Below are 121,896 nucleotides of genomic sequence, written 5' to 3'. Positions count from 1 at the left end.
GGTTCTTCAAAACGACCCTTTTTTCATCCTAAGCCTCGACTGTGGTGTATGTTACACACATGCTGGAAGGATGAGAAGGAAAAAAAATCAGGCTCGCTGTGCGATGATCTGTCTGAGCGTGAGGTCATCATGAGTCAAGAACGTCAGACAGACGTCAGAAGAGATATTAAATATTCAAACAGCGGCGCAGGATTGTGTGTGATCTGCCTTAGTGCATTACACGCATACGCACACAAGCCAATACATTTTATTAGGAATTAATAATAACGTGGAGAAGAAGGAGATCCAGCCTCCTTTATCTCAGTGTGCAGCTTGCAGTTTTGTCAGCATCCACAACGAGCTCTGAATATATGAACCGAGATATTATGTAACATCTGCAAACCTCAATTATTACATGAGCAGCTCAAAGCGCAAGTGCATATAAATGTGCTCCACATGACAACAGGAAGTAGGTTTGGCAGAAGGGGAAAGGCTCAGCTGCATCCACCGACCAGATTACATACGTGCCGTAGAGAAATCATACGCATGCACTGAGAAAATGCTCATAACGGTTGGTCGGATGCAGCAGGAAAAAAAGTGCAAAGTTGGTTTCCGAAAGGCACAGTTTCAAGTTTTTAAGATTATAGCCGGGTATGACAAGCCGTTTAAATTTGATGTATAAAACAAGCTAATATCTATGTTTTAAAAAACAAATAGTGCTAGTACTACTTTTATTGATAGACCTGTGGTTTGTTTTTCCCTTATACATTCTTCTTCACTAGTGTTTGTTTTTTAGGCACTAGTACTTATTCTTTACATACTGTTTTTTTTTTGTTTATTAGATACTGGTAACTAGGTTAACTATTGGTAACCGGTAGTGTTGGGTTGTACTAACAAGAAGGATATAAACGGAGGTCGGAGCCAGCTCCAAGTGGGTGGCACTCAAGCTCCAAGTGGGCTGTGCAAACCTGGAGTTTTTATTTATTTAATGTCTTCTACATGAGTCCAATCTTGTGCTTTATGAATGTTTACACCTACCCCAACCCTAAACCCAACCTCAGAGTAATCTGATGTGTTTTATTAATATCGGCACCACCTACACCACCTAAACCCAACCTACTTGTGGTTTAAGTCCCTCTCACTTGGAGATAACCTTTCAAAGTTTCAAAACAAGCAAAATATAGCTGTATACTATACTTTTTATTTAACAAATCCTATGCAATCTGTCCTGGCTAAAGGTCGCAGATCACCAGTTAACTACGCATAAATGGGGATATAATCTCCGATAAAAGCAATGTTATTTAAAAAATGATAAACCATATTAACGCAAAAGAAAGCAGGTGAAGAACTGTGTGCGATAAAAGGATGATCACACACACGGTTACTCAATAATAATCTGTTCAAAGAATAGTCAAAGCGCAATCAACCGGTGCTGCTTACAAAAAGACAAATCTGGAGCTCTTGAAAACAACAAGACTGGGTGCATGAGCATAACTTTTTGTCTAGTCTATTTGAAAGAGAACCGATCACATCAGTTGTGTTTCTAGACACAGTTGCTTCACGCAAGGAAACGGGAACGCGCATGTGTTTTAAACAGTCGCGTGCATCACATCAGCTGTTAGCGTGAGTGATTACCCTCTTATTCAGTATTGACCTGCTTTCTTTGCTCGCGCAAACACAATTATTTTTGTCAGTCGTGTTGCTTTTCATTTCTAAGATCACCTTTGCATGCATATTGGGCCATCCTTATTGTCGAACCCTGCTTTTAAGAGTTATTATCCGGGAAAATTATTTTCAACCAGCCAAAGTGGCTTGTGGGAGTGTCTGTCTTACCCACCACAGCTGAATCTACCCGCCAGATTTGGTGGGTTGGCAGGTGTTAATATCAAGCCCTGGTTATTAGCAATACTAATAGAGAAGACTCCAGATCCAGATCTGTTTTTACATTAGTGTGGCAGTTGGGGTAGGGGTAGGCGTTAATAAAATACAATCAATGGGAAATTTAATATATAACATAAATGATTCCTGTGGTTAATCGGCTATACTAATAGAGAAGACTCTAGATCCAGATCTGTTTTTACATTACTGTGATGGTTGGGTTTAGCAATGGGGTAGGGGCAGACATTATTAAAGTAAATTTAATGGGAAATGTAATAAATAAAATAAATAATTCTCGTTAACTTCCGGCTGCAGCCGTATGTGATCTATAGCTGACTACTAGCCCATATGTATCAGCTGATAACCACTGATAATGCCCATTCAGTCGTGTCATAACATTCGAATCAGCTCCTCAGGGTCCAATATAGACAAACTCAATGGGTTAATCTTTTGGATAAAACTTACATTACATTTTTTATTCATTCATTCATTTCTTTTCGGCTTAGTCCCTTTATTATACTGGGGTCCCCACAGCGGAATGAACCGCCTACATTTTTCAATGGTGGGTATTTAAAGATAGATACTACTTCTCAAGACTTTTTGTATTTAAAAGATGTCTAATAGACACCTAAACATAGATGTATTGGCTAAAACAAGGACATTAATAGTCAAAAAACAAACTAATAAACAGACTTTACTTATAGTAATTTATTCCTATTTGATGACTAGTGTATTTTTACACAATCATTCGACATCTGACAGCACAAAATGTAACCTTGTTTTTAGCCAAGATGTCTATCTTACTCATAAAAATGCTTGCTGCACTAGTACCTTTCGAATAAATATCAGTATCTTTAAATAAGGATTTAATAATACATATTAGCCTAAGTACTAGTGTCTATTTTAAAAAGTACTAGAATCCTAAAAAATAAGAACTACTTGCTAATGAATAAATAATATTTCAAAAAGGATCTAGTATCTAAAAATAGGTAGCTACTAGCAGCATGAAAATGGATTCAAGTACAGTCTATTGACAGAATCTTAAAACGGCTTGCCATAAGCCAGGCTAAATCAACACAAGTGTGTCAAACACCACTGGATGCTCTTTCTGCAGTGCATCCATGTGTGCAAAACATGAATATCAGTTTCGGTTGGCAGTTCTCAGTATTGCAGAACTCACTGTCATTCTCTGTATGCTGTGTAGTTCATGCACTGGGGCAGGCAGAGGAGCTGAGAGAAGCAGAGATACACGTGTCTCTGAAACCACGCCACTCTCTGATCTGCTGCTCTCGACAGGAGGAGGGCAGGCGCTCCAGCTGCCGTGCACGGAGGTGAAGAGATGGGGCCAGTGTTCCCTTTAGTACATGCAAAGTGTACCTACAGGAAGCAGAGAGAAGAAAAATTGCATGGATGACATCTAAACAATGACAGACAGACCATACACACATGATGCTAATGCTTAACTTACCTTGGTAGTAAAGCAACAACTGTTGTTAAAATGCAGACGAGGTAAAACATGGGATCGGCCATTTGCTTGTGCATGATCCAGTAGGGGTCAGACGGAGGGTTGCAGCTGATGCAGATGGCACTGTACGCCAGAGTCAGTATGAAGTAAACCAGCACACTGCCAACCATGATCACCCAATGTACCACCGTCTGCCAGGCAAACAAAGGACAAACCTGCCTTTAGACATTCTGTATACTAGACATAGTTAATTCTGTCATTTTTAAGGTCAAATGTTAGCAGTGGAGATCAAAATTGGAGAACAACCTGCATATTCAGAGGTCACTATTAGGGAGTTTTTAAGCATATTTTCAAAGAGCAGTTTTTAAGCATATTTCATAGGTTACATATATTGTGAAGCACAGTATTAAAGGAACATCACAATTTATAAAAAATAATTACTCGAGAGTTAAACAATTGATATGTACTATTTTTGTATCCATTCAGCCAATCTCCAGGTCTGGTGGGAGCACTTTTAGCTTAGCTTATCATACATCATTGAATCAAATTAGACCATTAGCATCTCACTCAAAGTGATTAAAGATTTTCAATAATTTTCCTATTTAAAACTAAACTCTTCTGTAGTTAGTGGCTATTTTCTAGGCTGGGTAGTCAACGTTTGTAGTGGATAAAAAACTTTTATCAAAGTTGTCTTAAAACTATTGAACAACATCCATTCTAGTCTTAGGACAACTTTGAAAAATGTTTTGATCCACTTCAAATGTTGACTAATGTATAACCTCATTCTGGCGTAATAAGCAAGGAACTTTGCTGCTGTACCATGGCTGCAGCAGGCGCAATGATATATTTACAGCACCTGAAAATAATCCTTAGCTAGTTAACATCCAGTTAAGCTACAATCTGTTGCAATGTCGGATGTGCTGCGTAATATCATAGCAATAAAATGAGCATTTACCATGGTTTTGTTACAATGACCACAGCTTAAAATTGTGTTTCTACAAATTTTAAAAAAAGCATATTTTGGACTACATGTCTTATGCCAAATAGACATTGTAAGGGGGAAAGTTATAGATATTTTTGCTCCAAAAATCATTACCGTAAATATATAAAAATCAAAATTTGATTGGTAATGTGTATTGTTAAGCACATCATTTAGACAACTGTTTTAATGATTTTCTCAGAATTCTCAGATTCCAGATATTCAAACAGTTGTATCTTAGCCAGATATTGTTCTATGCTAACATAAGTATATACATCAATGGAATTTATATAACAATGTTTATTTATTCAGCTTTCATTTGATGTATAAATCTCAATTTCCAAAAATTTGACACATTTTTTGACTCGTTTCATAGTCCAGGGTCATGAATGTAAAACAACAACAACAACATCAAAATACAGAACACAACATCTGAAGAGTTATGTACATAACTAACAATAAGCAGAAATGCAGGAGAAGTCCAGCCAAACATGGTGTGGCTTTGGGGCAGAGGAAACTGTATTGGACTTGACAACAAACCCACAACCCGTAAATAAATGCTGTTACTCATTTTGTATGCGAAAACACTATCCAATCACAAAATAAGCTGTTTTTGTAGTCTTAAAGGAACAAGAAGCAAAACCAACAAGAGTCGATTAACACTGACCCAGTAGGAACAAGGGAACACAAAAAACCCACAACCTATCAAAATCCTTTCATTCACATTTACATTTTTTGATTGTTAATCTGTACAGAAAATGTTGCGGTGAGATGATGGATGCAGTGTGATTTTACTGTGAACGATGAAGTGGAGCGTAAACTCACCCAGCTCTTGATTTCAATGGCCAGATGCAGGATGATGGTGAACAGAGAGACTGTGTTCATGGGAGTGCCGAATGAGAAGATGCCGATGTCTGAATCGTTGTACGTCTTGAGAAAGTACAAGCAGCGATCAGACAACGCGTAACTCTGAAACACATGCTACTGACACAGACATGAGACTGAACAGATGTTCTTACCCAGTATGGAATGAAGAAGCACACCAGACTCTGATAGAAAGCATCAAGAATTGCGATCCAAAACGTTGAACGCCTGTATCCCTGTAATCAAACATTGCAAACATTATTTAAGGCATATTTTAAGGCATGTCACTGCAGGTAAATAGGATAATAAAAATTAAGTAATAGTTATAGTAATTAATACAAATTAATACTAATAGTAATTATACTTTCTTTGTGATTACATTAATACCTGCACACAGTTTATGGATTACAAGTAGTAGGGACAGTATAAGATTCTCACGCTGTGATAATGTCCAGATTCGATCACGTGAGCAGAATTTGGCCCAGATCACGCATTTTCAGACTATATCAAAATCAGATGTTACCTCCCGATCAGGACTCAAATAAATACATACATATACAGTATATATCTCATAATTTTTTAACACAAACTACATGTCCTGTTATAAGATGTAAACTATGTTTTGTTCACCACAGACATATGGAGTTCGTCTGTAGCTCCCATGTCTCTACTAAGCCTTATGGCACAATGGATTGACTCCATCCTGCATCTGTTTCTTCACTCTTCTTTATTCTTTTTTTATGTAATATAGAAGTATCGGATTGGTTTTCGGTATTGGTAGATACTCAAAATCAACTGACTTGGCACTCGAGGACAAAAAAAAACAGATCGGGACATCCCTAATTATAACCTTGAATAAAAGAATCATGGTTTTACGGTATTTTGATTACTACTCTAAATTATGTTCTTTTTAAATGTCTGGGTTAAAAACAAAAACTTTTTTCCCCTTTGAACACAAAATGTTTTATTTTAAGAAACATTTAAAGCATTTTGGAACAGTAAACATGTCAGGCTAAATAATTCAAATAAATCATTGACCTCTGCTGTCTTTATCAGTTTCAAAAACACAGATTTCATTTCAATTTTAAACAGCATCTTTGGATATCATTTCTGCTGGAGATTCATTTGTCCCAAAAAACAAACACTAAAAAAGTAAAAAGTAAATAAAAAATCATACATATATCGCAAGAACGGTATAGCAGAACATTTTGGGGGCTTTGACCTTTACTAACCGCGGTATACCTTAAAAATGGTTATCGTCCCATGCCTAATTACAAGTTTTCTAAAAATATTATGTTTACATATGCAAATAGGGCATTATTTCATTAAATATGTACTATTTTGTAAAATATTGGATGAAGTCATGTTCAAATTCTTGTACTTTTTTTGACATATTAGAGTGAAATGATTTTACAAAGCAGATTTTGAGAATCTTTTTTTCACTCCATAATTCAGAAAATACTGTGAACGGCCAGAAAACACAGACATTTTTGTAGAGCATCACAACTGAAATGTTGTACATAATCAGACAAATGACATATGAGCAATTCACTCAAAAAGTGTCAGAAAATATGATTATTATGATAGGAATAACATTGTAAAGTACAGTGGCTTTGTGAAGAAGACAAAAAGGTAACGCTTTATAACAACTACACACTTAATCATCTATTAAGCATTAGCAATAGTTCATTCATTATTTTTTAAATTAACTCTACATTAATAGATGTTAGTAAGCAGTTTATAAATACACCTACAAATGCTGTAATCTTGACTTATAAGGACATTTATAATTGAATAGATACAAATCATTTGTAATTAGTTTGTAGTTGGAACTTAGTAGAGAATTTGGTGGCTTTTAGAATCATTCAGAATTAGTAAATGATTCAGGCAGTTAGTAATGGTTCCTATGTATGTTAATAAATGCTTTATTAACTCATCTTCATGCAGTTATAGTATATGTCTGAATAATAAGAATTATAAATGTTGATTTGAATAGTTTATTAATCATTTACTTGTGCATTCTGAATGTTCTTAAAATAGCACCAACTGCTCTTAAATAACTAGTTTGTAAATAATGCATTATAAATGTGCTTTTAAGTCAAGAATACAGCATTTGTATCTGCAGTTATAAACTGCTTACTAACATCTGTTAATGTAGAGTTAATGCTTAACAGATAATGAATGAACTATTTGGTAATGCTTAATAAATGATTCATTGTTTGTAGATTATAAAGTGTTACCATAAAAACGTAAAGAAAAATTGAGCAAATATTTATTATAATTTAAATCTACAGACCCAAATGAATGAAATGATCTATATAAACATTTTAATTTATAATAAAAACATAATTTGAATAAACTAATAAAAGAAACAATTAAAAGTGTACTTTGGATGTTGCCTCACCTTAAGGAAAGAACAAGAAAATGATGTCACATTACATGAATATTATATATATTAGTTCTGAATTATTAAAAAAATTAATCAGTTTTTAAAAATGGCCAGAGATCTTCCATAGAAACTACAATATTTGTAGAAGCTATATGTTTCTATGGTTCCATTAATGACCACTCATTACCATGGTCAACTGCTTGTAACCATGGTTTCTATAAAATTACATGTGGCATTTTCTTTAAATAATAATAATATCTAAATGCATTAAGATTTAGAAATTACTATTGGGTTAAATGAAATTCTGATTCCCTAATATCCTTTTTAAAATTGTAATAAAAATATCTCAGAGTGAGGGAATTTAGAAGTGCAGTAATGACAGCCAGTGTTTCCTCACCTCTGAGTGCTGTCCTCTCCTGTAGAGCTCAGGCAGGCTCAGTAAAGTTGAATCTGACACCTCCTTGTCCATTATGCCAAACATGATGGGAGGAGCAGAGGTGAAGAACAGGTTGAAAAATATCATGAGCCAGTAGTCGATCATGGCTGTGCCTGAGAAGCCACAGAAGAACTGATACCAGAAGAGCAGATTCACATACGCCTGCATAGGGGAAACCACTCTGGTTACTTTGTGAATGTTGGTGCTGGTTATTTTATTATTTAAAACAGAAAAAAGGTATGCAATTTAAAATGTTTCCTTTAAGAAACAATTGTGATGTACAGTTGTTAATTCCTATATTTTATATACTCTAATATTTCCCGACTGCTGTTTAAAAGAGACCAGATTTTTTAAACACTTTTTTAAACATGATATTAACTCATTTGTAGTAACTAATTTCTTGTGTCTTTGTCATGATGACAGTACATAATATTTTACTAGTTATTTTGCAAGATACAGCTGAAGTCAGAATTATTAGCTGCCCTGTTTATTTTTTTCCCCAATTTCTGTTTAAAGGAGAGCAGATTTCTTCAACACATTTCTAAACATGATAGTTTTAATAACTCATTTCTAATAACTGATTTATTTTATCTTTGCCATGATGACAGAAAACAATATTTTACTAGATATTTTTCAAGACACTTCTATACAGCTTAAAGTGACATTTAAAGGCTTAACTAGGTTAATTAGGTTAACTAGGCAGGTTAGGGTAATTAGGCAAGTTATTGTATAACGATGTTTTTCGAAAAAAAATTGCTTAAAGGGACTTATAATTTTGACGTAAAGTGGCTTTTAAAAAAATTAAAAGCTGTTTTTATTCTCGCCGAAATAAAACAAATAAGACTTTCTCCAGAAGAAAAATTATGATCAGACATACTGTGAAAATTTCCTTGCTCTGTTAAACATACAGTAATTTGGGAAATATTTAAAAAAGATAAAAAAAACTCAAAGGGGGGCTAATAATTATGACTTCAACAATACCTGTATTGAGGTTTGGTTTAAAAATCAATTTATAGAAGTTTAATTAAGTTAACTAGGCATGTTAGGTTAATTAGATGAGTTATTGGACAACAGTGGTTTTGAATGAACAATAAATTCTTAATAATATTGACCTTAAGTAGTTTTTAAAAAATTGAAAAAAAAAAAAAAACTTTTATCACAGCTCAAACAAATAAGTTTTAGATAATAAAATCAATAATATAGATTTTTTAAATAGAAATAGAAATATAAAAAACATTACAAATCTCACAGGAGGGCTAATAATTATGTCAAATGTAAACTACCATACCAAATACAGGGATTTGTAAGAAATCTCTTATGCTCACCAAGGCTCACCAAAAATATATTAAAATTCTAGTATTGAGAAGAATTATTACATTTTAAAATAATTTAATTAGTTAATATTTAATGTATTTACTAACATGAACTAATGAATCATACGTTTATGAGCATTTATGAATCACATTTCAACATTTACTTTTTCAGAATTATCAAAATGACATTAAAATGCACATTTGCTAATTAACATTAACACAGGTGAACAAATACTGTATTAAATGTATTGTTCATTTAAGTAAATACAGTAACTAATACCACCTTATTCTAAAGTTTTACCTTAAAAAATATTACATTTAATTAAATATATTACATGATAAAACTGTGATTTATTTTCTTTATGATTAAAAGAAATTCCAAGCAAACAGCATTTATTTAAAACAGAAATCATTTGTAACAATTACATGCTTCATTGATGAAATAAAAAAGGTTATCGATACCTTCTGCATAATTGCAGCACTAAGATATAGCCAGAACAAGATGTTCTGAAGAAATATATGTGCTGCTCGAATAACTTTGTGAAAAAGAGTTTTTCACACTTAAACCAGTTAACCTTGAGTCTTTTTAAATTCCAGGAAAACAATATCTTGCTGTATCTGAGGCATATCCTGTCACTATTTTCTCCTCAAACAGTCAAATAATTGTTTATATATAACATATAAAGTGTACATGACTGTCCAAGCTCATTTATGTGAGGCACAAGATGTTAGGCTCTCAGTTGCTAAACACCTAGCCTTAACATTCTATTCCACATTGTACACGTTTGGTATTGCAATGCTGAGTTAACGTTGCAAAAGCAGTGATTGTTAATTTTTACTTTGTTTTGAAGTAAAACTTCAAAATCCTCTTCTAAACTACAAGTGTGAAATGTTCATAGAATAGCATAAAACGCTAGTTAGTCCAGGATGTTGTTAAGACACGCTAGAGGGCATTGTACACATCACATCTGCCACTGACCAGAACTACATATCCCATCATGCCCTGCAGTCACACACAGGTTCTAGGTCACGTCTTGATTACACGCACACAGCTGAAGCTCATGATGAATGATTAAATAGACAATTTACACACCACTCAGACACATTTTTGTTTTTGAGCCCTTGTCTAGTTTACTGTTTATGTTTTGTTTTCTCTGTTACTACGACTACTCTTTTGGATCACTTTTATGCTACTGTTTGCTCCTGTACTACTCTTGCCTGCCTGACTACTCTTAATAAAAGCTGCATTTGGATCGGAGTCTTTGTTTTCACACCAACATTCATTACACTGACATGTTGTTTAGATGGCTGCTAGGATGTCTATATATGTTAGCTTATAGTCAAGCTAATTTTTTTTCTTTTAAAAATAAAAGTAGTTGTGACACTTACCACATTCTTGTAGAAGAAATAGATGACCATGTTGGCTAGTCTTGAGTAGCACCAGTGACCGTGAACCAGCAGCAATCTTTGCAGGTGTTTGAAGCGTGTGATGGCAAAATCACTGGCCATGACTGCCTGTAGAACAAACAAAACGGTTAAAGTCAGCATTAAAAGGGACGTATTATACCAATTTTTACAAAAGGTAAAATAAGTCTCTGATGTCCCTAAAGTGTGTATGTGAAGTCTCAGCTCAAAATTCCCCACAGATAATTTTTTATAACTCTTTCAAACTGCCCATTTTAGGCTTTTATTTAAATTTTGCCATTTTGGTGACTGTTGCTTTAAATTTAAATGAGATTGTGCTCCCAGTTAGAGGGCGGAGCTACAAACTCCTATGCCTCATGCTGCGGTCATACTTGAGTTTGAGCATAAAAAAATTGTGTTGTACGGCACTGCGAAAAGGGGTGGGATTAAACAAGAAGATTTGACATAAAAAAAGCGAGTGATTGGTCCGTATTTTAAATTTCTGTCCAGAGAGGTCATGTTTTGATCATTGATCATTGTCTCATGCAGTCACGTGATGCAATCACGCAGGTTAGAGTTCACCAAGCTTTAACTTTGCAACGCAGTGAACTGCATAACTTGTTGCACAAGCTTGCGTTTCCAGTCTTCTGCATTCGCTTGCATATGAAAGGACGTCTATGGGGCAAAAAGTGCAGTGCGACCGTGGCTTTAGTCAGATTGTCACTAAATGGTGGGACCTTCCCGTTCTAATGACATTTACAAAAGTAATATGTATATCAAAGTCTTTCTTTAAACTGTTTGGATGTGTGATTATGTAAAATAGAATTAATACACTTTTACCATTAGAGGCTTTCTATATTCACACACTGTTGCCACACAACTGTGCTTAAACCCCCTATATAAAAATTTATTTTGCACAAAATGTCCCCTTTAAATCTATTGTATTTAAATATATTGTACTTTCAGTTTCACTCAAATATGTCACAATAAGGAGGAGGGAAATGCAATTTATGTTTTATAGAGATTTAAAGAGCCCATGTGTAAAACAATTAGGCTGTCAATGAAAGCCTGTACACAATCTTTAAGTCTACATTTATTCATTTAGAAGATGCTAATAAATTTGGGGGTGGTGGTGTGTGTTTGTCTGAATAACATATCTTTCGGATGAGACATTAAACCGAGGTCTCTGTTGTCATTAAAAATCCCATGGCATTTCTTGTAAAGAGTAGGGGTGTAACCCCGGTGTCCTGGCCAAATTCCCCATCCTCATCCACCGAATGGGATCTTTCACTGTCTCTCCACTACACCAATAGCTAGTTTGTGGTAGGCGCTCTGGCGCTGTTGTCCTGTGTCTGCTGCACACTGGTGGTGGTGTGGAGAGACCCCTTTCATGATTGTGAAGCGCTTTGGGTGTATGGCCATACATGATAAATGCTCTATATAAATACACATTACAGTACAGTACAGTACAATAATAACACAACTGAGAACCGGGTTAGTAACTGTACTGTGGTGTTAGCAACTGTACTATGGATTTCCAGGTTTCGGCCGACCGCTGCGATCAGATACTATGACAAAGTTGGCGACCTAGGGGTGTTACAAACTTTACCAAAAAAACTGAGGACTGTGGGTTGGGTGAAATTACGAGAGTTTTCCGGGAGAAATAACAAAACTGGAGGGTGGCGGGACATGGGTCTGAAATACAGGAGACCCCTGGGAAAAACTGGAGTGTTGGCAGGTATGACATAGACACACACAGAGGAAAAAGTGTCTCGCACAGGGGCTTTACCAAGCCCACTCATCTGTATAAAGCACACTCAGTCAGTACTGCACAGTGTTTTCCAGAAACATGGCTATTTTATAAAATGTGCATGGTAAAAAAAAATAGGAAGTGTATTGTTGGACAAATAAACAATTGAGTATTGATGAAACAGATGCATATTAGATGTTTCTTTAAAATGGCTAGAGACTCAGCTGTTCACATACAATTTGGCAAGTTGCTCCACTAGTATGGAACATTAAAGATGAAGGTCTTATGATTGACTTTGTTGCCCTTTGGGATGGATCGACAAAGCGATGATCTGAAGCAAAGTCCTGCCAGGCACATAAACCTGAAGTAGTGTGCTCAAGTAGATAGATACAGAGCAAGCTGTTGTTTTTTAGGTAAATGACGGTGCCTTTGATGTGACAAGCAATTGGCAGCAAGTGTAGACTGATAAATAAAGGTGTGACATGCACTCCTTCAGGTTCATTTAAGACCAGTCTCACTGCTGCATCCACAATAAGCAGATATGGTGTTGGTTGGGAGGCCAGGAGAGCATTGCAATATTCCATCCTGGACAGAACAAGAGCCTGAACTAACAGTTGAGCAGCATTATCTGATAACAAAAATATAATCTCTTCATACTACAGAGCAAATCAGCACAAACTGGCAGTTTTAGCAATACATTTTAACAAAATCAAAAGGATGTGATGTTTAGACATGCTCTCGAGACACTTATTTTTATTCTCACACATGAAACAAATGCTTACAATGTTTAGAGCTAATGCAGAAAGAGATCTATTTTAACTTAAGTCCTATAATTGCAGTCTGGTTTACGAAATACTGTAACTAATATTATATGTTGCCATATTTGTGTAGTCTGACGTACTTTCAAAACATATTCTTAACTGTTGCTTTCTTACCATTTACATTGCTGTGTTATTTGTTATTAAAATGAGAAAGCATAGCACATATTTACATATTCATCTAATATGCATTCTTTATCAGGATAGGCTGCAAACGTATTTTATAACTTTTTTTTACTTCTAATAAAAGAATAAAGAACTTGTTTTTGTACAGTGTGCATTGAGTGTATCAAGGTCTTGAAACATGTTCAGCCTCTTGTACATTATTTGTGCAAGTATTAGCAATAAATGGCTGTCTGGAGTTCACCTAGCGTCCAATGCAAAAAAAAAAAGGTTTCTAAATTCTAGAGTGCCCGTTTTAAAACACTTCTGACTGAATTAAGGTCTTACTGACTAAGACATCATTTCAGTGCCTTTACCTTAAAAATGACGTAAAAAACACAATACAAACCTGCATCCCTTCTTGTCCAGAAACTCCGATTCCAACGTCTGCAGCTTGAATCATGTTCACATCATTGGCGCCGTCCCCTAAAGCGACACAACTCATAATGTATCACAACAGAAAAAACCAATGTACTTCACAAAAAGTAATCTTATAAATGATTTCAGAAACCCCTTCACCTCCAATCATAGGTTTCATTACCTACAGCGAGGGTCATGACCCTCAGTTTCTGCCGGATGACTTTGACCACGCTGCTCTTCTGCAGAGGCGTCACTCGACAGCAAAGCACTGCACGGCAGTATTTGCAGAGCTCCACAAACTGCTCCACCAGGTCGTCCGATAGGGCGTGGTTCAGAGTTGGCCCATCAATTACCAGCCCAATACTGGGCTCCATCAGTGGGTCAGTGAATGTAGAATTATAACCCCTGAACTGGGGGTCCAAACCAAGTCCGCCCCGGGTTCGTCGCACCTCGCTCAATGTGTCTTCTAATCGCATTTTACACACCGACTGCAACATAAAAAGACTTCTGTCAAAAAAAAAATCTGAAGTATCACATTTATGACAATTATTGCTGTTCAAAAGTTTGATCTTGGCAATTTTTGATCATGTTTAGCTTGCAGTATGCGCACCATATTAATTAGTCAAAAATACAACTAATTAACCAGGTTTTAAGTAATAAAGTAATATTGTTTTGACGCTGCAAAACTTCCAAGTAACTAATTATTCATTCATTTTCTTTTCGACTAAGTCCCTTTATTAATCTGGGGTCACCACAACGGAATGAACCACCAACTTATCCAGCATATGTTTTATGCAGCGGATGCCCTTCCAAGCGCAACCCATCACTGGAAAACACATATACACTCTCATTCACACTCATACACTACGGACAATTTTAGCTAACCCAATTCACCTATACCGCATGTCTTTGGACTTGTGGAGGAAACCGGAGCACCCGGAGGAAACCCACGTGAACGCAGGGAAAACATGCAAACTCCACACAGAAATGCCAACTGACCCAGCTAGGGCTCGAACCAGAAACCTTCTTGCTGTGAGGCGACAGCACTACCTACTGTGTCGCCCAAGTAACTAATTATTCATTTTTAATTCCTCTATTCTCTTGACTTTGACTTTTTTTATTATCCACTAGTGAAAATGTGTCTTTGGCTTCACCACATAATTACATTCAACATCAACACGTCACATAAAAACCCACAAAACAATACATTTAACATCACATATGCCATAAAAACATAACACAAGTAACCCAACTCATACTCAAATCCCAATGTTTAAAATTCTACTGGCAGTTATCACAAATGACATTTGATACAAAGTTTTCCTTTCCCTTTTTGAAGGCAAAAGCTGAAATGTTGTATGTAAAGGATGGGGAAAACTTCAATAATGACATCAGCTTTCTGTTTAATTCTCATTTGATAAATTTCATTCAATTGTCTTGAATACTTCAATTGTTATTTATAAGTTTGTCCAAATTTGCTTTATAAGATTTATTTTTTAAATCCAGTCAACATTTAGAATCTCTAGAATAGATTTGAAAATAAATCATCACTTAGTGCAGTTTATTTATAAACTGATTTCGAGAGGATCACATGCTTATGATTGATCACAGCTGGTCCTGCATTAGCCAATTCACGATTCACCAATCAGACTATACCTAGGTCACCACAAATAATCTAAGTTCCATACCACAGTCATCTTCGTTTTGAAGAATCCCCCCTTCCACCCCTACTTCTAGATGGGACGGCAGCCCAGTGGTTAGCACTGTTGCCTCACAGCAAGAAGATCACTGGTTCTAGTCCTTATCAAGCCAGTCAACGTTTCTGTGCAGAGTTTACATGTCCTTGCGTGGGTTTCCCCTGGGTCCCTCGTTTTCCTTCCACCATCCAAAAACTTGCTACTTAAGTTAATTGACTAATCCAAATCGGCTCAAGCTCCCCTCTCACCTTGCAAACCAGAGAGAGAGCCCTGGGCTCGAGGATCTTATGGCTCAGGGCTCTCTCCAAGAACAGCATGCCAAACCTGCTTTATAATCAATCAACAGCACATCAAGTGTCAACTCTTGAAACAAAATAAAAGTATAATTTTACCAAATTAAGTCCAAGCAGGAATATCAATCCAACTAACATATTTTTGCTGTTCCAACATTTTAATAATTGGTGTTTTTACAGTGTTTACAATTAAATGTTATTTATTACAATGATTAAAGCTGAATTTTCGGATGATATTACTCCAGTTGTTAGTGTCACGTGATCCTGTTTTAATGAAAGTTCAAAGGAACAGCATTTATTTGAAAATAAATTGTATAAATTCTTTGCTGTCCCTTTTACAGCAATGCATCTTTGTTGAATAAAAGTATTACATTTCATGAACAAAAATTGTACTGACCTTTTAGTGTACCTACTATTTAATTTATTATTTTCCATCCATTTTTCAGTCAAAATCATTTTAAAGATAATGGACTAAAATTGTAGACAAGAACAAAATGTCTCGCCGTGATGTCAGCAAGAGATTTCCCTTCATGTTTTCAGTTTTTTTCCTGAAGATCAACTGCTTTCATCCTTATCGCAGGTGTCTTGTGGTACACGTTTGAGTGACGTCACATCAAGTTGTCAGCATTTCAAATCTTATCTAACACAACATTACCTAAGTGTAGCAATGACAGCACAACCTCATTAATATTCATGAGCTGAGACATGCCATGTCACGAAGCCGCATCCGCCCTGCACTTCACTGCTTTATGTTTTAACATGACTGCTTTCAGAATATATCTGGGTTATGTCTAAATTAACTTTTCATGTTACATAAATGGCTTATGATTCCCTCATTTCCAAACAGATTCCATTTGAGGGATGAACTAAGATGACAAATAATCTTGTACCTTAGGTAAAAAAACCTACTAGGACAACAAAAAAAAGAAGGTTTTAGATGCATAAGATGATGCGATTTCATAAAATGTGCGTAAAACAATATGTGTGAGTCTTCAGGAAGGGATTTAATGTTGAAATGAAACTACAACGGTTTCCTGCCCTCCTCAGAAGTGTGAAAATGGGATTACAGAGCAGCAATATGAGCCATTCAAAATGGTGAATGCACTTTTTCTCAGCTCTCTTAAACACAGACTCAGGCAGACTTGAAATGAAAAACAGCATATCTGACAAATTGTTGCAAGCGCATTTATGTGTTTGAACACGCTAAGCAGAACTTCACTCTTGAGGGGATGAAGCCGTGTAACACTGAAGCCTCTGTTGTCCCAGATAAACCAATTAACCCTTTTCCTTTTGTACCGCTTCACTGTTTTAAATCCTAAAAAACACTTGCAACATATGAAAAATGCTCAGCTACTCTTAATGGCCTGATTAATCCTGTTAAATGACCCGGTTAAAGTATGTTAAAGTACCCCTATTATTGTATAATCAAAGGTTCCTAATTTTGTGTCTCCTGAAATAGGTTTAACTTAATTCAAGGTCAAAAAACATGAAATTTAATTATTTACATTGCAGTATCTTTTTTTGGTTCAAGGACCTGGTCTCTAAACACATCCTTTTGTGTTCTAATTGGTCAGATCTTCCAGTCCGTTGTGATTGGTCTAGTCTTTACAGCATGTCTTAGAAGCCAAATGCTCATTACCATATCTGAATTGAAGTTTCTAAGGGGCTGTTCACATGACAACATTTTCAGCCAAAAGAATCTCCTGGAGTATGTGGTAGTGTTGTTGTTGCTCAGTTGTTTGGTAATGTTTAATTTTGGATTTATTTAAATGTGGATCATTTGGAAAAAATTGTTGTGTAAATCAAACTTGGGTCACCAAACTTGTTCCTTGAGGGTCGGTGCCCTACAGATTTTAGCTTCAACTCTAATCAAACACACCTGAACAAGCTAATCAAGGTCTTACTAAGTATACCTTAAACATCCAGGCAGGTGTGTTGAGGCAAGTTGGAGCTAAACTCTGCAGGGACACCGGCCCTCCAGGACAGAGATTGGTGACCTCTGGTGTAAATAGTAATTTGGTAATTTTCATTCATTCATTCATTCATTCATTCATTCATTCATTCATTCATTCATTCATACATTCATTCATTCATTCATTCATTTATTCATTCATTCATTCATTCCTTCAGTCATTCATTCATTCATTCATTTTCTTTTTGGTGTAGTCTCTTTATTAATCTGGGGTCGCCACAGCGGAATGAACCGCCAGCTTATCCAGCATATGTTTTACGCAGCGGATTGCCTTCCAGCTGCAACCCATTACTGGGAAACACCCATACACTCTCATTCACACACACATACTCATACACTATGGACAGTTTAGCTCACCCAATTCACCTATTTTTGGGCAGTGGGGGAAATCGGAGCACCCAGAGGAATCCAACGTGAACATGCAAACTCCACACAGAAATGACCCAGCTGAGGCTCAAATCAGTGACCTTCTTGCTGTGAGGCGCCAGCGCTACCCACTGCGCCACTGCGTCACCCCATTTGGTAATTTTGTTTTTCAAAATATACAATGTTGTGTTTATTATGCTATTTTCTTTAAAAATAAATATTATTTTAAAAGAATGCTTATTATTATTATTGCTTTATTTCTGCCTTATTACAGCATTATTACAACTTTATTACAGCAGTGTTACTATTTTATTAGAGCATTATTACTGCTTTATTACAGCTTTAGCGAAGCTTTATTATTGAATTGCTTTTACAGCATTAATACTACTTTATTATAACATTATTAGTGATGTATTGCTGCTTTATTATAGCTTTATTAGTTTTTACTGCATTAATAATGCTTTACTACTTATTACTGCATAATGATGTATTGCTGCTTTATTATAGCTTTATCAGTTTTTACTGCATTAATAATGCTTTATTACTTATTACTGCTTAATTACAGAATTATTATTAAATTACACAAAAAAAGTGTTGCATGCAAAACTGTTGCAAACAATTTATTTGTGTTGAATTTAAGCAAACAAATTAAATTTAATAATGTTCAACTTAATTTGTTTGTTTAAATTCAGCCCAAATAATTTGTTTACAACCACTTAACCTAAAAAAAATTGAGTAAATCCAAGGAATCATCTTTGAAAATTTTTTTTCAATGTAGTATTGCTTTATTACTGCTTTGTTAATGCAGTGTTACTGTATTTTACTGCTTTATTGCAGCTTTATTTCCACATAAGTGTTTGGTACTGCATTATTACAGCTTTATTACTGCTCTATTACAGCATTGCTACTATACTATTACAGCTTTATAATTGCTTTTTTACTGCATTATTACTACTATAATACAGCTTTATCACAGATCTGTCACCACATTAGTATTGCTTTAATACATCATTATTTTGGCTGCATTATTATAGCTTTATTACTGCATTATTACAGCTATGTTGCTGCATTATTACTGCTTTATTACAGCTTTATTGCTGCTTTTTATTATCTTAGTTACTACTTTATTACAGCTTTAGCACAGCTTTATAATTGAATTGCTTTTACAGCATTAATACTACTTTATTATAGCCTTATTAGTGATGTATTAATGCTCTGTTATAGCTTTGTTAGTTTTTACTGCTTTATTACTGCCTTATTACTGCATCACTAATGATTTATTACAGCTTGATTACTGAGTTAGTATTGCTTTATTACTGCACTGTTACTGCATTTTTACAGCTTCATTACCACATTATTGTTCATACTGCATTATTAATGCTTTATTACGGCATTATTACAGCTTTATTACAGCTTTGTTATTACTTTATTACAGCATCGTCACTACTTTATTACAGCTTTATTACAGCATTATTACAGCTTTTTTACTAATCAATCATATTTTACTGCTTTATTACAGCTGTATTTCCACATTATTGTTTAGTACTGCATTATTACAGCTTTATTACTACTATATTACAGCTTTGTTACTATATTACTAAAGCTTTATTACTGCTTTATTACAGCTTTACTACTTTATTACAGCATTGTTACTATTACAGCATTATTACAGCTTTATTACTGCTTTATTACAGCTGTGTTATTACTTTAATACAGCATTGTTACTACTTTATTACAGCTTTACTACTTTATTACAGCATTATTACAGCTTTATTACTGCTTTATTACAGCTTTGTTATTACTTTATTACAGCATTGTTACTACTTTATTACAGCTTTATTAAAGCATTACTGCTGCATTATTACAGCTTTACTACTTTATTACAGCATTATTACAGCTTTATGACTGCTTTACTACATTATTACAGCATTACTACAGCTTTATTACTGCATTATTACAGCTTTATTACAGCTTTACTACTTTATTACAGCATTGTTACTACTTTATTACTGCACTACTACAGCTTTATTACTGCATTATTACAGCTTTATTACTTTATTACAGCATTGTTACTACTTTGTTACAGCTTTATTACTGCATTATTACAACTTTATTACAGCATTACAGCTTTATTACTGCTTTATTACAGCTTTGTCATTACTTTATTGCAGCATTAATACCGCTTTAATACTGCATAAGTATTGTTTTTATTACACATTATTACAGCTTTATCACTGCTCTATTACAGCTTTGTTACTACTTTATGCAGTTTTATTATTGCATTATTACTGTTTTATAACTGCATTCATATTGCTGCTTTTTATAGCTTCAATACTACATTTCATATCACAGAATGAGGAAGAAATCATACTATTTTATATAAAGGGTCAGTCAATTACCATGCCAATGCAAGTATACTTAAATCATGAGAATTTTTTTTTTCTTTGTGACGCAATCATTTGTTTTGTTCACAACTCTCAATTTATTATTTATTAATGGTCCCACTTTATATTAAGTGGCCTTAACTAATATGTACTTACACTGAAATTAATAATTAGTTACCATGTAATTATCATGTAAATACATGGATTTATTGTGCACTTATGCTTGATTAAATACCTGTATGTAATTACATCTGTAATTAACTTCTGTAATTATATTTGTAAATACACTGTTGACCATCCCTTACACCTTAACCCACCCTTAAACCTACCCATACCACCAAACCTGTCCATAACCCTACCCCTATCCCAACTCAAGAGCGCCACAAGTGTTCTCAAATACATTATAAACACAGTAAGCACATTGTATTTATTTTTTTATGCAAGTACAAAGTAGTTAAGGAGACTTAATATAAAGTGGGACCTAATTAATTAATTATTTTTATAAAATAAAATAATAAAATGGAAAAAAATATATTTTTTCTCCAAATACAAAGGATGTTTTAGTGGATATATCATTATGATTGCTATATATGTTTTTTTTTTTTCATTTCTGTGCAAATAACTGCATTTATTTATACACTTTGATCTTTACATTTTTTCAGACCTGTCACAATCACAAACAGCTACATCCATATGATGGTAACATCCAAAAAGCATAATGAGGCACTTAAATGCCATGCGTTAAATAATTCTTCTGATGAAGCTGGTTGACTAACAGAGGTCAAGTCACTGTAAGCAACAACATTGTAAAAGCATTGGTTAGCTGGCATTGAGTCAGCCAGATCAGATACCTTCTTGTTTGTGGTGAAAGTGAACACCAGGTCTTCATGGTCCAGCAGCTTGCAGGAGTAAGCGATGTTGACAGCCGTCTCGGGTTTGTCTCCTGTCAGTACCCAAACCTGCATGCCAGCCCGTCTCAGAGCCTGGATTGTTTCTGGGACGTTTTCTTGGAGCCGGTCTTCAATGCCAGTTGCTCCTGTGGGCACACAAGGTATACCATGTCACCAAACTGTGAAGATGCTTACCGTAGGACTGACTTTGAAAGTTACACTAAAATATATCTGTTAATTAACAGTTTCCATATTTTAATTGATTTCAATTTCCATATTAAGTGCTTTCCGTTTACTTACAGTTGTGAATTGCATTACAGGACCTAGGTCTCTGCTCTGTTGCCTTTTGATGTTAAGAATAGTTTAAAAAAAAATCTACAGCTTATCAGTGACTTTCATTGACATTTTAGTATTTTCAAATAATATAATGTATAAGAAATAGTATAAAGAAATCAGTCTATAAAATAAAAAAAATTTACTGGCAATTTATTACATGGTATTTGTATTGTATTATACCTAGGCCTGTCACGATATCTATTTTTTGTTGTACAATGTATTGCACCAAAATATAATGTGTTAACAATATTATTGTCATTTTGAGACCAATTTATGCCACTCATTTTATAATACCAGAATGACAATAAAATAAGCATCATAATGCAAGTACACTCTTCCAAAAACACATCATATTTTATTCTTAAGACTATTTCATTTAAGTGTCGTCTTTTTTTTTAACAATTTACTAATTAGGCATTGGAATCAGAATTTCAAAATGTATATCCTAAACAAAGAAAATAATAATAAATGTTAATAAATGTGCAAGGTTAAAAGTAACCAAGGCTGTGATATCTACTACCAGATATATGTTCAGTTGTCAGACACCCACATGAAAATATTCTACAGTTATTTATAGTAAATACTATAGTGTTCTTTTTAATCATACTGACACTCCAATAGAGATAGAGAGGTTGTGCAATCAGCTAAAATATTGCTTGATTTGGTTTGCGCAATATATATTGCATCACCAAAAATGATTGAGGTCATGTCTATGTGTTGTGCGATAATTCGATATATTGATTATTGTGACAAGCCTAAATATGCAACACCAACCCAGACAATATATCACTTTAAACTATTACAAATATTACCAAAAGTCACTTTTTGAACTTTTCAAGGTTAAAAGTTCTAGGAGGAAAAATCGAGGTTCTATAATACAATACAAAAGCATAAATAAGCTGTGAAAAATGAAAAATAAAAACATGAATAAAAAATATGTGAAACTGCTAATTTAAAGATAATTTTACAGTGTATTTTAGTTATTATGACATAATTATTTTGTGTTTTTTACAGAAGATAATATACAGAGAGATTTGTTAGTGTTTAAAATTAAGTTATGATTATTTTTTATGCATGTGTGCATTTTGGAGAGGTAATCGTTCAGACACATTCGGAATAATTAAAACATTTGTGGAAACCAATTATCTGAAAACATTTAACTACATTTAACTACATAGGTTAGAATGAAGTTAGAAGTTATGTTTTTAATTTGTACTAAACAAATGAATTAACCAGAACAAGTTGCTTGCATAAATATCTAGAATAAATATTAACTCAAAGTGTAAAGGATAAGTGCATTGGAATATCAATGAAGGGAGCACAGATTATACCCAACAGAGTGAGGTTGTTCTCGATGCAGTTTGCAGTCTCCATGAGGCGTTCTTCTTTCTCGTCGATGGCTGACAAAGCCTCTTGTCTACAAGTAAACCAGGCCTTGAACTCCTGTTCACTGATAACCTTCAAAGAATAAATGAGCGAGACTGTTCAGCAGTTTTCAAATATAGTTGGTTTTAATGTATACATTTGTATACAAACTCTACCTTTTTGGCAAAGCACAGTGTTCGTAATCCATCCCTGGCGTACATGTCAAGGTCTTTTTGAGTTCTCACAGCGATTTGCTTCGCTGCACTCTCAACTGGTGAAATATTTGTGGAAAACAAATGACACATGCAACATAGGCTCATTCTAAAAACGTAGCCCTATGTACATTTCTGGAGATCATGAATTATGTAACCAGAGCTTCGTATGGCGGCATTTTGGCTTTAAAACGAACGCTACAGGGTTTTATGACGCTGTTTCTTTTCTCGCTTACCAGCTGATCACTCCGTATGAAAGGCTTTCCCACTGTTACCATTTTGTCCAGTTAGCTCGTCATGTATATTGGTGGACTTGAGACACATTGAGGAGTTGACCACAACGACGGGGTTGGAGTTCGGCAAATAACGGTTCCAGAAAGTGGGTAAGACAAAAACAGAAATCAAAAAATAAAATAAACAATTATATAAAAGGGTGAGAATGTGGTAAAATAGGAAAACGCAGTAGAAATCAGGCGAGGGCTTTTCTTTTTTTTGCATTGCTTTTTAAATCACTTCAATTGGGTTTAGGGAAGGAGGAGGGTGGGTCAGTCGACAGCGGCCTCTGGTGGATTTAAGTGAAAACAGCAGAAATAAATGGGACTCGCAGCAAATATATGAGATCTCAAAAAGTGTACACAGCGGTCTCTTTTGATTCGTGAAAACAAAAACTGCAAAAAAATGCAGCTCCTGGGATGTATTTGGCGCTCTCCAGAAATGTATAAATGGGTTCCATAAATGTAATTAATGCAATGTGTCAATATAAAATAAATGTGTGATGTTGCAAAAAACTTAACACTGCATCATGGTTTCTGACAAAATATTAAGCAGCAAATAATCAAATTAAATGATTTCTGAAGAATAATGTGACACTGAAAACTGAAGTAATGATGCTGGGAATTCTGCTTTGAAAACACAGGACAAAATACACTAAAATATATTCAGATAAAATAAACTTGTGGTTTATGCAATATGATTTCACAACATGACAGTTTTACTGTATTCATGATCAAATAAAGACATCATTACACTCAAAAATGTGTACACAGACATTTTAGTAGTAGTAGTAATTTGTGTCATAAAAGAGATAGTTCACCCAAAAATAAAAATCATCTCGTCATTTCTTCAGTTAAGATATTTTTTTTAAATTTGGTCGCTGGGACCCATTTACTTCCTTCAATTTTTTCTTGGGCGACGCTTTGGTGCAGTAGGTAGTGCTGTTGCCTCACAGCAAGAAGGTCGCTGGTTTGAGCCTCAGCTGGGTCAGTTGGCGTTTCTGTGTGGAATTTGCATGTTCTCCCTGCGTTCGCGTGGGTTTCGTCCGGGTGCTCCGGTTTCCCCCACAGTCCAAAGACATGCGGTACAGGTGACTTGGGTAGGCTAAAATTGTCCGTAGTGTATGAGTGTGAATGAGTGTGTGTGGATGTTTCCCAGAGATGGGTTGTGGCTGGAAGGGCATCCGCTGCGTAAAAACATGCTGGATAAGTTGGCGATCCATTCCGCTGTGGCGACCCCGGATTAATAAAGGGACTAAGCCGAAAAGAAAATGAATGAATGAATGAATGATTTTTTTCCTAATATGAAAGTCAGTGAGTCTCAGCAACCAGCATTCTTCAAAATAGAACAGAAGAAATGTGTTTTGAATAAGAGGGGGTTTGTATCTCTTTAGAACAAAAGCGTACCATTAAGCTACCAATGTGAACCTGTTAGGTACAAAAGTGTAACTATTAAAAATGTACTGCCCCATTGACAGGTTGTGTGCCCTTATTTCTGAGGATGTAGAAACCTCAAACTATTAAATCATGTATGTTGCCTTAATGTATTTGATCTGACTGAATATTTCATGCTCACCTGAGAAAACATTCCCCAGTTTCTCCATAACAGCTGAATCAGCTCCTTTAGTGTACATGATGATTTCATTTGTGTGCGGGTGACGTACTATAATGGACATCCTCCTCCGCGTCGAGTCGAAGGTCAAGACGTCCAACACCTCAAACTTCAGCAACGTTTCATTGGGCAGCTTGACAGTCACATAACGAGGAGTGCGTTCGACCATGGTGAACCCATAAGCCTTTGCTGCGTGTATCAGAGCGGCCTCATCTGGACTGTGGGCCTCATAACACACCTCTTCTGACCCCGACAGACTGCGTTTATCCTTGCCTTCACTTGAAATGACCTTCTGGCCCGGCCTGGAGTTTGAGACACTGGAGATGTGAAATGTGTCTGGCTCATCTTCGTCTATGGCGAAGGGATCTGCCAGTGTCTCTCCGTTTCTCTTAAACCTCATAGAGGAGAAAAACTTTTGCACAGAGCTTATTTTGAACCACTGTCCCATGTTGTGACTTGAACTTCCAGAGTATGAGGAGTTACAATGGCCTTTGACCTGGAAAAGAAAACATTTACTTGTTTTAAAGATGATTTATATAATACTTTGTGCGATATTATTGCTTTATTACAGCCTTTTTACTGCATTAGTACTACTTTATTACTGCTTAATTACAGCTTTATTACTGATTTATTACTGCATTACTGTCTAATTACAGCTTTATTACTGCATTAATAATTCTCTATCACTGCATCATTACTGCTTAATTTCACATTAGTATTGTTTTAATACAGTGTTATTACTGCTTTATAACGCATTAGTACTGCTTTATTACGGCATTTACAACAGCTTTATTGCTGCTATACTACAACACGAGCACCGCTTTTTAAAGTGTTATTACTGCTTTATTACTGCTCTACTACAGTGTTATTACTGCTTTATTACAGCGCTACTATTGCTTTTTGCAGTGTTATTACTGCTTTATTACAGTGCTAATGTTTTATTTGTATTATTACTGCTTTATTACAGTGTTATTACTGCTTCAATACTGCTCTATTACATCATTATTACTGTTTTATTAGCGTTATTACTGCTTTATTACAGCTTTATTTTGTATTAATATTGCTTTATTACAGAATTTATAAAGCTTCATTACTGAACTACTACAGCATTAGTACTGCTTTTTTACAGTGTTATTACTGCTTTATTACTGCTGTATTACAGCGTTATTACTGTTTTATGAGTGCTATTACTGCTTTATTACAGCTTTATTTTGTATTAGTATTGTTTTATTACAGCATTCATACAGCTTTATTGCTGCTCTATTACAACATTATAACTCTATTAATACAGTGTTAATACTGCTTTATTAGGCATAAGTACTGCTTTATTATGGCATTTATAACAGCTTTATTACTGCTTTATTACAACACTAGTACTGCTTTCTTAAAGTGTTATTACTGCTTTATTACTGCTCTACTACAGCGTTATTACTGCTTTACTGCTATATTACGGCTAAACTGTTTTATTAGTGTTATTACTGCTTTAGTACAGCTTTTTTGTATTAGTATTGCTTAATTACTGCGTTTAAAAAGCTTTATTGCTGCTCTACTACAGCATTAGTACTGTTTTATTACAATGTTATTACTGCTTTATTACAAATTAGTATTGCTTTATTGCTGCATTTATTACTGCTTTAATACAGCTCTATTATGGCATTATTACTGTTTTATTACGATGTTATTACTGCTTTATCACTGCTCTAATACAGTGCTATTACTGCTTTTATAACTGTTTTATTACGCATTAGTATTGCTTTATTATAGTATTTATTACTGCTTTATTAGTGTTACTACTGCTTTATTACAGCTTTATTATAGATTTATTAAGTATTAGCATTGCTTTATTACTGCATTTATTACAGCATTTTCTTGCTGCATTATTATTGATTATTACAGCATTTATTAAAGTTTTTTACTGCTCTACTACAGCATTAGTACTGGTTTTTATAGTGTTATTACTGCTTTATTACAGCTTTGTTACTCAGTATTTCTTTATTACTGCATTTATTCAGCTTTATTTAACATTAGTATTTCTTTATTACTGCTTTATTACTGCATTAGTATTGCATTATTACTGCTTTATTACAGTTCTACTACAGCTTTATTACTGTTTTATTGCGGTGTTATTACTGCTTTGTCAGCTTTTTTACGCATTAGAATTACATTATTACAGCTATTTGCACACTGATGTGTGTGTGTGTGTGTGTGTGTGTGTGTGTGTGTGTGTGTGTGTGTGTGTGTGTGTGTGTGTGTGCGTGTGTGTGTGTGTGTGTGTAATTCAGCAGAAAAAAATTTAACTAAATAAGTTATACAGTTATAACCTATAGCCTTATTGGTTCAATTTCATGTAAGTGACAAACACCCTATAATGATATTTGAAAAACAATATTATATATTATATACATCTTATATTTGTTAATAGCCCATTAGTGGAGGGAGAGTCTTATCCTACTTGAAAACCAAAAAACATGATGTAAAATGTTGGCCCTCCAGCCAATCAAACACTTCCAGTGGCTTCAACGCCTGCTTGAATGTGTTTTAGAAAGCAATGAGGAATCCATCACTAAAAACCCATTCCTGAGAAGATAAATCCAATTTTCTGTAAAACTGTGTTTAGTTAATGATTCTAAAGCTGAAATATTGCAAATATTAAAACTGAGTCCATGCCGTCACACGGCACTCTAATCCGCTAATAATCTAGTTCTTCAGGTGCTGCGGATACGCATTCATTGTGACTGCCTCTTAAGTTGTGATGGACCCAGGGTGATACAATCATGCTCCATTGGTAATCAACTTAATTAATGTTGACCCAATGTCTTTGAATGTCTCAGTGCTACAGGTCTGGGGCCAAATATAATTTCTACCCTGGACAAAGTGCTTTGCTCGGGGTCCTCAAGTGCAATTTGGGAAATTAGCACTGACCAGCAGTGAAGGATACTCAGCTACACTAAACTTCTCTCTCAGACTCAACTCATTACAGACGTGTGGGGGGACGCCGTCCGCCTGACTGATGAAAAATCTAATTGCCTGGACCAAGTGAGCCATTGGCGCTTGCTCGAGAATTAAAATGTAGTAATTATAAAACAAACCACCGGGCTGCGAAGCACTAGCCAAAGTTGAATTAGTCATGCAGGGGCAGTAATAAAATATCTCGGGGCAACGGGACTGCGGCCACAGGTACTCAGTGTGCAAGAGGCATAATTTACATGGTGGGCTATTATAGTTATTGTTTTGACATGAGGGCAGTTTTTTATTTACTGTGAGTCAGAGAGCTAAGCATGTCGCCAAACCCTTTCAGCTCCAGCAAGGTCAGTGGTGTCAAGCGTGCTCACACTCTGACTTTGGGCCATCAGTGTGCAAATATTCTAGACTTCTGACTTATTTATCTCCGTTCATATTTAGATTTTTTTCTGAATTCTTTATTAGCATCTCATAATTCTGACTTTTTCCCAGAAATCAGATTCTCATCTCAGATTCTCTTTTATCTCCAGATTTTGAGATCCTATTCTGCAATTATGACTTCTGAATTCAGAATATATATTGAATTTATCTTTTGGAACAAGATGAATTGACATCTTGTTATTCTGAATTTTATTCCCTAATTTTAAAGATGCAGTATGTAAGTTTGACACCCAGTGGTTGAACTAGGTATAACATTCCTGTATCAAAACAAAAAAAAAGTGCAGGTCGCCAGGTTGAAAAACGAGTCTGACGATCAAGCTTAAAGTCATGTTCTAAATTAAAGCAACGGTATACGATAGAAGAAATATTTTCCATATTAAAAGGAGCTTTTGTTCTAACCAACACCTCAAATTGATATATTAGAATGTTTTGCAGCTGAACAACAGGACAAACTGACAGTGCTTTGTACTTCAGGTACACCTCATGTGCTTTATTCAGTGTTAAATGCTAATAATGTGAGTTTGAATGCCATTTTACATGACATTTATTGCCATACTACTGAAAGCAGCAGCAGATACCTCGGATCCTGAAAAATAAAATAAACCGTTTGAAATGGAACTTTAAAACTGTGAGTCAAAACCATGTATTGGCATATCAGCATGTATATTTAATAATGTTAAAGAGTTTAAATATGTATTAATTAGATTAGAAATCTTACTGTTTCGTGAGTGAGTGCGTATTCTGTGCTTCTGAATGGCTGTGTCATCTAGTGCAAACAGCCAAATTGCTTATCACTACAAATCTCCTCACGTAGCCTGTTGTTAGGACACGGGATTACAATAAAACCTGCTCACCTAATGTTTACACTCATAATATTTATATTATTTGCTAATTAATAACCTAATGCGGAACTCTGAATCTGCGTCTCATTTCTGAATCTGCTACTGTCCACCGGAGGTCGCATTTTTAATTCAATTCAATTCACCTTTATTTGTATAGCGCTTATACAATGTAGATTGTGTCAAAGCAGCTTCACATAAAAGGTCATAGTAAATTAGAGCAGTGTAGTTCAGTTTTAAGTTTAAATTCAGTTCAGTTTAGCTCAGTTCAGTGTGGTTTAAAAATCACTACTGAGAGTCCAAACACTGAAGAGCAAATCTAACGATGCGCAGCTCTACAGATCCCGAACCATGCAAGCCAGTGGCGACAGCGGCGAGGAAAAAACTTCACCAATTGACGAAAGTGAAGAAAAAAACCTTGAGATTTGGTAATGGACCCATGCTTTGAGAGCCATTCTGAATGAATGAATGAATGAATGAATGAATGAATGAATGAATGAATGAATGATATACGCAGTTTTCCAACAAGGCAACCTGGGGTGCTAAAATATAATTGGCTCAACTGGCAGTGAGCAGGTTAAAAGAACCAAAACAAAGACAGCTGTTCCGGCACGGAAAACACACTTTCAAAGCAGAATATCTGACTTCAGAATGTTCACTTAGCATGTTTCTGAAACATATGCAAACATATTATGGTGTTTTTATGATTTAGAAGAGTCAAAAACGTACATACAGCACCCTTAAATTTACACCTTTTTAAAATTAAAATCTAACTTTTCTCAAAGTTTATATTTTGCGCTTTGTTTTCTCAGAATTCAGACTCAACATCAGGCTGATTTTTTATGTATTCATAATTTGATATTCTGATATTTTCTCAGAATTCTGAGTATTTAGTAGCACTTTGGATTAAAAAAGTCCAATTATAAATAAAATGTGTGTTTACATCTCTAATTTTTTTCAGATTTCTAAAAATATGCTCCAAACTAGTTTCTTAGAATTCTGACTTCATATTTAAAAAATAAAATTAATAATAATAAATTTAATAATAAAATTATAATAAAATTAAGATTAATGTGAATCTGTGGGCAGGATGTTTATAAATCATTGTGCATTGAAAGCCCTAGCCATTATCAATAGAGAATGTAGAGAATGGCTTAATGCAGTAAATATATTCACCCTTTTTTCTGGGCTTATTTCAGAGACTGATACATTCTTACATGCTGTTTACACATTGAGTCATCAAGCATTAGCCATTAATATATCTTTTAAAAAGCCAGAGGGTAAACATCTGGCAATTCAGATTTTTTTTTCCTCCAGTATTCTACACTTACTGCACATCTACCCATTTTTCTCTGAATTCTGAGTCTACGTCTCACAATTTTGACTTTATCTGGATTTTAAATGTACATCTCAACCTTCTCAGCTCCAAAAAGCTCACCCTCTGTCTCTGGGCGGTCAATGTGGAAACCACCACTGTGTTGCAGATGGCCAACGCCAAAAAAAAGTCCAGGTAGGGCCCGGTCTGAATACTCGCCATCTGATGGTCCACTTCCAGCAACAGCTTCCTGTCTGGAACCACCACTGTTTCCTGTTTGAGGAAATACAAGCGGTTAGGAGCGTGCCTGATTACATCATGCACAACAAGACCATGTGGTATCTTTCCATAGGTGGAAAATTACACGTATCATATGACAACAAAAGGCACAACGTCACATGAAGAGGCAGCGGGACGCGAGACAATCTGTACAGTATCAGTAGCCCATGTTTAATGCACCCCAGCGGCCCCATATGTCAACCGATCGAAACATAGCGGATCAGAGCCAGCATTGCTGTGCTCATAACTGACACCAAACTGCTCGGCCATCTGCAGGGCAGACCGTGAGCATGCAGGAGAATGGAGGAAAGAAGATGGGTCAACGACGAGACGTCAGGAATTATTTACTTCAGCTTCATCGTTTAAATCCATGAGGAAAATCATGGTGTCATTTCTAATAAATGACTTTTTCATTGATAGAGTACAGACTGCAGTAAAATTCAGTTGTCGCTTCATGTTTCAGTGATTAATCCTGTTCTGTATGCACAACAGAGTTTGGTCATTTACAGGCGTGATGAGCACATTTGATAGCCAGATTCTGCATTTTACAGATGGCATGCAGTGTGTTAGCAACCAAAGGAAAAAATAGTTTAATAATATGAGGCCTCTGTTTTCAACAATGAGTAATGTTGAAAAGTAACTGTACATTTTATTACAGTTGCTAGTTGATAGTTGCTACAGAGTTGCTAATTTACAGTTCACTAGTTTATAAATGCTTTATTACCTCAACTTCATTCAGTTTTGTGACCTAATCTAAAGTGAGGACTATTTATGCTTTATAAATCCCTTATAAATAACAACTAAAAGCTCAGTTTTATTCTAAACAGGAAAAAAGAAAATAAACGACTTTACACATTTCTATTAATTTGAAGATACACAAATGAAACAGTATCAAATGAAAAATAAATCTTTGCAGCCTTATCTAAAATAAAAGTACTGTACAGTTTAAACATTGCATCTTATTATATTGTTAAATTATTATATTGTTGCTGTTTTATCCAATTTGCTGAATGTATCAGTCTCTGAAATAAGCCCAGAAAAAAGAGTGAATATATTTACTGCATTAAGCCATTCTCTACATTCTCTATTGATAATGGCTAGGGCTTTCAATGCATAGTGGTTTATAAACATCCTGCCCACAGATTCACATTTATCTCAGAGTTTATTATTTTGAAACTCTAACTTTTTTTTTTTTAACAAATTCTGAATTTACAACTCTTCACAACCAAAAGTTTTGAAATTTAATCTTTTGTTGTCAAAAATTATGAATTAGTGTCTGCCTCTATTGACTTAATATCTCTTAGTCCTAACATTTATAGCAATTATAAATTCACAACTCACAGTTTCAAATCATAAATCTATTTTTTTCTTTTCGTGAATAGGTAAAAATTATAAGTTTATGTATAAGATTATACAATTAGAGTTTTTTCTCTTGTATGTGTTGCCAGATTTTGTTAGAAAACATCAAACATTAAAAAGCTCATACAGTAAACCAACATACAGTTGAGGTCAGAATCATTAGCTCCCTTGTTTATTTTATTCCCCAATTTCTGTTTAAGAGTTCAGATTTTTTCAACACATTTCTAAACATAATAGTTTTAATAACTCATTTCTAATGTGATTTCTTTTATCTTTGCCATGATGACAGTAAATAATATTTTACTAGATATTTTTTAAGACACTTCTATACAGCTTAAAGTGACATTTAAAGGCTTAACTAGGTTAACTAGGTTAATTAGGCAAGTTATTGTATAACGATGGTTTGTTCTGTAGACTATCGAAAAAAAATATAGCTTATAAGGCAAATAATTTTGACCTTAAAATGATTTTAAAAAAATTAAAAACTGCTTTTATTCTATGCTAAAATAAAACAAAAAAGACTTTCTCCAGAAGAAAAAATATTATCTGACATACTGTGGAAATTTCCCTGCTCTGTTAAACATCATTTGAAAAATTTAATAAAAAGAAAAAATTCAAAGGGTGGCTAATAATTCTGACATCAACTGTATATCCAAAACAGGGTTTCTGCAGGTTTCAAGTCAAATTTAAGACTTTTTTTAAAACCATGAAGAATGACATTTCTGACTTTTTTAGGGCTTGTATTAATTGTACTTTCATACTTTGTTAATGATTCATTTTTCATTACTGAATTAAGTATTGCATTATTTACAAAGCAGTTATTGAAACATAGATGTTTTTTTAAATCATTCAGAATGAGTTAGTAAATGATTAATAAACTATTCAAATTAACATTTATAATTCTTATTATTCAGGCATATAGTAATGGTCACTATGTTAATAAATGCTTTATTATCTCAATTTCATTCAGTTTTGTGACCTAATCTAAAGTGAGCACTATTTATGATTTATAAATCACTTATCTATCTAATCCTATTTAAAAAGTACAATTACTGTAATGTTTAAACATTACATTCTGAATGATTCTAAAAGCCACCAACTACTCTTAACTACAAATGATTTGTAAATAATGCAATACATAATTTAGTAAGGAAAAATCAGCCAGTCACACATTATGAAAGTTCAAGTATTAAGCACATTATAAATGTGCTTATAAGTCAAGAATACAGCAACTGTAGCTGCAGTTATAAACTGCTTACTAACGTTTATTAATGTAGAGTTCATGCTGAACAGATAATGAATTCACTAGATGTTAATGCTTAATAAATGATTCATAGTGTGTAATTATTAAGTGTTACCACAAATTCTAACGAGCTATTTCTTAGCCACATATTTTAAATAATGTGTCAAAACAAGCAGACCCTAGTTGTATACATAAATATTTTTCAACATAACTTTAAAAAAAAAACTAAATGTATGGACAACAGACTGTTATAATTTTAGTATCATTAGTTGGTATATGAATGTTTGTTGGAACGATTGGGTAGCTTTACATAAACAAGGGAAAATTAAGAACTGTTTAAATGATTTAAGAACTACAAGACAATATTTAAGTGAATTTAAGACTTTTTAAGGCCTAAAATTTTGTTTTTAAAATTTAAGACATCAAGGCTTTTTAAGACCCTGCAGATACCCTGCAAAATCTGTATATAAAAAAATAAGACCACAATATCCCAACCCACACCTCCCCACTTTAAAAACACTGTGAACATATTTTTTTAAAATGTTAAGACAAACAGCATATCTAAAACTGCTTATAATAAGTGGAAATGGTAAACCTTCTCTAGCATATTTTGCGAAACAGCCTGCCAAACATAAATCAAACACGATGCTCTTTCGACAGTCCTTTAGTTGAAATGCTGAATATAACAACGAATGGTCACTTTAATATTACTCTGTTATCTGCTATTTTTGACCAAAGTACGTGAGATTCCAGAACGTTGCTATTGCAAGCACACTGTCAATCATCACAGTTTCAGAACAGAGTCTGTTGTTTACAGATATGGAGAAAACACTTTACAGTGCGCACATGGCCAAAGAAACTGGCAAACAAAATAGGCGTCTTGTTTATCTACTAAATTGCCATTGTGTCAGAAAAAACAGCCAATTTTAGTAGAGCATGAGAGAGATGTTTCTTTCAAAACAAATCATCCAAAATTGCCAATCTTCACCCTTAAACACAGATATAATGGTCTTCTGATCTAGGATCTCACCAGAGGACTGCTGAAGGCCATGTCACTTTGGGCTCCCGCTGCCACTTTTGATCTGCGTCGACTGGCAGCTGCGACTTGAGTGTTGGCGTCATTTTTGTGCCCCGTGTGGCCGTCCTGTAATTCTTCCAGAGGGAAGAGCGGAGGAAGCTTTGTCTTCTGGTAGATGGTGACCTCCTCCTCTTCACTTCCTCCACCATTGATGACCGCCAAGCGAGCAGCTGAGCAATGCCAAAAACAAAGCTTGTTAATTTATTAATTATTACCATTAAAAGCAATGGATAAAGTAGCTGACTAAAATCCATTTTGACACCCAACAAGCCTCAAAAATCTATACAAATTTAGAGAAAATAAATAATCTTTAACATTGTTTTACTGAAAACAAATGAATTAAGTAAATATGCTTTTATATTGTAAAAATTTCACATTTAGTCTTCAAATAAGGCATATTTTAAATGATTTACTAATACTTTTACTTCTAATGATCTCTCAGAAAATGTATATTTTTGTAATATTTAACCACTAACTACTATAGTCTACACTACACTACGAAAAAAAAAACGTAAAATAACGGCTGTTAAATTACAAAAATGTCCTTAAATTAAAATTTCTGGTAACTTTCTGTATTTTATGGTAAATTATGGTAAATTTATGGTAAATTTCTGTAATCTAACGGCCGGTATTTTACATTTTTTTCTGGCACCCCAGTTGCTGAAAAAAAATAGTCAAATGACTTATTTTTTTACAGTGTATAAAGTATCATTTAGAGCTCTTTTATAAAAAAAATATAAAATGTTATATTTATTTAAAAATAACAACTGATACAAACAATCTTAAAGCTAAATATATCAGTTATTTATAGTTACTGTAAAAAAGTAACACATTTATGGTAAAAAATGGCAGCTGTGGTTGCCAGAATACTACAATTTAAAATACAGTAGAAACAGTAAAAGAAATTTCTAAATATTACAGTAAACTACCATCATGTTAATACACCAATGTTTTGAAATTCTGACATAGAAATTGTACCTTTGATACACAGACATAAACAACCAAAAAAGAAAAAGAGAAATATGAACCAGTATGATGAACCAGTGCTCATTACAAACAGGTTTTCCACAAGCAGAGAAACATATTAATGTATAAAAGCTGCTCATTGACACAACTACTAAACGTCATCATGGTAACACACATGACACTGATTAAAGTAATGTAATAAACATAAATGTAACATAAAACAGGTACATTACGGAGGAGAAAAAGTACACTACGTGTAATGCAGGTAATTCTGGGAACGTCAATTAACAGCTATTCACCATATATATTAAGGAAACTTACTGCTAACTAGGTTACAGATTTGAACGGTAGCATAACTACGCAAAAATTGTGGCCATTTTTATACACAGAACTTGAAAAAGTTATCAAACACTACATTCGAAATCAAATATAGCTAAATACTTAAAGCTACAAAAGCTATGGTTTTTGTTGTTGTTGTTCTTTTATTAAAAGCATCTGTGTTATAAGATCATTTATGTGCTTTAAGGGGATTTGGGGTTCAACCAAAAAAATTTATTTTACTCACTATTTACTCACTTCCAAGTGGTTCCAAATTTCTTTCTTCTGATGAACAATAAATAACACATTTTGAAGAAAGCTGAAAACCTGTAAGCATTGACTTTCTTGGTCGGAAAAAAACAATCATGGAAGTCAATGGTTAAAGGTTTCCAGCTTTCTTTAAATCTATCTATCCCTTTGCTGAGCATGATGCAGACCTGACATATGTTATATTTTCTTTGAGCCACTTCATGTCTTAAAGGCTCTACTAATTAATTCAATTTGAATCATGTACAAAAACAAGTACAGCATTTCAGAAACGTATATATATATATTCACTCACTGGCCACTTTATTAAGTACAGCTTACTAGTACCGGGTTGGACCCCCTTTTGCCTTCAGAACTGCCTTAATCCTTTGTGGCATAGATTCAACAAGGTACTGGAAATATTCCTCAGAGATTTTGGTCCATATTGACATAATAGCATCACACAGTTTCTACAGATTTGTTGGCTGCACATCCATGATGCAAATCTCCCATTCCACCACATCCCAAAGGTGCTCTATTGGGTTGAGATCTGGTGACTGTGGAGGCCATTTGAGTACAGTGAACTCATTGTCATGTTCAAGAATCCAGTCTGAGATGATTCGCGCTTTATGACATGGCATGTTATCCTGCTGGAAGAAGCCATTAGAAGATGGGTCATATAGTGGTCATAAAGGGATGGACATGATTAGCAACAATACTGAGGTAGGCTGTGTCGTCGACACAATGCTCAATTGGTACTAATGGGCCAAAAGTGTGCCAAGAAAATATCCCCTACACCATTAAACCACCACCAGCAGCCTGAATCGTTGATACAAGGCAAGATGGATCCATGATTTCATGTTGTTGATGCCAAATTCTGACCCTACCATCCAAATGTCCCAGCAGATATCAACACTCATCAGACCAGGCAACATTTTTCCAATCTTCAATTGTCCAATTTTGGTGAGCCTTTTGAATTGTAGTGTCAGTTTCCTGTTCCTAGCTGTCAGGAGTGGCACCCGGAGTGGTCTTCTGCTGCTGTAGCCCATCTGCCTCAAGGTTCGACATGCTGTGTGTGCAGAGATGCTCTTCTGCATACCTCGGTTGTAACGAGTGGTTACATGAGTTACTGTTGCCTTTCTATCAGCTCGAACCAGTCTGACCATTCTCCTCTGACCTCTGGCATCAACAAGGCATTTGCGCCCACAGAACTGCCACTCACTGGAAATTTTGTATTTATTTCGGACCATTCTCTGTAAACCCTAGAGGTTGTACGTGAAAACCTCAGTAGATCAGCAGTTTCTGAAATACTCAGAGCAGCCCGTCTGGCACCAACAACCATGCCATGTTCAAAATCATTTAAATCACCTTTCTTCCCCATTCTGATGCTCGGTTTAAACTGCAGCAGAATGTCTTGACCATGTTTCCAAGCCTAAATGCATCGAGTTGCTGCCATGTGATTAGCTAATTAGAAATTTGTGTTAACGAGCAGTTAGACAGGTGTACCTAATAAAGTGGCCAGCGAGTGTATATAATTATACTGTACATAACAAATACTTCGATGTATGCACTGTTTTATGACATTTAATAGCCATTTTTGTTTCATGACATAACTGATGACAGCTTTGACACAGTATGCTCAAATTCATTGCACTTTAATATGATATAGAGCTTTAATCTCACAGAATGCTATAGAGAGCTCAATTCACTTGCTTTTTCTCCCATTTGATATGGTCATGAAGACATTGTGAATCCAAATAAATGCAACTCTTCTCAAGAGAAAAAGAGATTTTCTCTTACTCTTTGTTAATTGAGTTAAATATTTGAACACTCTTAAACCAAAAAATTAATCACATGCGTTAACAGGTTAATTTGGGACAACACACTTAAAAAGATATAAAGCTTAAAATATAAAATTGTTTGGATCACGCACCATTCTCTTCATGACAGTATTCAGTCCCCATGATGGTGCAGCGCTTGAATACCATCTTGTTTTCTGTGAGAGTCCCTGTCTTATCAGAGAAGACATATTGGATCTGTCCCAAGTCTTCTGTGATGTTCAGAGCACGACATTGGACTCGACTGTCCAGCTCCTGATCGTAAAGCTCTGCATCTTGAGTGATGAAGAAGATCTGACCCATCTTCACCAGCTCAATGGACACATACAATGACACAGGAATCATCACCTGGACAGAAAGTACTTCAATGATTAGTGTTAAGTAGGGGTGTGGGATATATATGGTTTATGATATCATAACTGTGGTAATTTATGTGGCAATTAAATGTCTGTTAAAGAAGCAGTATCAACAGACATTAAGCAGACAGTCTACTAATACTCAAATGGACTATCAAAATATAGTGTTACCCTACACTGTAGAAGAGCTATAGAAATAAAGATGAATTGAATTGTACAAACTGTCAAAAATGTGTAGTTAAGTATTACCGCTTTAAGAAACCACTTTTTAACTCCACTTGTTTTTGGAACAAGGCAAGTCCCCTACATTTAAACAGTTGAGTTTTACCATTTTTGAATCCATTCTGCTGATGTCCGGGTCTGGCATTTTTTTCATTGAATTGGATTAGACCAGTAGCATATTCCTCATAAATGAGTTACACTAATTTTCCTATTTAAAAATTGATTTTTTCTGTAGTTACACTGTGTACTAGGACCAACGTAAAACAAAAAGGTGCTAGTTCTAGGTTGATATGGTACTCTCATTCTTTGCTGCCATTCCATGGCATGCAACATGTTACCTAGTTACCTAGCTGGGGACTATTTTCAGGCGCTGTCTGAAAAATGAGCCTATTAGCAAAAAAAGTGGAGTGTCCTTTTGAGCAAGTGTGCTGCTTCCCTGTAAATGAGCTATACTTAGAAATAATTAAATGTGAAATTGAACAATTCACAGTTCAACAATAACTTTATATTGAGTGAGTTATATTATTTCCTTTTTTTGCCGATAAAAATAGTGTCAAACAATACATATAGTTTCATAAATAAAAGTAAAATATTTAATTACATATTATTTTTTGTAAGAATTGGTATGCAACTCCACAATCTTTTTTTATTTATATTTGGAAAAACATTGATAACTAAATGAATAAAGTTAAGATTAATAAAAGAATAATAAAAAACACTTTTTTGTGAATATGGTGTTGAATATGCTAATACTGAATGCCAATGCTAGTTGGTAGTTCATTTTGCTGTGGCAACCCCTGATAAATTAAATTTATTAAGGAAATAAAGTTCATAAATGTTATAAAATAATAATAATTTTCTTGCACAGACAGATCATTATGTTAGGATCATAATATATTGTTAGTTAATTTTGTTTTGCCTGTACACAATGTATTTTAGCAACACTTTAAGGGTCCAAAATAATGCATTATTTAAGCATTAATTAATGATTAATCTGGTCACAATTAAGCATTAGCTAAAGCTACAAAAGCACTAGTAATTAATGGTTAACTAAACAGTTTAAGGGTTATGCATTAGTTAAGCTTAGTTAAACTTGTAAATCATGATTAACTTGTTCACAATTACGCATAAGTTAAGCATGAGCAAACATAATCATGATTAACTGAGCATAAAGTAAAGGCATTTTTACCATTATTTACAATTTGACAAGCCACATATTATTTCTTTGATTTATTGTGTAAGTTAAGTGAACAACAAGCTAGTAATTATGTTTAATGTTGCAATTATGTATGGCTAAAATAGTGTAAAATGCTTTCATGTTCAGTTAATATCGAATTATGTGTTTGCTCATGCTTAACTGATGCATAATCATGATTTACAAGTTTAACTAAGCTTAACTAATGCATAATTCAGACCCTTAAAATATTTAGTTAACCATTAATTACTAGTGCTTTTGTTTTTAACTAATGCTTAATTGTGAACAAATTAATCATTAATTAATACTTAACCAATGCATTATTTTTATAAGTGTTACCATGTTTTTTTTAAACCTTGATGTGCATTTTACATGCAAGGACCATGTTAAAAATCTTCATTTAAAATTCTAGTTAAGAAAAAAGTCATCTCGATCTTGGATGGCCTGAGGGTGAATGAATTAGTAGATTTTCATTTTTGTCAGAAGTATGCCTTTAAAAAGATAGTTCCCCCATTTTAATTTACTAACTGTTTAGTCACCCCCAGGTGGTTCCAAACCTTTATGAGTTTCTTTCTTCTGTTGATCACAAAAAGATATTTTGAAGAAAGTTTAAAAAGCTGTAATGTTTTCAGGTTTACAACATTTTTCAAAATAACTTCTTTTGAAAGAAAGCCAAACAGCTTAGAAACAAATTAAAGGTGAGTAAATGATGAACAATGATGAAACAATACCTGTAGTAAGATGATCATTGTGAAGAACATGTAAAATCCAGCCAGCGCTGAAGAGATATAATTGCCATTACTGTCAGGGACGATGTACGAGGGCATGGTGCTAAAAGTTTCCAACCAGATCGCATGGCCTAAAAGATGGAGACATTTACATTCATTAATGGCATCGCTTCTGACAGTGCTGTATTTCAATACAGATATTCCAATAAAGCGTCACTGAACTCGAACCGGGGAGAAAGAGAGCGAGATTAATCATTGCTTTCATAAGAGACTGGCGTATAAGTGAGCTATTCTGGGTATCTGTAGTGTCCTTCTTTGGCTCACGCCTTGCAGAAGGAAAAGCAGAGAGCGTGAGGATTGTGTGAGGTCGTAACAGCGCTTTATTCTTTATCTCTGGGACTGCTGTGAGATCAGCCGCATGCTGAAGCGGCTCAGGAGAACAGACAAGCCGTTTGCAGCAGTTCGCAAATCAAAGTGTCGTTTTGGAGCTTGTATTTTGAAGCAATGCACTTCAGGGTGTAGTGTGTTTTGAATTATCAGTGGATGTGCTGCCTGTATGGTAACACTTTACTTGAAGGGGCGTTCATAAGAGTGTAATGATACAGTCATAGATATTATGCATAACAACTGTGATTAATATAACAAATATAACAACTGTGATTAAATGTCATCAGCTCAGCTGTTATATATGTAAAGATGACATTGTTACAGATGTCTTTGTTATGAAAACCTGACATAACCAAGACAACACAACTTGTCATAAATCTATCATAAACATGATCATTTATATCAGAGATGCCTAAACTAGAGCCCGCGGGCCAAAGTTGGCCCATGGTAACCTTTGATTTGGCCCGCCAACCATCCACAGAAGAGATAGACAAATTATGGGCAAGGTTGATGCGAATCCCTGATATTGTCATTTCTAATTTTACATTACTTTTTGTTTGTTTAATTGCTGAGTTTAATTCAAATTAGATATCCCAAGTCTCCCGGAAGTTCTGTGAGTCTCCTGCATATGCATAGAGACTCCTGGATGCCCGCAATTGACTGATAATCTCCCGAAATTCTAGCGCCCCCGGTCCTCAAATACGTCGCACACCACTCTCCACCACATCACGTCACGTGCCCGGCTTTCCAAGATACGTTGCGCAAATTTCAATTAAATGTGAATTAATCAGACATTTTAAAGGGTAATGAAACCCTAAAACACATTCCTTTAGATGCTGACATATTGTAAGAAGTACATTAGAAATTATAAAATATATCTAATTATTGATACGATTAAATATTTTTTTTTATAAATATTTTTAAATATTATTAATTAAATTAGGAAGTCAACTTTAATGTAACGCACTTTGATATATTCAGCTTTGGCCCACCACCCTCAATCAAATTTGGTTTTCGGCCCTTCATAAGAAAAGGTTTGGGCACCCCTGATTTAGATTGATGATTCTAATTGTGTCATGAACACTTTTCTGATAAATTTGTTCAGTGGAAAGACAGTTAATTTGCCATTGAAACTTCTTATTAAAAGTGTCAATGATATGTCAAATAATTTTATTACAAAATCATTAATGTTTAATGACGTTTAATGTCATTAAATGACAAGTCCAACTGTAGTTGAGGTCAGGAAAAAGTTTTAATGACGCTGTTAAAAATTCCTCACACAATTAAAATTGCCTCATAAGAATCATGTTGATGACAGATATATGACAAGTTATGTTGTCTTGATAATACCAAGTTGTCATAAAGACATCTCAAAAAAATGACACAATTACAGTTGTCATAAGCATGCATAAAATCCCATTCATATTCAGGACATATGTTGTCATTATGAATGTTTCATCACAGTCTTATAAACACCATCTTCAGGGAAAGTTTTACAATTTATTTGCTATCTTTTATAACATTCCAAATGTTTTTACACTCATATTTGATCAATTTAATGCCTCTGCTGAAAAAAACAAGGTTTTTGGCAATATGCAAATTCAAACATGCACCATGGTATATACATTCAAGCACGAAATGATTCATACCCCAGACATAATCTGACTTATATTTACTTTGATTCAACCAGCAGACTTTTTTGACCGGAAATGACACAGGCTTCTTTCAAAAAATAAAAAAGACAATGTACAAGAGGCATCATTGTGAAAACATATATAATTATTTCTCATCTTTTTTCACATTTGAACAAAAACTTTAAGTCAGAATTTGCCAGGAGTATGATTAATTTTGGGCTTGACTGTATATCAGTTTTTTAAACTTACCATAAAAAATAAAAATAAAAAACTACCATTGAACAGCTACGGTAAATTCAACATGCATATGTTAATCATTGACACTATTGCTTATACAGAGTAAATAATCAGACAGAAATGAGACACTTAACATTATAAATGTCTTTTCTATCATTACAATCATAAACAGCCTCTGTAAATCTAACCTGTATACGCTAATCATTAGCACTATGGGTTATATGTACAGTATTACTACAGTAAACAGTTAGGAGAACTCAGGATCAGACAATTTCTTGCGAGTCAGAAATCAAAGTGTCGTTTTGGAGCTTGTATGTTGAAGTAATGTAGTGTATTTGGTATTTTCGAGGGTTTTGTTCCCAGTACTGTACCCAGGGCTCCGATGAGACACATGAAAAATAGAAGAAGCACGCAGAAGAGAACATCCGTATTCATCTTCCTCTCAATCTTGCTGCGTTTGTACCTGGGCCCGTTGTTGTTCAACATGGATTTGGTCTCATGTCCTGCAATGAATAAATCATGACATAAAAACAAGAACATTTGTAAAATAGAAACGCCCATTTACAAGGCATGCCATGTGTATAATTTATCAAGAGAGCAATAGTGAGCTCCAGAACTGCCATCTTCAAAACAATGCGACGGAACAAACTGTAATGCCTCCATTATAATCAACTAAGCTGTGGCGCGCTTGCTTTATAGACAGCTTCATTGATTATAATGGGAGAGCGTTCTAGTTTGTTGCGTCCATGCCAGTGTAAATGGGATCTTAAAGACTTAAGACAAGAAGAGTCTAGCTGTATAGCATGGGGTTATTGCACTATTAGGTGTTACAGTCACAGTATATTAGGCTTTATCGTTACAAATGAGGGTGGATGATGAATGAAGATATATAATGTTATTAAACAGCTTACGGATGAAATAGGGAAAATAAAAGGAAGAGAAAGTGATTAAATGAAAATAAGGTTCAAAGTTTTGGGGTCAGTAAGGACCTTTAATACTCATAATTCATTTTTTGACAGATTTGTATTGCTAAACATTCACTGACCATTGCAAAATGAAATACTGATCATGTTTTTATCTGAAAGTTGAAATTTCTGCAAGTACGATCATTTTTTATAAAATAAAAATAAAATTGTTTTATTATGTTTTGTTGGATATAAATATGTAGATTTCATACATTCAGAAGAAATTGGAGGTAACACTTTATTTTAATGGTCCGTATGAGTATTAGTAGACTGTCTGCTTAATATCTGTTGATACGGCTCCTTCAACAGACATTTAACGGACTATAAAACACTTTGCAAATACATGTCAAGTTACACTAACCCCAACCCTAACCTAACAGTCTACTTATAATCTAATGAGAATTAGTTGGCATGTAGACGCAATTTAACAAATGGACCATCAAAATAAAGTGTGTCCAAATTAATTATAAACTCATTATAAAGGTGTTATAAATTCAAAGGATTTTAAAACAATTTAATTTATTTAGTGGGGTTAATTAGGAAATCATATATAATTCTGAAAGCACTTGTTAATGAGAAGTTGCTAATCAGAGACAATATAGCTTCAGTAAAAAAATGTGATTCTTTAAGACCAAATGGATCTGAGACACACAAAAATTCTTTACAGATGTGTTTATCTAATCTCAAACACAAACTGAAATATTATTACACACTTAAAAAAACCTGTTAAATAACAGTGGTTGTATTTGTGATTCATATTTATTTTTGCATTTATTTACGGTTCTGAATTGCATTATGGGAATATGCATTACAGTAGTTTGAAATAATATATAATGCATAAAAAATAATATATTGTTAAAAAGCGCTATATAAATAAACATGAATATAGTGTATATAAGAAAAAAATATATAGTGAAATAAGTTTGCAAAATAACAGAAAATGTACTGGTAGTTTATTATGGTAGTTTATTGTACCGTAATATACAACAACACAGACAATATATCCCTTTAAACTATCATAAAGTTTAATAAAAGCAACTTTTTCAAAAACATCTACTGTATATCCATTGTAAAACGAGTATACATATGATAATTATTAGCACCATAGCTTCAATTGACAGTAAATTACAGTAAATACTATAGTTTAATGTTCTTATGATTAAAAATATCTGTTTAAAACAAAACAATTCTGTAGGTAATTAAAGCTACAGTATGTAGCTTTTGGTGCTATAAAGTGCCCCATTATGATTTTTTTAAATGATCTTTCATGCAGTGTAACACATCTCTAAGAATAAAAACACTGCTGCATTTTTAAATCTGAAAGTTCACTGTGTATAAAGTTTCTGCCTCAATGAGTCGCTCTCCAAATGAATCCTTTAGCTGTTTCGTGCTGATCTCTAAGTGAAACATTGCCCACCCACTTGTTTTGTGCTTAGAACTGGGAAATCTTGAAATAGGTTGCGTCGACCAAAGCACACAACGAGCAGAGGGCACCTTCGACAATCTCACACATGTATCACAGTCAAAGTTCAAAATAGTTCAATCTTTGCCACTGCGCAGAAATGTGTCTATTAATACTGAATGTTTGTTGTTGTTGTTATTTATAAAGAAGTATAGAGCAATGGTGTACAAACTGCAGTGCTTTATCAATTCATTTCCGACTCGAGCTGGATGCAGTCGACCAATCACAACAGACTGGGTCATCAGACCAATCACTGCAGATTAGCATCATGCAAATGAGTGCTTTGGAAAAATAGATCACTGAACAAAACATATGGGAGTCATTGGGATATTTAAGTAAAAAAGAATGTATATTATAATAATACAATGCAAGTGTAGTTGTTTTTTTATCTTGCAGGTATATCTTCCTATATTGTTGAGGACTCCCAAAACTAAAATGTAAACCTTTTATAATCCATAATAGGGGCACTTTAATAAATAAAACCAAAAGCTTCTTGCAGAAGAACACTGTACAGTAGATGAAGCTTCTTCACTTGGTTTATATACAGTGCAGAATATTATTTGCGTCACAAAAATACTGCAGATCAACCTAACAGATCTAAATTAGTCCCAATATAAACACTTATTACAGCGCACTGTAGCAATTCAGCATAACACAAAAGCACACTTTGGAAGGTGGACTCATGATTTACTAGCTCATAATATAAATGTTGTTTATTAGGAGTCCCATACTGCAGCAGCTTTAAGTACATTAGTAGTGTATTTTAGGAACTCCCCTGTGAACCAACAGTACAGTATGAACCATAACGCAAAAATGTGGTGGTGAAATATACCTGCGTACACCACTATTCCAGCGGCGTCATCAGTATTTCTGACAGTGCAGCCGCGCAGCAGAAGACTGTCGATTCCGAAGCCGCTTCTCCTCTTATCAGGCCTTTCTCTGCCACATCAAACACAGCATCTTCCTCAGTCACACAGACTAATTACCTCTGAGTGTGTGTGTATGTGTGTGTGTGTGTGTGTGCCACGTGAGGTACGAGCCCGTCTTTCAATAGAGGCGCAGGATAAGAGCTTTATAATGCTTGGGAACATCAGAATCATCTCTTGCCATGATGATAACCCAGTTAATATGGCTGCAACGGGATGAAAAAAATGGGGACAAATCTGTTTTCCAGCCTACTTCATGGCCTGGATGTGTGGGGAAACTTTGCAACCGTGCAAGTATAAGGAATATTTATAACCCTTCAGGTAGATTTACATATATGACCTACGTGAATAGAGCCCTGTGAATGAGCCAATGCTGAAAATGTAGAATCCTGTTGTAAAAATGTTATTTATTGTATAATGTGACAAAAAACGTCTTAAAATATTTTTAACTTTAAATTCTATATTTCAACATTTTTTTAAAGAAAAATATTTTTTTATATATATTTTCTATATATATATTCTTATATTTTAATATATATTAACATATATATTTTTTATATAAACTCTGAATTTCATGGTATAATCAAAAGAGTTTTTTGGCTCAGAAGAAAACTGTGAGACTCTGAAAAGTATAAATTATGTAATTTACAGTCTAAATTGTGAGAAAAAAAATCTGAATTGTCAGGTAAAAGGTTACTATTTTATTGTTTTTATTCCACAGAGTGAAAAATTATAAAAAGAAAACATTTAATATGGCTCTTTATTGTCAAATGAATTTATTATTGATAATATTAATGTTCTATGTGCTTTTTACTCAAATCTAAACTGAACTGAATCCTGAAAAATAAAAAAGATTTAAATATAAGTGATTTCATTCACAGAACAGCAAGGAAAAAAATATTATAGACAAAGGGCTCTATTTTACGATTTGGGTGCAAAGTCTAAAGTGCATGGCGCAAAAGCATTAAGGGCGTGTCCGAATCCACTTTTTCTATATTAGGGACAGAAAAATACAGTTTGCGCCTCGGCGCAAGGTCTAACAGGACTTATTCCCTTAATGAGCTATTAGTGTGTTTTGAACATAATATGCATTAAACCAATCAGAGTCTTATCTCCCATTCCCTTTAAGGGTGCTTTCACACCTGTGGATCGATTCTTTTGTTCCAAAATAGGGATTAAAATTGTTACACTGTTGCACTTTGTTCTTGGTGCAGTTTGCTTTCACATGGCAAAGTATCTAAACGACCAAAAGAGCTAAAACAAGTCACGAGCGATAAAACTCTCGTCACATTGGTAAGAGTTTCACGCTTTATTTTGTACAGTCCCGCTCAGCTGTCATGCGTCCTTATGTTAATTTATGACACTGAGCAATAAGACATTATAAGCAAAAAGCTGCGAATGGTGATTCACCATTTTGAATGGTGACACCCACAGACATCATTCCCAAATATAAACCAGAGTCTCTCATACATAGCAGTTGGCTTATGCATTATAGGCTTTACATTATAGAGAGAAATAACAGATAAACCAGGACTGCTGTGCGGTCAATTTTCCTAACGGATATACAGCTCTCGGTAATATTTCAGCATGCGTTTCCTTTCATATTTAACATGAAACGCACATATGTCAGTTCCAAAGCAGTGGACCAATCAGAACAACTCACAGGCTGGGCAAGTGTTTCCAGCTTCTGATTAACACTAGGAATTTGGTATGACAACCATTTTATTTATAGCATATCATTATTGTTATTTTTCATTGTTGCCTTTTTTACTGTATATAAAGAACTGAAGAATATATATTGTTCTTACATGTATGACCCTAACCGATTCCCTTGAATATTGTGGTTATTTTTTTTACCAATTTAAATTCAACATGGCTGATGAAGGAGCTGATGCCGTGACCTCTGAAACTGTTATTATTTTCCATTGCAGTGGACATATTGCTAATGGTTACATATTTGTTTTTTATAAAAAAAAAATGTCATGTTTTCCGTTGTGACGCATCAGAGAGTTGATGCAATTTCCCTGATTAGAGAATGACATGTGAAGGCCAAACAAACGCTGTTCATTGGTGTGGATCTGACAAAAGAGGCAGTCACGATGGAGTCGTGATGTAGTTAATCGTGCATGAAATTGAGTGAAATTGATTTCAGAAACTCACATGAAACCTTTGAACAGGTTGAGGTTGTTGTTGGGGTTTTCACACACAACTGTGCTTTCAAATGTCTGAGGTTGAAACGGTTCACCCTAAAACACATGAAAGGAAATCATACAGTCAGTATATTTTAGCTGTTTCTTCCTCCTCCGACATGTTTATCCTCATTTTTTCACATCATTCAGTAATTTGAACAGAGTTGTCCAACAAGAACTGCCGATTGACAGAAAACAGCGTGACAACCTGAGCAGTCCAGACAAAAACAAACATCAACAAGCCTTGTCTGCACAAATTAAAGACAGTCAGCAGTGTTTTGTGTGTTGCTCAGATGTGAATGATAGGAATGTAGGTGTACGGGAGTTGTTAGTTATCTATTACACAATCACATACTTTACTGTTGTCAATGACACTGGGCTTAGTCATAATGAGTTGTGCTTCAGGAAGTTTGTGAGCTGAGTCAGTAGACCTGCATGACACGTCAGATGCTGTCAAACATGAAAGTCTGAAAACAAAAGGTGGCTTTTTGGAAAATAAAAGCAAACTCAAGAAGAAAAGAAATCTCAAGATTGAAACAAGTGTAGGGTGAAGTGTCCCTTTAATGGTGCTGCATGTAAGTTTTTTTTAAACACTTATAAAGAATAAAAATGCCATAATATGTTTGCAGATATTTAAGAAACATGTTAAGTGAACACACTTGTTTATTTGAAAAACAATATTAAAATTCTCCTTTAAAAATGTGCATTCTGTGTCGGAATGTCTGTCTTTTTGTTTTGGTCTCTATAACCCACCCACTGCCAGTTTGCACAATTATATTTCAGCACCCTGGGTTGCCTTAGTGTAAAATGCACCGTATTTCATTTCAGTGTTAAAGAAAAAAATTAGATGCAGATTCAGAGTTATAAAAACCCACATTGTGCATTTTAAATAAGCAAATAACATAAATCGTCACATTTTATTTTGATGGTCCGTTTGTTACATTGCATGTACATGTCAACTAATTCTCATGAGATTATTAGTAGACTGTTAGGTTGGGATTAGGGTTAGTGTAAATTGACATGTATTTGCTAAATTCAGCTAAATGTCTGTTGAAGGAGCATATCAACAGATATTAGGCAGACAGTCTACTAATAACGGACCATCAAAATAAAGTGTTTCCATATAAATATTAAAAACCTAAGCATTAGCTGAGCAGGTTACATTTTAACACCATGCCCTTACAACATGCAACGTGACAAAATTCTAGCAACAAGCAATTTGACTGTCTGCACTAGCTACAACAAAACAGAAACATTTAAATATAGTCATTCAGAAGCACAGAATAGTGCACTTACTGCACTCCAACAAAATGGTAATATTACCAAAATGATACATATTACCCTGTTCAACATTAATAAATGTACAATGCTGAGTGACTGATAGTTGTTGGTTTTCACTGAGTCACAGATCTAAGAAGCATTTTTAAATATGCTTATTTTATATTCAAGATCTGTGGTACTGCTGTTTTCAGTTAGGGAATAAATGCTACCTAAAATTATATTCAAACTCACATAGGCATAATTTAACAATCGTTTGTACCTGAGGTGATCATTGTCATTGTAGTTCATGCTGATGTTCAGCCACAAGAAATAGAAATCATTTCTAAAATAGAAATTTCAGGCGATGGTTTGATCAAATTTAACATGGAAAACATTTTCTTTTGTTCTTGCATGTAGTGTTTGATCGATAGTCAGGCATGCTCACTTATCAATCTGGCAACCTGACTCTGCATGAAGTCGTTGAAAGAGGGGCCGGGTGAAAAAGTGTTTTGAATTTGAAGTGCAATACCTAGTTCAACCACTGGGTTTCAATCTTACATACTGCACCTTTAACTGTTTTCAACACTGATTCTAAAATATAATAATAATAATAATAATAATAATAATAATAATAATAATAATAATAATAATAATAATAATAATAATAATAATAATAATAATAATAATAACAATAATAAACAACAACATTTTAGAATGAGTTCAGAGAGATTGTGTGTGCGAAATTCTGAATTGCCATCATAGAAATAAAGACAAATTATTTTTAAATTATATTTATTACTAAATTATATATATATATATATTATATCTATATTTCAAAGTATTACAGTTGTTTTGTATTTGTAAACTAATTAAATAAAAAATATTAGATTAATGTTTGATAGCTTTTTATTTTTTTTTTAAATGTTTTTTTTTTAATTATAAAAATGGTTATTTTTTTAAATGATAATGACTTTTTGGCATTATTTTTAAAAACACCAAAGTCCAATTACAGCAACTATTTTGGTGTTACAATAATAGGTTTTGGCAGGGAGAGCATACTTATTTGTCTTAAAATAATGCCAAGATTTAATTTATTATTATTTTTTGATCTGTTATAAATCTTAATGGGCACACCATAACTTTATGATCTTCAGCACAGGTATTTTGATGCTCGTTGCCCTTACCAGAGTAGAGAATCCTGGCACCACCTTCCTCTGCTTGAGGTTGGTTTCTCCATCCAGATTGGCAGTCTCCATATGACACACTCCATTGGGGTCGGACGTGTGCAGGAGCAGGATATCAGCTGGGATGATTTCATTAGAGAGCACTTTCACAAAATCCCCCACCCGAACATCCTTCCAGCGCCTCTCCACAAAACACATCAGCCTCCTGCAGAAGAGCAGAATTAATACCTCAGACGGACCTCTAATGATGCACTGTGGTCTTTCAGAGTCACATAAAGGCTTATGCTTATGAATACAGCACAGTACAATATTGGCTTTTCTATTAAGGCAAGACACTCAAGTGAATACTTTCCCTTGTGACAGATTAAGAATTGCAAACAAAAAAATCTAAAAACGAATATGCAAATGTGACATTTTTTGTCCACATTTAAATCACAAAAAATCTGAACATACGATGAAGTCAGTAAAAAAATGTTTATTATGTTTATATATTTGTATATTATATTTATATCATTAATTATTATGATATTGTAATCAATTATTTGTTAGTTTTTTTACAGAGGTGATTGTGGAAATCTCTATTTAATTCATGTACTGTTATTGTAAAGTGTTACCTCTTGTTTTACTCTGCTGAAGTTAAATCATTGGTGTTGTTACAATGTTTTACACCAGAAAAGCTAATAAATACACACACACACACACACACACACACACACACACACATATATATATATATATACACACATATATTTACACACACACCCACTCATATATATATATATATATATATATGAGTGGGTGTGTGTGTAAATATATGTGTATATATATATATATATATATATATATATATATATATATATACATATATACATATATATATATATATGTGTGTGTGTGTGTGTGTGTGTTTGTGTGTGTGTATTTATTAGCTTTTCTGGTGTAAAACATAATATATATTTATTTATTTTATTTATTTTATTATATTTTTTTTTTGCCATGATGACAGTAATTAATATTTTACTAGATATTTTTCAAGACAAGTTAACTAGGCAGCTTAAGGGTAATTAGGCAAGTTAATGTATAATGATGGTTTGTTCTGTAGACTTATCGAAAAAAAAAAGTAGCTTAAAGGGGTCCAATCATTTTGACCTTAAAATGGTTTTTCAAAAATTAAAAAACACTTTTATTCTAGCCAAAAAAACCAAAACAAATAAGACTTTCTCCAGAAGAAAAAATATTATCAGATATATATATATATATATATATATATATATATATATATATATATATATATATATATATATATATATATGCGTGTGAAGAATAACCCTAATATTATGCAACCTCTATAGAGTTACACAAATATTAACATTTGCAATAAAAAAATCCAATAAATAAATCCAGAGTAACTGGAAATGATCAGGGGGCCTCTGAATTTCTTCCATCACTGTATAAGTGCACTGAAAAAATTATTATTGGATTTACTACATTATTTTAAGGTAAGTGGTTGCAAACAATTTATATGAGCTGAATTTAAACATTCATTCTTTCATTTTCTTTTTAGCTTGTTTATTAATATGAGGTCGCCACAGTGGAATGAACCGCCAACTTATCCAGCATATGTTTCACGAAGCGGATGCCCTTCCAGCTGCAACCCATCAATGGGAAACATCCATACACACTCATTCACACACATACACTACGGACAATCTAACCTACCCAATTCACCTATACCACATGTCTTTGGACGGTGGGCGAAACCGGAGCACCCGGAGGAAACCCACGCGAACACAGGGAGAACATGCAAACTCCAAAAAGAAGTGCTAAATGACTCAGCCGAGGCTCGAACCAGCGACCTTCTTGCTGTGAGGCAAACATGCTACACACTGCGCCACTGTGCAGCTCTAAATTTAAACAAATGGAATTTAAAAATGTTCAACTTAATTTTTGCTTAAATTCAGCCTATAAAAATTGTTTGCAACCACTTATTTTTAGTAAATCCAATGAATATTTAATAAATAACGCTGAGAATTATATCTACAGGTTTTTAGTTAAGCACCTGCTTTAACTGCACATTTTGTGTGATACTTGTACAGTAAGACCAGATGAGCTAGTGCATTCAGTCTCTACTGTGTCTCAATGTCAAACGTCAACAAAGAGCAAACAGCAGAAGAATAATGCGACCTTTAGGTATGCTGTTCTGCATGCATAACTGGGTTGGGTGGTTCTTTACCGACTGTCGGAGCTCCAGAGAAACGTCACAGTCACACCTCACACACATAGCAAAGCAAAGCAAAGATGTATTTTAAACATAACTTCAGGGTGGAGTGCACATGTTCTTTTAAAATAGCTGTCAACTTACAGAGGCCCTTTGACAACTCATTTCATGTTTTTGTGATAAGGAAACTGGGTGAACCTTGGCCACCTTATATTTCACCTCAGTGACAAAGAATAGATCAAATGTGAAATTATACTTTGCATAAAAAATAACAGGCAATTCATATACCTGTTAATTTCACTGCATTTCATGCAATATGTTACAGACTTTTTTACTGTAATATTGTATTTTTTGCATGTTAAATTATTTATATAACATTTAACAGTTAAAGGATTTATATTCCTGTTAATGCAATGAAGCCTTTTTGTAACGTCCACATTCACATTACTGCAATGAGTTGTTTCATGGTGATATTATTTTTTATAACAAATAAACACAATTGAGATCTCTGAATCCCCATTCACACAGCATAGCATCTTTATTATACTACAAAAATAATATTAATAAATTAATAAAATTATATATATATATATATATATATATGTCGCCTCACAGCAAGAAGGTCACTGGTTCGAGCCTTGGCTGGGTCAGTTGGTGTTTCTGTTTGGAGTTTGCATGTTCTCCCGGCGTTTGCGAATGAACTAAGACGAAAAGAATGTTTATTTATATGAATAGTGCCTATTTGAAATATTTGTAATTTCGGAGATACAGCGCATTGGCATCCATAGGCCTGTTATAATGAGCAGAGCAAAGACGGTTAATACTCAGCCACAACATGGCGACAGAGAGTGCAAAATAAGCCCTTAGAGAAGAAAAACTCATTATAATAATCATTATAAAACAGGTAAGTGAAATTCTAAGTCGATCTCTCTCTTTTGTATGTTGTAGTGCTGTATTTATACCATAGTAATCTGGTAGTATTTGCTTTGTTTTGGCATTTTCAGGATTAATTATTGTGATCTCCCGATTGCAACAGAGAAATACTGGGAAATGCCTCTAGACTGATGGCATTTCATGCTGTTCAGCCTTATAATCTTAAAATGTGAGCAAAATCACCTGTTTTGTCATTAATTTAGATATTACGCTAGAGAATCATTCAAATACTAGCTCTAAAGGGGCGTCTGTGAAATTAGCAACAGTTTCTGCTGTTCTGATGTCAGCTGCAGATGTGAAGGAATGGCGGAAGACAGTAGTTCCTCACGCAAAATAATTTTTAGACTCTCCGTGTGTAAATGCAATATCACACTTATAGCATCATCACTGTACAACGCACGCCTCCCACCAGCGCCAATATATAACCATATTGCACTGTTACTCGTGTTTTATTGCTCATATAAATAAATATGTATATTTTCAGGGTTTTTTGTTGAGTTTTGACAAAGTTTTTTAATTACTAAACAAAATAAATGACAATTAAAACAACATTTTATCATATTACAAAAAAGGTTGATAGATAGATAGATAGATAGATAGATAGATAGATAGATAGATAGATAGATAGATAGATAGATAGATAGATAGATAGATAGATAGATAGATAGATAGATAGATAGATAGATAGATAGATAGATAGATAGATAGATAGATAGATGAGTCAATCCTAACACATTAACTTCACATTCATAATGTATGGTATACTAAATAAATTTATATTATTTGCTAATCAAATTAATACATGAGCTTTTGAAGTTAGAGATAAAGTTTACTTTATAATTCCCACTGCTAGGCAAATAAATCCCTCTTAAATTCTCTTTTTCTTTAATGCAACCGCAAATCCATTTCAATCATACCACCGAGTCAGACAATTATTTAATTATGATGTTTTTAAATAATACAATGGCTGACAAAAGAACACTAGCTCCCCAGATCAGACAAGGCTAATGCTGTTTTGTGCAATGCAAGCATTTCTCTGAATGAAGTGCCTGATGTCTGTTTCAGATAGTGGTGTGAGATAAATCTTCCAGAAGGACTCACTGTTTGCAGTCTGTGATTAGCGAGACGTCTATTTCTGGCATTTAACTGTCAGTCAAAATGTGTGAGTGTGAAGAAACGATGATGTGTGAGACAAGCACCTGCTCTTGAATATGAGAGAAAACACCTCATGCAATTTCACAGCACTCCAGCGCATGCTGAATTTTAACTCATTTTACAAAGCCTTTAAAGGGGACGTATCATGAAAATCGGATGTTTTTCATGTTTAAGTGCAATAATCGGGCACCTAGTGCATCCATCAACTCAGGAAAAAATAACAACTTTGTTTTGGTAAGCCTTTCTCTGCAAGCATGTGGAAAAATGCACCATTCAGATTTCATTTTCTTAGTGATGTAGGAAGGAAATAATATTATATATAAACATATATAAACATTAAAATGTTAGTTCACCCAAACATGAAATCCTGGTATTAATTATTCACCCTTATGTTTTTCTGAAACCTTCGTTCATCTTCAAAACACAAAATAAGATATTTTAGCTCTTTCATCCTCCATTCAGAAATTCAAAATATTCAAAACATTGTCAAACCATTTAATGTGACTTCAGTGGTTTAACTGTAGTCATACAAAACCTGTAAATATGACTTTATTGACCTTTGCATTGTCTCCGACATCAGACCAGTGTGCACATTTACTATGGGCAATAAAGCATATTGGCATTAGAGTCAGCAGTGCAACACACATAGCATTGTATTGCTCATAGTAAATGTGCACCATTATCTGATACAGAAGACATTTAATTCAGTTCAATTCATCTATATTTCTATAGCGCTTTGACAATGTAGATTGTGCCAAAGCAGCTTAACATTGAAGATTATAGTAAATTGAAACAGTGTCAGTCCAGTTTTCAGAGTTTAAGTTCACTTTAGTTCAGTTCAGTGTGGTTTAAAACACTGAAAAGCAAATCCATCGATGCGCAACTCCACAAGTCCTGAACCATGCAAGCCAGTGGCGACAGCGGCGAGGAACAAACTTCACCAATTGGCGAAAGTGAAGGGAAAAAAAACCTTGAGAGAAACCAGGCTCAATTGGGTGTGACTATTTCTCCTATGGCCAAACTTCTTGTGCAGAACTGCAGTCTAAGCGCCGGAAGCTGCATAAAGCTGGATGTCCATCATGGAGAAGCTGCAGGAGGAAATCACCAGCTGGTGTACAGGCTGGCCCTTCAGGATCAATGCAAAGACTCGTCTGTCATATAGGTGATCAAAGTTTTTTTAACAGTTTTTTTTCTTAAAGTTGTTTTGGCACACAAATGTGTTTTTGCAGCTTTGTATGGTTACATTTTAACCACTGAAGTCACATGGAATGTTCTGACAATGTTTTGGACATTGAACATCCAACACGATCTCAAAGCAGTTCGTTAATTTTTGATTTAGTGGCTAATTTGTATTAATTCATACAATCTCATTTGTAAAATTCAATACGAACTGCTCATCCCCAAATGACGTTGGGTTAGGGGTGGGGTTGGGTGCCACGCCTGCTTTTTAAAATTCATACATTTTCATACGACTAAACTTGTACAAATTTGTATGAATTAGCCACTAAACTGACAATTGGTAAAATAGATTTCACTGCAATGTTATGTTTTACCGCTAAATGTAATATTAAAACTCAGCCATTTTTCATTGATTTACTTAGCATCTTTATATTGGTGTTTGTTCAATTTTATTGTTGCTATTGATGTGTGATATCGCGCATAAATACCATTCGTTCGTTCACTCGTACAATTCAGTATGATTTGCTCATCCCCAAATGACGTTTGGGTTTAGGGGTGGGGTGCCAGGACTCCTTTTTAAAATCATACATTTTTGTATGACTGAACTCATACAAATTCGTATGAATTAGCCACTAAACTAACAAAACCTAAAATAGATTTGACTGCAATGTTGTGTTTTACAGCTAAATGTAATATTAAAGCTCAGTCATTGTTCATTGATTTACTTACCATCTTTATATTGGTGTTTGTTATATCGTGTTATTTATGTGATATCGCACATAAATACTGTTCGTTCATTTGTACAATTCAGTACGATTTGCTCGTCCCCAAATGAAGTTTGGGTTCAGGCGTAGGGTTGGGTGCCTCCTATTTTAAAACGTATATTTTTATACGACTGAACTTGTACAATTCATTCTTGTTTGAGTTAGCATCTAAACTGACCAATCATAAAATAGTTAGGATCAGGCTGGAATGTCTTAGCACAATTTCTGTATAAGGAGGATGAGGGAGCTCTCAGAATTCATCAAAATATCAAAGTTTGTGTCCTGAAGATGAACAAAGGTCTCAGGGGTTGGAATGCCAGAACGGTGAGTATTTAATCACAAAATGTTCACCTTTGGGTGAACTAAACCTTTAATCTGCACATTTGTCGACAACACGGCTCCAACATTTATGTTTACTCACTGTAGAAACTGGAGATTTACTATGTCTGCCTGTTGTTGGATATACTAACTAACATAAGAGACTTAACAAATAAACATCTCGGAGGTCAGGAGTTTGTGATGTGATTTACTAGTGTAATGTTTATGTATAACGAACAGAGCAGTATCAAGCTAGTTAATGACTTTTATCAGCTTTAAGGCTGAATTATATTTCTTGCATTGAGTGGTCGCCATAACCCACAGCGCATGCCTTGCAAGTAGCCGTGCACTTCTGTATTCTGTTTGTGTTGCTCTGACAATTTCACTTCCGAAACACTAGCAGGCAGTGGGGTTTCTATGTTTATATCTTCCTCTGGGTCGAGTTTCTTTGTGGGCGTTTTGTTTTGTACACTGGAAATACCTGTAATGCTAACTTACTGTGCAAGTAGCTCAAACTCACTCATTCAGAGGCACGAACTGGCAGACATGCAGCAACTTTAATCTTAAAGTAAAAACGAAACAAAAGTATCCATCTGGAGCTCCTTCTTTAATCTGATTCTGGCCATTTCTGATATTTTTGACAACATGAGTGTAAAGATACAATAGTGTTAAAATAACAATATATTTTTGGTCACACCCAAAGACAGGCGAATTTGATAAGCTATAATATATATCTGTGGGATCTTATGAATCTTATGAAGGTAAAAAACTATTCATCATAATCAATCATAATCACAATTTCAAGTCTCTGATCAAAAGTCTGGCACATTTTTTTGTATTCAGTTGATGTTCATTACACATGCAAACTACAAGTAGATGCGTCTACAAAGTATCTTTCTTTAATCTAATCCACCAATATATCTGCATTCCTCTCTGTTAAATGCCATGAGATAGACCAAAAGTCCTCATGGTTCAAGTGTCATCCGTACAATACATATTTACTCTAACAGAAGCATGACGAACCATAGATTACGTGGGAAAGGTGCATGCATGTATTGAGTTAAGCTTAAAAACCATTTGTACAAGGTCGATGTGACTCAACAGGAAAGGAGGCATTAGTTCCACTGCATCCTACTCACATTTTTGTGATACAAATGCATGCCGTGTTAAAAGTCAAAGCTCATGCATGCTAATGTGAAATGGGAAGCCTGTCGACTGTTTGGTAAAGTTGACCATTGTTTACAGCAGATGTATTTCGTAATGAAAGTTTGGACCAGTATGTTCTATCACAAGGAAAGATATCTATAAATAACTACCTGCCACACTCCTGACAATTCTTCCTGCATCCCTCCTCCACACCAACTGCCCCTCTCCTCTCCACACATATGTCCAGGAGACTGATTATAGACTTCAAGCTGAAGCCTGCCTCTTTTTTTAGGTATCAGGCGTGTTTAGTAAAGCAAACATCACTATTACTGGTTCCAGAGGTGTAATGTTTATTCAAATAATGAGAGCAAAAGTGTTTTGAAATGCAATTTGTTAAAAAAAAAATTATGATGATTTTGGACATGGGACTTCCAGTGCTTTATTGGCCTTGCACCTCTCATTACCAGCCGAGAGCACCATTTTTGACGGACACTTATTCTGGAGTCTGGTGGATGTTTTAATGTGAAATTACAATTAGTTTATATGGTTGCAATCCTCTGTTATTTGCTCCAGAAAAAATAGGTTTGACTGAATGTTGTTTTTCAGCTAAATGTAATATTAAAACTCAGACATTGTTCATTTCACTGATTAAAAAAAAATGAATATATAATATTTTTATACAACAGTTCTGTTTGGTTCTTAAATCTGATTGGCTGATAGTCGTGTGATATTCTGCAATAATAGCACTCGTATAGCCTCCTCACCCTCCCGTATTACTCCGCCCACATAGTCACAGCCGATCAATAAACTCACTTCAGTTTGACAAATATTGCAGCTGTTGGACAACATAATGTACTTTTGAGGCTTTTTCAGGCAAGAATATAGTTGTTTAGATTGCAACAATGTGGTTTATTTATAAGGATAGTGCCTATTTTAAATATTTATAATTTACAGTGTTCTATCAACCTGTCATACAGAGCAGAGCAAAGACGTTTAACGTTCCACGTTGGCGACAGTGACCGCATAATAAGCGATTAGAGTAGAAAAACTCGGTGTAATTTCAAACTACAGCTGATCAAATCATTACAGGTTCACAGGTAAGTGAATTCTCTCTCAATCTCTCTCTTTTGTATGTTGTAGTGCTGTATTTATACCATAGTAATCTAATAGTGTTTGCTTTGCTTTGGCTTTTTCGAGGTTAATAATTGTGATATCCCGATTGCAACAGAGAAATACTGGGAAATGTCTGTAGACTGATGGCATTTCATGCCATCAAGCCTTATAATCTTAAAATATGAGCAAAATTACCAGTTTTGTTTTCACTTTAGATATTACACTAGAGAATCATTCAAATTCTAGCTGTAAAGAGACATTTGTAGCAATTGCTGTTCTGACATCAGCTGCAGATGTGAATGAATGGCGGAAGAAAGTAGTTCCTCATACAAAAGGATTTTTAGACTCTCTGTGTTTGATTTTCTTTTTTAAGTACACAATTATGCTATCGAATTGTTGTATAAATGCAATATCATATGGCGATATGGCTGTATATCGTCACTGGTGGGACACTAAGAGGCAGATCACACTGAACATGCTTTTCTGTTCGAAAAATGCGTAACGACTGAATCAGCTGGGTATTGTGCGAGAGTGTTGCTGTTTATATCAGTATAATTTTAATTCATTTATTAATTTTTCTGCTTAATCCCTTTATTAATCTGGGGACGCCACAGCAGAATGAACCGCCAACTTATCCAGCATATGTTTTACGCAGCGGATGCCCTTCCAGCTGCAACCCAACACTGGGAAACATCAATACACACTCATTCACACACATACACTACAGACAATTTAGCTTACCCAATTCACCGGTACCGTATGTCTTTGGACTGTGGGGGAAACTGGAGCACCCGGAGGAAACCCATGCAAACGCAGGGAGAACATGCAAACTCCACACAGAAACGCCAACTGACCCAGCAGAGGCTCGAACCAGCAACCTTCTTGCTGTGAGGCGACAGCACTGTGCCACCGCGTTGCCCTATAATTTTAATATTAAGAAATACTGTGATATTCAAGATTTGTGACTCATACAACACCGGATAACTGAAAACAGCAACCACAAGTCTCTTTTTTTATTTGATTTGATGATGAAAAAGACGAGACTGACGTAACACGATTTTTCGGATCATACAGTAGTTGATTTTTTTTCATATACATATACACACACACACACACACATATATATATATATATATATATATATATATATATATATATATATATATATATATATATATATATATATATATATTTGGTGCTGCTAATAATGTATGCTTCTATGTTAGTCATAATGAAAAAAATATATAATCAGGTTCATTCAAAATCAGGTCTGAAATAGCAGTTATTGTTCAGCATGATTTAAATATTGCTAACCTATTGCTAACTTGCTTACCACTAATTAACATTTAACATTCATATTAAGCATGTTTCAAGAATTAAGTAAAATATAGACATGCAGAAATCAGCTTGTTTCTATAATGTTTCTAGTTTGTTTCACTACATAGCGCTAACATGAATTAGCACATATAGCATATTGAGTCTTGAATGTCTGACCTGAATTTGGCTTAAGCTTGATCTCTAAAAGAGGATAACATTTGTTTGAAGATGAAGAAGCATGACAAGGAGTCAGTTCCAATGTTTTCCATGCATGAATATACAGAGTTCAGTCTTAGTTCAGTCAGTCAGGTTGAAATGAAGTTTTATGATCATTGCTTCTATGTAAACAACAAAATGACATCACTAGACCATCATGCATCACAGTGCTTCAAGCGACAACCATATCTAGACACCAGTCACCCATCAAGGAGCCAATCAGAACATCTTAGCAACACCCTGGCGACCAGCAGCAACACCTTACCATCATGCCAGTAAATTTTGCAACCATAAGCTCCATTCTTGTTTTCTTCAGCAAATGTAAAAATCATGTTTGCTAAACGAGCACCAAGACTTGCTGCTTATTTGACCAAATATTCCACAGCAGTAAAAAACTTCCTCAGCAGGAGCAAATTAAACAGCCAAGATGGAATAAGCATCACTTCGCCTGCCCTGAGCTGTTTTAATGAAAGGGGCTTCGACTATGTGTGTGAACAATATTATAAAACTCTCTCCCTTTGGGGTAGAATAGGAACTAATCAATCATAACCGCTGGAGGAAAGCACCACAGTTCATTCACGTCCAATATGAGAGGGAAACGTGCACATTACAGGCATTAGCAACACTGTACAGCGTAAAAGCGTGTGAAGTATTAGATTAGCGTAATGATTTTGTTGCTTTCAGACAGAAGGTCCCCTTGTGGAGCCAGTGGAACGAGGGATTGTCTGACTGCTGGGAACTGTTTGAAATTCAATTGTTTATTTACGGGTATGAAAATCCAGCATGATAAAACAATGTCATAAAAAGGGAACAGCTCTTGCAAAGAAAGCGGATAAAAACATTGCGCGCTGGTTGTCGTGCGTCACGGTGCATAAATGTAGCAGATGTTGCCTGTATATTTATTTTCCTGAAATCACAAGCTAGATTAAACAACACATTTTACTTTACAAATTTAGCGCATTTAATATTGCTTTTATATTACAGCAGTTCAGTAGTTGAACTGATACTTTGTGGTTAGTAGCTTTGTCTCTTCTTGTCCTGGCAACGTAAATACAGTGGAATGGAAAGTACAGTAGCTCTGTTTTGTTCCTGAATAGTGATGCAGTAACACTACACTTTTTTCTTCTTCAATGATATCCATTCATACACAGGTATATTTTGAAGGATGTAATGTAGACCTGTTGAATAGTATCTTTTTGAAAAGGAATTGATATTCTGATGTATGACGTTTCAATGTATGACACGATGGTGTATGACCAAACAGAACTACTAATAAATAAGATGTGCTTATGAATCCTTTTATTTATTTGTAGAGCTTGTTATGTGTGTTTTGACTTGGCTGTTCAGGGGTGCGTTTCACAAACAATGACGTAACTCATGGCTGAACGATCATAGTATGATGCGTCGTTTGGGAAAAGAACGATGTAGTGACGAGTGTTTCCCAAAACCGTAGTTGCTCTGTCGCAAATCCATCGTTTGAACCATGTTAGTTATAACTTAAAACGTCCATAATGACGCTCTAAATGGGATGGAGTAACAACTTCTTTAGAGAAAAAACCCATAATATTTTGTGCAAATTATATTGTTTTACACACACATTTAAAAAAAATCCAATATTAGTTTTGGTAAAAATTATATGTATATTAAATAAATTATATATAAACGGCACATATAGGACCTATATATGTTTCATTTACAAACATTATTGAGAATATTCCATATAAAAATCATTTAGCTAACATGTTTTCTAATCTCATATATAAACCATATAAATCGTTAATGATTGTAGGCCTAATTTACAGTAGGCTACTTATTAAGAAATGAAAAAAAAAATCCTTTCAAATTATAATAGTAATACTATTAATCATTACTATTATTATTATGCATTATTGTTATTATTATGCATTATTTATTATTATTATTTATTATTATTATTATTATTATTATTATTGTTATTGTTATTATTATTATTATTATTATTATTATTATTATTATTATTGTTATTATTATTGTTATTATTATTATTATTATTATTATTATTATTATTATTATTATTAAGGATATTGTTTAATTATTTGTTTATTTTTATTTTTTTAAAAATGTCTACTTTTCAATTTGACACATTCTGCAGAAATGTTTAAACCAACAGGCCTATGCCATATACAGTAGGCTACAGATACATTTCTTAATAAATAACCTACTATAAATTAAAACCAATAACGTATGCTATATTTTTGTTTTTACAAGCTTTGGAGACGCAACGTAAATTCCGCCACGGTTCAAAATGGCATAAATGTTTTCAAAGTGCACTACCAAAAGAACACAATTGTCAACATGAAAATCACTAAAACTGTAAAAATACTTTAAAAACAAATTACATTTAAGAGAGATGACTATAATGTTTTTTTATTTTTAATAAATTTAATAAGCTTTTAATAAGTTTAAATGTTGGAATGTTCAAAATGAATAGGGCATATAAGGGGGATAATTGGGAAAGTTTTACTGAGATTGGGATTGTTGGTGATTGTATGGGTGTTAATGGTCAGATTGGGTGGCTATACATGAGAAAAATTAAGATTAAAAAAGAGTTAAGTCCTATAACACAATATTTCCATAGATTTAAGACTTTTTAAGGCCTAAATTTAGCCTTTGAGATTTAAGACATTGTAAGACTTTTTAAGACCCCGCACATACCCTGTAATTAAAAAGATAGTTCACCCAAAACTGTAAATCATCTAATCATTCTCTCAATCCTTGCTTGTTCCTAACCTCTTTGACTTTCTTTATTCTGTTGAACATAAAAGATATTTTGAAAAATGTTGAAAGCCTGAAACAATTCTGTTGAATAAAGATAAAGTAAGATATTTTAAATAAGATATTTTGAAGAAAGCTGAAAATTGGTAACCATTTTAAAATATTCGACAATGCTTTATAATAACTACACACTATGCATAATTTATTAAGCATTAGCAAAATAGTTTATTCATTATCTGTTAAGTATTAACTCTAATAAACGTTAGTAAGCAGTTTATAAATACACCTACAAAGGCTGTATTCTTGACTTAAAAGCACACGTATAATGTGCCTAATAATTGTATTTTTATACTTTATTACTTATTAATAGTTAATTACTAAATTCAGTATTGCGTTATTTACAAACCATTTGTATTTTAGAGTAGTTGGGGGCTTTTAGAATAATTCAGAATGAGTTAGTAAATATTTAATAACCTTTTCAAATCAACATTTATAAATCTTATTATTCAGTCATATAGTAATGGTCTCTATGTTAATAAATGCTTTATAAACTCAACTTCATGCAGATTTTGACCTAAAGTGAGAACTATTTATGCTTTATAAATCCCTTATAAATGGCAATTAAAGGTGTTAAAGGCTCAGTATCAAATAAACAATAAATGTTCGCAATCTTATAAAAAAATTTAATTACAGTAAAGTTTAAACATTGCTGAATAACAGGAGTGTAAAAATACAATTAAATAAAATTGGATAACAGATAATGAATTAACTATTTACTAATGCTTAATAAATGATTTATAGTGTGTAGTTATTATAAAGTGCTATCAAATATTCTAATTTAGTGTCCAAAATAAAGAAACGTATAAAGGTTTGACACCACTTAAAGGTGAGTAAATTTACATTATTGGGTGAATTATCCTTTTAAGTGAAATCATATAAAATAACTAAAATAAAATAATAAAATTTGATACTGTACATACTTGCAAAGGCTTCAAAGCTTAGCAATAAAGCAGCATTTCAAAGTGCTCATCATCACCTAATTGCAGCTAATGAATCAGAGGTCACACATTCACAGAAAATCTGAAAAAAAAAACTGTATTTTTAACTTTTATAAGAAACTGTAACCTATCCAAGCCTATTCTGTATAGCTCATATAGCGTTTAATACAGTCATGCCAACAAAAAGCTGCACTGGTTGATCTGTTCACAGTTAGTGATGCAGGAATGAGGCCTCATCTCTCACTGAATAGTGCTGTGCTAACAACCTTGAGCTGAAAGAACTTGCATCATCAAAAAAGCTCACCAAAGGCTCTTCTTCCCATGACAGCTCAAAAAGTTTTAAGGTATCAAAGACCGAAAGGCTTCAGTTCTATAGAGCAGTGATAGAAAGCGTATTAACTTTTTTCAATCACACAGTGATATTGCAACTCCACAGATCAGCAGAAGAAGTTGGGAGGATGGCATTGTGCTCTCTGCCTCAGAAAGTATTGAATACTATCTAAAATGTAGTGTCTGAAAATTCAAGATTCTGCATATACTGCACCAATACCTTCCTCAACATCACTTACTGTAAACCAGTAAACCTTATTCAGCACGATCTGAGCCATCATTTAAGCAAGTAAACAGTTGTTTAAAACTTTTAAAAAAAATTTTAAGCCAACCTGCAGTTATTATTTGCCTGTTTTAAGCACAAAATCTCTTATTTCAATTGTGTTTCTCAGTAAATGTATCTCGATTGGAGAACATATATTTACATATTTCCACTGGAAAACAAAACAAAAACACAGAGCAAGAAAATTGCTTTTCAGTCTAGATTATATCCTTCTTTTATTAGTATATATTTTGCACAATGCATATACACTCACTGCCCACTTTATTAAGTACACCTATCCAACTGCTCGTTAACGCAAATTTCCAATCAGCCAATCACATGGAAGCAAGTCAATGCATTTAGTCATGTAGACATGGTCAAGACGATGTTTATAGTGACTTTGAACGTGGCATGGTTGTTGGTGCCAGGCAGGCTGGTCTGAGTATTTCAGAAATTGCTGATCTACTGGGGTTTTCACGCATAACCATCTCTAGGGTTTACAGAGAATGGTCCAAAAAAGAGAAAATACCCAATGAGTGGCAGTTCTGCCTTGTTGATGACAGTGATCAGAGGAGAATGGTCAGACTGATCTAAGCTGATAGAAAGGCAACAGTAACTCAAATAACCACTCGTTACAACACACAACATGTCAAACCTTTAGGGGGATGTGCTACAGCAGCAGAATATCACACCGGGTGCCACTCCTGTCAGCTAATCACAGGAAACTGAGGCTACAATTTGCACTGGTACACCAAAATTGGACAAAAGAAAATTGTTAAAATGTTGCCTGGTCTGATGAGTGTTGATTGCTGCTGCAACATTCAAATGGTAGGGTCAGAATTTGGTGTCAACAACATGAAAGCATGGATCCATCCTGCCTTGTATCTACAGTTTAAGCTGCTGCTGGTGGTGTAATGGTGTAGGGGATATTTTCTTGGCACACTTTTGGCCCATTAGTGCCAATTGAGCATCATGTTGATGCCACAGCCTACCTGAGTATTGTTGCTAACCATGTCCATCCCTTTATGACCACAGTGTCCCCATCTTCTGATGGCTACTTTCAGCAGGATAACGCCCCATGCCATAAAGCGCGAATCATCTCAGACTGGTTTCTTGAACATGACAATGAGTTCACTGTACTCAAATGGCCTCCACAGTCACCAGAACTCAATCCAATAGAGCAACTTTGGGATGTGGTGGAACAGGAGATTCATTGTTCATTTGATACTCAGCCTTTAATACCATTTATAAGGGATTTATAAAGCATAAATAGTTCTCACTTTAGGTCACAAAACTGCATGAAGTTGAGTTAATAAAGCATTTATTAACATACATAGTGACCATTACTATATGTCTGAATAATACAATATATAAATGTTGATTTGATTATTAATCGTTTACTAACTCTGAAGAAATTCTGAAGAAATATCAAGAATATTTCCAGTACCTTGTTGTATCTATGCCACAAAGGATTAAGGCAGTTCTGAAGGCAAAGTAAGGCGTACTAGTAAGGCGTACCTAACAAAGTGGCGGTGAGTGTATATGATTAAAATTTATATATAGGCTGCAAAGTGTTCCAATACATCCTCTATAAAGTCTCTCCATTGTGCGTTCATTTTAATAAAAGTCTAGTTAGCCAAACATTTTCTTTCGAATAGCATGAAGTGATGCACAATAAATAAATAGATTTAGATTTCCTGTTGGCATTATGCAAAGTTTTGCCTGTTATTTCTGAATACAAAATAACCTAGCTGCCCAAGACATGGTTAAAAGAACAGCAAAACACATATTGTAGGAGTAGGTTTTTATAACACCGCCTCTGGGCATGACAGGCATGTCAGGACAACAGTGGGTTTGAGTTTTTCGGACTGACCTGAGCCCGTTTCTGCCCATGTGCTTCTGGACCACCTGGTCTCCCCTGTATGGAAACACTCTGGGACTCACAAAATGGAGCAGCGGCTTAGCCCCAAATAAAAATGAAAGAGACTAAGTAACCATAGCAATAAGTGATGGATTTGGAATCTCTTTTGGAAGTAAAAATATATCTCAGGGTGTACCTGTGACTGCTGCGAAATCTCTCTCTCTTCTCTCTCTCTCTCTCTCTCTCTTTCTCTCTCTCTCTCTAACCCGTAGCCTCTCAGTCCCTTCACCTCTCAAGTGTGGTGAATTACTCATTTTATTTCTTCCCCACCAGCTATTCAGTCGTTTTAAAATAGATCTAAACCATGCCTCTCTGTCTACCCCTCTGATGCAACACAATCATGAGGATCTCGTCAAAATGCACACAATGCGTTGGATGCAAGACATTGTGAGGCTCTTCAAAAAGAAGGGAAAAAAAAATCTCCCACACAAATTTTATTTCTAGGTCAAAAATTCCCATGGGGTTTCGAAACACAGATGAAGTGAAACACAAATTCAAGCGAGTCTCTGCACCACGACAGAGCTCACAGAAACATGGGGAGAAGGAGAGTGAGAGAATGAGGGAGGGATGTGGAGAGGCGAGAAAGAGCACAGAGAGGCATTTCACTATATTGTCACAAGCAACTTTGTGTTCATGAACCCTATTGAAACCGAAACCCATTTTCTGATGTAACGTGCCTAACAGAGAATGCACAGACCAAAAGAATTTTTTCATCTTCATTCCTAGTTCACATCCATTACAGTATTTGTGGATAAATCAATATAAGAAACATTCCCATTTTTTTGGGAAATTAGCTCATTTTACAAGTCACCTAGAGTTAAACAGATCAGTTTAACCATTTTTTAATGAATTCAACCAAATTCTGGCGGGAGCACTTTTAGCTTAGCTTAGCATAAATCATTGAATTGGATTAGACAATTAGCATCTCACTCCATTTTACTATTTAAAGCTCGACTCTTCTTTAAATACATGACCAATGAAAAATGTCAATTTCCAGGTCAATATGGCTAGGAAATACACTGATTCTAGCGCATCAAGAAATTTGGATCAACAATGATGCAGTGCCTAAAATTAGTCCCCATATTGGTAAAAGCACTGTGTAATATCATTGTTCCTGTTATATGGTCATGGTATGGCAGCAAGTTCCTTGGACATTACGCCAGAATGAGATATAATTTCTAGCCATATTGACCTAGAAAACAGCCACGTTTAATTTTCCATTAGTCTAAGTAACTACAGAAGGGTCAAACCTTAAATAGAAAAATTACCTTTTTTTGGAGCGAGATGCTAATGGTCTAATCCAACTCAATAATTAATGCTAAGCTAAACTAAAAGTGCAGCTGCCAGACCCAGAGATCAGCTGAATGGATTCAAAAATTGTAAATCTAAACTGTTTAACTGCTCATGACTTGTAAAATGAGCCTCCTTGCAAAAAAGGTGGATTGTTCCTTTAAGCATTACATAAACTTTGTATTGAACTGAAATGAATTATCATCAAACTAGCTATTGGATTAAAAACTGCATTCTTTTGAACAGAATGTGCCTAATGATTAATGAACTGAAATAATTTCATGAAACCTTATTGCCTGTTGTCTTTGTAATTTTTTATTTTTTTTTTTGGCTATTGGCAGAAATAAACATGACTTGGCATATTAGCATTAAACATTTGCTTTTAGCATCTTAGAATTTGCCATGCAGTAACTTGTGATTTAACATTTCAAAGCTGATTCAAAGGCAGACAATGCTTATTTCTGTGCAGGTCAGGTCAGTAATATAACATCTGCACGGTCACTTTGTGTAACATTGGACTTCTAGTTATCTCATACTACCTCCCTGTATGTTATTAAGACACTGTCACTTTATCATATTTACAAGTTTTTTGCACTATATACTGTTTTGCATCTGCACAACCTGGTTTGCACTCCTTGCCATATGCCCTTAAGTGTAGTTGTACTGTTTACATTTTTTTATTTTTACTTATAGTTTTTAGATTATTTAATATGTGTACTTGTATTTATTGTAATTTATTTTTTTAAATTCTACTTTTGTATTAATATTATATGTTAGGCACCTAGGGTGTGAGAGTAATGCATTTTCGATTATCTGAATGTCCTGTACATGTGTTTGTATTGACAATAAGGCTGACTTGAACTTTGAAATAATAATAATTTAAAAATAAAAGAATATTTAAATAATTCTCATCCAGATGGCTTTTGATTTTATTTAAAATAATAAAAATATGATTAAAATGACCAGAATATTAAAATTAAATTGTTTTATTTAAAAATCAATATGTAATAAGAAGAAAATCCCTTAAAATTATTAAAAAACATACATTTCTAGAAACAAAAAATACCATGAAAGCAAGCATGGCTAATAACTAAAATGTCATATAAAAATATATCTATTAAAATATGAAACGTTAACATAATACTCCAGAAATACTGGCATACTGGACATATTTTGTATATTAGCTTCTTATGAAAATTTAGTTGCATTTTCTAATCTGTATACTTTTATACATATAAACTGACAATGCAATAATATATTTTAATAAAATCATTTTAATATGTAAATCTGATTACAGTAAAGTACTAATCAATGACTTTTATTGGTGATGTGGAGCTGTTTACCTTCTGAATATGTAGCAGGGCATATTGTTGAGCTGTTGGTCAGTCTGGTACCGCCGGAAATCCTCCCAGCCATCCTTGACAGCGGTCAGTGCCAGGATGATACAAATGGGAATGAGAGCCACCTCCGGCTGGAACGCGTTCACCACTGGGATGAAATTCAAGATGGCCAGGCCCACGAAATAAATGTTGGCCAAGCGGTGGAACTGCTCGAATAAGTTCATGGGGAGGAAAGACCACAGTCTGTATTTGTTGGTTTTGATGGCGTTGCCCTCATACTGTCGGTTCGGCTGTTCACGTTTCCTCAGGTCTTCGAAGGGCAGGTTGGAGACCACCTTCCTGATAGGTCCGTCCTGGTCTCTGTGCCTTGTCCAGCCACGTTGAAGAAGGGTCAAAGGGCTTGTCCAGGTCATGATGTCTCAGCCAATCTAAACCTCCCCTGCATGACACTTTAAATCCTGGGTTTTGGGGAATTTGGTAAGAAGCTGCAATGTTTGCCTCTCACATCACCTGTACGAGTGAGACTAAAAAAAGAGAAGTGTGGAGAAAAAGAAAGAGAGTGTGAGTGAGAGAGAAAAAGAGAGAGAGAGTGAGGAAAAGTGGGTTGAGTCTACACCTGTAAAACTCCCCTGACCGCTCTTGATAGGAAAAACACCTGTCTGAAGTGAAGGTATGCTGTCAGAGCAGTGAATGCCACAGATACAGCATCTGAACTGCATCATCTGCATACAGAATCAAAACTGAAAAAAATCAACATTCAAAGGCACTCCAGTGACCCAATTGCATTAATAAAAGCGGTGTGCAGAATATACTCAAGCTCAGGGCAGCCGTCCGCATTATTAACTGTGTACACTCTTACTTTATGTTCACTACAGACACATCGTTCACACTACCTCACAAAAGCCTGGACACATGTGAGCGAATAAACTTTAATTTCCAAAAACATTTAAATGATGAGATATAGAGTACATGTTATCTTTAAAATGTTTTAGAAATAAAAGCAAATTCTTTCACATATGTCCAGGCTATATTTTAAAAACATAAAATGTTTTGTTCTTAAGATTTGTGTTTAATGCTTGAAATTGGATTTGTACAGCATACTCTCAGATTAGGGCAGCACGGTGGCGCAGTGGGTAGCACAATCACCTCACAGCAAGGTCGTTGGTTCGAGTCCTGGCTGGGCCAGTTGGTGTTCAGTGTGGAGTTTGCATGTTCTCAGGGTTTTTTCCGGGTGCTCCGGTTTCACCCACAAGTTGTATAGAATACTAGTTTTTTTAGTTGTTTTAAAGCACTACCCTGCAATGTTTTGAGTGTGAACATTATTTTATAGTTGCAAAAAATAAATAAAAATGTTCCCCTTGTGTAAATCAAAACCTTGTGTTCGTTCCACCCATAGACTGTAAAATATATGGACGTAGTATCCGTGACGTCACCCATAGGTTTCTGAAGAACGCAAAAGAAGCTACAAGTAGGCGCGGCCAACCGTCGGCATTTTGTTCATGCGTCATCGCACCGACTGGGGGATACCAAACAAGGGCAAAGAGGCGGAGCATGAGCGGAGCTACAGACGCCTGCTAGCATTTTGAATAGACAGTTTTTTTTAATTGGCATAATTATATTTTATTACCTGCGACTCGTTTGTGTTCTGACCACATGTGCTTGGTTGTACACTAGATCAATAAAATGTTTAGCCTTTTAAAAACACTGCTGTAACACATTGAGCCACTAAATATTATTCTTATGATGTTTTTCTACAGAAGGAAATCGCTAATTATTTCCAAACAATTAAAGTCTAGTTTGTGTTAGTTAATGCAAGGCTATTTATGAAATCTAAAAGCTGTTTTAGAGCCTACAGCTAATCAATCTGTCAGATTCAGGAATGTGCATTTCAGGTCTATAGAAAAATATAAATGATAATTTATCTTAAATAAAACAAATACATATATAGATATGATATATAAGTATATATTTCACTCACCTGGGAAATGGAGGGCAAATGAATGATTTGTGAACACAATTAAGTGCACACAGCACACCATATCATCTGATAATTCATTCATTCATTCATTTTCTTTTCAGCTTAGTCCCTTTTTTAATCCGGGGTCACCACAGCAAAATGAATCGCCAACTTATCCAGCATATGTATTATGCAGCAATGATAACGCATGTCTTTGGACTGTGGGGGAAACCGGAGCACCCGGAGGAAACCCACACGAACGCAGGTAGAACATGCAAACTCAGAAACTGAAACTGACGCAGCCGAGGCTTGAACCAGCAACCTTCTTGCTGTGACGCAACAGCACTACGTACTGCACCACTGCGTCGCCCTCATCTGATAATTGTAGGAAATAATTCCAAAAGGCAATTGACTGTGTAAAGCCACATAAAACAAAACCAAAATATGATGTATATGCCGAGTGCAGCGGCTAATCAGCCAGAATGAGGTGAAGTGACGGCGACCAGCGAGACCTAGCTGTCACTCAAGTGGCCACGCCCTTAATAATGCTGACTTAACTTAACTTAATATAAACAAAACGGATGAGTTCTAAAAAAATTCACCCCCTAATAGTCGTTAGGAAGGATAATATTAGCTATATGAACCAAAATCATTCTTTGTACCAGGCCACTTTTTTTCTGCTGTAAAGTTGTTCATTTTGGGCTCAATAGAAATTTGCTCTATTATGGAGCCAGGACTAGCAGAATTTTGATGAATGGGCTATACGCACACGGACTTTTAATTTTCAACCAGGCCGCCCGGCGGCTTCCGGTGACCTGTCTTTCCATTACAAAGTTGTCACGTTTAAAGGTCTGATTTCTTTGAAAAAATGAGCGATCTTCACTGCCTGTTAGATATACGAAATGAAGTGGGTCACAGATCAGACAAGAAGCACTGCATTAAATTCCATTTCCCCTCGCCATGTCTTTAAAATATTACCGTTTATTTTACTCCAGTATTTTCAATGGAATTTCTGCGCTAGCCTGTTGCTACTAAGGACACTAGCGGTTACAACGGTCTCTCATCTCGCTTTACATTTGAACAAATAAACGAATGCTTAAATCTATTTAATTGAATGTATTGTAATTACATTACAACATCAATGCTGTAAAAACAACCTTGTGAAATTGAATATAGTCACATTAAGCTTTCACCGGACATTTATTGTTGGCTTTAAAACTCTAGCTGTGCATAGAGCAGTTTCCATTACTTCCGCATTTGCTTTACAAAGGAAAGCTGGAGGTTGCCCTTGGTTCCACCCCCCAGAAAAGAATAATTTGTATTAATTAAAAAAAAATTGTTTCAAGGGGCATTTATATAACTTTTTTATTTGGTAATTACATTTATTTATCAGCCAAGCATAAACAGACAGTTTGCCCCCTCTTTCTTTCATATATATATTTTATAGAATATATTTTGAAAAATGTTGGAAACTACTTCCATAGTAGGATTGTTTCCAACATTTTTCAATATAATTTTGTGTGTGTGTGTTCAACGGATGAAATAAACTCATAAAGGTTTGAACCCACTTAAGGGAGAGTACATTTTAATTTTGGAGTGAACTATCACTTAAAAATAGATAACCAACATCCTGGGTTACTTTGTGACGTTTGTCTGACGTTTATACACGCTGCAGAAAGCTTCTCTTCCTTTCACTTAGACATAGAAATGATGCTTATGTTCTGGATAATGCACACAGAAGTACTGTGTAAGCTACCTGCGTCAGTCTGTTTTACAAATATGCTATTGATTCGAATTACAGTCTTACACAGCCAGAGATAGTCTGTAGTCTCAAATATACTTCCTATAACTAGCATGCAGTGGAATTTTAATTATTTCGTCTGTCGACTTGTCACTGGTAAACAACAGCAAACATTGCCACATCACTATGACCAGATGATTTTCCAGTTCGTCATTTTTGTTGTCTTTATTTTGTTATTGGGAGGAAAGTGCAGCACTAACATTACTAACTTCCCAGCAGCGAAAAGAAAAGAACACCAAAGTGAGTATATCAGGGCATTGCATCTTGTTTAGTCTCTTTTGTATTTACATGTGCACGAGTGTGAGCATGACCAATACACAGGTGGCTGCAGTCCATTTAATGGCCTTCGGCCTACAGGTGTCACTAATAACAAATGTTTCAATTCAAATTAGGCCTATAATCTCCTTTAATGGGCTAGATGCACAGCTAGTGTTTATTAGCTAACTTCCAGTGAAAGCTTAATCTTGCTTTTATAACATCAATGTTGTAATGTAATTGAAATACATTAAGTTAAACAAACTTAAGCATTCATTTAGTTGTTTAAGCATAAAACAAGATGAAAGACCTTGTAAACACTAGCGACATCAGTAGCAGCAAGCTGGCATGGAAACTCCATTTAAAATACCAAAGTAAAACTAATTTTCATATTTTAAAGAAATTGGGGTGGGAGGGATTTTATGCAAGTGACAAGTGCTTCTTGTCTGGTCTTGTCTTGTCTTCTTGACCCACTTTATATTGAATATCTATCAGGCAGTGAAGTTTATAGATTTTTCAAGAGATCAGATATTAAATGTGGTAATTTTGTAATGGAAAGACAGTTCACCGGAAGCACTTGGGCTGGCTGACTGAAAATTAAAAGTCTGTGTTCATATCCCACATTGTAGCTAATAGTGAAGGAAAAGGAAAATAAAAACTCCACAGTTCATGTGAACTCTTGTTTACTGTTTCAAATGCATCCCAGAAAATGACTTTAAATATAAGTCTTTGTTTATTATTATTTTTAATGTAATATTACATTTTCCATTTTCATTTAATAGTGACATTGCATTTATTATAAAATGTATAAAATAGCAATAATAAAGAAGAGTCTGGTATTTTAAGTATCCATGAGTTAGTCATATATGAGAAGGATTAAAAGTTCAAAAAAGATAAACCTAAATGCTTTCAGGAGGCAGGAATGTATGTGCACGTCACTTGTAATCCAGACAAACTTGTTTGCAAGCTTATGTTACCATTTCTTGCCATACTGTAAAGACCAACGTGTCATTTCATCTGACGTGAGTGCAAAAATCAAATCTTGACTTTTATAATACTACTAATAATACCATAATACATTACGGGCAACATCGCAAAGTTCAAAATTAATGTCAAGTCATAGTTTGTCAAGTCATATATGAAAAGAGAGATGACTGAGAAGACTGATAGGAATTTTAGAGAATTAGATTCGAAGGGAATGTTAATCATTTGTCATGTCTTTGGGTTCTTAATACAGTATAGACCTATGCACCAATGAAATCAATATCAAAATGCATTCACACTGCAATCACATTGCCTTTATGATGCTATAATATTAATGTTCTAATTATAACATTTTAGAAAAACTATTTAGATGGAACTGAAACCACCAGGTGGTGTCAAGTCTTAACAAGTGAATTACTGAATAATTGACACTCCAAAAGTTGAATCATTTAAGAGAAAATGTTGGAAGATATACATTTTCTGCTTTGTTTGGAACCTTAGTAATAGATCAAAAACAATCAGAATTGCACAATGAAAGAACTTATTGTTTACTGATACATTTTATAACTAAATAAACCACAGACATAACCCATCTTGCTTTCTGTTGAGCTTAAAGGAACAGTATAACCAAAAATTAAAATGATCCCATAATTGACTCACCCTCAAGGCATCCTGAGTGTATATGATTTCTATTTTTTTTTTAGACAAACACAGTAGGGGTAGTTTTAAATTTTATTCTGGCTCTTCCATGCTGTATAATGTTGTTGGGTAGAGGCCCATTTTTTAAGCTTGCAAAAGCACATAAATCCAACATAAAGCTAACCCATGTGCAGCCAGGGGGTTAATGCATGTCTTACTAAGCAGATCAATGTGTTTTTTTAACAAAAATATTTCTTATTTGCAAATTATAAGCTCAAATGACTTCAGTCGTCTGCCAAATGGGCATTCTAGACAACTTGACTGATATCTGACTTGATGTATGATGCCTAACATAACGGATGCTCCAGTTAGACTAGATGAATGAGGATAACTAAATGCTGGTAACTAATTTAAAGTGGAAAACAAGTTGTCTTGGGATTTCACTGGAAAAGAAGAAGAGCTTAAGTTGTTTGCATGGCTTTATTTGTCCTTTAAATGTGTCTTATGTCAAGTTAAATGTCCACCAAGAAGTTGTCTAGAATGCACATTTGGCAGCTGCAGGAAGTCAGTGATTTGTTTTTAATGTAAAAATTATACATATTTTTTGTAACAAAACACATTGATCTGCTTTATAAGAGATATGTTAACCTTTTGGTGCCCACTACCCAACACCATTATACAGCATAGTGTACGCTGAGAGGACTGTAATTTCAGCTGTACTGTATATCAAGAATGCTTAGCATACTTGACAATAAAATTGACTTGACTTGACCGATGGAAAAGCCATATAATGTAAAACTACTCCAATTGTGTTTCAACAGAATAAAGTCATGTACATAGAGAATGACTTGAGGGTGAGTAAACTATGGGGTAAATAACATTTTTGGGTGAACTATTCCGTTAGTGGAGAGCTCCTGCCTAATCTAGTCTGAGATTTTTTAGTAACAAAAAGTAGCAAAGTTTTGGGCAAACAACATGATTGTACACTACCTGACAAAAGTCTTGTCATCGATCCTAGATGTAAGAGCAACAAATAATAACTTGACTTTTAGTTGATCGTTTAGAAAAGTGGCAGAAGGTAGATATATTCGATCAATTATCTGTTGAACTGCATCCCAATAATCACAAATACTGCAGAAGACCTATTAGAACCCGCAGAGACCCAAGATTCTCACAGAAATCAGTCAAGTTTGGTGAAGGAAAAATCATGGTTTGGTGTTACATTCAGTATGGGGGCATGCGAGAGGTCTGCAGAGTGGATGGCAACATCCACAGCCTGAGGTATCAAGACATTTGTGCTGCCCATTACATTACAAACCACAGGAGAGGGCAAATTCTTCAGCAGGATAGCGCTCCTTCTCATACTTCAGCCTCCACATCAAAGTTTCTGTTAGCAAAAAAGGTCAAGGTGCTCTAGGATTGGTCAGCCCAGCCACCAGACATGAACATTATTGAGCATGTCTGGGGTAAGATGAAGGAGGAGGCATTGAAGATGAATTCACAGAATCTTGATGAACTCTGGGAGTCCTGCAAGAAGGCTTTCTTTGCCATTCCAGATGACTTTATTAATAAGTTATTTGAGTCATTGCAGAGATGTATGGATGCAGTCGTCCAAGCTCATGGAAGTCATACACAATATTAATTATTTTTCCACTGCACTATGACATTATGTTCTATGCTAAGACTTTTGTCTAAGTAAAGTCAGACCTTACTGTCCTAATTAAATAATTAAAAATCAAGGCATGATCATATTTTAAATTGGTAAAATAAGCGTAATCTAGAGGCCTTTGCCTTTCATATACAGAAAGCCATTTCTGATACCAAATGATCAATTAGAAGTCAAGTTATTATTTGTTGTTCCTAAAACTTGGATAGGCGACAAGACAAGTCAGGTAAAATAGATGTCGCCAATGGAGGCCATAAACAATAAAATAAAACTGGATGATGTGTGTTTAATTTGATTTGATGAGGATTCATTAATTAGGAATCAATGCCATGCACTGATCAATTTAAGCAAAACCTAAAATATACATTCATAAAGTTATACAAATATTTATATATTATTATGTTGAATTAAATATTTATAAAAGTGTACACATTATCTAAAGTAGATACAGGCCAAATTTGCAGCTGAGGTCTATTTGTGCAGATGCCTTTAAATATGACTGGGGAAATTTTACTGCAGAAATGTGCTGATCATTGCTAAATGTGACCACACCTTTGCTATACGAGGAATCATGCCAACTTGAACCCAAGCATTTAAAATACAGCCACCTCTGCTATATAATTACTGCACCTCCAGCTATTGCATTAGCATATGCGAAATGACTAATATATAAATACCATACAGTGATTTAAAGCAGTGAGCTCATATATCTGTCTCTGTGCGTTCTGCCCAACTATAGCAGTGCAAGCACACAACGCACACGCACACACAAACACAGCCCATTCTGCAGCTGTCACTAGCTGACATGGCCCTGCAGCGCACCATGTGTTGTGTAAGTCTGATGAAAGCAGAGGTTCAGTAGTGGAGCGTACGCCTGCCTCGTCCCAGGATGGCTGGCCCTCTTGTTTCGTGCAGCTCGGTGGCGCAGCTGTTATAGTAGAGCATCACCCCTCTTTCTCCATCCCTCTCTTTCTCTGTTTCCTTCCCCTCCCTTCCATCCCTCCACTTCCTGACAAATAGGACAAAGATCTGTGAATCCTTAATTCCTCCAGTGGCACAGAAGCATTGAAGAGCGGAAAGCATCTGGTTATTCTGCGTTTCTCTTTTTTTTCAGTCCTCTCACATCTCAACAACACTAGGGCCTTTTCACAGAAGAAAAAGCGAAGGAAAATGGGAAAAAACGAGATCTTGCTTTAAATGCTAAATATATGCGAGTACGTGGTGCGTGCTGAGGAGTCTCCTGTTTTTTCATGTTTTCTTGTTTGCTTATAGGTCTCATGTGCTGCTCCATCTTCCTCGAGAAACATTTGCTCAGAGGTTGCTTTTTTCTTGGCCCAGGAGACAGTTATGAGACATTTAAAGGGGAAGTGTGTAATTTAGGCACGTCATGATTTTGCCAAGTACAATGCAATCCTGAATTAACAACTATGTTGATCCTGGAAGATCTTTTTTTTGGAAAATGTAATCCATACCTATTCCCTACCCCTAAACCCAACCATAACGGTACATTATTCCCATAATCAGAGGGGAATAATAGTTGGATAACAATCACAGAAGTGCATAAACTTAATCGTAAGCCTAAACTTAACATAAATGGTAAACGTATCCCTTAATCATGATTGGAATGTTGTCCTACATGTCCTACTTGGTGAAATCAGGTTAGGGTATAATTTATGCAGAGAGTAAGCAATTGTTTCCTTGAAAAGTAAGAATACTGTGACTCAGGATCAAAATATTGCTCAGTATTGTGAAGTGAGTATTATGTCAAATAGATTAATTTTCCTGTGAGATCTGATTGATAGAGGTAAATTTACTCTTCAGGTGTGCACTTAAATGGGCAACAATTAGTCCCTAAATGGCTATCTGCTTTGAGAAACTTTGAGAAAACTTTTTGTTTTTAATGACACTACTTGAGCATGCTTCTGTATGTATTACTATTATTTATATTTATTTTTTACTGTTATCTATAATATGTCATGTACATCCACATAATATATTTCTATTATATCAAATATTTAGGGTTAGTAAGACGTGTATTGTTTCATTTACATTTACAAATTGTGAATTATTATTTTAATTGAAATAAAATGTTTTCTCTTTTAAAATATTTTAATTTGTAATATATTGACCCAGCAACTCCCCAAAAATTTGCTTGGCCCTTTTCCTGTTGTTAAAAAGATTAAAGAAACACTAACTTGCCTAAATTGTCTAAAATGTGGGATTTTAATAATGTTAGTATTCTGATACTGTTAAGATGTGGATAGAATAGTAGGCTAAATAAGGATAAACAAATTTATTGCATGGTAGTCTTCTATATAATTTGTTTTTGTTTGCAATGTTCAAAAGCAGCTTCATATTCAATCATATCTTTAATCAGATGAGAATATGCCTATTAAATATAATAAATTATATCAATTTATATAATAAATAATGTAAATTACTATATAATATTATAAAGAAACTGACTGGTTCTCTCTCTCCCAAGCCACCCCATTTAAAAAACATTCTACAATCTCCCCTGGGTGGCCAGGGTGAATTTTCAGCAGCCATTTCTCTATCATCCCAGGTAGAATTGGTGCTCGAGAAATATTTATTACTAGTTATGGTGAAAACAGCTGTGTTGTTTAATATTATGCCTAAACTAAAACATTTGATACATTTGTTTGTGATACAAATTTTTTGTTGAAGAAAAAAGTCTAGACTAGCAGGATATTAATGTGATCTTTTCTCAGCTGAAACAGATGAGAAGCAGGAGAATCATTACTTTCCAAGAGTCACGATTGAGATATTAAAGGGAAAGTCACAGCAGTCACTTCAGTGAGTAAAACGGTGTGTTTCCAGAAGACGAAGTCATCAGAACGCAGGCTGTAATGGTCTCTCTTATGGCAGCGGTTCAGTGCAGTGCCAGTCTTGCCTCCCTCTGGCCGGTGTGGAGACTTTTACTATTTAATTAGCGGCAGCTCCCGTCACACTGACTGCCAACTGCAGGAGCGAACGTGCAGCCCGTCTTTAAGACAGCTTCCTGGCAGAGAGATCTCCATGGCAACTACACTTGGCATTGCGTATGGCTGTGGCTTTGTGCAGGTGGAGCTCTTTAACATAGTGAGCTCAGAGCCATTAGCAAAGAAAGAAATCCAGTCTGTAGGAGTCATCACTACATGTAGAATTCTTAATGCTTAGTAAATCAGTTTATGTACTAGAAGTGGATAAATAATGAGGTCAAAATGGTTTCTGTTCACAAGATTGTGCAAAATTAATTTAAATGTTGTATTATGCATGCCAGGCCAGTAGATGGCGATGTCACTTTGTAAAAAGTATCAGTCGGTAAATCAATTAATCAACAATCAAACAAGAAAAACTAACTTTTTGTCTGTTTCTCAATACCAAGTATGCAAAGTTTGAACTTGTGTCCTTGAAGTTCAGACTTGTCAAGTTCAGGAAGAACGAACTCCCGAGGATGTGAGGACACAAGTCGCGTACTTCTTCAAGCAACAATGTACTTTATAATGTCACCTACCTCATCATGGATTCATTGGTTTCACAGCACATAATCAATAAAATTATTTAATTATATAAAGCATGGCCTTACAGTTAATATTATATTGATATTATGAATCAATATTATAAATCCATATAAATGTGAAATAAAATGTGTTAAGCCCCTTTTACACAGTAATACCGGTAAATATCTGGAAAATTTCCGAAACGACTTTACCTGTAAATTCATAAAAGAGGTGTTCACACAGGCACGGATGTTCCGGAATTTTCCCAGAAAAGACCATACACACGTCCATTCCGAAATAACCGTAAATTCTGACATCATAGACCAGAAATTAGCTCTTGTATTTGTAAACATAGAAGGGGTCAGGCTTTTGTTGATATTAGTTTCACTTTTACTTAAAGCTTTAGCATTCATCCAGAAGCGCGGACCGCAGCTAAATGTGTACACACTTGACTACATTACAAATTTTGTGGATGGATAAGCATTGACAACAACTTCGATAAAAACATGGAGAAACACTTGCGCATGTTGAGATGTACATAATATGTGTGTGTGCTGGTGCTCACCGGAGCACTCCTTCACTTCATTTGCACACGCGTCAAGCAACTAAAGCAAAGCTTGAAGGTAAACAAATAGCGGTTTATCATAAGTGTTTTATGGATGTTTTGTTACACAATTGGCATTAAGAAGGAACATAGAAACGTTATCTTACTATCATCTAGCAGCTAAAGGTGTCTGGAAAAATATTCAAAGGCTTTTATTTTCATAAACAGTGCAGATGTGAATGCGTCTGAATGTTCTGATTGGCTGGAGTAGATGTCGCACGTCAGTGCATTCTAAAAGAGTACAAGCAAATTTCCTTCTGCTTTCACACAGAGCAGCATTCCGGCAAATTGGAAAGGTCTATATGTGTAAAAGGGGCTTGTGTCTTTGATTATCATATTTAATAAACTACAATGGACAGTAACATACTTAAAGAAAATTATAAAACATAACAAAATAACACTGCTAAAAGATACACCTGAGAACAAATAATATATATAAATGACCAAAAACTGTCCGTTAGATATTCACAGGTGTCCGCATAAGCTGAGGCACATCATCAAAGATGCACTTTGTGAACAGTCCTTGCTGCAGCCTGATGACTTAGTTAAAGATCGCCTACGCCTCCCCCTACCCTTAACCCAACCTTCACTGTAGCATAGGCGTTACCTTAGAGGGTGGTACAAGGTCCACTATAGTTGACGGTCACCTACACCTCCCCCTACCCTAAACCCAACCTTCACAGTAGCATAGGCGTTACCTTAGTGGGCAAAACAAGGTCCACTATGTAGTTGACGATCGCCCGTCAACCGTCACAATAGCATGCGTTACCTTAGTGGGAGGTACAAGGTCCACTACATAGTTGATGATCGCCTACATCATCAAGCTGCAGGCTGCAGCAAGGACATCTTGGAATATACTGCTGAGTTGTTTAAAAGAACTACATTCTTGCCTAAAAAAACTTTTAAAAGTTTATTTTGTAACAAAACAGAGGAGTATTTTTCGAATCTTGCGGATTTTCTCCTCCGCCATTAGCTTTTGCTGGTTGGGCTGCAAAACATTCTGGGAAGCCTGCACTTTGCAAGTTCACACAAGTCACCTCTTAATGCATCCTTGGCAAAAGAGGTGGAGCAAGTACACATCCAGGAATTTTACCTGTACTTGGCAAGATGTGAACTTTAAATTGGAACAGTACTTCGGTGATGGTTGATGACGTTTCACAAGGACACAAGAATGCAAGTACAGACAAGAACGCATATTGAGAAACAGCCTCTTTTTTTAAATTCGCAGGTTCTGCTGGTTGACACATTTGCCGAATTTTCCTTGCCAATCTTAAGCCAATTGTAATTGTTTGTTTTGGTTTAATTTGGACGTTTCCCAACAACTGCAGAGCCTAGGGGATCAGAGTGAGTGCTTTAAGAAAACAAACTACGTACCAGCGAACTGTCCAGAAGTCCTCCATTGTTGTTTTGCCAGACAAGTTCTCACATATCCTTATAGACTGAACACATGTTACACATACACATGATGTCAACATTTTTACAGAACCACATTTTGAGAGAATGTAATGAAAGTTTAAAATGCTCCATAAAAAGTTTTAAGTTGAAAACCAGGCCATGCAATCAAACACTGAAAAAAATTGAGGCAGAATGCATTTTAACTCACACATTGCTACAAAATATATATGTGTTAAATTATAATGAAAGAGTAAGTGTTGAAAAAAAAAATCCATGTTTGTGAGCCAGCAAGGGTTCTATTGAGGTAAAAAATCTTTATTTCTGATCTCTATTTCTGCCTAGCTTTCATTTGGCTGCTCCTTGGCCTACAGGGCCATTCTTTTACACCGAGTCCATAGTGCACTGGAACGTTCATGCCTTTCTGCCTTAATGTCCCCTGTGGCAGCCTCCATTGCCCATGAGAACTGCATTTTTCCCCCCTCTCTCTGTCTGTCACAGAAGTGAAAGTGTTGCCTTTTCCTCCATTATGCATTCTGGCACCCAGTCAGTCTTAAAGCGAGTACAAAACCACACAAACAAACCAGTTTTTACCCAGACTCTCAATCACCTGGCGACAAGAACACATCTTGATCTCCTCTTTATAGAGCTCACATGGATTTATGGTAATTTAAGCGTAATATGTGAACATGCATTGAAAGGCTATTGAAAATCTTCCAAAGTTATTAAAGAGCCCAACATTTTCCAGGGAACCATAAAGATATTAGTCCTGTGCTGTGTTAGCAGAATCCATATTTCAAACAAACAAGAGATAATGAACTGTGAGCAACATAATCGTGTACACGTCCCAACTGGCCGACAATGGGATTAAACACACAACATGACTGAGAACAAATTCAATATTGTTCTTTTGCTTAATCTAATGAGTCGGTGGATATGTTGAGGATACTACACTAACATAACACTCAAACTAATTCTGAAGTATACACTGCAGCATGCACATTAGCTATTTTCCATCCACCTTTTTTTATGGGCATTTTGGATATACGTATTAAAAAACGGTTGATAGAAACGGCAAGATGTGCATAAATGTTGAAAATGCGCATCAAAAAGTATGCGCATAACTGAGTAGGATAAACTTTTTAATAAATAAGAAAAGATGCGCATAAACTATGATGCAAACTCTTTTACTGAACAAATTCCAGTATGCGCATTAAAAAAGTTAATGTGATTTTGTTATAAGAGATCACATGAAGGTAAAAATGTGTGTGAATGGACAAACCAGAAGCTGACCATATTGTAAAACATCTGAAATGTTGATTTGGTCATTCTAAAATGCCTTAACCATTTCAGTATAAGTGTTATTATAATATTTATTACCTCCAGAATTGTCAAGAGTGTCTGTGCTCTGCTTCTCACACACTTTCATTGCGTGTCAGCATACCGTCTCTAAGGTGCAAGTCATTCATTAAGTGAAGTTTCATAAACTAATTTCGAGAGGAGCATGTGATATGATTGAGCATGACTGGCCGCTCATCTGTAATCAGTAATAATCCAATCAGAGTGATCCTAGTTTACTATAAATGGATCATTTTCTTTCTACTGCTCTATCTTCGTTTTGGAAGAATCCCCCCTTCCACCCCATCTCCTCCTTTTCCTCCCTTTTCTAAAGGGGGAGCTCTCGAGACCTACCTGATCTCGGATCTCCTGAAATGCGTATTGACCGGGCGGGTATATCTCCGAGCTCAGGGTTCTCTACCGGGGCAGAATGCCAAACCTGCTTTAAATGCTAAGCATATCTAAGTGGGAACTCTTGAAATAAAGAATAGACTCATGCACCAAAACTAACAATTTCATTTTGCTGACAGTAACATTTTATAGACAGTGAGTTGGCACCATTTTACCAGCGTTGCCATGACAGCACAGTAACATTATTGCAAGCAGTATAAACTAGTATACTACATGGAAATCAAATATCAAATTGGCTCTTAATTTTTGCAGACGTTACTTTTCCTGTGAGCAAGTGCAGTTCACACATAGATAAATATATGTGTGCAATGCAGCACTTTTTTCAGCTCAAATTTTTGGCCCTTTTTTCATTTTGGACAAAACCAAAAATGCCATTTTAGCCAGAAACTTTAAGGTGCATCCCTACAAAGCACTCAGTGTGGTTTTCTATTTCTATTATGACAAATTGAGCAGACATAATGGCATCTGTAGCTTTGTTTCTATCCAAACATGCTAATTAAATTTATGCGCAAAACTCAAATATCGCATAAAAGACATGTGAATAAAGCAGCGTTTCCATCCAATGAGTCAAAGAAAACAAAATTGTCACTTCCTGATAAACTGGTGCCAAATAACAAAAGTAAAATCGAAATTTAGGAGAAGCTGCATCAATCTTTTCTTCATTTAACAAATTATTTGCACCTTAGAAGACAATGCTGACACACAATGAACATGTTGTGGAGTTTGAAGGCTTGAGACACAGAGCACAGATGCTCTTGACTATTCTGGAGTTAATTAATAATATAATAACATATACTGAATTGATTAAGGCATTTTAGAATGAGCAAAACAACATTTCAGATGTTTTACAGTGTGCTCAGCCTGCTGGTTTGTCCATTCACACACATTTTTATCACATGATCACATAACTTTTTTTAATGTGGATACTGGAATTTGTTCGGTAAAAGTGTTTCCATCATAGGAAATACAGCACATTTTCATTTTTGGGTTAACTATCCCCTTAACGTCTCACCAAGAAGGTCATGGGCTTTGAATATGTCCCACCAAAAAACATGGATGATACATTTGAAAGATAAATGACAATGAAACATGCTTACATGTAAACGTTGATCATTGCATACTGTCAACTATAAGTATTGAAAAATACATATAGTGGAGATCAAAATTAGGAAAATTTGTACAAAGCAATTAAGGACAACTTTCAGATCCTTCCAGTTATTGATGCGCTATTCTGCACCTGCTGGTAATTTCCTGACAAAGCCTGTTTAACTGGCAGCCAAAACTTCTAGTTTTGCCATTCCGAAGTGACTGAAACCCTCAGACATTATGTAGTCCAGCCTGATCTCATGAGAAAACGTAAGTATTTTACGTTTTGTCAGTTTAGTGGCTAATTCGTACGAATTTGTACGAGTTCAGTCGTACGAAATTGTACGATTTTAAAAAGGAGGCGTGGCACCTAACCCCACCCCTAAACCCACCCGTCATTGGGGATGAGCATATCGTACGAAATTGTACGAATTAGATCATACGAATTCATACGAATTAGCCACTAATCAAAAAGTTACGAATTGTCATGAGATTGTGTTGATGTAGTCACATAAATGGCAAAGAAATAACCATTTCAAGCACAGCATGCAAAACTGGTCAATCCAGATTTGTGATTTAATAAAAAATATTTCACATGTATAATGTCATAAACTCTTTCAAGTCCCTCAAAATGGCTGGTCGTCAACCAAAGACAAATGACCAAGAGAACAAGATAATGCAGACGCTTCAGCACAGTTCAGCTCAGGATAAGGATCTCAACAATCTTGATGTTTGCACTAGTCAATTGATTTTCTGTGATACGTTGTTTTACTGTGGACAGTCTAAAAAAATTCATTCTTTGACTTCTTGTTTTACACCCTGTATGTCTGAGAGGATTAAATTTGCTTAAGAGGTCTTCTCTCATAAATATGATTGCACTCATAATGGTTTAGCAATATTTGCGCTGATTCTTTGGTTTTGTGTAAATAAGCTTAGTAAATATCAGACGTAGCATTGATATTTTTAGGATTTCCAAGTTTTTTCTACCTATTTTTTAATCAGTTTGAGTGTGAAATTGATGAATGCTGCAGGAGTGTGAATGGTGAAACTTCACTGCCATGTTGCTACCCCTTCCCCACTCACTCAGTGTCTCAATGTTTAAAATAATAATGCTGCTGTGACCAAAACTCTCATCAACAGCAGATAAAAAAAGAGTCTAGACTAATCTTTTCTGAGGAGCATGTTGTGTGAACAGACAACTGATCCAAAGTTCGCTTTAGTGATGAAAGCACACTTAAATTATCTTGGTCCAATAGGAAATAATGTTGGTCATCAGCAACCTGAGGAAAGACTGAAGCCAAAGTGTGTAAGAAAACCTAACAAAATAGTCCAAGTAATGATGACAAAGTTATGAAACCCACTAAATTCAGTGAATTGGAAGAGACTGGAGCTGATCAAATGATGTCCATGAGAGACCAGTGATATCCTGTGGCTGCAGATGTGCTGGAGTCATTCAAAGCAAGGGCCACTATACTTTGACATATTTTTTGACTGCTGTAACCTCCAGAAATTTCTGTCATCATAGTTCAATGTATAGTTCTCCAATTTTAATAACCGTTAAACAGTTTTTTTTTTTGTTTAAGTATCTTGGTTATTTCTTAAAACACATCTGGTATAGACAGCTAAATTTGATTAAGGATAAAAAAATCTGTAACACTTTATTTTGATGGTCCATTTGAGTATTAGTCGACTGTCTGCTTAATATCTGCTGATACTGCTCCTTCAACAGACATTTAACTGACTATAAACCACTTTGGAAGTACATGTCAACTTACACTAACCCTAACCTAACAGTCTACTTATAATCAATGAGAATTAGTTGGAATGTAGATACAGTGTAACTTAAATTTAACAAACGGACCATCAAAATAAAGTGTGACCAAATAATCTCTAATTTTGATCTCCACTGTAAACAGTGTGCCGTAATAGGGATCTAGCTGGTAGTAAATTCCAATCTAGCTGTAAAACTGCAAAGAAAGTTCTGCAACATAATGGTGTAAGAGATATAAGCTTCATTAAGCTTTAATAATTTAATTTAGATACATTTTCATTATTGTTGACAATCATTACACAATATATATATTTACAGGTCATTATGAAATATCATTATAATTTACAGGATTTTGTACAAAATTGCCTGACAGATGCCTTGATTGTATGATCCAGATCCTTCACGTATTGTTAGTGAACTGAAGTGATAGTTACCATAAATTTTCAGAGTAGCAATGATCGCTTTTCTTGCTTGAATTCGACTGGTGCACTTTGAGGCCTTTGAAAAAGATTCAGATCCTTTACCCGATTTTTAAGAAGCAAGTTTTTTTTCTTCAACCAAAGTCTTCAACATTAAGAAATCTAATACACCAAAAAATACGTTTAAATAATGAACCATAACATTAACATCTGATATTATAACTATTGAATCAGAAAGTTTCTTCTTCTTCTTCTTCTTTTTTTTACCATGATGTAATATCAGCTACTAGTTTTCAACTTATATCTATCGATAGTGTTAATGGTTTACAGATATATTGCGTCTTTCCTCTTTGAGGTAAACTCGCCTGGTACATGTTGAGAGATGTCAAATAGCCGTTTCCCCCCTAGCGGCTCACCACACAAAGTTTATACAGTGTAGAGATGAGGACTGTTTAGCATTTACACGGCCTAGGTATTGTTGACACAGCCGGAGAGGACAGTGAGTCCAACCACCAGGGTAATGGTCCATGTCAGTTCATCCTTTCCACAGATATGTCCTTCATCATGGCCCATCCTGTTCACAATCCTCCCCAGCATCAGATAAAATCCTCATTTTAATAGGGCTGAGTTTCCTTGTTGGCCCAACATCAAACAAAGAAGAGAAGAAAAAATAAACAATAGTAAAAGGACCTGTTGTGAAAATACCCTGTATGGCTTCCTGACAGCGTCTTTGCATTGCATCCTGCAAACTCATTTTAAAGAACAGAAGAACCTTTAAAGTGTCAAAGGAAAATGCATTGTGCTCCAGCTCTCTGCAAGAGATAAAGAAAACAAACCAAAGCATGCTTTTAAAAGATATCTGATATACAGCTTAACTATAGGAAAATAGACTTTCAAGACTGACTCCTCTTGGCGCCTTTTGTAAAGCTTTCTTGGATGCAGTTGGCTACGAAGTAAACATATACTAACCGAAAAACCAAAAAATCTTAAAATATATGTAAAGACAAGCATAAATATTTGATCCACATATTAATCTACATATGACAAATATAAGTGGTATACTGAAACTCTGGAACAAGCCCTGTACTTCGTGATTTTTTTTATTATTATTATTTCTCCAGTTCAGCCGCCGACGTGTTTCCTCAACGTTTATGTCCAAAAAAAATTGAGTCCGTCCTGATTTTTTTTTTAAATCTTCCTCAGTCTTTCCACTATATATTTGAAATAAATCAGCAAAAGGTGTAGTTTTCACGTTTTTCTCTTTTATTTTTTATTTTTAACTCGTCTTTGTTTTTTTTCTGGTCCATTTCCACTTTCCGGATCCTTTTAATGAACGTAATAAAGCCAGTAAACTATGTTGAAGAAAGAAAACAAAGTCGGGAAGATCATTCTTGACCACTTGTCAATGGAGTTGACATCGGACAGGTCTGGGATGTTGACCTTGAGCTGGGAAGCCCGTCTCCTGAGCCTGCTTTTCTTCTGGGTAGCGTGGCGCTCCAGGGCGCTATGCCCGTAGTTTTGCCGAGCCATGGCCGCCCGGCGGTACTGCAGGGTGGAGCTGTCGTAAGCTAGCATGGTGCTTCGCGGGTCACCCAGACCCCTGGAGAGATCGGACGGCCCCATTTCGTTCTTCATCTCAACTGTGGTCAGCCGGATATCATCGGGAGTCATCTGGAGATAAATGTAACATCATAGGATTAGGTCTTAATATGAATCACTTAATAAATGGTACGCTACTGAAGTCATGCTAAGGAGCCCTACAGAATAATTGCAAAACCAGCATTTTTCTGAGATCTGTGGATAAAGCATTCTTAAGCCAGGTTTACTTACTGAATGTGTTTTATCTTTTAAACACAGACCGCAGTCTAATGCTGTTTTTTATAAATAAGTTGAAAATGATGTACAACAATGGATTTCATGAACTAGATGTTGAAAAGAAGTGGACTGTCCCTTTAAAACTATGATGGATGCTGTGCAGCCATAGCTGGCAAAAACACGAGAGTAAATGAATCATCAGTGAAAGTTACATTGCACTCATAATAAGCTGTGGAGTAAAGCTTTTCAGGCAATAATATCCATAATTATTTCCGAATTTCAACCATGGCATGGTTAAAATTCTGTCTGCATATAAATCAGCCAAATAAATGCAAATAAAAGAGGCAAAAACATGAAGGCAAAAGTCTAGATCCACAGTGAGGAATCAGGCTACAGAGATGGAGGTAAGGAAAGGCTGTGGGGCGGGAAGGAAAGCATTTAGCTGCTTTCGTTTTCCACGATTTCCCTGACAAAGCACATTTTTATCATTACGTTTGTTTGAAATGTTGATTTGAATCATTATTAATTCTTAAACTGCTCGCTAATCATCAGAATTATCCTGCAAAAGCTGTCTTTGAGATGTAAACATTGCTAATGTGACTGGCTAATTGCTAATGCTAATGAAGCAAAGCAATGATTACACTTAATTTTAACAAATTAATGTAACTTTTTCTTTAAAAAGAAATTCATTATATTGTACACATATATTAGCATTTTATTGACTTACAACCACTTGGATATTGTAGATAGTGCTTAGCTATTAACTTGTTTAGGAAAATTTACCCCAAAATCACAATAATTTACAGGCAATTGTGGCTTGTTCACACTTAGACTGATAACGATAGATTTAAAATGATAACTATATTTGCATCCAAACCAATGTGGTATGCTATGTTTATTATTAGGGTATAATAATGACAGAACAAATTGTCAAATAAAGATGTATTACAATGTATTCACACCAGGAACGATAACAGTTATTTTGGTATCCACGTCAATATTCAGTTTATTATTACACTGAAAAACAAATGTTAATTAATACTTCCATGTTGCTTGTGATTCCATTAATAGTTCCAATTCTGTGATATTATCATTAAGCATTGACATAAAACCCATGATTGTTATGCTACATAATGCAATTCTTCATTACCCTACTGAAAAAAACTGCTTAAACCAGCCTACACTGATTGGCTGGTTTTAGCTGGTTCACCAGCCTGGTTTTAGAGGGGTTTTGGCCACTTCCAGGCTGGTTTCCAGCCATTTCCAGCCTGGTGATAGCTGGTCAAGCTGGAAAATGACCAGCTAAAACCAGCTTGACCAGCCTGGCTAGGCTTGTCAAGCTGGTTTTAGCTGGTCATCTCCCAGCCTGACCAGCTAAGACCAGGCTGGAAATGGCTGGAAACCAGCCTGGAAGTTGCCAAAACCCCTCTAAAACCAGCCTGGTTGACCAGCTAAAATCACTCAACCAGCCTAGGCTGGTTTAAGCAGTTTTTTTTCAGTAGGGTAATGGAGCACAAATCCCGAATGATTACATTGTTGGAAAGGCACAATGTTTTTAGCCCTACTCACTATTTAAGTAACCATACTGTAAGTTATAGAGTCATAAATCATTTATATCATCACCTCTTCACAGTTAAAAATGCTAACCTTGAGAGAAAACTGCTTTTGTGGAGACCTAGCCATACAGTCATGGTGTGGACTTATAATATTATTAACTTTACAGTCCAAGTTATCATCCTTGGTGTAAATGTGCTTTTTGACTAATAAGCATACACTGCTATGCATGGCGATCAAACAGAAATGGGCGTCTGGGAAAAGGCTCGGGTGCAAACGGTAACTGAAAAAGGGCAGGACAACGTAATGGTGGAAATGATGATGGCTACCATCATTACTCTAAAGGAACAAGAAAAAAAGTCATCCAAAGAAACAATAATCAAACAGAAAGAGCTTGGGTGTGTTCACTTCTGGTTGGTTATCGATGCAGAGCCATTGCATTTGTTTTTGTTTGACTTCAGGTCAAATATTCAGTACCTTAAGTCTTTGATCGCCTAGTCCTAATGCTGCATCCTCCGCAAAGATCGGATCCCACATCGAGTCATACCCGTCAATTTCCCTCTGTTTCATTCTGGCATAGAGAGCATCGTCTCTCTGAACTACACTTCCCACCAACCACTGCAAGCATACAAAATCAGCACTGTTACAGAGGTCGGCCGCACTCAGGGAGAGACACAACTCTTTTGAATGAGATTAGAAGGAAAGCCCTAAAGGCTCTGCCAGCCACGAGCTCGGACACAGCCTGGCCCGGGATGAGTGAGCTAGTCTGTTGTTTACAGCTAACAAAAGTCTGCGCCGATCTCCCGGATATTTCAGCGCATGTTTCTGAGGGGTAAAAGCCCATTAAGTTGTGGTTGGTGAACAAGCTTACGCCAGTGGAAAGAACACAGCTATACATCCGGTGTTTTAACAATCTCCAAAGCCCACTGACCCTGAAAGGACACTGATAGAAGTCACAACACATTACCTCAGAGAACTGACCACCTACTGACCAGAGGCCTTTGTCAACAAACCCTAATGATGCGCGGCGTGTGTGTGTGTGGGTCCAGCGCGGCAGTACCTTGTTGGGGTCGGGCCTGAGTTTCTCATTGTTGGCCGTGGCGGCTTTTTCCGCCGCCTTCTTCTGCCGCTGAGGGCCTCTCCCGAAGAAGATATAATTGACGAAGGCATACTCCAGCAGCGCCAGGAACACAAAGACAAAGCAGCCCATCAGGTACATGTCTATGGCTTTCACATAGGGAATCTTGGGAAGGGTCTCTCTCAAGTGAGTATTAATGGTGGTCATGGTCAGCACGGTGGTGATACCTGGAGTTCAGAGAAAGTGTTCAAGGATAATTAAGTACAGTATTGTGCAGCTCAAGTCAATTGCAGCTTTATGTAACAAGAGGACTGAGACGTAATTATCCGGCAAGTACTGAGAAGAAGCTGCCAACTAAGCAATTACCGAGGTTATTCATGTGTCATCTTCAAACTTGAAACCATTATGAAAACTTTCGACAACAATAAACTTGAACACAATGTGCTAATGCAAATGCAAATAGAAAAGATGTGCTGCGAGAGCTGCCAGAGACAGCCATTAAGATATACCTAGGAAGAGATGTGCTATTCATATCATACTTGGGGTTATGGATTTCAGCAGAGTACAATTTCTGGTTGCACTCATATAGCATGTTATATGACAATATTAATAGTTGGGTTTAGGGGTTTGTGTGATTTTTGGCAAGCAACTAGTCTCGTTTTTTTTGGCACACCAGTGGCTGCATTTCCATTAACATTCAAATTGTACAAATTTCAATAGAAAATATGCCTAATGGAAAAACATTGATTTAGCAAAAACACACACAAAAACAACAACAAAAACATTTTTACCCACACATGGGGTCATTTTTCAGACAATTCAAACAAGGAATATTTAGCAAGGCTGCAATGGAAACAAGGTGCTCTGTAAAAGTAAATGTTTTGAGCAAATCTGTTATGGAAACCAGACAGTCGAGACTGTTAGTAGACAATAAGACTTATGATATTACCTGGTAGCCCATATAGAAACTGATACATGGAAATATATGCAAATAACAAGATTTTACATATATAATGAAGGGGAGGGAGCTTGATTATTCAGAAACTTGCTCAGCCCTGGCACAGCCCCCCAATAGTTCTAATAAAAAATGCATGAAACAAATATAGGACACATCTATGAAAGTGTCATTTTTTTGCAATATATGAAATTATATGTTGCATTTATTACATATATTTTATACACGTACAATCCAATTATGAACTTGTATCACATATATGTAATTTGCATCAGATTTCTATGTGGGAGATGGCAAAACAAACACAAACAAACCCAAAGACTTACGTTGAATGAGGGACCTGAACCATACAATTCCATTCAAATGATAGTGGCCACTCAGAACAGCCTAACAATACTAAAAAAAAACCTTTCCATAAAAGATACCTTTTGTGCAATGTAGACTCATTCTGAAAACGTCCCCATTTACATTTCTGGAGATCACGAATTATGTAGCCAGAAGTACATATGGCTGCATTTTGTCTTAAATACGAACGCTAAAGGGCAGTATGATGCCATTCCTTTTTACTCTTACCAACTGACTGTTTACCTCCATATGGACGGTTTCCTGCTTCTACCAGTTTGACCAGTAGCTTGCTATGTATGTCGCCGGACTTGAGGCACAGAGAGGAGTTGACCACGACGACAGGGTTCGAGTCCGACGAGGAACGGTTCCAGAAAGTGGGTAAAGCTGCCTTTCCACTGCACATGACATACGGACATGACTGTGAAAATACGCCCCCTTGTGGCAGTCGCACAGAATTTTCAGTTTTGTCATGCACCATGGGAGAGAAGCTGATTCTCGCGGTGTCCGAAATAAAGGCCAGCAAAAAGAGCTTTCTCTGTTCATTCACCATGGTTGAATGAATGAATGAATGAATACTAGAAACTCATAAAAATATAAACCGTGGAGGGAATGGGGAGTCAACATAAATTTATTTTTATTTTTATATATTATTACTCATTTATGAATAGAAATGTTTTTTTAATGATTTTTTTCTGATTAAAAAAATAATGAAAAATACTACTATTTCTCATCTCGCGCACACGAACTTGGTTGGAATACACTGGAATACATCACATCCGGTCGGCTGGTTGCATACAGTCTAGTCACGAATTTTATGCACACGAAGATGATCGGAACTCCACGCAGCTCCCGGACTACTCTCCATTGGAAATGAAGGACTTTCGGTCTGTCGTTTGTTGTGTGCAGTGGAAAGGCAGCTTAAGACAAAAACAGAAGCCAAAATATAAAATAAACAAGTAAATCACATGGTGAGAATGTGGTAAAATCTGAAAACGTGGTCAAAACAAGGCAAGGGTTGCTTTTAAAAACACTATTGGTTGGGTTTAGGAAAGGAGGAGAGTGGGTCAGTCAGTCAGTCAGTCAGTCAGTCAGTCAGTCAGTCATTCAGTCAGTCAGTCGATAGCCGCCTCTGGTGGATTTACACTAGAACAGCAGGTGCGAATGGCACTTGAGAGAGACATCTGAGATCTGAATAAGCATACTCAACTGCCTATGGCGGATTCGCGAAATTAAAAACTGCAAAAAACATAGGTCCTGGGATGTATTTGGCGCTCTCCAGAAATGTATATATTGGTACGTTTTCAAAATGAGCCTGGGTTGCTTTTGCACAGGCAAGCACCGCTGTCACTTTCCTAAACAAATGTCATAATCTATAGTTGCAAGATGGATATTTGCCTCAAAGATCACCTCAAACCATCTGTCAAATCAGTCAACGAACAATCCATCAGCATTTCCCCCACACTCCCAAACATTTAATTTGTTCATCATCATCAACATTTCACACATATCAAGCTTTAGCCAACTGTCTAGAAAGCTCAAGCCATTCATTCTGAAGCCACACAGACCCAAAGAGATGTCAAGTCTGTAATAGAGCTGCTGTATTTCGGCTTAAACAATACAGCAAGGTTGAGACATGTGTTTCCTTGTCACATGCCCCTCACTGCAGACAGATTAATTCTGACAAGTTCACCCAAACACAAAAGGCCCGGCCTCCCTATCATCAGTGATCTATTTTCCCCGTCTCCCCCCCTGAAGTATCAGCGTCACAAGAAGCCATTTTGTCATAATGGCAGGAACATGGCCCTGGACATAAAACACGTCAGTAAAGACCGACCGGAGGAAAGTTTGTCAGCTTAATCAGCAGTAATACATCAGCGCAGATCAGCAGAGGCTACACAGCACTCCTAATAGAGTCGGGAGCAGGAGGGAGGCGAGAGCTGGCAGCACCGCATCTTCGTTGGAGTGAGGCAGATTTAAGACCCACTCGAGTCCAAGCATCATACAATTTTATTTGCAATCTGAGCTTCCTCTTTTGGAGCACAGGACGGTGCTGCCCAATAGATAGCACAGCCGCAATAGCTCACTAGTTTCTCCAAGATATCAATCAGAGAGAAAATTGGAAGTGAATGGAGATTTTCTGCTGAACAGAACAAAGGCCCTGTATACACCTGGTGTTAAGATGTTCTTATTTCAAATGAATGACAAGCAAACAAAGTTAATACAATTATACATGAAGTTTACATTTTTTCAGCTTGTTTATTTGGAGGTATTCACTTGAAGGGGTATTCATAAGACTGTTCTAACACTTTTATAACCATAAAATGACACGTGACGTTAATTTGAAGGAGATTTGCATAGTTATGACAACTGTCATTAAGTGTCATTAGCTGAGTTATTAGCTCAGTCATTTTCAGTGGTGTAAAGTAACTAATTACAAATCCTCAAATTACTGTAATTGAGTAGTTTTTCTTAGGAATTGTAATTTACAAGTAGTTTTAAAAACTGTACTTTTATTCTCCCTTGAGTACATTTTTAGTGCTGTATCGGTACTTTTACTCTATTACTTTCTTTCAACCTGCAGTCACTACTTTATTTTTTCTTGTCTATGGGGATTAAAAAAATCAGTCCTGTGATTCCTGTCCAATCAATTCACACATAGAAGGTAAATCATGATGAACTACCTCAAGACATGGGCGATTTATAATCGCAGCAAACTGTTTGAAAGCATTAAGTGTCTAAGAAGATGTCCAAAACATTTACATGCATTGACCCAGAGAATGTTTTCACGCATGTCTCTGATGAGAAGATGACAGACGTTTACTGTATGCTAACTGAAATGGCCTAAAACACCCAGCAGACACAAGACGTCAACATGGCATCAAATTGACATTGTACGCCAGCGTCGTGGGGGCGTTACATTTTGTTTGCAAATGAAAACTGGATTGACATCAGAACCCAACATCAAGCCAACATCAATGTCCAATGTCCAACCTGAAATCAACCAAATATCAACGTCTAATGATGTTACAGCTTGATGTTGTGAGGACATTACCACTATGACATCTATCAGACGTTGCATTTTGGTTGCCAAATAAATGTCAATATTTGATGTCAATATGACGTTGGTTTAAGATGTTGGATCGACTTTGGATTTTATCAATTGGAATATCAACGTCATTTGACGTCATTATTGGACATCAAAATAATGTTGCCTTTAAATACTGGCTAGACATTGAATTTTGGTCACCTGACGTCACGACTTAACTGTAACCTAATATTATTGTCTTATGACGTTGTGTGCCTAAATGCACTACAGAATGTTACGCTTACACACATCCACAAATTTCATGTAAATGCATCAGCTTTTCACAGCGTAATACTCACTACTATTGAGTACTTTTGAAAGGTCTACTTTTTACTCATACTATGAGTAATTTTACAACAGGTACTTTTACTCTAATTCCACTACATTTTTAGGCAAGTTATGGTACTTTTACTTAAGTATGATTTGTCACTACTCTGTGGTTGAGTTTGCAAGAATGTGTGCATTATTTTTATACTGTGCCCCTCAATAATGACCACTACAGTGCAGACTTGTCCTCCAAATCAATTTAGCTTCATTTTTCTAGAGTTAAACAAAGTGGAGACATGCCGTCTATGTTTTTCAACTAACACAAGTGGTCACAAGACATGTATTTAAATGCAGGTCAGCACCAGGTGGAAATTTTCATCTTGGCTGACTACTGTACTTGTGATTACTGCAAATGCATGTGAATACCAGGTGGAAACAAAGCATGCGTCTCCTCTAGAGATTTAGAATGGATAACGCCTCAGATGTCCCAAAAATAGCATGCATTCGAACATTTCTCTTGCAACAAATATTAGGAGAAACACAATTCACTTTGACACAGCAAAGGACCCCGGTAGCTCTCTTGAGCAATGAAAGAGCAACCTCTGAACAATTCTCCTCTTTGGGAAAAAATGTAATAAGGTCATTCTGATTTTCCCAAGACATGTTTTTGGATCAGCATATTTCAGAACAAAATAATACTGTGCAACTACAGTGAAAGTCTAAACTTTTATTGGATTTCTAGAAGTCTGATGTGGAAGTCTACCAGGAAATAAAGCTGTGCTTACAAAGGCTGTGTAATTGAATCACTTAAATTACTTGTGGGCATGAAAAAGTTGACAGATGTGTCCAAACAGATGTGTATCAGATGTGTCTGATTTCTGTTGACAGCAGTAAAACAATTCTTAGTTTTGGTCTAAAATGGAGAACAAACCTTACATAGATGCATATGGGTTTTAATCCAGATTGTTGTGTTATTATTTGCATTATCTTCAATGCCTTTCTGACATATTGTAGTACAGTGGTGTTGTAGCAACATTTAACCTCGACATTGAACAAATAAACTGTTATTGGTCACCCAGATGATCTCTTCCTACTAAATCAGACTGCAGTATAGCTTCTAAGGCTTGGCTAAGCGAGACTACTGGATTTCCAACTTGAATGATGTCACTTAGATTCTCACTTGACACCCGGGGAGATGTGCAGTATAACCACATTTCAGCACATTCAATGAATCATAAGTCAAATCTCCAGCCACATGTGAAATCTCCCATTCAGCAAGCATTTGCAATGATAGGTGTTTAAAAATCTGTTGAAAATCTTACACCTGCAAAGTGAAAGCGTACCATAGCTTGTTCTCTGCAGTTCAGTTGGCAGGATACTCTGAACACCTGCTGTAGTTCTGATTTCGTCTCTCCCTGTACATAATCTTCCAGTCGTCAAGCAATTTAACACCTCTATGATAGGAAATCAGAGTAGGACTATCCCATGTGAGACTACAAATGGAACCTAAAATCTTATTTGTTAATAGAGTGCTGAGAGGCTGGGTCCTAAATAGAGTTCCATTATCCTAAAATCAATATAAATTTTTTAATGGGTTTCTTGTAAAATACCTGAAATAAGGTCTTTGTTTAACACAAACTCTGGATATTTTCCAACCCAGACTCATTCAATTCTCTCGCAAGTGCCATTCGTGCCTGCTCTAGCAAAAAAATTATCAGAGCCCGCTGTCGACTGACTGACTGATTAATCGGCTGACCCACCCTCCTCCTTCCCTAAACCCAACCAATAGTGTTTTCAAAATCACAGACTGACCCGCCCACCCTATTCCCTAAACCCAACCGACAGTTTTAATAAGCAATTCAGAAAAAGAAAAACCCAGAAAAACATGCTCCATAGCGTTCATTTTAAAGGTGAAATGCAGCCATACATACTTCTGGCTACATAACTCGCGATCTCCATAAACGTATATCAAAATGAATGGACCATCAAAATCAAGTGTGACCAAACATCTTGCTTATAAAGCCTCAGTGTGTTTATATTTACGCACTTGCAAAATATTTTAATACCAACTTTCTAGTCTTTGCTCACATTCTAGTGGTGAATATGAATGTTGTTTCATGCCCAACAGTGATGTTGATACAGAAACATGTTTTGGCAAAAATCTGTCACTGATGTATTACTCGACTGCAGTGAGAGGCAAACAGAAAACAGCCTGTAAAGCGAGTACCAGAAATCCAAAGAACCCCCATAGCTGATCCCAGAGTATACAGCATAAAGAAACAGTCCAGAGTGGTCACCATAATTGCAGCAAACATCTCAGCTCATGCATAGAGGGTTAGTCAACAGACATCAGCTTAATCAGATGTCCCACCTAAAGCCACACGGGCAGCTGAAGCATCGTAGTTGATCCAGAAGGATACCCAGGACAGGATGGTGATCAGGATTGAGGGCATGTAGGTCTGTAGGATGAAGTAACCAATGTTCCTCTTGAGTTTGAAACTCAGAGACAGACGTGGATATGAACCTGGTCCAAAGAAAAACAGAGAAAGACAGTTTCATGCTACATAGAAAAAATTGTGCATTACTCGTACACAAGGCTGTAGCCAGAGCTAGAAATATAGGGAGGCTTTGGGTTGTTAAAGGAGTGGTCCACTACGATATCATATTTTAAACTTTAGGTTAAGTGTAATGTAGATGTTTGAACATAAACAACACCTCTAAATGTAATACGCTTAAAGTTCAATGCAAAGAGAGACATTGGCTTTTACAGAGTTAGCTTAGCAAAGCCTACAGCGAACAAAATTTGGGGACAACAAAAAATACATCCAAGTTAGTGAGATCACAAACGCTTCAGGTTACGTGCATTTACTATCCATACACCATGCAGCGAAGGGGTGCTGTAATGTTATAGCAGAGAAAGCTAAAATGCCAACGCAAATGTCCAAACGCTGCTATTTCCACAGAGCATCTTCTCTTTCTGTATTTGGGCTTCTAAAAGACACAACACAAAGAAAGAAGTGCTTACAGTATCATTTTAATTATGTTCCACAGAATTATAAAAAATATATAGCTAGCATTTAACAATGGAGAGCTTCCAAAATCTCTCCCAGTTTAGTGCTGGATTCGGCTAAAAACTCCTCAAAGAAGGAGCAGCTCCAACCATAATAGACGAAGCTGTGGATCGTAAACCACAACCTGTAAGTGTTTTTATTTGTTAAAATTGATCTATCACATGCACAGTTTCTAGCGTTAACTGTATGCTGTAGCAAGAACTTAAACAAGGATGTAAACAATGGAAAATGTTGTTTGAGACCGCTAAAAATTCAGCTACAAATTCATATTTATCCATCAAACTGTAAACACCCACAATTTTCACCAGCGAAGCAGTGTCTCTCTATGCGGATGCTTTCTGTGCTTTCTACATCTCAAATAATGAACTTGCAATAGATATGTGAATGTTTTATATTACTTACACATGCTCATTCCAAAGATATGTAAAAGACACTTGTAATATATTATTTTAGAGAGCAGGCATGAGGTTTAGCTGTGTCCTTTTCATTTTCTGTCTGATTCAGGCTTAAACTGATATGGCTAGCAGTTACTCTGACTGACAGTATTTTTCACAGCAGAGGCACAGTGTGACGCTTTTCCTGGTGACGTGGAGCCAATCTGCGAATCACAGCACATTATGTTAGCTGACCAATCAGAGCCTCTAGAGGGCGGCCTTTTAGGAAATATGACAGTTGTTTTCATGTTAGCAGAGTAGCTGTATTTAATTAAAGTAGGATTTGTGAAAAAATAGCATGATTTTCTACAAATGAAGCATAAGCACACATTGCTTTACATCTTATAAACACAACCAAGCCTTAAAAATATATCAGCCCTTTAAAATTCTGCTTTATTATGGCTAAAAATAAAACATGTTCAACATTATAATCTTGTTTTAATGCAGCAATACATCTCTTTTTTTGCTGTAACAGTCTTAATTGAAAAGTATGAATGGCAAATTCCACTGTAAATGGTCAGCCAACTACTAAACTTATGAAATGTTTGTTTTATGAAATGTAGCCTCATCTGCAATAAAGTATCCACGCCACTGTGTGTGTCATTTTAGATTGTCGCATATCAGTTTAAGTGCTGGCAATGCATTTTTGCTAGATATTCCAACAAACAAAAGCATTCCCCTGAAAAATTTACGACATACGTTTATATATTTTATTAAATTTTAGAAGTAGTATACAGAATTGATAACCCAAAACTTTATCTTCCCACTTTATTTACACCTAGATTACTTTATTAATGCTGTAATTATTTGTATAACAACAAGTTTAACGAAGCAATGCTTATATCGACTATATCTGGCAACAAGGATCATAGAGATCGTACACCCAGCCTGCATCTGACAGCTGCTGTGAGTCAGGGACGTAAATATGTGACGTTTTGCATCACATGGTTTTGGTGACGTGTGAAATTCAGATGAAAGGCAGGAAGTCAAAAACTGAATGGGAGACTGAATGGGAAATTTTTCAAAGGAGATATAAATAGAAAATAAAAACATATGTTGGGCATGATCCTTATATCATGAGGAGGGCCGAGTTTTCTACTGAACTAAAATATATTTGCCTGTAATCGAAGCGGTACATACTGTATAATTACGTTACATGAAAAATACTATAGTAATACTATAGTGTTTGGAAGCATACTATAGATAATTGCTTGAATTAAACTGTCGTAGTAATTATATCGTTGCTGTGGTACAACACAACTGTAGTAATAAATAAAGTATTCAATAGGTTTCAGTTTTCTACGCTAGAATTATACACAAATGCACCACAGTTTAGGCTAATGTTACAGTATTTATTACAGATCATCAGTTTACTACGCTACAGTATTCTGTAGCATTTATTAACTAAGAGTTGTACACATTATACACTTCACTATGTGGTTCAACACGTTTATTACAAATTACTATAGTTTTGCCCCCATGCGGATATCTTCTAGACATCATGAAATAACAGATGAAAGCATACAAAAGCGTGGACGCATAGTTTACATCATTATTGATTTACTTATTTTTGTAAGGAGAAAAGAAGTGCTCCACAATAATAATAGTCTAGTTTTGTCGCAAGGGTTGCATTTCTTTTTTGTTCTGTCGATGAACTTACCATCAACGAACATTCACAATTTAACATAGACGTTAACGTTACAGGTTGTTTATTCTGCCGAAACGGCAGTAAAGACAAGGATTATTGCAAAACAATACAGAGATTTTATTGCAGCGATAACATGGCAGGGTATTTATATTCACCTGGATTTTGTATAAGTGTGGTGGTGTTTGTGTCTGATTTTTATATAACACATTAACATATTTATACACATAGCTAGGCCTGTATATAATCTTTATTGGTGCTGTCAAAAGATCTACTGTGTTCAAAAAAGCTTGATCACATGATGTATTGAAAAAACGGCCACCTTTTCTTACGTTTTTCAGCCAGTTTCTTGAACTTTCTCCCCTTTATGAGCAAAAACGTTTGGAAGTCTATTAATGCTGTTCGGCATTTCTTATTTCGCCAGATTTAAACAATGATAAACAACATAAAACAGAAACATTTCGATGTTCTGATAGAGATTCCTATGTAGAATAACCACTTCCTTCACACTATCTGAATTTCGCGCGTCATCAATGACGTCATGTGAAAACAAACTACAGTATTAACTTGAGGTTTGTGAAATGTTTAGTGTTATTAACACAGGGCTGCATTTATTTGTTATGAAATGTAGAAAAAAAATTCATATTATATATTTGTTAAACTTTTTTACGTAGTTTGCGGTGAAAATTCAAATGTATTTTGGTTTTAGATTTTTTGTATGAGTTTTCAGTGTCACGTGATCCTTCAGAAATTAATATAATCTGCAGATTTAGTGCTGTTTTGACTCTCACTTTAAAAAAAAAAGAGTAAATATTTTATATCAGCATTCACTGATGAATAGAAAGATCACAAGAACAGCACTTTGGTAATAAATGTCTGCTGTCACTTTTAATCAATTGAATGCATTCTTCAAAAAAAACATTTATTTACAAAAACAAAATTAAACCGACCCTAAATCTTTGCACAGTTGTTAACATCAGCATTTGTCTTGCTTTTCATGCAGACTGCAGCAAATTTTAATTAGATCAATCAATGCATTTGTCTTTCTCCAGCAAACACACAGGCCTCTGCGAATAAATATTTGGTGGCAGAGCAGGTCGCAATAATAAGTGCAGCGTGCAGTGTCTGAGATTGTGTATAGAGTCAGACAGCCAGACTGCGTGACTTTATCTGTTCCTGAAAGGCAGACCAGTGATGATAATAAGACTGGAGAAAAACACAAATTATGTGCACTTACTCATATGCTTACTCATCGTTTGCATCGCTTCAAGGTTTAGCAAAAGGACACCGTAACTATATATGCATGCAATAACGTCTGCAACACAGCTTTTTGGTTTTGGTGAATAAACAGCAGGAGGTTCATACTAGGCCTGGGCTTTATCACAGTATATCAGCATTCTGGGTGCCCACAGATGTGTGGATATATTGCAAAATAAGATTTGAAAAGTATTTTTGGTGTTGTTTTCCATATCCTGACATTCTTAAATCAAGAGGCATTTTGTTGATGAACATTTGATAATGACATTTGCTGTTAACTGACTCACCCTCGGGCCATCCAATATGTAGGTACAACATTAAAGAATGTTTTTTTTTTAACTAAAACTGAGCTCTTTAATGATTCATAACCAAAAGTCAATGGCTACCTGCATTTAAAATACATACATAAATAGCACAAATGAACTCTTCGATGTGTACGATCACACTGATTTAATTAGAATGCTCAATGTGTCATGCGATCAGCTGTGACATTCAAATACACATAAGTGCTAGCAAAATATATATTTATGATTTGTAACATACATTCTGATGTCTATGGAGATGGCAATAATAATTATATTTTAACATAAACAGACTCTGTTCTTCTCCCAGTTAAACAGCCACTAACCTTATGATTTTTGATAGAAGTTGATGAATTAGCATGTTGTAAATCCAGCAGCTCTGATCTGTCCACTGCAGCACAGACTAACACTAATAATTATAAAATGATTTGATCTATGATGGGTGATATATTATATGTAATATAATATATGTTCTTGCAGACTCAATGTGAACCTGACGTTACCTAAATGTTATATATATATATATATATATATATATATATATATATATATATATATATATATATATATATATATATATATATATATATATATATATATATATATATACATATACAGTTGAAGTCAGAATTGTTAGCCCCCCTTTGAATTTTTTTTCTTTTTTAAATATTTCCTAAACAATGTTTAACAGAGCAAGGAAATTTTTACAGTACGTCTGATAATATATTTTCTTCTGGAGAAAGTCTTATTTGTTTTATTTTGGCCAGAATAAAAGCAGTTTGTAATTTTTTAGAAGCCATTTTAGGGTTAAAATTATTGGCCCCTTTAATACATTTTTTTTGATAGTCTACAGAACAAACCATTAATATACAATAACTTAATAACCTAATTACCCTAACCTGCCTAGTTAACCTAATTAACCCAGTTAAGCCTTTAAATGTCACATTAAGCTGTATAGAAGTGTCTTGAAAAATATCTAGCAAAATATTATTTACTGTCATCATGGCAAAGATAAAATAAATCAGTTATTAGAAATGAGTTATTAAAACTATTATGTTTAGAAAATGTGTTGAAAAAAATCTTCTCTCCGTTAAACAGAAATTGGGGAAAAAAATAAACAGGGGGGGCTAATAATTCTGACTTCAACTGTATATATACTGTATATATACAGCTTAAAGTGACATTTTAGGGCTTAACTAGGTTAACTAGGTAAGTTAGGGTAATTAGGCAAGATATTGTATAACGATGGTTTGTTCTGTATCTATATATATATATATATATATATATATATATATATATATATATATATATATATATATATATATATATATATGTTAACTTATTTTTATCTTTTAACAAACAGAAACGCGTGCAGCACGTGCAGTATGACATCACTTTGTTGATCTGATGCTACTGGTTAAATGCCGCTAAAGTAGAACACAGAATCAGCTTGAAGTGGAAAGCGCAAGTATGTCTGCGCTCTAGAGGTATTATTAAGTTGATGTTGACAACATTGCCATAGCAAACTCTGAGATGTGTAAAGTTGGGATTGCCTGCTGGGCATTTTAAGTTGAGGTGCTATCTGTTTTTATATTAGATTTTTTTTATTTTTACTGTTGCACTACAGACCAAAAGTGAAGAATTGATGTTATTTATCACTTGATTGTTCAAGATACCTCACAGAAGCGCTCTGCTTGTAAACAGAGTTGTTGAATGTTAAAGTAAGGTGAATAAAAAAAAAAAAAGAAGAACATCCTGGATCTGTTTCTTTGCTCTTCTTTATTCTTTTTTATGTATTATAGAAGTATCGGATCGGGTTTTGGTATCGGCAAAACTCAAAATCAAATGACTCGGACTTGAGGGCAAAAAAAAACTTGAGCGGGTCATCCCTAGTTCTTACGCATGTTTGAGAATCAAACAGGGACATGCGGTCAGGGGAGGCAGGTGCCTCACCTGTCATCATCCTCACCTGACATCATGAGATGTATACTAATGATAAAATCAATATTTGTCCACTGATCTGTGCTATAAATGCAATTTCTATATGATTCAAATAATTTCAATAATTTTTATGATTAAAATCACTGTATTTTGCGGCTTTCCTATTCAATTTAAAGCATATGAAAGCGAGGTGAGGCAGCCCATGCTGTGCCTCATGTCAGATTGTGCAATCCCTTGCTAACTTGGTTAAGCGCGTGCCTTTTACTCACCTAATGTATGCTACCAATGGAAAGCTTCGTTAAAATGTTTTTATGCGTTGTTGACATTTTTTTATTATATGTCCCTCACGTTTATTCTTGTTCAGTGGTTGCTGTTTTTAAGTAATCAAGTAAAGTTCAAGGAGTCCGATATTTTATGTTTTATGCTGACTGACTGCAAAATGATGGATGCATTGTTAATATCTCAAACAAATTCAAAAAATTCTCAAAAAATTCTCAAAATTGCACTTTAAATCAAATCGTGAAGTAATATATAATTGACGACCAATGCTGGAGCTAAAAAGCTTGCTTCAAAGGACTGACACAAGATAAATAGATCATTTCAAAGTAATTCAAGTCATTTCAAGTCTTAATTTAAAAGTAAAGATAAGACCAGTATGCGAATCCTGTGTGTGGAATCATAATACATTTTACATTCTTCCTTGGCCCAATAGGCCCATGTACCTGCTATGTGTATAGAAAGAATGTTGATATGAGTTATGAAACACAATCGGTAGTTGGCAAATATATAGGGTGCATATATTTGTAGGTCAGTGCCTCACCAGCCACAAACCACATGTCACTGGCATCAAAATATCAGATATTTCTCAGTATAATTAGAGCGTTTGTCAATATTTGCAGGAAAAGGAAAAATATATATTTATTTGTTTACTTAAATCATCAGTGCTGCAGTGTGTCGTGATAAAACTGAGGTGTTGCCATGGAAACACAAAAGCTGACACAGGAGGTTAGCGCAAGTATTTAAAACTTCAGTGTGAAAGTGTTAATAATCCAGCATTTATAAAGTGTATGCTTGCATATTTGACTGGATATCAAGACAATAATACTAAGTAAAAAAAAATTTGAGTAGCTCTAAAATCCAAGAAATCAGGGTGAGACTGATCTGTTTTACTTTTGTTTGTAGCTCATGTCATAAATAATCATGCAGTATCTTCAGGTTTGTCTTCTTCAGTTTTCAAATAAAATAATTCACACCTTTCTTTTTTAAACTTCTTCATTAAATTTGCAACAAAGTTAACTCTAGTGTGTACTTTTATCTTAATAAAACTGCTCAGAGCGTGATCTAACATTCCGCTGGTGTCGCCCACCTCCAGATCAAACATAACTTCTGAACAGATCTGACTCATGGTCCCAACTGTACGACACACACGAAAGAGATTAAACTGAACCTGTAGAGAAGACCACGTTCTTGGAGATGAGTTTATAGTCCACAATGGAGAACTGGGGCAGTTCGATCCTCTCCACCCCTGAAACCGCTCCATCTCCCCCTCGCCAATAAAACTCGATGTCGTCTGTGGTGTATCCATCTGGGAAAACACAGACACATGTGTTACAACAAATTCTGAAAACACTCTCTCTCTCACACACACAAACAAAATCATGTCTTCTTATTATTACTAAATCATGTTTTTTTTCAAAGTGATAGTTCACCCAAATTCATTCATTAATTCATTTTCCTTTGGCTTAGTCCCTTCTTTACCAGAGGTCGCCACAGTGGAATTAACTGCCAACTATTACAGCATATGTTTTACACAGTAGATGCCTTTCCAGCTACAACCCAGAACTGGAAATTGCTCACCCAAATATTAAATGAAAATGTTGTTTCTTTTGTTGATCACAAAAGAAGATATTTTAAAGAATGTTGGAAACCGATTTTAATCATTTAATTTCTTTAAAACAACAAATATGGGACAGTTTTCCAAAAAAAAATTGATAACCAATTGAAAACCAAGAAATAGACAAAACGTACATAAATAAACACACACAAATTATTAATACTAACAATAATTTTAATAATAATAATAATAATAAAAATAATAATAATACATTTAATTAAAAATGTAATAATAATAATAATAGTAATAATAATAATAATAGTAATAATAATAATAATAATAATAATAATAATTTTGATGATAATAATAATAATAATTTTGATAATAATAATAATGATAATAATAATAATATTTTTATAATAATAATAGAAATAATAATAATAATAATAATAATAATAATAATAATAATAATAATAATAATAATAATAATAATACAAACATGAGTTAAAAGGTTGTAATTTGAGCACGGCAATTTTTTTTCCATGATTCTAAAGAAATAGATTTTTTAAAAATTTAAATATTTTTTATTTGGTCATTAGTTTGAGGCATTATTTGAGGCATGTTTGTATTACATTGACAAAAATTAATAGATAAAAAAACTTTTTTATTAAAAAAAAAAAAAGCAAAGCTAACACAAAAATAAACAAAATTTTAAAAAATATATATTTTCCAAAATGTTCAAATAATTTTTGTAGGATTGTAGGATGTGCTTCACACATGCACACATCAGCAAGGACATGGAATGATGTTGTTTGTACGGAAATAATCTAAATTATGTAACAATTAAAAAGTAAGAAAATCAGACAATAAACTTACTTAATAATTAAAGACATTTTTTACCTAAATAAATTTTTAAATATATGTAGTGTGTTGTCAAAATAATCATATTAAATGCTTTTAACAGTTACATTTAAAAAGATCAGCTTCTGAGGCGTTTTATTAAGCAGAGGAAGCAGATGCTTTTCACACTCCAGTAAGTTTCTTTTATATTTAACAAATAAAAAAGTCTTCTCATCTTTAATGCCATCCAAAATCTAAAACATCAGAACCCTTAAAAGTGCGCAATGTCCATAACAACATCTTTCTAAACATTGACTATTAAATTCCAAAACATAACATTTCAGTTATTAAATGAAATGATTAAATGCAATTACATAAGTGCACATGCGGTTATGAAACAGACACAAATCCATACGCGTGCAGGAATTTGTGTTTGTGTGCCTGTTCTCCATCTTCACTAAGGTTCTGTACCAGTTTATCTGCGTGCAACTTCTAATGAGAACCAGTGACCTATTTAGCGCACTGAATAATTAACGCTGAGCTTCTGATTTCTTCATATTCAAGGGAGTTTTCTCTGCATGACTTAGCAACCAGGTACAGACTTAAAGAAAAAAAAAATGAAGCGTAGCGCTTCACAAAAACGATAACAAATACAGCTTCTTCGTTGGGTTTAATGCAACGTGCAACGTGATGTAAATTCCAGCCGTTTGGAGAGTAAAACCACAGAAGCTTGTGTTGTGTATTAAAGGGCAAAGACACTGCAGGTGGATAAGAAAAAAACCTAATAGTTGTTACTATACTTCTCCTGTTGATGGATTACTTTAAGAATTGCAAGCTTTTTCGCATTACAAGTTTTCTTGAATGTTGTTGAAATGTATGTTTAAATATGAAAATGTAGCATTATTTATTTAATATATTAAATATGTGCTCAATTGTATACATTTCTAGCAAGTCTTAAATTCCTGATTCATTGTTTTGATTGATTATTATCAATTTTATTAAAGGTTTTTTATGAGGGATTTTTGGAAGAGGGATTTTATTTCAGAAAATACTGCAAACAGCTAAAATACAAATCCCTCTGTAAAAATCTTCATTTATCAATCATTTAAAGACTAAAACACTATATAGACCTGGGTTGTAAATTAGCCTATATTAAGAATAATCGATGGCTGGGGTATATACTGGATTTATCACATATCACAAGTGTATATTTGTTAGATATTTCTTACAATAACTTGAGTAACATGGTAGAACGTTGACATTTGTTTTAACAACTAAAACATGTTGTTTTAACTTCTAAAAGAAGACTGTTTTTTTTACCCAAATTTGGATGAAATATGCACAAACTCAACAGTTAGGTTAAAGATTTTAATAAAACATTTAACCCAAAGGTTGGGTTTGTCCATATTTGTCCTCTATCTGAATTGAAACAACTCTGAAATAAAATTAAATAAATAAATAGTAATATAAGATAAAATAAAACAAATAAACAAATAAAAAAATAATAAAAAAGACAAATATATAAAAAAACAAACAATTAATAATAAATAGTAATATAAAATAAAATAAATAAACAAATAAAAATATAATATAAAGGAAAATAATCTAAAATAAAACAAACAAACAAATAAATAAATTGTAATATAAAATTAAATAAAACAAATAAATAGACAAATAAAATATAATATAAAAGAAAATAATCTAAAAACAAACAAACAAATAAATGAATGGTAATATAAAATTAAATAAATAAACAAATAAAAATATAATTTAAAAGAAAATAATCTAAAATAAAACAAACAAATAAAAAATAAAATAATAATAAATAATAATAATAAAATAAAATAAAACAAGTAAATAAACAAATAAAAATATTATATAAAAGAAAATAATCTACAATAAAATAAATTTTGAAAAAATCTAAAAAATTAAATAAATTTTGTAATAGACAAAATTTAACCCAAAGTTTGGGTTCGTCCATATTTTTCCTTAATTTGGATTTTTTTTAAAACTGAAAAATATAACAATTTGATTTTAAAACTAATGTAAAAAAATCAACTGTAAAATAAAGTAAATGCATTTGTAACAGAGTTGTAATGTATATTCAAGAGACTTTTCTCTGCATGACTTAGCAACCTGGTACACCCTTTAAAAATCTGCAGACCTTATGAAGCATTAATGCAGAGCTCGAAGACAACGATAACAAATACAGCTTCTTCATTGGGTTTAATGGGCCGAAGTGCAGCGTGATGAAAATACAAGAGCTTCAGCCGTTTGGAGAGTAAAACCGCAGAAGCTTGTCTGAAAGAGCTTTTAGACGAGAGCGAGGAAAGCGCTGTTGGACTGGATGCGGACTGGTGTTTCACTTTCCATTAAATCTATTATCTCAGTGCCAGAGCGTCTGATTCTGTCAATTGACTGGCTGATTACTGTCAACAGATCACTTCACTTGGCTGTGCTCGAGGGGCTTCAGCAATGCTCTGGACCTCAAGACCAACCGGAGATCAGGACGAAGCAGCTTCTGCTCTGCTGTGCTTTAAAATCTGCTTCTCAATCGCGCACATTAAAAATGCATCAGGACTCCAGTTGATCAGGGAAAAGTCGGCTTAAGCTTGTGTCTCATTAGCCTGCGTGAAAAATGGCACACGCCGGCAGAAAAACTGTTCTGTTTCAGAGTGCCGCAGTGCCCGGATTTAGCTTTCTGGACACATGGAGGAGGTGACATTTAAGGGGAAAATGTGCAGTTGTGTGTGTATGTGTGCGTGTGTGTGTGTGTGTGGAAGAAAATAGTGATTTGTTTTAGAAATTTGACAGTGAAAATGAGAGACATGCAGGGGTTTACGCCATTAAAATTTTAATTTAAGATGACTTGTGAGTGGAATTTAACACTGTAACAAACTGAATTCTATAACTACTATTCTGTAATTAATTTGTTGCTGCCTTAAATTTTTTAAGTTGATTCTAATTTATTTGACATGTTATTTAGACTTACAGGAATTAAACAGACTTAAAACGACAAATTCAATTTCTATGACTTAAAAATTAAGTTGAAACCTGATTAACTTATTTAAATAAGTTATAGTAAGATTTTTGGACAATTCACACCATTTACTACTGGGTTATTACCTGACTTTTATTATGATAACTGTTTATTAGCACTTATAAAGCATGATTATAAACTTATTATCCATTCCAAATCCTACCCAATATCTAAACCCAACTACTATCTTACTAAATATAAATAAGCAGCTAATTTGTAGTTTACTGAACTAAAGGTCTTAGGTAATAGTTAGTGTGAATTGTACATTAATATAAGGAGTGGCCAAATTTAGCTGTTTGATCACGTCATTTTTTTAAGCGTAGATTGGCCATAGTTCATATAAGATTGTTCTGAATTGAATTTTTGTATTGTCATATTTATATTTATACAAGTGTTCTGTCTAGTTCTCGAATCTGATTGGCTGATAGCCGTGCGATATTCTGCAATAACAGCACTCGTACAGCCTCTTCACTCTTGTGTATTACTCCTCCTACATAGAGTGACAGCAGATCAATAAACTCACTACAGTTTGATAAATATTGCTGCTGTTGGACAACATAATGTACTTTTGAGGCTTTTTAGGAGAGAATGTAGTCATTTAGATTGCAACTATGCAGTTTATTTATAAGGATAGTGCCTATTTTAAATATTTACAATTTCCAAAATTCCATCGGCGGCTATTAGCCTGGCGTACTGAACATAGCTAAGAAGGTTGCGCAACAAGATGACCACATACTAAGTGCTTAGGGGAAAAAAACTAAGCATTTTCTTTTCATATTTCAAACTACAGCTGATTAAATCATTATAAAACAGGTAAGTGACATTGTAAGTCGATCTCTCTCTTTTGTATGTTGTAGTGCTGTATTTACACCATAGTAATCTACAGTGTTTGCTTTGCCTTGGCTTTTTCGGGGTTAATTATTGTGAAATACCAACTGCACAGAGAAATACTGATAATTGTCTGTAGACTGATGGCATTTCATGCTGTTCAGCCTTATAATCTTAAAATGTGCCTAAAAGCACCTGTTTTGTCATTACTTTAGACATTATGCTAGAGAATCATTCAAATTCTAGCCCTAAAGAGACATTGGTGAAATTAGCAACAGTTTCTGCTGACCATCAGCTAGAGATGTGAATGAATGGTAGTTTCTCATACAAAAGGATTTTGAGACTGGGTGTTTGATTTTCTTTTTTATACACGATTATGCCGTGAAATTGTTGTATTAACGCAATATCACACTCGTAGCAGTGCGATATGGCTGGATATCGCCACTAGTGGGACATTAAGGCACTCGGCCGACAGCCTCGAGCCAATGCATGCCTCCCACCAGTGGCGATATACAGCCATATCATACTGCTACTTGTGTGATATTGCTCGTTTTAAGCTTTTATTGAGATTTTATCCAATAAATAAGATATTTTTGTAATGCAGGTTAATTGTGAATAAGTTACTAGACAACTAGCAAGTGCATACCTCACATTGTCTGGCAATTAAGAGAGCTAATTTTTAAAGCAAAAATATTGTTTTTGATAGTTTGAAAGACATGTCTGAAGTAAAGTTACGTTTTACTTTTATGTTATTTTATGTTATATTTTATGTTGTTATTGTCAGCAGAAGGTTGCTAAGCAACAGAAGCATGCATATCCAATGGCACAGGAAAGGAATGCAAGCAGCCAATACTTCTACAAAGGTGAAAATACTATTTTGTGTTTATGAATAGTTTGGGTATTATAGTTTTATTTTATTTTTAAATGATTAAATTACAACGTTTTTTAAAACTGTCAAAAAACTGCCTCACTACTAGTTCTAGTGTTAAAATCTTAAAATGTTTAGTTTAAATTGCATAAAATACACACAATTTCATTTTTCATACAGGGCACTTTTTTTATAATTAATTTTTAGGGGTTTTCAACTTTATTTTGACAGGACAGTAGAGAGAATGGACAGGAAAGTGTGGGGAGCAGAGAGAGGGGAAGGATCAGCATAGGACCTCGAGGCGCGAATCGAACCCGGGTCGTCGCAAACACCGGAGTGCATGTGTCGACATATAGGCACCGACATATAGGACACTTTTAAGTTATATTAATTGTAATGTCATGTATTTTTTATTTAATGCCATGTCAGCAACCAAGGCTATTTTCATGGCAAGAGCATTTTAATAATAAATTTACAGTTAAAATTCAACAAACAAACAACATTAATTAAAGATTTTTAGTGCTAATACATGATAAAAATTGTACCATTTTTCCTGGTGTCACTTTACTAAAAATGTCCTTAACAGAGTTAATTTAATAAAAAGCCTTCTTGAATCATTAAATGCAGGACAAAATTACGTTAATTGAAAACATTTTATTTATTTTCAACAGTTAAAGTTATTTATACTTCATACTTGATTTTAAATTGCATATATTATATTATTTTATATTATATTATATTATATTATATTATGTATTTAATTGCTATAAACTTAAATTAAATTATTAAAGTGTGCATAATAATAATTATTCAAGACTTTATTCAATCAACTGTTTTTCTGCACTGATTTAAAAAAAAACTGCAAAACAAAAATCACATACATATAACAAATGAATTTGCATATTTAATCAAAACGGTTATGTTTAGACTAAAGAAATCTCTAATTTCAATATAAACTTCAGCTCAGCAAGCTGCGCGCGTCGCTGGTGTCCAATTGGATTAAAATTCATGAAATAAAAGGCAAGCGATTCTTAATTCCTGTATTGCGCTACACCTCAAAGAGAAGCAAGTGAATGAGTAAAAGAAGAGAGGGGAAAAAAGGAGTATCTGCAGAAGGCAAGCCTGACCCTCAGAGTCTCTCTGCTTCTGGCAGCTCAATGATCAAACACTCTCGTCATCCTCCTCCTCCTCCTCTTCCTCCTGCGCCTTCACTCCAGCACAAGAAAAACTGCACTACACACAATTACCAGCAATAACCACACAACACAAAGCCCATTCGTCTTCATAAAGAGTCGGATGATTAGCTGTTGTTGTGGCTGAAAATGCATAATTTACCACCGCTGTCGTGAAGAACAGATTATCCGCGTTTAAAGGTTCTGATGCGGGATGAGTTATGGATCACCTTATTAATGGTTCAACGTACGCTTTTAGCATGCTTTTCTATTTCAAGTGTTCATCCTAAAGTGAAAACGTATTCAGCATTTATTATTTACCCTTCTGCCGAACACAAAAGAAGATGAAAGATGTGTTAAACAGGTTAGGGAAAAAAAGATGTCTATTGAAATCTATTTCTTTTAATCAGATGTGTAGTGTAAGGTTTACACTATTAAAGCTCTGTGTGTTTAAGAGAATGGACAGTAAGTGTTCACAGGTAAACTCACTGTCTGATGGACTTAATAACATTAATTATTCAGCTGTTTAGCATACAGCCATTCACTTGCAACAACAAATGTAGCGCATTTCAATCCTAAAGTAGTATAAAAACACTATTTTTATTATTATTTATAATTTTTTTAATTATTATTATTATTTACTAATTGTTATTATTATTAGTAGTAATAGTAGTAGTTATTATTAAGTGTTGTTGTTGTTGTTGTTGTTATTATGGTCACACATCACAATAGGTTTTCCTTAGTTAATGTTAATTCATTCATTAATTTTCCTTCACCACAACGAAATGAACCACTAACATATCCAGCATATGTTTCACACAGCGGATGCCCTTCCAGCTGCAACCAAATACTGGGAAACACCTATATACCCTTCTAGCAGGCACACAACATCATAAGACTTTAATATTTGGTTAGATTTAGGTCATGATGTCAGGTGACCAAAATTCAATGTCTAGCCAGTGTCTAAGGACAAGGTCAAATTAACGTCCAAAATCAATGTCAAATTACATTGATATTAGGTTGTGTTGGAAAGTGACCAAAATCCAATGTCTGATAGATGTCATAGTGGTAACGTCCACACAATGTCAAGGTGTAACATGATTAGATGTTTATATTTGGTTGATTTTAGGTTGATTTTGGGTTGGACGATGACGTCAGCCTGACCTTGGGTTCTGACATCAACCCGATTTTCATTTTCAAACAAAATCCAACGTCTCCACGACATTGGGGTACCACGTCAACATGACATCACATTGATGTCCTGTGGCTGCAGGGCTCATTCACACACATACACTATGGCCAATTTAGCTTATTCAATTCACCTATGCAGCATGTTTTTGGATTGTGGAGGAAATCCACTCGAACACGAGGAGAACATGCAAACTCCACACAGAATTACCAACTGGCCCAGCCGGAATTCAAACCGGTGACCTTTTTGCTGTGAGGGGACAGTGCTAACTACTTAGCCACCATGCTGCCCCTGCTAATGTTAATAAAGTATATTTACTAATATGAGCTAATAATGAATAATAATACTTAATCATAGTTCAACATTTACTAATGTATTCTTAAAATCCAAATTTGTGCATAATAGCATTAGTTAATGCACTGTGAAATTTCCATTAACTAACACTAATGAATGTGATTAATAATAATAATAATAATAATAATAATAATAATAATAATAATAATAATAATAATAATAATATTATTATTATTATTATTATTATTATTATTATTATTATTATTATTATTATTATTATTATTATTATTAATAGTAGTAGTAATGATGTCATTATAGTTATGGAAACTATTTCATGATAATATATTACTATTATTATTTTTTTTATCATTTTCATGATTATGGTAAATAGAAAGAACGGAGAATCATGATTTAACTTTAAATTCCAATGGAAACTTATAACCAAATAAAAAACTGAATTCATATAATGTAGTTTTTTGAAGTGTGCTTCATTTTTAAATTTTGAAAATTATATAAATATTTATTCTTAATTCATTCATTCATTCATTCATTTTCCTTCGGCTTAGTTTCTTATTTATCAGGGGTCGCCACAGCGGAATGAACATTTATTTTTAGTATTTATATTAAATTAACTGAACTTATGACATGAACGACAATTGTAACAAAAACTAATTGTTATTGTTACTTTTTGTTGTTTTTGAATTGGACTGAATTTAGAATATAGGATATGATATAGAACAGGGGTCACCAATCTCGTTCCTGGAGGTCCGGTGCCCTGCAGGATTTAGCTCCAACTTGCCGCAACACACCTGCCTGGGTGTTTCATGTATACCTAGTAAGACCTTGATTAGCTTGTTCAGGTGTGTTAGATTAGGGTTGGAGCTAAAATCTGCAGGACACCGGACCTCCAGGAACAAGTTTGTTGATCCTTGATATAGAATATAGGGATATAGAATACAGGAATATAGAAGCAACGATTATAATTCAGGTTTAAACACAAATAGATCAAAATCCAAAGAAATTCATAAACCTGTAGTTTTGAGAAATGCATAATATACTGTATGTCACCAATATTATATAAAAATTGGTATTTTTTATGTATTTGTGTTACTACAATTATATAAACACTTTATATCATATTAATTATTGTAAATATTAATTAACGTATTATTAATTATTTATAAGTACTCAAATTATTATTTACAAAAACTGCCATAATGTAATTCATAAATTATTATTGCATATTACTTTTCTGAATTCTGCTAAAAACTTTCTTAAAATAAACTATGAAACTTAAGCAGTTTGCCATAACATAACAACATAACAAAATATAAGTATATAAACGAAAAAAAAATCTGTCGTAAGAGCAGCAGCAGTTGTCCTGCAGTGAGAAACAGATGCATTGATGTTGTACAGTGAGAGGATCAGAGATGAGAAGGCCAGAAGAGGCAGCACTCACAGCTCTCGATCTCCAGTGTGCAGTTCTGCTCGTCCAGCGGGTATCGCCTCAGGTCCATCATACAGGCAGCGGTGGTGGTGATCCTGAATGCAGAGCACAGACAACAAGAGACTGTGGGGATTTACTGATGCTTCTCAAGGACAACAGAGACACCGCAGAGCTACAGCACGACTTCTGCTCAAATCTTCATATTCATACAAGAGAACAACCACGGAAGTGCTTTTACAATGCTTTTTTTATGACTTAAAAATGGGTTGAAGATCTGTTCACATTCTAGGGTTCAGCGAAAATCATTCAAGTTTCCTTTTACTGTCATTTAAAACATCACAGGAGATGTAATGCAGAAAGAAATAACGTTGCATCGATACTTAGTAAAAAAAAAAAGGTAAAACTTTTGCTTTAGTCACAATTCATGCTATTAATGTATGATCTTTGTCTACATCCATAATCCTACCCAAAACCTACACCCAACATACCTTACTATTAATAAGCAACTAATTAACCGTTTGAGCTAATAGTCTTTGTTAAGATTGACATCCAGTGGTTAATCTAGGTATTGCACTCCTAATTTAAAACACTTCTTCACCCAGCCCCTCCCCCTACAACTACATGCAAATGCAGGTTGCCAGATTGACGATTGACGGAGCGAGCATGCCTGACTATCGAGCACCGTGTCCCAACTACACATGATAAAAGTAAGCATTTCAATATTTTCCATAAGGAGAATAACGAACTTTAGCATTGCTTTTTAGACAAACAAATATGTTCACTAAGACTGTTCCTAAATATCTGCAAACATATTATGGTATTTCTATGATTTAGAAGAGTAAACAACTTACATACAGCACTTTTAATAGTTTGTTAATAGTATTAAATGTGACGTAAAATAAAAGGGTTACTGACAAATCTAAATATACATATGAAAATACCCTTGGGCTGTTGAAATTTTTTTTAAAAACAAACTAACTGCACTGTAAATATTACAATTAACATTTTTTGTTGCTTCAACTTATTTTTTAATTATCTTATTTCATTACTTATTTTAAGATAATTAAGATAAGTTTTCAACATTTTTTAGGTTACACAAAGTTAACAAACGTACTATTTTTAGTCAGTTTGATTGATGTAAGTTAATATGATTCATTTAAAAGCTTAAAAATGTAAGGTAGTAAGAATTTTTACAGTGTAACTAACAAACGTATCTAAATAAATAAATAAATAAATAAATAAATAAATAAATAAATAAAGTTTATTGTGGTTCATTAATATGACAAGTTTCTATTAGTTAACACAAATTAAGATTTAACAATACTTGTACAACATTCATGAATAATAAAGTTCAACATTTACTAATGCATTACTGAAATCCAAATTCATGCTTGTAAACATTAATACTCTGTGAGTTAACAAGAACTAACAATGAACAACTGTATTTTCATTAACGAACATCAGCAAACATTAATAAATACCGTAATAAATGTATTGTTTATTGTTTGTTCATTTTAATTTTAAAAATCACTAACATTAACTAATAAAACATTATTATAAAGTGTTAGCAATATAAATCTGTGATATAATAGTTGTATATATGTGACTTATGTGTTCAAAAGTCTTACAGCAGACGAATGAAAAGAGCTGTCATGGATTTTCACAAATCTGCTTTACTCAGTATGAATGATGACTCCATCGTATGAGAATTTACATCAATTCAGAAATGTAAAAACAAATCTAAATGTTTACTGAGGTATTGTACTTGTAACAAAGTAATAATGTCGGAAAAACTATGTCAACGTAGGATTGAAAATATAGTATGTCATTTTGCCTACATTTCTGTCAAACTGCATAAACACTTGCACGTTTCAATGCTGTTTCAGGGTGAAATGAACATCTAGAAAGGAGGCAGTAAAATGCTGACAATGACCATCCTTTTCCCTACAAACTATGATTAGTGAAGCAGATAACTAAGATTTAGACTGGAAATGCCCACAAAAACATCATACAAAAATAAAACCTGACACAAAATATAAATGCTATTTGCACAATAGTCAGCATTTGAAGCTGTTCAAAAAAGTTCAAAATTGTCCTAAGACAAGAATAAATAGTTAATAGTTAATCGTTTATTGACAACTTTGATGAAAGGTTTTGATCCACTTCAAATTTTGACTATGGAAGACCTTGTTAAGCACTTAAACATTCATGGCAAGTAATATAAATTATTTTATTACAAAAAATGTATATTTCATTTGAGATTCCAGTCATACATTAACGACAATTGATGCCGTTCTAAAGTGTCTTATGCTTTGCAGCTCTAATAAGTTGTAATAAAAAAATCTGCACAGCCTTTTCACTAGTTTTTGCAGTGAGTGCAGTGGGTGGTTAGACCACGAGACACTCAGGGCGCATAAATATCATGCAAAGCACTCACTGCCAAGAGAAAACCAGCATCTTCAATGTGGTTAGGGCAATGGTGTAGTTTGAATGGTGTAGTTTCACCTATATTTAACAGTGCCTCATCAGAATTAACTTCCATTTTTAAGTGCCTATCCAATGGTTGAAAAAAAAGGAACAAAAAGTAAGTACATGTCCACTTTTCTGAGCAGATGAACACGTCAACACTCTTCTAAAAACACTCAGATGCGAGAACTTCTCTAAATGTTGGAGTCTTTAAAAAAGAAAGAGCACTGGGTGCTTCATTTAAAAAGGATGCTGCTGGTGTTAAAAGAAATCTCTCGTTGAAAACTACCGGAAAAAAATATGCTTACATTGCCAGAAAAAAAAATGGTGGACATGCACCATCATCAGCTGTGACACCTGTCAATAAAAACGTGGAGCGGGTGATTCCCTGAATTTAAATGACATATAAAATAAAACTGAAAAATTTACTTCTATCAGATTAGGACTATCTACCAGTATATGGGTAAAATTATGGGTATGGTTTGGATTACACAGTCAGGAAGTGACTTCAATGAGGGGAAAGAATAATCTGGCAGGGGTATAATTAAATAATACAAAACAAATTGGCACAAAACTGGGTCATTCTTTTTTCCAGTGAAGAGGATAAATGCTGCCTCCACCTATAACGAAATGCCAACCAAGTTTCTATTTTCATGCAGTTCTTATTGCAATACCATACAAGAATAAAAAATCACCAGCAATATTTGTAAAAAAATGCATTCTGTTGTTCTATAGATGATGTTATTTTGTTCCACAGCTCACATAATACAGTGTTTTATTTGTGACCCAGAGAACTCAGAAACGAGTCCTGTGAAACACATTTTGACAAAAGAGCTCAAAGCCATGTTTAGAGCATGTAGAATGGTGTGGATGGTTTAGTTACATATTAAAAATAGCTGTCAAATTTACAGTATTACTGGTAATTTTGGTTGTCAGTAATACTGTAAAATTTACAAGTCCATTGTAAATGAACAATTGCTGTAAATCTTGTTCATTTACAGCATTTTTTTTCTCGCCAGGAATACTGTAAATCGTACAGCAATTTTTGGTACAGTATAGAGCAGGGGTGTCCAAACTATGTCCAGGAGGGCCGGTGTCCTGGAGAGCTTAGCTCCAACCCTAATCAAACACACCTGAACCAGCGAATCAAGCTCTTACTAGATATACTAGAAACTTCCTGGTAGGTGTGTTAAAGCAAGTTGGAGCTAAACTCCGAGCCCTTCAGGACTCCCCCCCCCCCCCATCACCGGTTTAGAGTATGGTTTGGTGAAGTGAATATATACAAAAAAACAACTCCTTGTGGACACTTCATAAGTGCAGTAATATTCACCAGAAGCAGTGTTTTGGAGAAATGTAGTGCGTCGTAACAAATCGATTCCTCCCCTAGGAATCAGGTCAGCTTTTCCTGTTGGTTCACTGAAGTTATAACAGGTAAATCATAGCACCTGATTAAAAATCCTGTGAAATCACCTTCTAATTTATATCATTTGAAAAGCATTGTAATGACCATTAATGTCTCAAGCAAATCAAGCATTTCTCTTTCATACTGTTGTTTAAATTAGCTTCCATGCTGGCATATCATACATCTATCGATTAGACTGCACTTCATATGTTACACAGCGTTACATTTTTAAATGTTTAGCTTTAAATAATAAATAATAGCTTTCGATAGCGGCAGAGATAATGTATTCCTGGGGAGAGTCGAGTCAGAATCACATTTTTAAAATATCACCCTCTTGTGGACATTTCATAAGAAACGTGCAGCAAAATTAATTTCAGGTTCAGAGAAATGACGTAAAAGACTGAGATTTAATTTTAATAGATGGAAGTCTGTTATGAGATCAGTACAGTAACCTGAACAATTTAGAGAGCATGTAACTCACACAAACAAGGACAGAAATGGCACAATCCAGTTATAAAAACAAAATTAGCTGTAATATCACAGAATTTGACAATTTTTAGACAACTCAAATGTTTGTCAATAAAACCCCCATTATTATTATTGGACCCCCAAAAACACTTGAAATATATGGCCTGTGTCACATGGGACCAATCTATTATAGTTTATATAGTTTTTAGTTATATATTTTTGTTGGTCATGATTCATTGTCATTACATAAAAACAAAAGGGAATGTGGCTATAGAACAACCCCAGGTTGAGCAAAAGGTAACCTAATTTTAATATTTAAGAAACTTAATAAGTTAAACTAAATTAACAATTGCTGAATGAGAAAAATGAATTCACCCAGCATCCTTCAATACAGA

General features: G+C 34.8%; 2 protein-coding genes across 3 annotated transcripts in view; both read right to left on the bottom strand.

Moving 5' to 3' along the window:
* Positions 1-1,308: 1,308 nt before the first annotated feature.
* atp10b (ATPase phospholipid transporting 10B) lies at positions 1,309-70,597 on the bottom strand. The gene is made up of 21 exons (XM_056472587.1): positions 70,082-70,597; positions 50,825-51,029; positions 48,352-48,437; positions 46,098-46,204; positions 43,210-43,341; positions 40,584-40,711; positions 38,175-38,427; positions 34,664-34,881; positions 30,876-31,025; positions 25,161-25,692; positions 23,277-23,371; positions 23,067-23,193; positions 21,361-21,545; positions 13,979-14,285; positions 13,787-13,863; positions 10,693-10,818; positions 7,952-8,152; positions 5,321-5,401; positions 5,127-5,231; positions 3,326-3,513; positions 1,309-3,234 (listed from the first exon to the last, which is right to left on the bottom strand). The coding sequence occupies exons 1-21, from the start codon at positions 70,489-70,491 to the stop codon at positions 3,063-3,065; spliced, it is 3,885 nt and encodes a 1,294-aa protein (XP_056328562.1). The 5' UTR covers positions 70,492-70,597; the 3' UTR covers positions 1,309-3,062.
* Positions 70,598-87,575: 16,978 nt separating this feature from the next.
* gabrb2a (gamma-aminobutyric acid type A receptor subunit beta2a) overlaps positions 87,576-121,896 on the bottom strand; it is a 92,869-nt gene continuing 58,548 nt past the window's right edge. Inside the window, exons 5-10 of one of the 2 annotated variants that reach the window (XM_056472495.1) lie at positions 117,178-117,260; positions 107,101-107,238; positions 99,375-99,527; positions 92,334-92,578; positions 91,751-91,891; positions 87,577-89,575 (exon numbers count right to left, since the gene is read on the bottom strand). In XM_056472495.1, coding sequence (XP_056328470.1) covers positions 89,231-89,575; positions 91,751-91,891; positions 92,334-92,578; positions 99,375-99,527; positions 107,101-107,238; positions 117,178-117,260 — 1,105 coding nt within the window. In that variant the 3' untranslated portion in view covers positions 87,577-89,230. Of the gene's footprint in view, positions 89,576-91,750; positions 91,892-92,333; positions 92,579-99,374; positions 99,528-107,100; positions 107,239-117,177; positions 117,261-121,896 lie in introns of both variants that reach the window. The other variant, XM_056472496.1, reaches the window with a different exon arrangement.

Source organism: Danio aesculapii, chromosome 14 (genome assembly GCF_903798145.1).
Source record: "Danio aesculapii chromosome 14, fDanAes4.1, whole genome shotgun sequence".
Classification (NCBI taxonomy): domain Eukaryota; kingdom Metazoa; phylum Chordata; class Actinopteri; order Cypriniformes; family Danionidae; genus Danio; species Danio aesculapii.
The sequence above is the reverse complement of the archived record's forward strand: the minus strand, read 5'-3'. Positions and strand labels throughout refer to the sequence as shown.

Excerpts from the sequence above, each read along its gene's own strand:
- atp10b (XM_056472587.1), bottom strand. The coding sequence starts at position 70,491 with ATGACCTGGACAAGCCCTTTGACCCTTCTTCAACGTGGCTGGACAAGG. Across the intron at positions 51,030-70,081 it reads CCCTGCTACATATTCAGAAG|GAGGCTGATGTGTTTTGTGG; the intron begins GTAAACAGCTCC and ends GCTCTTCTGCAG. Across the intron at positions 40,712-43,209 it reads GTGTCTCATCGGAGCCCTGG|GCCATGCGATCTGGTTGGAA; the intron begins GTACAGTACTGG and ends TCCATCTTTTAG.